This window comes from Desmodus rotundus, chromosome 11 (genome assembly GCF_022682495.2).
Source record: "Desmodus rotundus isolate HL8 chromosome 11, HLdesRot8A.1, whole genome shotgun sequence".
Taxonomy (NCBI): domain Eukaryota; kingdom Metazoa; phylum Chordata; class Mammalia; order Chiroptera; family Phyllostomidae; genus Desmodus; species Desmodus rotundus.
The window spans coordinates 521,148-657,257 of NC_071397.1; the positions used below are offsets into that span (position 1 = coordinate 521,148).

Genomic DNA, 136,110 nt, shown 5'->3' on the forward strand with positions numbered 1-136,110 from the left:
AAGGTTGCTAGAGGGGAGGGTTCTAGAACCCTCTACAGGAGAGGGCGCAACCCAGGGTTCCAGTACAGGGAAATAAAGCCTCAAACCTCTGACTGAAAACACCTGTGGGGGTTGAGGCGGCAGCAGGAGAGACTCCCAGCCTCACAGGAGAGTTCATTGGAGAGACCAACAGGGGCCTAGAATGTACACAAGCCCATCCACCTGGGAATCAGAACCAGAAGGGCCAAATTTGATTGTGGGTAGAGGGGGAAGTGACTGAAAACCCGCAGAGAGCTCAGCAAGCGCCATTGTTCCCTCTCTGTCCCCTCCCCCACATACAGCATCACAACGCAGCAATGAGTGTTACCCCATCCTGGTGAACACCTAAGGATCACCCCTTACTACATAAAAGGCACACCAAGGCAAAAAAAAGTGGCCCAAATGAAAGAACAGATCAAAGCTCCAGAAAAAAATACAACTAAGCAATGAAGAGAGAGCCAACCTATCAGACGCACAGTTCAAAACACTGGTAATCGTGATGCTCACAGAATTGGTTGAATATGGTCGCAAATTAGATGACAAAATGACGTCATGAAAGGCAAGGACCTACATCCAAGATTACTTTATCCAGCAAAGCTATCATGTAGAATTGAAGGGCAGATAAAGTGCTTCCCACATAAGGTCAAGTTAAAGGAGTTCATCATCACCAAGTCCTTATTGTATGAAATATTGAAGTCCCTTCATATTGTATGAAATATTGAAGGGACTTCAATATTTCATAGAAAAACAAGATAAAAACTATAAACAGTAAAATGGTAACTAACTCACAACTATCAACAACTGAACCTAAAAAACAAAAACAAAAAACTAAGCAAACAACTAGAACAGGAACAGAATCACAGAAATGGAGATCACTTGGAGAGTTACCAACAGGGGAGTGGGTGGGGAAAGAGGGGAAAAGGTACAGAGAATAAGTAGCATAAATGGTAGGAAGAAGATAGACAGGGGGAGGTTAAGAATAGTATAGGAAATGTAGAAGCCAAAGAACTTATATATATGACCCATGGACATGAACTAAAGGGGGAGAATGTGGGTGGCAGGGGGTGAGCAGGGTGGAGGGGAATAAAGGGCGGGAAATGGGACAACTGTAATAGCACAATCAATAAAATGTATTTTTTAAAAGATTTATTTTTTATTTTTTTTATTTTTAGAGAGGGGAAGGGAGGGAGAATGAGAGGGAGAGAAACATCAATGTGTTTTCGCCTCTTGCACGGTCCCCACCAGGGACGCAGCCCATAACCCAAGCTTGCCGACTGGGAATCGAACCAGCGACCCTTTGGTTCACAGACCAGTACTCAATCCACTGAGCCACACCAGCCAGGGCTAAAAATACTTTTATTAGACGAGGAGAAAAGGAGTACAATTATTGGATATAACCATCAATCTCTCTCCCCACTCCCTCCCTTTTTCTTTATTAAACAAAAGCACTCTGTTCCAACAAAAATGCCAATCCTTGAATTTGCAGACAAAAGTTTTAACAGAGTTCTCCGACATTGTCAGATACCTTCCATCCACAAGTACATGCAGCCAGAGACTGAAACAAATCATCCTCGGAGGGTGGAAGATCCAAGCTTGATGAAGTATGTATCAGAATATCAACCCCAGAAAATTCCTGGGTTTTCACGTGAGTGATGTGTTAGGGGAGTCAAAAGCAGGCGACATCCAAACTCCACACGCACCATCCAGCTGACTGAACACAGCGATGCATTCTCAGTGAAGCAACACAGAAAAACTTCAAAGGGAGGGGTGGTCTTCTAAAACCCACCAAACGTGTCATCTTGGGCCTGAAACCATCTTGTTAACTACTTGTTGAGGCTCTTTGTTCTAGATTTGTTTGTATTCAAGCCTTCTTTTTCAGAAGAAATGCAGACACAATTAAATGGTAATTTCATCATCATGCATCTTGAATGCTGCAATTAGTCTAAATGAAATAAAATATACATAAACATATGAAGTAACAGATCTTATTAGAAAACAGCATGAAACTGTTTATAATTCAACTTTCACATTATAAATCAAGCATTAACTAAACCATCCCTTTATAGAAAATCACCTTTATGACACTCTACTATTACACATTCACAGATGAAAAACACTGAAATTCAGAAAAATTAATAATTTCTTTAAACTGGTAAATTGGTAGGACTTCTAGATCTAAAGTGCTAATGGTCTGACTTCAAATCTCTCATACTTGCAGTTATACTGTGGAATGTCCCATATACCACTGTACAGCTATCATGCTCTACAGGGTTTTTTATGTCTAAGGTATTTGCTGCTCCTATTCCACTTCCAACCCCTCCCTCTCCCGCCTCCAACCCCATGCCCACCTTACATAACGACAGGAGGAAAGACGGGCAGGGCAGGGGGCCTACTGATGCACCAGCTCTCAATATCCCTCTGCAGATCGGGCCCATTCAGGGACTCCATCCACAACCACACTAGATTCTGACTACCCCTCAGCGCACTGTTAGGCCTGGTTTCTCTGGACCTCTCATATGTAATTTCGGTTTCTAATTAAGTCTAATTCAGGCATTCCTTCATTTAACAATGAGAATCCACTTCTCTGATATCCCTGCCTCTGGTCTCTTCCCTCTGCTAGCCATTTGGGTATCCATTACTAAGTAAAACATCCAAAATTCACACTCATCACTCCTTAGCCAAGATCACCAGAAGCTCCCTATTACTGATTGACATTGAAAACTCTCCAGTGCTACTATGAGGGAATCACTCACTACTTTGTTTAGTGCCGTTATGCAGTCCTGAATTTGCCTGACGTCTGTATTAAAGGCCAGGCTGTAAAACCTGTAGTGGTTTCTAAGGCAACCAGCTGCTTGTTAATGGCAGTTACGTGCTGCAAAAGGAAAGACTTAGAACATTTTTAGTAACTTTCTTACAAACCTACTTATTTAAGTGAAGCATATAAATGAAAATGTAGAAATCCTAATAAATGCTCACAAAGCAAAACTGAACACATCTGTGCTCCCACTGCCCAGATTCACAGCAGCAGATCGAGAAGGAGTGCCCCATCAGGGAACTTGTGACTGGCAGAGGACCGTCACAATGCACCTCCCTTTTCTTCTGCTCTCTGTTGTGTACCAGAGAGGACACTTCGGCTACAGACTTGAGGAACTCAAGACAATTTCCTTTGGGGAAATAAAAAGCAAGCAGTTAGAAGTCTTGTTTACAGAAGGGTCAAAACTGAAATAAAAACAGACATCCCATTCGAGTGTTGCGAATGCAAAACTACCATAGCAAACACAAGAGCAGAACTTATTTCCCATGACATTTAATCCAAGGTGAGTCTTCTACTTAACCAGGACTAGTTTAACCAGGGAACTACTAATAGCTGAAGCTTAGTGAGAATGGCCAAATTGTATCTTGGAGTTTACAGAAGTGTTGGGTGAAACTTCTAAAAAGGTTTCTTAAAAATGAGCAGAGAGAAATGTACGCTGGTTTTCCTCTTCTTCCATCCTGTTGCCCGGTACGTAGCTGTGACCGGTAGAGCCCTGGCACCATCCTGAGCCAGAATAACGAGGGCCACACCACAGTGATGTAAGACTGTAAGAAAATTGGTTCCCAGGACTTTGATAAACCATCAAATGGACCCTGGAGGACCACCTCCACACTTTTTTTACATAAGAAATAAATTTCTAATTTGTTTAAGCCACTCTTCTTTCATCTATGACATACAGTCAAACCTAAACTGAGAGTAACGACACTCCATGTGCCTCCTCATTCAACCCATTTCTGCTTGTCCACCTTCTCTTCACAATGGATCCTGCACACGGGCAGGCTCTCTCTCTCTTTGCGATAGTCCAGTTAAGTCTAATGATGCCTCTTCTTTACAAAGCTAACAACACTACGTCTTCCTTATATGTACTGCTCCTTTATAACATGTTGCAAGAGCACACAATACTCCCTGCAGAACAAGGAGGTGGAAACACTGTTTCCTATTGGCCATCAAGAATTACAATAAAGTTACAGTAATTAAGATAGTGTTGTACTGGCATAGAAACAGACACACAGACCAATGGAACAGATTGGAAAGCCCAGAAATAAACCCATACATCTGCCGCCAACTAATATTTCACAAGGGAGCCAAGCATACTCAATGGAAAAAAGACAGTCTCTTCAAATAAATGATGCTGGGAAAATTGGATATTCACATGTAAAAGAACGAAACTAGACCCCTATCTTATACCACTAACATAAATTAACTTGGAATTGATCAAAGACTTAAACGTAAAACTAGAAACTATAAAATTCCCAGGAGAAAACATTGGAAAAATGCTCCTTGACATTGGATCTTGGCAATAATTTTTTGGATATGACACCTAAGATACAAGAAACAAAATAAAAAATAAGCAGGTAGAACTACATCAAACTAAAAAGCTTCTGCACAGAAAAAAAAAGGACAACGTATGGAATAGTTAAAAAAAATTGCAAGCCATCTATCGGATAAGGGGTTAATATGCAAAATATATAAAGAACTCATATAACTCAGCAGCAAAAAAAAAACAACAAAACCCAAAAAACAAAACAAAACAAAAAAGGAATTCAATTTAAAAATGGGCAAAGGACCTGAATAGACATTTTTTCAAAGGTGGCATCAGGAACATGAAAAGTTGCTCACAGTCGCCAATCATCAGGGAAATGCAAATCAAAACCACAAGATCACCTCACACTTGTTAAAATGCCTATTACCAAAAAGATAAGAAATGGCAAGCACTGGCAAGAATGTGGAGAAAAGGGAACCCTCATGCACTGTCGGTGAGATTGTACATTGGTGCAGCCACTGTGGAAAACAGTAAGAAGGTTCATCAAAAAATTAAAAAACAGAAATGTCTTATGATCCAGCAATTCCACTTCTGGGAGTGTATTCAGAAGGAAAAAACCACTATGTTAGAGAGTCATCTGCACCCCAACGTTCACAGCGGCATTACTTACAACAGTGAAGACATGGAAGCAACCTAAGCATCCACTGATGGACGATGGGATAAAGAAGCTGTGGTAGAGCCCTGGCCAGGTAGCTCAGCTGGTTAGCGCATTGTCCCATATACCAAAAGGCTACGGGTCCAATCCCTGGTCAGGGTACATACAGGAGGCAACCGATCAATGTTTCTCTCTCTTCCCCACTCTTCCTCTCTAAAATCAGTAAAAACACATCCTCTGGTGAGGATTTTTATTTTAAAGAAGCTGTAGTATATAATACACAATGGAGTATTATTCAGACATAAAGGAAATCCTGCCTTTTGCAGCAACACGGATGAAACTTGGGGGCACTATAAGGGAAATCAGTCAGAAAGAGATACTGTACCATCTCACTTATACATGCGAACTTAAGGAAAAAACACAAACTCATAGAAAATAGATCAGGTTTGTGGTTACCAGCAGCAGGGGTCGGCGGTGGGGGCACTGGATAAAGGTGGTCACAGGAAAAAACTACACATTATTAGATAAATAAGTACTGGGGATATGATGTACAATACGAGGACTACAACTAGCACTATAGTTATTTTAAAGTTGTAAAGAGTAAATCCTAAGAGTTGTCATCACAAAGGAAAAAAAACTTTTTGGTTTTTGGACCTATATAAGATAATGGATGTTAACTAAACTTACTGTAATAATCTTTTCACAATATATATAAGTCAACTCATTGTACTGTTCAAGTACACCTTGAACTTACACAGTTATGTATGCCAATGTATCTTACTAAAACCAGAGAAAAGAAAAAAATCCGTAAGAAAAAGGCCAATAATTCAACAGAAAAAAAATGGGCAGAATAGATATTTCAAAACTGGAGACTATCACATGGTCCATAAGCATAGGAAAAGGTATTTGACTTCATGTGTAATTATGGGAAATAAAAATTTAAAAGTGACACCATAACAATACTCAATAAAAATGATTAACATTCAAGTCTGAAAATATCCAGTGTTGATGAGAATGTGAAGCAGTGACGGTAGCGGCTGCTGTGAACTGAAAAGCCTCTCTGGGAAACGGTGTGGAGTTAGCTACTAAAGGTGAGCTTTACCAGTGGCCTAGCAATCCCACTCCCAGAATTACTCAGGCTGGAAGAAAGCAATGTAAAACACATACATAACTGTTCATACCAGCCAAAACTCAGCAGAGCCCCAGAGACTACCAGCAACAGTGGGGAAAAAACTTGACACATTCATAAAGTGGACACTGCACAGCAATAAAAACAAATGAACTTTAGCTACAAGCAATAACAGGTGAGTAAGAAATGTAGTGTTATCAAAAGACGTGTACGTAACATAGGAATTCAACACGTGATTCCTTTTCACATAATGGTAAGTCAGGCAAAACGAAACTAGTATACAGTGTCTAGGGACACATACTTGGGTGGTGGCACATCTATAAAAAAAAGCACGGACACAAATAAGCAGGGTCAGGGTAGCCCTATTATCAGAGGGAGCAAAGTGATGAAGAGGAAGCTCACAGGAGGGGGATTCTGAAAGGCTGGCAATGTCCTATTTCCTGAGCTGGGTGGTAGTTACACAGTGATACTTTTTAATAGAAATATCTCTGTGCCACGCTTTTTAGTTTTATGTCTTTTCTGAATGTGTGCATTTCATAATTTAGAAAAGTTCACAGCCCTGACCAGTGTAGCTCAGCTGGTCGGCCCACAAAGTGAAAGGTCACTAGTTTGATTGCCAGTCTGGGCACATGCCTGGGTTGTGGGTTCAGTCCCAGCTGAGGTACATACAAGAAGCAACTCATCGATGTTTCTCTCCCTTTTCTCCCTTCCTTCCCCTCTCTCTAAAAATAAATAAAATTTTTTTTAAAAGTTCATCTATATCTATAGCTACCTACCCACCTATTTGTATCTGGTTTTAAATTAGGAGAAACAACTGCTCTTCATTATCATGGTTTCCTTGAGAAGAGATTTCCCCCAAACTGCCCTGTATCCCTATCCCCCAGCCTTGGAAAGCTTGACCTAACCAGTGGGGTTCGGAGTAGAAGCTGAGCATGCCTGGCCCAGCTTCTTGCCTTTTTTCTCCTCAAACCTGGGTGTAGAGGGGATGATGTCTCTTCTGTTCCCAACCACATACACAGAAGCTTAGCTGCAAGTTCTGATGGAGGCAGGGGGTGGGGTCGGGGTGGGGGGAGGGCAGACCTCCAGAGTTAGGTGGCAAGTTCAGTTAAAGGGAGGGTAAGCAAATCAACTAGCTATTTCTGGGCTATTCCCTCCAACTGGAGTTTCATAAAACTAATAAAGGTGGTATTTTAGGGTCCAATTTCTGTCTCTCTCGTTTGAAACTGGCAGGGAGAAAAGAGGATGTTATTTGCTTTATCCCTAAAATAAAAAGAACAAATGATTTTTTTTTTATATTCCTTTCTTTGCCACTGACAAACAAGGAGTGACCTCCAATATATACTAGAATTCAACATTTAATTATGAGACAACAAAATCCACAACAAGGACCCATACTATCTATATTTAGAATTATAAATGATACTACTAAATTTTTTAAGTTAGTGACTTACAATCTTGATGAGCTAAAAGAATTACGGTATTGGGGGGGGAGGGCAAAAGAACAATTCGGAATATTACAAGGTGCTATAGCCCCATGCTCAAAGGTGTAGCATAATGGCAGGAGTTCTGGAATGAAAGAGGCCAGAAATCCACACAAGAGCAATGTAATGCTGGGCAGAAAAGCCCAGGCTTTGCTAGCTGAGGCGGTCTGCTCTCCTTGATAAAGCTGTAATACCCACTCTATTCCTCTGTTTCCTAGTCAAGAAACTGTAGGGTAAAAAGAAAATTCCTTCTCCAATATCTTACTGCTCCTGAAAAAAAAAAAAAAAGAAAGCACTGTGCTCCTTCTTATTTTAAACACTTTATTGCTAATTACTGTGGGAAAGAGGGATTGTGAACTTGGAGAATTCATTCTACATTTATTGAGCACGTGTCATAAAGTGCACTAGGTTACTAAGGATGAAGATAAAAACCCAGCCCTGGCCAGTGTGGCTCGGTGGGTTGGAGCATTTTAGGTTCAGTTGTTGATAGTTGTGAGTTTATCATTTTACCGTTCGTAGTTTTGATCTTGTTTTTCAAGATCAAAATAGTGACTTCAATAAGGGACTTCAAATTTTTCATACAATAAGGGCTTGGTGATGATGAACTCCTTTAACTTGACCTTATCTGGGAAGCACTTTATCTGCCCTGCCATTCTAAATGACAGCTTTGCTGGACAGAGTCATCTTGGGTGTAGGTTCTTGCCTTTCATGACTCTAAACACTTCTTTTCCAGCCCCTTCTGGAGAAATCAGCTGACAGTCTAATGGGAACTCCTTTGTAGTCAACTGTCTCCTTCTCTCTTGCTGCTTTAAAGATTCTCGCCTTATCTTTAATCTTGGGTAACTTAACTGATGATGTGTCTTCGTGTGTTTCTCCTTGGGCCCAATTTCTTTGGGACTCTCTGAGGAAGCCTATTTCCTTCACCAGATTGGGGAAGTTCTCCTTCATTATTTATTCAAATAAATTTTTTTAAAGATATATACTTATTTTTAGACATAAGGGAAGAGAGGGAGTGAAACATCAATGTGTGGTTGCCTCTCGTGCACTCCCTACTTCAGACCTAACCTGCAACCCAGGCCAGTGCCCTGAGAAATGAACCGGAATCAAACCGGCCACTCTGTGGTTCTCAGGCTGGCACTAGGTCCACTGAGCCACACCAGCCAGGGCTCAAATAGGTTTTCCATTTCTTGCTCTTCCTCTTCTACTTCTGGCACCCCTATGATTCGTGTGTTGGAATGTTTAAAGTTGTCCTGGAGGTTCCTAAGACTCTCCTCATTTTTTAGCATTCTTGTTTCTTTATTCTGTTCCAGTTGGATGTTTATTTCTTCCTTCTGTTCCAAATCATTGATTTGAGTCCTGGTTTTCTTCCCTTCACTGTTGGTTCTCTGTACATTTTTCTTTATTTCACTTTGCATAGCCTTCACTTTTTCCTCTATTTTGTGTCCATACTCAAATCATTTCTGTGAGCATCCTGATTACTAGTGTTTTGAACTCTGCACCTGATATGTTGGCTATCTCCTCCTCACTTAGTTCTTTTTCTAGAGTTTGATCTGTTCTTTCATTTGGGCCATACTTCTTTGTCTCTGCGCACCCCTTACATTATAAGGTGTGGAGCCTTAAGTATCCACCAGGGTGGAGCAAACCACTTTGCTGCGTTGTCTGTGGGGGAGGGGCCAGAAAGGGAACAGTGCCAATTCCTTGGCTCTTGCCCTGCTTTCAGTCACTTCCCCGCCATCCACAAGCAAACTGGGCCTTCTGATTTTCGGGTAGGTGGCCTTGTGTATGTTCTATGACCCTGTGGGCCTCTCCAACAAATTCTTGGAGTTTCTCCCACCACCGCAACCCCCACAGGTTTTTACAGTCAGAGGTTTTGAGGCTTTAGTTTCCAATGCTGGAACCCTGGGTTGTGTTGTCTACCTCGCTCCCCAGTTGTTCCTTCTGGCTTATCCACAGACGAATGTGGGACCACTCGCTCTGCCAGCTACCGCCTCACCCAGCCAGGCCTATCACCTTGCTGCGTGTCCTCTCTGTCCCTTCTACAAGTTTGGATGAACATGTCTTTTTTAACTCCTTGGTTGTCAGACTTCCATACAGTTTGACTTTCTGGCCGTCCTGGTTGGTTTTTGTTTTTAAATTGGCTGTCGTCCTTTTTCTGGTTGTGCGAGGAAGCGAAGCATATCTGCCCAAGACTCCATCTTGGCCATGAGTCCCCTCTTTTTACTTTTTTTTAATGCAATCACAAATAGAGGACTTAACAAAAGTGGTCTACATTATATTTCTGATGGGTAGCACTGCTCTAGAGAAAAATAAAGATCACCCCTTTACATCGTATTTTTTAAAATAGAGATACTTAAATTAAAAATACTACAAGAGAGCCCCGGCTGGTGTGGTTCAGTAGGTTGGAGCATTGTCCCATACACCAAAAGGCTGCAGGTTCAATTCCTGGTCAGGGCACACACCTAGGCTACAGGTTTAATCCCCAGTCCAGGCATATATGATTGTGTATGGGAGACAACCAATCAATGTTTCCCTCTCACATAAATGTTTTCCCTTCTCTCTCTGTCTCCATCCCTCCCTCCCTCTCTAAAAGAAGCAATGAAAAAATGTCCTCTAGTGAGGATTTTTTTAAAAAGTACTATAAGAGAACCTAGAAATATAAATTAGAATCTGAGGATCGGGATGGATTTCTTAATGAAAACAACAGGTCACACATATATAAGTATGTAGAAATTGATAAAAAAAGACAACCCAACAGGAGAAGGGGTCAAAGGGCAGCCTGGAAATGCACAGAAAAAGAACTAACAACAAAAAGGTACTCTAAATCAGGGGTCCGCAAACCACAGTAATGGTCCGTGGTCCATCAGGAACTGGGCTGCACAGCAGGTGGTGAGTGGTGTGTGAGCAAGTGAAGCTTCGTCTGTACTTACAGCCACTCCCCAACACTTGCATTACCGCCTGAGCTCTGCCTCCTGCCCGGCATTATGGTGAGTTGTATAATTACTTCTCTATATATCACAATGTAATAATAAATAAAGAGCACGATAAATGTAATGCACTTGAATGATCCCAAAACAATCACCCCCGTCCCTGTCTGTGGAAAAACTGTCTTTCATGAAATCGGTCCCTGGTGCCAAAAGGTGTGGAGACCACTGCTCTAATGACTAAGGAAGAGCAAATCCAATTCAAGTAACTAAGACATCTCTGTCTGAAAAAAATAAAAACATAGATAATACCTCTGCCAGGAGTGTGGGAAAGGGACAAGCTTATGCACTGCTGCCAAGGGAAATGTAAAGAGTAACAGGCTTCTGAAAAACCAGTATGGCAATAGCCATTAAAATCAGAATTACATACTATCCTTCAACACAGGAACCTTTTTCACAGAAGTATCTACTGTACACATTGACACATGTTCAGAGAATATGCATTGTAACACTGTTTATGAAGCAGCAAAAAAAAGGAAACTAAGTAACATTCAATAGGAAACAGCGTAAATGTCCATATGCTGCCAAAAGGTTGGAAAACAGTATGGTACCTACAGAACAAAATCAGCTATGCAGTCACTAAAATTGATAAATGAAAAATATCACCTAAATTCTCTTATTGGATAATGTCAGCACTGGCTCCACAGCAGGGAGACAGATTACCTCATCCTATGCTGGTATGGGCATAAACAGCTACAACCTTATAGGAAAGAAGCTAGAGGACTCTATTAGATATTCAAATTTCCACGCCTTTTGACTCAGCAGTCCAGCTTCCAGAAACCTGTCCTCCTAGTGTACAGTGTGAAAGTCTAAACATACACGTGCAAGCACACTCAGTCGTTACACGGCACACCTGAGACTACACAACATTGCATGTCACTCGTATCTCAACAAAGCTGGGGGAAAGACGGATGTACAAGGATGTTCACTATAGACTTTATTTAGAACCTAAATGTGTATTCTAAATAAAATGGCTGAATAAATTATGTACACACAGTGAAGTAATAAGATTTGAAAAAAAAATGAGGTAGCTCTATGTTACTGAACTAAAAGGATAGAAGACAGTATAAAGTATAAAAAGCCCAAAGTGAAGACTGTCTTTCTTTGAAGTTTTTCATAATTACAAAATAAAATTAGGGGGTGGAGGGAATAGATGCCTTGTCTTTCTATGAATAAGAACCTCAGTAATCTGGACAGTGGAGCCCTCTCTGCCCCGACCCACCCACCATACACGACCTCCGTCAGTTTTATATCTGCACCACTAACATACCCATTTTCTCTGTATAAGTCAATGATCATAAGTCTTCTTCTACTCTCCTTTCCTGATATAAAAACAATATTGAAAATGTACGTTTACAGGACTTCCCGCCAAGATGGAGGCATAGGTAGATATGCTCTGCTTCCTCACACAACCAAAAGAAGAACAACAACCAATTTAAAAACAAACAAACAAAAAAACCAACCAGGACTGCCAGAAAATCCAACTGTGTGGAAGTCTGACACCCAAGGAGTTAAAGAAGAAACATTCACCCAGACCCGTAGGAGGGTGGAGACCAGCAGCCAGGGGAGAGAGAGAGGATGCGTGGCTAGGTGGCGGCTGGTGGACCAGGTGGTCCCACATTCGTTTGCAGATAAACCAGGAGGAACAACTGGGGAGCGAAACAGACTACACAGCCCAGGGTTCCAGCACAGGGAAATAAAGCCTCAAAACCTCTGGCTGTAAAAACACGTGGAGTTTGTGGCAGCAAGAGAAACTCCCCATCTCACAGGAGAGTCGGTCAGAGGGACCCACGCAGTCCTAGAATATACACAATCCCACCCACCCAGGAACCAGCACTAGAAGGGCCCAATTCTCTTGTGGGTGGCATGGGAAGTGACTCAGAGACGAGCAAGCAGCACCGTTCCCTCTCTGACCCCTCCCCCACATAAACTGCCTCAATGCAGGGAAGCGGGTTGCTCTGCCCTGGCAATACCTAAGGCTCCACCCCTTATAACAGGGGTGTCAAACTCATTTTCACATGGGGGGGGCACATCAGCCTCGCAGTTGCCTTCAAAGGGCCGAATATAATTTCAACTCCTTAACAGTTAAGGAGTAGTTACATTTATACAGTCCTAGAATTATTTTGTTGCCAGTCAGGGCACATGCCTGGGTGGCCGGCCAGGTCCCCAGTAGAGGGTACACAAGAAGCAACTACACATTGATGTTTCTCTCCCTCTCTCTTTCCCTCCCTTCTCCTCTCTAAAAATAAATAAAATATTTAAGAAAAGGAAAAGTAATGTTTTTAAAAAAGAAGAAACAGATCCAAACTCCAGAAAAAGAACTAAGTGACAAGGAGATGGCCAACCTATCAGATGCAGAGTTCAAAACACTGGTAGTTAGGATGCTCACAGAATTGGTTGAGTATGGGTGCAAAATAGAGGAAAAAGTGAAGGCTATTCAAAGTGAAATAAAGGAAAATGTACAGGGAACCAACAGTGAAGGGAAGGAAACTTCCCTTTAAATCAAAGAGTTGGAGCAGAAGAAATAAACATTCAACTGGAACAGAATGAAGAAACAAGAATGCTAAAAAATGAGGAGAGGCTTAAGAACCTCTCTAGGTTCGTAAGGAAGAACCTCAGTTTCCTCCTTAGGAACTGGGGACAACTTTAAACGTTCCAACATCTGAATCATAGAGGTGCCAGAAGGAGAAGAGGAACAGCAAGAAATGGGAAATTTATTTGAAAAAATAATGGAGAACTTCCCCAATCCGGCAAAGGAACTAGACATGCAAGTCCAGGATACTCAGAGAGCCAAAGAATTTGGATCCAAGAAGAAACACTCCAAGATACATCATAATTACATTAGCCAAGATTAAAGATAAGGAGAGAATCTTAGAACCAGCAAGAGAAAAGGACACAGTTACCTACAAAGGAGTTCCCATGAGACTGTCAGCTGATTTCTCAAAAGAAACCTTGCAGGCAAGAAGGGGCTGGAAAGAAGTATTCCAAGTCATGAAAGGCAAGGACCTACATCCAAGATTACTGTATCCAGCAAAGCTATCATTTAGAATGGAAGGGCAGATAAAGTGCTTCCCAGATAAGGTGAAGTTGAAGGGGTTCATCATTACCAAGCCCTTATTATATGAAATGTTAAAGGGACTTACCTAAGAAAAAGAAGATAAAAAATATGAACAGTAAAATGACAGCAAGCTCACAGTTATTAACAACCACACCTAAAACAAAAACAAAAGCAAACTAAGCAAACAACTAGAACAGGAACAGAACCACAGAAATGGAGACCACATGGAGGGTTATCAACAGGGGAGAGGGAGGAGGGAGAATGAGGGAAACAGTACAGGGAATAAGAAGCATAACTGGTAGGTAGAAAATTGACGGTGGGGGGGGGGGGGTAAGAATAGTACAGGAAATGGAGAAGCCAGAGAACTTACACCTACGACCCATGGACATGAACATGGGGGGGGGGAAATGCTGGAGGGAGGAGCGGTCCAGGGCTGAGAGGGAAAAGGGGAAAAAAAAATGGGACAACTGTAATAGCATCATCAATAAAATATACTTGAAAATAATGTTTATACATTTTCACCTCATTTAAAGAATCAGCTCATTACCATAATTCATTTTTGCATATTACTGTCGGAAACCCCTTGGCTTAAATCAACATCAGCACGCCTGTCACTGTCCCCGCAAAGCCAGGACGCGGAGGCTGACTGCCCGGTCGCCCTACCGAGCACGGCGGCGTTTTGTGACCCAGAACAAGCGCTGCTGCGACAACCCCTGCGGACCCGACAGCACTGGGGGTGCGGGACTTGACGAGTGGAATTGAAGTGTAGTCCCCTCCGAACACTGGCTATCGAAAAGAGTGAACAAAAAGTAAAAGAACCGCAAAGAAAATGTAGACCAACTGTATTTAGCACGTGTGGCCAGAAACCTTTGTAATTTGAATATTTTCCGCCAGTAAACAGCGTGTAGCTCCCAGGATGAGAGGCTACAAACCGCGCATCGTTTGCAAACAGTGTCTCCGGGCCACTGCCCGTCTCTCTCGGTCAGCAAGGCGCACGCCGGTGTGGGGGCGGAGAAGGCCGGGCGAGCTGCCTCCTGAACCCGCAGGGTCCTGCGCTGCTAGCACGAGCTGCTCCGGGCGCCCACCACACCGTCTTTCTCCAGGCCACAGGCCTGCGAAGCCTCCGGCAGCAAGGCCGCTGTGAGGCCCTGGAGTCCGCCCCGGCACCGTCTACCCGCGCGGAGCAGCTCCAGTCGCGCCCCGAGCAGAGAAAAGGCCAGGCCCGGGCTCGCGCGCCGCCTTAGGGCCTGCGAGGCACCGGCGGCTGCGCCGAGCGACGGTCTGAGCGAACACGAGGGAGCGGCAGCGCTCTCGCGGCCCCCACGCCGGCGGAGGCGGAGACCCCCGTCCTCCACGCCCGCCGAGCAGGGCCGGGGCCAGGAGCACCTGAAGCCCACGGCCGCGAGGACTCACCCCCATGCCGGAGACCGCAAAGTAGTCGGAAGTGACGTAGGCGGCGAGACCCGCAGGTCGGCCACGTCAGTGGCCGCCACCTCCACCAGCCACCTGCCCCCGGGACCGGCGGGCGGAGGACACCCGCAGCTCAAAGTCCGCCACGCGCCCCGCCCCCGCGGCTCCCAGCAGCACCCGAGACGCGCCGAGCCCGAGCCCGAGCCGGACAGACGGGGCAGCCTCGCTCACGCGCCCGGCGGCGCCTCACGGGCGATGGGCTTCAGCGCTCAGCCGGGCGCATGCGCGGGCCTCTCCGCAGCGGCGTCCGCGCACCGCCCGACGACCGCGCCGCGGCCACCGGCCCCCCCGTGCCCTCCGCGCCCGCAGCCCGGCCTCACCGCTGGCCTCCGGCCCCCCGCAGGCACGGCCTGGCGCTCCCGCGGCCGCCCGCCGACGCCCGGCTTCCCCTGACTCGGGCGTCCCGGCGCGGCTTCCGTTTCCGGCGAGCATTGTGTGCGCGCTGCGGGGCGAGGGCGGGGGGCGGAGGAAAGAGGGAGGCTGCGCTCCAGCGGCTCCGCGCCCCGCACTGGCGGACCCGAGGCCGGGAAGGTAGGTGCAGTCCCGCCGCCGAGCCCGGGCCGCGGGGCCCGCCCCCAACGGCCGGCTCCACACGCCGCGTCCCAGCGCCCCGCCACTGCGCCACCGGCCCGCACGTAACCACAGCTGCCTCCGCCCGCCTCGGGCCCGGGCGGACGTTCTGCCACCCGGCGACGTCAGCGCGTCCGGCGTTGCTTGGCTACCCCGCCGTCCCCCCGTCCCGCTGCCGCTCGCCTCCCCGGGTGAAACTCGGACGCCGTCGTCGCGGGTCTGGGCTGCTCTCTAGCAGCGGGCAGCCCACCTTCACGCCACACTCCTCACCTGGACACGCGTCCCTTCCTCTGTGCCAACCGCTCCCTCTCTCCAGTACCCTGCACCTGATCTGACGCTAGAAGATGGAGACGGGGGTGGGATCGAGTTGCGTGGACCACGCTCAGGACAGGGTCGCAAGGTGGGCCCCCGGACAGTGGTAGAAGCGAAACGAGAACACGCCTGAAGTTTGCCCTTCTGCAGAGATGCGAGGAACGGAGGGAAACAAATGACGGGCGCAGAGGCGCCCAGGGCCACGCTGTGGCTGTAGCCCCCAGTCCTTCCCATGCTTCCTAAGGTTTCCCCCGTTGTTTTCGCACCACTCTTGGCCAGTCGAGATCCCTAACGCCAGGTCCCTAACTCTACGTGCGATCCAACGCGCCCCAGGTGAGCAGGCCGTGCAATTTCTAGAAGCCTGGGAGACGGCCAGGTCACTACTCAAAGTTGGGGTTCCCTCGGTGGGGAAGCATCATCTAACTAAACAGTCTCTTCTGCTTGAGGAAACACATTGATATCCAAAGACGTTAAACTCCAGTTAGCGTTTGCTCCTAATTAAGCGCTTCACGTGTGCCATCAATAGGTATACAGAAACAATAACCATTGTGAGCCCGACTCATTCTATATAGGGTCGCTTCTCTCTCAGCACGTACACCCACCAAATTTCCTCCCTTCTGTTGGGTTCCTTGGAGAGGAGGGTCAGGGTGGACAGGAGGGGTCATGGGGATGCAGAAATCAACCATTCATGGGTAAAAATTATGTTTTAAGGATAGAGTAGGGGCCAACTTCTGCTTTGTAAATCTCTTTGATGCATTTCCAATTCTTTTGAGGCTTCACTTCAGGGAGATTGTGATTGCCTCTTTGCTTTTCTCTTCCAATCACTCCAAAACCTATTAGCTGGAGGCACCGTACGTCTAAGGAGTTAGTTATCCATAGCTGTTTCTTGGGACTTCAGTTACTGCTGAATATTTAAAATAGACTTTTCAGCCCTCTTTTGAAGAAGTGATTGGCCTGGGCTCAGTAATACATTCTTTAGTATAGTCGCCATGAATTTATCACTTCAGCAGTTTCAAAGGTCCAAATGCACAAATGGAAATGGGATGTTGTGTGAATCATTTCATTCCAAGAAGAGGTCACACTTCCTCTAGGCTAGTCTGATAAAAGGAGGAATAATACCAAAACTTTCCTGGAAAGAGGAGGTTTTACCCTTGCATAACTAATTCCTCTTGAGAAAGTGAGAGAACAGTGGCAGAGAATCGGGCTCAGGTTCCAGTGGACTACTGTGATAAAATTATTCTGTAACATTAAATTTTCTATACCTAATTTATGAGAGCTTAATGCTTTGACTTTTATGGCACTCTGCACTGTCCCAAGCTCCTTTCTCATCTATTAGAAAAATATGCAAAACTAGGGATACATTGGTCTAGAACTATTGGTTTTAGGATAGAAGCGGGATGAGCCTGGATCAGGAGAAATACGCAGAGCTAGAGTTGAAGGAAACCTCTGTTTCTAACAAGGGAAAGCAGAGATAAAAGAAGGTACTGGGGGTTGTGTGTCAGTTTGCTGGCGAGGAAAAAAAAAAAAATAGATCGATGGCCAGGAATCACAAGTTTTGGAAATGGAGAAACAAAAGGTTGAATCTAGTGACAGAGAAGATGTAAAATACCAACATGGGGCTGAATCTGCAGCTAGGACTTTACATGTGGGTAAATGTCAGGACAGGGATGCAAAGAAATTAAACCTCCAACTAACATTCTTGTCTGCCCTCTTCCTATCCCTAAGTTAAATAATGGCAGAGACAAGTCTGTTAGAGGCTGGAGCCTCTGCATCTTCCACAGCTGCGGCTCTGGAGAACTTACAGGTGGAGGCGAGTTGTTCTGTGTGCCTGGAGTACCTGAAGGAGCCTGTCATCATTGAGTGTGGGCACAACTTCTGCAAGGCTTGCATCACCCGCTGGTGGGAGGACCTGGAGAGGGACTTTCCTTGTCCGGTCTGTCGCAAGACCTCCCGCTACCGCAGTCTTCGCCCTAATCGTCAGCTAGGCAGTATGGTGGAAATTGCCAAGCAGCTCCAGGCTGTCAAGCGGAAGATCCGGGATGAGAGCCTCTGCCCCCAGCACCATGAGGCCCTCAGCCTCTTCTGCTATGAGGACCAAGAAGCTGTATGTTTGATATGTGCAATTTCCCACACCCACCGGGCCCACAACGTCGCGCCACTGGACGATGCCACACAGGAGTACAAGGTGGGGAACTAGACACACGATGTCAGTGCAGGGCATAAGGGAGGAGTACAGAGGAGGGGGGCTCCCTGGGAAGAGGATCATATGAGGGGGGACCCAAAAAAACCGGAATTATTTTCTGCAGGGTGGGCCCCTTGTAGTACAGGCTTCCCCCACTAGGTGAGTGTTCTAAGAAACCCATCTGTGTCGGTGTACCAGCTGGCGTTGTTGTGAGAGGCTGCGTTCGGCTTCAGTGAATTTTTTTTAAGGCTGTCAGTGCATTTGCCTATTTCATGATGGGTGATTTAAGAGCGCACTTGCCCTCACCTCACTGAATGTTCAGCAGTTTTTGACCAAAAACAGCATGACCCCCATGCCCTACCCTTCCTATTCACTGATCTTGCCTCAAGCGACTTTTTTTTTTGTTTCCCTGAATGAAAAAAGTCCTCAAACAGAAACGTTTTGCCAATGTGGAAGAGGTGAAACAAGAAACGGCAGAAGCACTAAAAGACATCAAAATCGACGAGTTCAAAAACTGTTTTGAGCAGTGGAAAAAATGTCTCAATAGGTGTATTGCATCAAATGGAGAGTACTTTGAAGGTGACTGAAGTTTAAACATGTAAGAATAAATACACAATATTTTATAAATAAATTCCGGGTCTTTTTGGGTCCCCCCTTGTAAGCTCCTGAGGGCAAGATTGTATCTGGCCCTCGCTCTGTAGCCCCCTCAGAGCTGCATAAGCAGGGGACATAGTACGTCTGATTAATTGTACTCAAGCTTGAAGAAGAGCAATGGCGAGGAGTGCCCCAGAATTTCTCTCTGGCTTTTCTGACATGTTTGAGTATGAGCAGTCTTGGACTGTATCATACCTTGCATAAATAAATGAGACCGCGTGGAGAAGATCTGAGTTAGGAAGGACTGAAAGGCGGTCTGGTTTCTTCGTTCTGTCCCTCTGCTCATAGTGCCCCTTCCCTTCCCATTGATATTGGGAACGGTGTCATTTCCCTTCCAGCTGTTCACCACCAGAGGAAGGCAGATCAGTCTTGTTTGCATCTTCCCCAGAGAATGAGTTGCATGGCATCTGGTTTAAATTATTACTGGGACACAGTGTAAATGTTCGAGTAACAGAAACTAGAGATTTTAATGTCTTAGCACTTCGTCATGTACTTTGCTTAATTATGTTAATAAAATCTTGGCTATGAGATTTCAGGTAGTTTACAGTATAAGTAATTTAGATTTCATATTTGCAGGTAGTTAGGTTTGGGTGGGAATACAAGGTTAAAGAAGGACATTAGGAGACAGAAGGTCACTTTGACAGTGATAGGCAGTTACTTGAGTTAGGAGATGGATAGGGCTGGTGACCACTGAGCTTCAGTGAGAGGGAAGTTTTGGTGAGCAAAGAAGGCGACAGGGACAGGCCGGTGGCAGGAAGAGGAACCTGTACGAAGTTGAGACGGATAGGATGCAAACAAACAGTTTAAAACAAATGGGCTAACATTGGAATGTAGGCTATGCCAGTCAACCCCAGATGCCACCTTTCCCACTTCCACCCCTCAGGAAAAACTGCAGAAGTGCCTGGAGCCCCTGGAGCAGAAGCTGCAGGAGATCACCCGCTGTAAGTCCTCTGAAGAGAAGAAGCCTGCAGAGCTCAAGGTAAAGGCAAGAGATCCCGTTGGGGCCTCATGGCAGGCGATGAACCACACATTAACTACATGTTATTTAACCCACCAGTTCTGATCCATTAGAACAACGCTGTGCTCTCAGAAAAGATGGTGTTTTCTTAGGCTTGACTGTCATTAAACATTGCACTTAAGATGACTTGTCCTGAGTTAGGCGTTGAGGAGAAGGATCCAAGGAGTGAAGGACAGAGTGTCTTACGTCTGGCGAGTTGAGAGTCCAGCGCCTCTTGGTCTCCTTTTCTTTGCACGGCAGGGAAGGAGGCCCTGCTGAGAGTGCAGGCATAGGAGTTTCTTAGAGGAACTGAGGGGAGGAGAATTTGGAAGGTTCTCAGGGGAGGAAGGGAGACGGAACTGACCAAGAGTTTCCAGAGCTGCCCAGTGACATTAGGACCACATTATCTTAAGTACGCTCAAAATGCCAGGTGACATTCCTAGAATGTTCTTTCCCTCCCCATCCTCCACCTGTAGGATCCTATCTGTCCTTTAGGCAGCTCGAAAGCCACTTCCTATGCAGCTGTTCCTGACCCTTCAGAAAGTAGCTCTCTTAATTTTAGTATAGTTTTGCATCTTTTTCATAGCATTACCATATTTGTAATGTGATGTTTTGGTATCTGTCTTATTTCTTCTATTGGTCAGTGAAAAAACATTAATAGTAACAGTAATAATAACTAATATTTATTGAATTCTGTGCATTAATTCGTTGAGTGTTCATGACATTCAAAACTTACAGCCCAGTGTTACGTCTTAGGGTTCTGCCCCGGCTGGACTTATGAGTTCCGGCTAGATAACGAGAAGCCAGATAACAAAGGGAAGGAAGTCGTAAGGTCATCTTTGGCAAGTGTGGACTTAGATACCTTGTAAGGTAGGAGTTATTACCCCCAATTCACACAGGTGGAAACAGCCTGGGTAGTCCAAGTCCAGTTCGAGATCATACAGCCCGTTTGCGGCACAACCAGGGACACTAGTTCAGCCCCCGCCCTCCTCAAGCTCACAGTCAAGCAGATAAAATAAATGATAATATGGCGTAAAAAGCATAGTTGCAAGTTCATAAGAGGATAACATAGAAATTGGACTTCATAAAAGGATTCCAGAAGAAATATGAGCTTTTGGTGTTGAGATTTCAGGCTCACCAGAAATTAAACACATTTGAAAATAGTAGAAACACTAATTTTTTACCAATGACATTTCAACAGAAAGCAAGTGTTGTTATCTTAGTCCTTTATACATTTTAACAAAGCAAACATTTGAATTTTTTAAATTCAACTATTTTTGATTGCAAAGGTGAACTTTTAAAAAAAGTTCTTTGATCTTTTGGAGGGCTCCTGAGAAACTTAAAATATATGCAAATGAAGCTTCTTCCCAGTTATTAACTTTCCTCTTCCTGTTCATCACCTTCTTAAAGGTAAGGATAGAAAGGGGAATAAAAATGTTTAAATCCTTCTAAATACTTAAACAGAGATGTGGTATTTTTAAAAATGTAAGTTACCACCAACCTTCCTTTTGTGACCATTTGAATTCTCCCTCCTTTTCACTCGTCTCCGCCTCCAAAATCAGACCCAAGGCCCTTTTAAAAAATAATTTGTAATTATTTTTTTATGTAGATAAAAATTATCTATCTACATAATTTTAAAAAGAGACTTTCCTGTCCACATATAGTGTAATATAATGAAAAGAAAAGTAATTTGTAACAAAATACGCTGTGTAATAATTGAACATGGCTGCTCTGAAAGACGCTGCAATACAGTTTTGCCCTTGCACTTACACGCGGCATCGTCGCCAACGCAGCAGACACAAACTCCGACTGAAGTAACATTGTGAAGTAACGTTATTGTGGAGTAACGTTGTTGACTCAGATACCACACGCATCTCAGCTCATGGTAACATAATTTTCAAAATGATAAATAACTTCTGGTAAAGTTAAAAAAAAACACCAAAATACAGTCTTATTCAGCCATTCCTGAAAAATTCAGGTATGTTGAAAATGTATAAGAGATACTCTGTTTGCATATACAGTGGCACTGAAGTTCAGGCCCGTGGTTTTGAATGTGCAGCAGAACATTAGAAAATAGTGCAGGACAGTTCATCAGGGTTGAACAATATGTGAGGCAGGGATGTCTCACAAATTGGAGGAGTAGCTAGCATTTTTTCCAGGGGTGCCCCCAATCATGGCAGATAAAACAATGCACCCCATCCTGTCTCCAAAATACACCTAGAGGGAAGTGAAATACCCTCCTTAAGAACCACTGCCCTACAAATACAGAGTGAAAAAAGAGAAGGAATTACAGGGTTATGTGAGGGAGAGCCATTTTGCTTCCTTTTTACCACATTTATGAATCTCAAATTCCACCCATCCATCACCCCTAAACACACACACAGGCTGCTGTGCTTTATGTAAGGGTAAATGTAGTGGAAAAGTACTTGCTTTGAATGTGGGCCTGAGAGGGCAACCGTGAAATGGGAGCAGCGGCTGCTCTGGCACTGGAGCTGGAGCTAGTCAGCCTCTCCCAGAAACTAGCTTGAAATCCAGAAACAGCAGGCTCATACGGCCTGTCCTGGCTTTGGGGTGCCGCTCCTTCTTCACTCTCAGCCCTGCCTTTCAGTGCCTGTCCACTTCCTCCTTCCATAGTCCCAGCCTCTGCTTCTTACTTTGCTCCCCTCTTGGGTTGATTCCTCCCGGTCAGTGACATCACACTTGGAGAATCCTCCTCTGGGGAGATCATTTCTTGTTGCAGTAGAGGCACAGAAGGAAGATGTGTTTGCTGATAACCTGCAGAAATAGTTCTGGCTGGTGTTTGAGTCCTTTGCTATCAAATTTCAGGAATGTTAGAGGTTCAAGTGTATATTCTGGCTGAGAGAAAGCATGTTTCAAATTTCAAGCAACTCATTTACTAAGAAACTTTGGGCCCTGGTTGGTGTGGCTCTGTGGATTAAGCGTGGGCCTGCCAATCAAAGGATTACTGGTTCAATTCCCAGTCAGGTCACAAGCCAGGTCTCCAGTAGGGGGAGTGCAAGAGGCACCACACATTGAATAAAAAAAAAAAAAAAGAAAGAAACTTTGGAACCTGTTCCTAGGATGGCAACTGTCAATTCTCTGAAGTGACGTGAAACTATTTAACAGGTTGGGCCCTGAAATCTACATTTATATTTGTAACAGTCCACTACTAAAATCTTACTGATTCTGATACTTTTGCACTTGGTTCTATGTGATATTTTCAACATACAAATGATGACAGTCTTACCTCATCACTTTCTGGTATTTGTACTTTCTTTTTCTTAACAAATTATAATGGCTAGAACTTTATCATCACCTATATCAGATATTTCTGATAATTGAAGTGGTTTGTCATATTCTTGAGTTCTTACGTCTTAAATTATTTTTACTAAAACATAAAAATACAGCTTTTTAGAAGTTAATATAATTAAAGAAAATTAAAACTTTTTTCAACATTGATTTTTATCGCCCCGGTGGTCTTCACTCCCAGGACATTAGTGGGGTGACAGTGGAGATAGAGGCATTCTTTACAGAAGGAAATTGCAATGGAGAGAAACATGAGTGTCCTGTTAAACTGCTCTTAATGACACTGAATCTGTGTTAATTCATACACATGGCAGGTGGGAAACAGGACCCTGTAGCCCACTGGCTCTGCTAAACATAGCTCCCTCCCTCTTTTCTCAGAGACTAGTGGAGAGTCGCCGACAGCAGATCTTAAAGGAATTTGAAGAGCTTCACAGGCGGCTGGATGAAGAGCAGCAGGTGTTGCTTTCACGGCTAGAGGAGGAGGAACAGGACATTCTGCAGCGCCTCAGAGAAAATGCTGCTCACCTTGGAGACAAACGCCGGGACCTGGCCCACTTGGCTGCCGAGGTGGAGGGCAAGTGCTTACAGTCAGGCTTCGAGATGCTTAAGGTTCGACCTTTGCCCCTGCGTAGTCCCTCAGGTGGAGCACAATATAGCTTTGCACAGGCTGTTCTGTCAGCCCGGGATGCTCACCTCTCTGCTTTGCTTCTTTAAACCCAGTTCTTTCCCCTAGACATGCTCAAAGCATCTATTTCTACAGAAAGGCTTCTCTGATTTCTCCCGTCCCCTTCTAATCATTTCTGTGTTCTTATGTCTTGTCAACAATTATGTGCTTATGCCAAAGAAAAAAATCCACTCTTTTGAAAGGAGGGAAATCTAGTCTGAATTCATGAAAAAAGCTATGCATTAAAAATTGTGTAAATGCAGTTACCATTACTTTTAAGTCCTGGAACTTGATTTACCTACTGCTAAAAAAGAATAGAAACTAGTTTGAAAGACACTTGAAATTATGTATAAAAATATATTGTTTTTGATTGTAAATGCCTCTCAACTGTTTGGAATCGTTTGTTCTCTTAAGCAGACGCATGGTGTTAGCAAGGCTGTAGGAAATATGTTTCTTTCCTTAGAGCAGACTGCCAGCTTTGAATCAGTGAGGTGCCGCTGTACATTGATGTGCATGCCGATGTGCTCCTTGGTGTTTACTCTCATGTCCTTCCATGTATGTGCGTTCTGCCTTCCACATTAAACTGGGAAATCCTGGGGGGCAGAGATTTGTCTTCTTTGTCTTCTGGACCCCAAGTATGCGCAAATCAGGATTGGCACGCAGTTCTTAATGTTTACTAACCAGTACGAGACAGGGGACACCAAACGACAGTGGGGAGTATGACCCATTCTGTACCACTAGTCTGGAACTGTCTGACGGTCCTCGAGGAGACAGGTGTGTGGTTGGTACTTGGGGGACAGAGGGAAGAGCAGACACAATCCCTGCACTGCACTGAGCTCCCAGGGTCCTTGAGGAACAAAGACGAACACAAGAAACCGTTTGGAAGTGATGCACATTCCCAAGCTTCATGGTGCCCAGAAGTTGTAAGCGGGAATGAGGTTGGGAGAGATGTACTCAGATCCCTCTGGAACTCTCTCATTGTGACCCTCAGTTTGCCTGGTGCCTGTTTTAGAGATCTAGAACTTTTCGGAGGAGGGGGATCCTTTTGCCTGTAGGAACAGGCAAAAGGATCCCCCTCCTCGACTACCAGCACCAATATTGCTTTCTTTTCTCCTTCCCTCTAGGATGTCAAAAGTACCCTGGAAAAGTAAGTGATTCCTGCATCTCTCTAAGTGAGTGAGGTCTTGGCTTAGAGACAGAGTACAGTGAGGAGCTGGGGGAATAGGGATGGAAGGCCAGGCAGCTTCTGGGCAGGATGTGGGAAAGGTTTGTTACCGCAGTGAAGCCGGCTAGAGAGTGATCATCAGGAATAACAGCCCCTCCCCTTCTTCCCGCTGAGTGCCAGACTTTCTTGTTAGGAAGGAAGGTATCCAGGTGACTAGAACCAGATCCTACCTGTGCCCGTAGGTGGAACTGTGTCCAAACTAGATGGGAGGAGGAAAGGCTTGGGAGAAGGGAGGGTAAGTGCCCATTTGCATGAAATATAACAACATCCCAGAAAGTTCTGAGACTCTTAAGATAAGGATTTGTCCAAGGGACTGTATGGCTCTCCATAGAGTGGCAAAAGAAAGCAATATGCAAGTGTTTGTCCTTAGGTAGGAGGGAGAAAGTGGGAGGATGGAGCTTCCCCTGACCCTGCCCTTTCTTCCCCTATCTCCCTGTCCCTCCTAGATGTGAAAAGGTGAAGACCATGGAGGTGACTTCAGTATCCATACAACTTGAAAAGAACTTCAGCAATTTCCCCCGACAGTACTTTGCCCTAAGGAAAATCCTTAAACAGCTAATTGGTGAGTTCTTCCCAAAAGGAAAGGAACAGAGGCGACAGGCAGAGAGAAGCAAGTGTTAGGTCCTGCCTCCTGTGGGCTTCAGCTGCCCTATGGGTGTCTCCCTCGCCCACACCCACACCCACCCCTCACCCACCTTTGGATCTCTCAGAGTCCCAGAACTCCGCCTGAAAAGCCTCAGGCGTCCTCTGCTTTTAGGCCCACACTTTCTTCATAGGGACTGAGGAAAGTTAAATAATTCCCCTAGAACTTGTTCACTCTTGAAACTGAACGAGAATGTCATTAATAATTTGTGCACAGAAAATAGTCACAAACCAGGACTACCCCTAACCCCTGAGGTGTCTTCTCTGTGTCCTTCTCAACACACACTTTCCATTCTTGCCCCGCACTGTGCCTGGTGCTTCTCTGCAGTGAGGTGATGGTGTCAGGGACCGTGGAGGGAAGACCAGGCGCGAGGAGCGTAAACCACGAGCCCCTGCAAAGTGAAGAGCACATTACTTGCTTATTTTAGGGCTGGGGTGGAAAGCGAAGCCAGGGTCCCCTCCCGCCCCTAAGTGGCTGTGGATGGAGCAGGGTAACCAACCTCGGCCTCTGGCGGCCGCTGGAGGAGCAGGCTGGGTAAGGCAGGCTGGGAGAGCAGGCAGGGCGTGCAGCCGTCCCCGTCCTCATCCAGCTCCCCACTCTGGCTTCTCCCGCCAGCGGACGTGACCCTGGACCCCGAGACCGCCCACCCTAACCTAGTTCTGTCGGAAGACCGTAAGAGCGTCAAGTTTGTGGAGACGAGGCTCCGGGACCTACCTGACACGCCGCGGCGCTTCACCTTCTACCCTTGCGTCCTGGCTACCGAGGGCTTCACCTCGGGCCGGCACTACTGGGAGGTGGAGGTGGGGGACAAGACCCACTGGGCGGTGGGCGTGTGCCGGGACTCTGTGAGCCGGAAGGGCGAGCTGACCCCGCTGCCGGAGACCGGCTACTGGCGGGTGCGACTGTGGAACGGGGACAAATACGCGGCCACCACCACGCCTTTTACTCCTTTGCACATCAAGGTGAAACCCAAGCGGGTCGGCATATTCCTAGACTACGAGGCCGGCACGCTGTCTTTTTACAATGTCACAGACCGCTCGCATATCTACACCTTCACTGACACTTTTACTGAGAAACTGTGGCCCCTCTTCTACCCGGGCATCCGGGCCGGGAGGAAGAACGCCGCGCCGCTTACCATCAGGCCCCCCACGGACTGGGAGTGACAGGCGGGACGGGAATACCTGGAACGGGGCAGGACCGAGAGCAGCGGGCCTGCCTTCCTGAGACCTGGAATGTCTTCGCGTCTGCCTGGTTCCAGTCCTGAGCCAGCGGGGGGAACCCTCGGGCTCCGGAGGGTCTGGGAGGAGGCCTGGGTGGGACTGGTCTGGGCCGGAGCGCAGCTGTTCTCCCCCTTGACCGTCTGAGTGAGGAGCCAGGCCCCAGGGGAGGGTCCCCCCGCGAGTTCCTCAGGTGTCCTGTGGCGCGGGACAGGCCGGGGAGGAAGGAGAGGCTTTTCCAGAATCAACACATCTCTGGGAGAGCCTGGCGTGACAGAAGCCCTGACACTGCATGGGGGTCTCTAGCCCAGAATGGCAGAGCACAGAGGCGTGTGCACCTCCAGACTGAACTGGAGACGAATGGCAGTTGCTTTCACGGGTCTAGAAGTTGAGTTTTTCCAAGAGCGGAGATTGGGCATCAAAAGTTTAGAAAGAAGGTCAGGGAAGGCGGCTGAAGGAGCGAGTCCCTAGAGACTAATGCAGTGGAGCGGATTTCTTTGGTCTTCTGCCCCCAGAGTGAGGTTGCCGTTGTCAGCAGACTGGCCAGAGGAGAGGGTGAGAGTGAGGAGCAGGGCCCGGGTCCCCATCGCAGCCTTCAGCAGGAGGGGCTCGCTGCCGGCCTCCTTGTGGTTGAGAGTCTCCAGGAGTCGGTCACCTTCCTCTTCGGGGGGAGGTGCCCGAGATCCTGCAGGGCAGTCCACCCTCTAACCGCTTTGCCAGGGGAACCTGGGAAGGAGAGTCAGGGATCAGAGAAAGAGACATGGGTTTCTACCCAAAGCTCTGGCCTTAAAGAATGTTGCTAAATAGTTACTCCCAATTGTTAGCCTTATTACCTGGCTAAGGTGTCCCAGCCAGGAAGGGAGAAAGGAAATGGAGTCTTCCTCACTCTGAGGACAGGGTGGAGACGGGCGGCCGGTGCGGGGAAGGGCGGGATGGGCGACTTCCTGGTGCCTGTGTGCGTCTGGCCTGGAACTGGTGGTCACAGGAGCCAGTCTTTTGCGTGTTTGCTGCCATCCTTCACCGTCTGCCATTTCCTCTATCAGAGAATGTAAATCACTTAATGTTAGGCCAAAATAACCAATCTGTAGGGTACGTATGTTGTCAAGAAAGGTAAAGTAATACATGCCAAACCAAACCGGAATGACTTGGACTATCAGCTGCGTGGATGATGGGGTCCACAGAAGGCTGGGATACGAAACTGCAGCCTAGTGAGGACACTCGGTTCCTCCCGCCACCTCAACAGGGCTCCCTTCAGACTCTCCTCTTACCTTTGTGCCTTGACTGTGGTTCTTTGTGGCAAGATGCTTTGGTTGGTAAAACAATATGGAACAAAGGATCCACTGAAGTGATCTCTGTGTTGTGTGGTAATTTGACAACGGTTTCCCTTGTGTGTGATGTGTGAGAACGACTGTTAAAAATGCATGTCCCGGGCTTACCCTTAATGGTTCACGGTCTGTGGTCCACCTACATTTTAAGCATACTTCTTTCATTTGATTCTGGGGATACTTGTGAAACTCATCCCTGAAGAGGTTTCAGCCACTGCTTCTGAGCTGGAGGCCTGGCCCCCTGCCCAGCCTGATGGGGGGTGAGAGGGGAGAAAGACCTCACCCTCCCCTGCGCAGGCTGCCCTCTTCCTGTCTCGGTTCATTCCTGTTCTGCTCCTCCAGCTCACATCCCTCTACTCTGACCTCAGGAATCGGTGGCCCTTAACTACGAAGCAGAGGCAAACAGGATGCCAAAAAGAACAAAGGGGGCACAGAAGGGTCAGGGGAGGGGTTGTGACCCAGGTCTGTCAGTGTTGGGGGTGGGGTGCAGTTTCGGGGGCAGGAGATAGTGGTGTCAGGTCTCTGTGTCCCGATACCTACGACTGGGAGTTCCTGAGGGTCACCTGCTGTGTGTGTCACACTGCACAACAGGAAGTGTGTGCGTTTGGTTAAGTGGAAAAGAGCTGTGTTCTCTGAGGGCCTGGAGCCCTCTTCCTCCACTCCACCACCCTCATGATCCTTTCCAATTTCACTCCCACTGACACCAGTGATCTTTTTTTAATGTATAACTGCTGTACCTTCTACCTGTAGATCTCCAGATATCCACCTTTGGCTGCAGAGAGTAGGGCAGAAGGTCGGTCTGGGTATATATTGCACAGAACCATCTCCCCACCCTAGCTGCCAAGGACCTGTCTCTGTCCTGAAGATGAATGGCAGTTTGAGATCCTCTCCTGTTCTGCTAGCCTCTCCAGTCGTTACCTAGTGTAGCTGATCGTGGGCTTGAATAAGACTAGCAGGGAGCGGGCCTCCTGCAGGGACCCTGGCGTGGAGTGCAATGCAAGCAGACGGATTGCGAGGCCGCAGGGGGGCGCCAGAGTCGGGACCACGGTGGGGCGGGGACGGCGCTCCCAGGAGGCACCGCGCTGCGCAGGCGTGGCCGGCTGAGGGGTGGGGCCTGCAGGCCTCCTGCCCGGGCTGTCGCGTGGATTCCCGCATGGCGGGGCCTGTGAAGGACCGCGAGGCTTTCCAGAGGCTCAGCTTCCTGTACCAGGTGAGTCAGCGCCGGGGGCGCCCCGGGAGGGCCCCGGCGCCGCCAGCCCCGAGTGACTGCCCCGCCCCTAGGCTGCCCACTGTGTGCTCTCGCTGGACCCGGAGCACCAGGCGCTGGCGAGGTTCTATTGCCACACGGAGAGGACCATTGCCCGGAGGCTCGTCCTGCGGAGGTGAGAGGCACGGGGCGGCGCTGGCCGTGGGGTGCGGGTGCGGGGAGGGAGCGGGAGAGCGGGCGTGCAGCCCACCTGCCCTCCGCCCGCAGGGACCCCTCGGTGAAGAGGACGGTCTGCCGCGACTGCTGCTCGCTGCTCCTCCCAGGCCTGACCTGCACGCAGCGCCAGCGACGTGAGTGCTCACTTCGCGGGGGAGGGGGCGCCGCAGGGCAGGGGACCCCTCCTCGCTTTGCAGGGGCGTTTGCTCCGGGATTCGCGGCGCCAGGAGCCGGCCTGTGGTGCTCTTGAGTTAAGTTGTTAGTCCGCCAGGTCAGGAGAGATGTTGCGGGATGCGGCCGCCTCGCCCGTGTGTGAGAATAGATGTTATTGGGCATCGTGGAGGACGACTCATTGCCATTCGTGCAACGAGTGTTTTTTTCTAAGATGTGCCAAGCATTGGAGCTGATTCATTATTCTCATTGAAGGTGCAGTGTGGTGGGACAGGCTAACGTAGCAAGAAAATAGTGTCGAAAAATGCTTTAATTTGGGGAGTAAAGTGCTCTTACGTGTGCCAGTGATGGTGAAGCTCGTGATAGGAAGAGACAGTAGCAGGTGGACATTGCAGCCCTGTGTATTGGCCTGAACCTGAGAGGCTGCGGTGCCGCGAGGAAGACGAGAGTTTAGGAGGCTGGCCGACGTGAGGCTGGAAAAGGAAATGGCAGGTCTTGTACAACCTCGTGCAGGAGTTTGGACTTCATCCTAAAAGAGTACCGAGAAATGGACAGTTTATGCGGGGATCTCACACTCTCAGATTTGCATTCGAAGTGGGGGAGATGTGGAATTCATACTGGAAAACAGTGGGGACAAAACTGGGTGCAGGGCACCTGTACCTCTCCCACAACGAGGCACTCCGTCCCATTTCCCACTGTCGTTCCAGGCTGCAGGGGACAGCGCTGGACAGTGCAGACCTGCCTAACATGCCAGCGCAGCCAGCGGTTACTCAACGACCCTGGCCACGTGCTCTGGGGAGACCGGCCGGAGGCCCAGCTAGGGGGCCAGGCAGGTAAGAAGTGGACAAAAATGTGGGATGTGCCAGGCGGATGGGGGTGATGGGGGCAGAAGGCTGAGGAGGACACATAGGTGAGTTCTGGGTTTGCATGAGAGGTGTCACGGCCTTGGAAAACTCTAGCTCTGCTCATCTATCCAGATTCCAAACCACCACAGTCCCTGCCAAACACAGCCCACCTTGCAGAGGAGAAAGTGCAGCCTCAGAGCTCCAGTAACCAGTGATGGATCCACCCTGTCTTCCAAATAAATAAAGTTTAATTCTGTTTCACTTTGGTGAGTCTTTATTTCAGCTCTTAATTTCATTTTCTTCTGCTTATGTCTGTATTGTCATCAGCTAATTTCTCCTTTATTACTCTCCTACCCCCACCACTCCGATCCAATCTCCATAAACAACTTGGCCCCACCGAGCAGCTCACATGCCCAGGATCCTTGTGCCCCTCTCAGTGCGGGGCCATGAACGCAGGCTCTGGGATTGTCTGCAAAGGAGCTGAGCCTGCTGCGAGCATTCCGTATCTAGGGTGTTCCCAACTAAAGGGCTGGACAGACTGCTGATGCCACAGATGCTATTTTTAAATGAGGGGAAATTTTTGTGGGGGGAGTGACTTAAGATCCTCTCAGCCCCCTCGAGATTGTCTTTTCCAATCTCTGAGTTTTTCTTCTTTAAAATTCTAATGAGGGAAACTGTACAGACCCAACTAACAAGGTCAAAGATGGTATCAAAAGGACACTGGCAGACATTATTCAAGTATGCTCCATAAGTATACCCTCAAGGTTTTCTTGAGAATTAATAAACAACAAAAATAGTTTTTTTCAGCATTCCTGGAGTTGCTAGGTGCCAACTAATCAGTTTACCCCAAAAATATACAAACAAAACTTACTATTCCCAGAATGCAGTATTCTCCCCTTTCTCTTATAAATCCTGTGTTGCACTTACTGCTGCATTAAAATGAACAACTTCATTAAAACTGCATAATGTTGTGGCTTAAATCAACAGTGATTTGTTAGGCGGTCTGAGGGCGTGGCTGGGTGGGTGGTCTGTTGCAGATAGCACCGCCTGGCATCACTCCACTGCACTCAGCTGGTGGCTCAGACCTGGTCTGAAAGACCCAGGCAGCTTCATTGTGCGTGCATGGCACCACCTACTGCTTCTCCAGACGGCCTTGCTATGGCTGGCTTTAACGCCCTCACGGAATGGTTATCTTCAGGTGGCTAGACTTTCTTCTAAGACGACAGGGTGCAAGTACTTATCAAGCCTCTGTTCTCACCATGCTTGCTAATTAATGTCCCCTTGATCAAAGCAAGTCACATGGCCAAGCCCAGACTCAACACCAGGGCATGAATACTGGGAGGTCCACTCGTTCCCTGGGGACCACTGAAACAGCAATTTACTGTATCCTTGTTTTGCCTTTGCCCCTGACTCAATCTTTACTTACTCCTTTAGGTGTCTAAACTATTCACCTGGGAAATACTAAATAGTATGTAACTAAATGTTTCTGAGTTATTCTTTCACAGTTTATTTCTGGCGCTCATGCCTACTTGGACCAACTGTAGCAGACAATGGAAACATGTATCCTAGAGAACTTTCTGTAGCTAGAGGAAGGAGAGCTGGGTCAGAAGGAGAAGATAGATTCAAAGCATTTTCATGGGTATGTTGCCAGTTTGAAGATGGAGAGGGCAACATGAGGAGGAGTTCAGGCAGCTTGAAGAAGCTGTGAGGGGCTCCTGGCTGACAGCCATCAACAGAACAGGAGCCTCATCCCTGCAGCCCGAATAGCTGAATGCTGTCAACACACTGAATGAGTTTGGAAGGAGACTCTCCCTCGGCGCCTCCAGATAAGAGTCCAGCTCAGCAGCACTTGATATCAGCCTGTGAAACCTGGGCCATAAGAACCGGCTGAGCTCGCCAGACTGCTGACCTCCAGAACTGGGCTGGAACATTGATCTTTTCCGTTGGACTGGGACTTACGCCACTGATTCTCCTGGTTCTCAGGACTTTGGACTTGGACTGGAACTGCACCCCTGGCTTTCTTGGGTCTCCAGCTTGCAGACCAGTTTGTGGGACTTCTTTGCTGCCATAATTATGTGAGCCAATTTCTTAAGATACCTATGTGTCTGTCTCCCGTTCGTTCTGGTTTCTAAGAAGTGCTCAGAGAGGTAGAAGACCGTGTCTGCTAAAGAGAACGGAAAATTTGAAGACGTGGCAAAAGCAGACAAGGCCCTTTACGAAAGAGAAATGAAAACTTCTTATATTCCTCCTAGAGGGGAAACAAAAAAGAAATTCAAGGATCCCAATGCACCCAAGAGGCCCCCTTTGGCCTTTTTCTTGTTTTGTTCTGAGTATCGCCCAAAAATCAAAGGAGAGCATCCTGGCCTATCCATTGGTGATGTTGCAAAGAAGCTGGGAGAGATGTGGAATGACACTGCTGCAGATGCCAAGCAAACTTATGAAAAGAAGGCTGCTACGCTGAAGGAGAAGTATGAAAAGGGTGTTGCTGAAAGAAACCTCACACCCATTAGCAGTCACTCTCCATTTCCCCCCACCCCAGACCCTCAGGCCCAGGCAACCACCAGCGTATGTTCCACCTCTACAGATTTTCCTGTTCTGGATACTTGATGTGAATTAAATCATATGATATGTGATCTTTTGTATCTGACTTTTTTCACTTAGGTTAATGTTTCCATGGTTCATTCGCATTGTAGTATGTGTTAGTATTTAATTTCTATTTTTGCCAAATAATATTCCGGTGTATAATATGCCACATTGTTTTTTTATTTTTATTTGATGAACATTTGGGTTGTTTCCATTTTGGCTATGATGAATAGCACTGCTACAAACACTGTAAAAGTTTTTATGTGAACATATGTTTTCCTTAGGAGTGGGATTGCTGGGTTATATGGTAACAATATTTAACTGCTTCAGCAACTGCTATTCTTTTTCCAAAGGGACTGCACCATTTTACATTTCCACCAGTAAGAATTCCAATTTCTCCACATTCTTACCAACATTTTTTTTTTTTATCATACCTATTCTAGTGGGTGGAGAGTAGTATCTTACTGTAGGGTTTATTTGCATTTCCTAGATGGCAAATGATGTTGAACATCTTTTTGTGTGAAACTGGCCTTTTGTATTTTAGATAACTGTAAATTCAGATCCTTTGACCATTTTAAATTGGGTTATCATTTGATTTTGAGGTATAACAGTTCTTTATATATCTTGGATACAAGTCCTTCCATTACCAGATGTATAATTTGCCAAAAATAAAATTCTTTTAGGATTTCCTCTTTGCTTCCTTGATGGTGTTTTTGGAAGCACAAAGGGCTTTAATTTTAATGATATCCAATTTATCTATATTTTTGCATCTGTTTTAAGAGTTTTATAATGTTAGCTCTCACATTGGGTCTTTGATTCATTTGGAGTTAAGTGTGGTGTGAAGTAGGGGTCCAGCTTCATTTATTTGCATGTGGGTATCCAGTTGTCCTAGCATCATTTGATAAAAAGACTGTTCTTTCCCCTATTTAACTGTCTTAGCACCATCTTCAAAAATCAATTGATCATAAATGTGAGGGTAATTTTTGGACTCACGCCTATTCCTATTTAATTCTCCTTGGTATTACTGTAAAAATTATTTCCTTCATCTCATTTCTGGTTTACTTATTCATACACTATGGATTTTTATAAGTTGATCTTGTGTCGTGCCAATTTTCTGAATTCCTTTATGCCTGTGGTTTTTTAGTTTATTCCTTTGAATTTCTATGCACGAGATCATATAACTTGCACATAGAGATAGTATTACTTCTTTCAAATGTGAAAGATTTTTCTTTCCTTTTTGTGTACATTGTAGCTTTTTTGAAGTGAAATTATTTCAATTCAAAGTACCCTATTTGCTGTTTTATGCATGTAATATCATGGGCATCCTGCCAGTTAAACAAAATAAGCTTTAACTCATCATTTTAAAGAAGATTTTATTTATTTATTTATTTTTCATAGAGGGGAAGGGAGGGAGAAAGAGAGGGAGAGGAACTTCAATGTGAGAGAGAAACATTCATCAGTTGCCTCTCGCAAGCACCCTGGCCAGGGACCAAACCGGAAACCTAGGCATGTGCTCTTGACCAGGAATTGAACTGGCAACCTTTTGATTTAGGGTCAATGACAATCAACTGAGCCACACCGATCAGGGCTAACTCATCATTTTTAATACTACTACTTATTGTATATGCAACTACCCCCGTATTGATATTTAAGTGGTTTCTTTTATTTATTACTACAATGAATGCCATGCACATGTTTCTTACAGATACATTGTTATGCAGCCATCCCTGAGTCTCTTGATTTCACATAACACTGGACCATGGCAGCTGAACCGGCAGTCTGACTGACCAGCTGGGTGGACTGACTGACTGACTGACTGAAACCCTATTCCCACTGTGTTGATTTAAAACAATAACCACATTTGGAACTCTGCTTTTTCCAGGCCCAGTGACACTCCATCTTTCTTGGTCTCAGAGGACACTTTCTGTCTCCAAATCTCTCTGTCCCTTACACTACCCTTGTCCAAGACGTAATCTAGTAAGTCCTCAGATCCTAGTCCTACACTTGCTGGCTATGTAACCTGAAGAAGGTAAGTAAGGGATTTACCTCTATTCACATCAAGTTATCAACTCTCCACATAGCTCATGCAGTTTGCGTTGAAAACGTGTCTGTTTAATCTTTATAGCCACTGTACCCACCATCGTAGCATTTTTTCATATCCTAGACCTACTTAAAGACTTCAGTGCCTGCTGTCCAGATGGGATACATACCTGAGCTCCTCACACCCTACACATCCAGACCACCTCCCACCTGGGGAGTATGTTCCTGCCACTGCAATCTCCTTACCCTCCCCTACTCAGGCCATTATTCTCTCTGCTTCTGTACCCTGTTCACTCTGACCCTCTTACCAGTTCTCTAGGGTTAACAACGGCCTCTAGTTTTAAACATAATAGACTTTCCTATCTTCACTTCCCTCAACTTCTCTAGGGCTTTCTCCAGGCTAACGTCCTCCTTCTTGAAGTGCTTACTTTGGCCTGAATACTATTGCACTGCAGGTAGGTGGCCTGGCAGAAGAGAGGCTCAGGTGAGTTACTGCCTGTAAGATTCAGTTCCTCTTCTGTCTGAACAGACTTTTGTATTGTAGTGGTATCATGGCTAATGAAGTATTGGAACTGGGACAGATCCAGTATTTAAGATTGTGATTGATAACTTTATTTAAAATTCCAATTTCGCCCTGGCTAGTGTGGCTTGGTGGATTGAGCACCGACCTGTGAACATAAAGTCCACCGGTTCAATTCCTCATCAGGGCATATGCCTGGGTTGCAGACCAGGTCCCCAGTTGGGGGGCATGCAAGAGGCAACCAGTTGATGTTTCTCTCACACAATGATGTTTCTCTCCCTCTCTTTTTCCCTCTCTTCCCCTCTCTCAAAAAATAAATAAATATTTTTAAAAGATTTTAAAAAATAAAATCACAATTGCATGATCACTGGAATTGATCTTAGACTTTCCTATCTGGCATCCCAATCTGTCCATTTGAGAAAAGGCTAGCTCCCTATACACAAGTATAGAGCTGTCCATGGTGCTGAAAGACACGGGCCTGTTCCACAAACTCAATGAATGTCTTTTTTCTTTTTCTTCCTTCTTTCCTGTGTCTTTCCTTCCTTCCTTCCTTCCGTCCTTCCTTCCCTTCTTCCTTCCTTTCATTTTATTTATTTATTTTTAGAGATGGGAAGGGAGGGAGAGAAACATCAATGTGTGGTCTGGGGACCTGGCCCACAACCCAGACATGTACCTTGACTGGAAATCGAACTGGTGACCACTGTGTTTGCAGGCCATCATTCAATCCACTGAGCCACACCATCCAGGGCTCAATGAATGGCATTCTTATTTTGGGAAACTGCTTACTAATACGAACTCTACAGTTAAATTTTTACTTTCATTATTTATAAGCTTAGATCACCTGAGTTACTGAACAAACTAGCAATAAGTCAGATGTAACATAGAAAGACCCACAAAATATTCTCTTTATAATGCCTATGCTGAAATGTACAAAAGAAAATAAAAATAGAAGTGAGAAGTTTTTTGAATTTTTATCTGATAGAAAAAATAAATCCAACATTATAGTGGAGAAAAGAGGTAAAGAATCTAGATTTCAATTAACTATCTTATCCCAACTTACACACTATCCTTTTTAACCTTACCAGACATTTTTTCCATAGTTAACCTTCATTCAATTTCACCCACACATTTACCTTTTTTAAAAAAGTTTTTGCCCTTGACAGAGTGGCTCAGTTGGTTGGAACGCCATCCCATAACATAAGGATGGCCGGTTTGATTCTCAGTCGGGGTACATACCCGGTTGGGGCGTGTGCAGGAGGCAGCTGAGTGATGTTTCTCTCTCTCCCCTCCTCCTCCTCCTCTGTCTTAAATGAGAATAAAATAAGCCTTTAAAATTTATTTTTATTTTTTTTTAAATTTTAAGTGTTTTATTTACTTTTAGAGAGAAAAGAAGGGTGGATGAGAGGGAAGCAGGGAGCAGATCTTCCCTTTGGTTTGCAGGCCAGTGCTCCATCCACTGAGCCACACCAGCCAGGGCCATTTTGAGTTTACTTTTGTATACAGTGTACAAGAATAGACCAGTTTCTTCCTTCCTTTTCTTTTTTTGTCTATATCTGTCCAATTTTCCAAACCCTATTTGTTGAAGAGACTGTCTTTACTCCTTTGTCATAATTAGTTGACCATGTAAGTGAGGTTTTATTTCTCTATTCTGTTCCATTGATTTATTTGTATGTTTTTATGCCAGTACTATGCTGCTTTGAATACTGTAGTCTTGTAGTTTGAGTTTGGGGAGTGTGATACCTCCAACTTTGTTCCTTCTCAAGATAGCTTTGGCTATTTGGAATCTTTTGTGGTTCCATATAAATTTTAGGATTATTTGTTATGGTTTGAGAAGCATGCCATTGTTATTTTGGTAATTGTATTGCACTTGTACATCTTTGGATAGCATAGTCATTTTTTTTTCATTTTTTCTTTCTATTTTTAGAGAGAGGGGAAGGGAGAGGGAGAGAAACATCAGTGTGTGGTTGCCTCTGGAGCGCCCCCCACTAGGGACATGGCCTGCAACCCACGCATGTGCCCTGACCAGGAATTGAACCAGCGACCCTTTGTTTTGCAGGCCCATGCTCAATCCACTGAGCTACACCAGCCGGGGCTAGCATGGTCATTTTAACAATATTAATCCTTCCAATCCATGAACATGGAATGTACTTCCATTGATTTGTATCCTCTTCAATGTCTTATAGTTTTCAGAGTATAGGTCTTTCACCTCCTTGGTTAAATTTATTACTGGGTATTTTATCCTTTTGTATGCAATTGTGAGATTTTTTAATTTCTCATGATTGTTATTAGTGTATAGGAATGTTGACAGGTTTCTGTATATTAATTTTGCATCCTACTTAAATGATTTTGTTAGTTCTATTTTTTTGTGGGTTCTTCAGTTTTCTATAACATCATATCATCTGCAAATAGTGACAGTTTTACTTCTTCCTTTCCTATTTGGATACCTTTTCTTTCTTTCTCTTGCCTGATTGCTGTGACTAGAACTTTCAGTACTATTTTGAATAATAGTGGTGAGAGCAGGCATCTGTCTTGTTCCTGATCTTAGTGTTCAGCTTTCCACCACTGGGTACGGTGTTAGCTGTGGATTTGTCATACACAGCCTTTATCGAGTTGAGGTCAGTTCCTTCTACACCCATTTTGTTGAGTTTTTTAAATCATAAATGAATGAATTTTGTCAAATGCCTCTCTGCCTCCAATGAGATAATCATATGATTTTTTTCCTTAAATTTATTGATGGTGTGAATCACATTGTTTTATGGATGTTAAACCACCCTTGCATGCCTGATATAAATGCCATTTGATCATGGTGTATTATCCTTTTAATGTGCTGTTGAATTTGGTTTGCTAGAAATTTGTGAAATTTTAGCATCTATGTTCATCAGGGATATTGACCTGTAGTTCTTTTTTTTTTTTTTTTTTTTGTAGTGTTCTTGTCTGGTTTTGGTATCAGAGTAATGTCGGCCTTGTAGCATAATTTGAAGGGTGCCTTTCTTTTCAATTTTTTTGGAATAGTCCAAGAATAGGTTTTTCAATGTTTGGTAGAATATATCTGTAAAGCTGTCTGGTCCTGGGCTTTTGTTTTTGGGGAGTTTTGTTAAAATGCTCAAAACTTTCTATGTAAAAAAAAAAAAAAGTAGTTCCTCAAGTCCATATATATTCTCCTCCATTTTTCTTTTGTTGCAAACACAACCAAACTTATTGAAGATTATAAAATTTCCTCCTCTACCTCTCCTTCCTTTGTACATATTCCTCAACCCCCTGACATCTAGTGTGTCTGATCTCACCCATCCAATGGAACTGCTCCCACCAGGATGCTGCAGGCTCAGAGTTGCCAGATCCAGCGGACACTCGTCACTACTCATGACATTACTCCTCAGCAGCACTCCACACTGCGCCCTCCCGTCCTTCCTCCCCTGGCTCTCACCATACATCTCACGAGGTTTCATCCTGTGTGCTGGCTTCTCTTTCCCTGCCCTCCTCTTTATGTTCTCCTCTTTCTCCCTCAGCTGTCTTCTCTTCTCATTACACTTTCTGTGGACAACATTATTCTCCTCCCCCTACATGTTAATAACACCCAAATCTCTGTCTGCAGCCACCACCTCTCTTCCCCCAGGCCCAACTTGTATAAACCCTGTCTCAGGGAACAGCCCCACCGCCCACCCTGTTGCCTAGCCAGAAACATGGGGTGCACTCTTGACTTGTCCCTCTACCTTACCCACACAGCAAAACAATCCCCAAGACCTGTCAAATTCTACCTGCTGAGTATCCCGTAAAACTATTCCATCTGCCAGCACCTTAATTCTGGTTTCTAGTCCTTCCCTGGGATGGCTGCAAAAGCTTCTGATCTCCCCCCTTTCCAAACAAGTCGTCACACAACCACCAGAATGGTCTAAGGCACAAGTCTCTTCTTAGTTTTGGGCTTAAGTTCCTCCAGTGTTCCTCTGGATAAAGCCTACATCTTTAGCATGGCTGAAAAGGTCAAGCAAGAGCTGGCCCAAGCCTATCCCTCTGACTCTACCTTGACCCCACATCGCCCTTGCGCCCTCTGCCCCAGCCATATTGAGCCAGTTAAGTCTACCAAAGCTGTCATGCGCTTGTTCCCGGGTCTTTGCTCTCCCCTCTGGAATGCTCTTCCCCTCACAACACCTGGCTGAGTCCTGCTCAGTCTTAAGGCCTCAGCTTGGACTTTCTGCTCTAGTTTTCCTCTGACTCACGAAGATTGGCTTAGCAGCCCATGCTGGGTGTTCCCATAGCAATTCTTTACCACAGACAACTAATTTGCCTTCTCAGTCATACATAACTTGCTGTGCAAATACTTCCAGCCCTGTCCTCCACTCCTTCCTAATTAGCACCCTAAGGCCCCTCCTTTACGGAGCCCATGCTGCCCCACAGGACCCTGCACCACCTTTCTCGGGGCGCTTACCCCACTTCTGTGAGTGTCTGTCTAACTGTTAGCTCCACAGAGGGCCGTTTCTGTATCACTCAAACTTAGCAGCAACTGGCAGACAGCGATTGCTCAACAGACGTTCAGTGAGTGAATGAGTCCTTGGGATGATTATGTCCTACGTACCTTACTTAGTATGGCAGCTCAATGGATACACGTAATTACTTCCTAATTTATACAGTACTATAGAACTGTCACATCATCATTATTATCACTACTACTACTGCTACTGCTACTACTACTACTGCTGTGTGTCTGGCTGACCCACTCCGTGAGATCTATGCCGTATTCAATTTTTTTTGTCCCAGAACTCAGTGTATCTGGCACATTGGTTTTCAACCAATTGTTGTTGGTTGCATCAATGATTTTAAGAAGTGAAGAAAAGGGGGCCCAGGTCATTGAACTACCCAGACCACACATGGCTACTCTGTCTCAGATACAAGATTAGACCTGTCTGAAAAAAAGGAAGCTTGGAAAAAACTTGCTCAATATCCAAATAGAATTCCAGCATAAATGAGATGTACTGGTTTCTCTCCATCGAGAGACTGGCCAGAAGCTGTGGGAACTACCAGAGCCCCAGACCTCCCTGGTCAGGTGTCCCCACAGTGGCCATAACCCAAGAAGGGTGTGAGGACAGGGCCCTGGGTATTTCAGTATGGAGGGAGGTAAGGCCCCTAATTTCCTTTATCCCTTTCTGTAGGTTTCAACCTCAGCCTCAGGCCCTGGTCTCAGGGTATTATTATCCTTCTCCTCCCAAATCTGTTTGTTGCCAAGATCATTCTTTTCCTAGTATTCCTTCCCTACAGTCAGTGAGTCATGGCGGGGCTGGGAATGAATCATTTAGCCCTGCCCCTTAGGGACGTTAGAGCTCCTGCTTCCAGGTTCTCGGCATGAACATGCCCCCCCTTCAACCTTCTCTCCTGTTCCAGGTCGCAAACCTTCATCCTGCCCCAGACTCTCCCCAGGGCCCCTGCTGACACTCATGAGACAGCAAAAAACAAAACAAGGGAAAATAAACTCTCATTTCTCTCCTTTTCCCACATTTTGAGATGACTTTCCTGAACATCACAAACCCTTAGAGGACACTGAGCTGACCTGTTTTCTTCCATCAGAAGATCCAGCACTGAGACTAAAGAGCCCCAGTGGAAGGCAGGTAAGTTTTTCTCTCAACCTGGACTTTTTTGTCTTTTACAGCATGTTTTAGGCAACCTTCAAGCACACCCACAGACTGGCAGTACTTAAACTTGGCACTGGAGTGCAGACCCCGGACTCACGCCCTCACAGAGACCAGCAAAGGGCAGTGCTTGACGGAACGTGTGGCCCCAATACCTCAGCTTCTCTTGCTCCTAGGTTGACGGCGTCTTTGCTGGCATTCTGCCCAGTGACCCGGGACCTGAATGGGATGCTTGGGTGAAGAGAAAGAATCTGGTACTGCTCCTTAGCCTTACCCCTACACTAATGGTCAACCCATCAAACACCACTTTTTGCTACCACCCAACCCAGACAACACCATGGCAGACAACCGAACAAAACCCATTCTCGCTTTTCTCCAAAAACTTAAATCCTGGAGTCTAGCCGCTTGCTTGACAAAGGAGACACACAGCAGAGCCTCAGGTGCCCTGACTCACAAGAGCTGCTCACTGCTGCAATGCACACGGTTCCATAAGTCACCTCAGACCCAGCACAAGGTCCCCTTGGCTCTGCCCCCAAATCAGGGAAAATGGGATTCAGGACGCTGGTTCTGTGCCCTCCCTTCTTAATCTCATACACCCTCAGTACATACTGAGGCTTTTAAACAATAAAACTGAACACTACTTAAAAGGCTGGTCTGCTCAATGATAAATATACACACTACTGCCCTGGCCAGGACGGCTCGGCGGTTAAAGCATTGCCCCATAACCGGAAGGTTGCAGGTTCAATTCCTGGTCAGGACACATGCCTAGGTGGCAGGCTCATTCCCAGTCCAGATGCGAACGTTCCCAGATCCTAGTGCGGATTCCCAGTCCAGGGGCCACAGAGGCAACTGAGTCATGCTTCTCTCGCATCGATGCTTCTCTTTGTCTCCCTTCCTCTCTCTCTAAAAGCAAATGAAAATGTCCTTGGTGAGGATAAAAAAGTAAACAAAAAATAAAACAAACATGCACACTATCTGTTTGCCAGTAATTAAGACTCTACTTGGACACGTTTAATCAACATTTTCACAAGCATTTAGTCTTAACTAAATATTTTCATCAACAGTAAGTTCTAGAATTATACTGTCTGAGCCCCAAGAATCTGGAGAACATTACACATTCCTCCTAATCCAAAAATGTGGATAATGACAATGGGGTCTGGGTCACGGCCAGGCTACCAGTTCAAGTCAGACCCCTGTTTATGCATCGTTACAGGCTCGGTGCTTAGCATAGGTCCCAACACACAGTCAACACTCAGTAAATATTTGCTGGATTTTAATGAATCCTGTAAAAATCTCACTTGGAGACATCAGGTTTGTGACACCTCTTTCTGCTTCTCCTCCTAGGAGCTTCTGGCAGAACCCAGTCTGGCAGCAGAGGCACCCAAGGCTGTTGCTCAAATCTGAGAGGGTATGGCAGGAACTCAGAAAGGGGGCTGGATACAGACCAGGCCTTAGAAGCCTGACGCGCCCGGCGCTCCCCACGGTGACACTGGCATTCCTCAGGTGCGCGTGGCAGACTGAGCAGAGGAAGCAGGTTTCAGGGCCTTGGAACCCACTGAATTAACTCCTAAGAGAACCTGACCTTTGCAGAGAGAATGCACAGAGAGAGAGAAGAGAAGCCTCCCACAGCTGTCAGTCTCAAAGAGCTGCTCTCACCTCGGTCCGTGTGGGGAAGGGGCTACCAAGCAGACAATCTTTATTCACAATCGGGGCAGTAGAAGGGAGATACCCCCAGGTCTGTCCGAAAGCAAAGACATTGGGAAAGACGGCACAGGGCACGGCCTCAGCACTCGTCCTCACCCAACAGAGCGTAAGGGTTTCTCGAGGCCAGGCTGGACCCCGGAGCTGAGGTCGGGGTGTCCTCATCCCCTTCCCCCTCCTCATCCGCATCCCGGTCCTCCTCTCCCTCCTCCTCACAGGAGCTGCTAAGCTCTTCTTCCTCCTCCTCTTCCTCCTTGTCACCTGCTGGCCCCACCCTGCCCTGCAAAACCACCAGCTCCATGGTCTCCGGATGGGATTCCCAGGTGCCTGGGGAACCAAAACAAGAAGAACAGAGAAGAGTTTTGAACAGGGAACTAAAGCCAGAAGAAGATGGGGAAGAGGCAAAGACTAAGAATAAAAGTAACTTTCGTAGCTGCTGGAATGTATTCCTTCACTCATTCACTCAACCTCCCACGTGCTGGGCCCTGAACCGCTCTGCACACATCAACTCCAGTCTATCAGCATGTCAGCGGGGGCAGCTGGCACCCTGATTTTGTAGATCGGGGAACGGCCTCAGAGACACGTAGTAACACAGAGCCGACTGACAGGTGTAGAACCCAGGTCTGCCCCAGCTCTGTGGCCACAAGCCCACCCTCTCCTGCCTACACTACAGCGGGGCTGGGAGGCACCCTGGTGAGCTGACCTTTCTGCTCACTATAGCCTGGGGGATGAAAGCACAGGCTGAGGCGGCCATCCAGTGCCAGCCGCAGGAGGCTGTTGGCCGCTCTGTACACATCGTTCCGCGCTGCCTTGGCTGTCTTGTAACCACGTTTCTCTGCCCAGGCTGGAGGGAAAAAAGCATAATGGGGAGGGAAGCCCATTAACCCCACTTCCCTAACATGATCCTTCCAGTTTTCTAGAATATTCCAGGCCAGAGATCTTGCTGTCCTATGACAGAAATCTAGGGGTGGCCAGCTGTTGGGTCAATGACAGAACATCTGAGGAGAGGAGAGGAGAGGGGACAGGGCAGAGTAAAGGGCAAAGGGAGGAACCAGGCATGTGGAACTCACCCTCACAGATGTCCCAAGCACACCAGGGGTGTTCTGCAGAGGGGTCCTCAGCTTCTGGATGGCGCAGGTGGAGCAGGGCATGCACAGGGACCCGGGAGGCCAGGTAGCCCACAGCAGTGTAGGGCTCCTGGATCTGGGCGATGGGGTAGATCCCTGCCAGAACCTGAGAGGAAACAAGAAGGCTCAGCTCCTTCCTCCGTCTCCTGTCTCCCCCTCCTTCCCCACACTGCCCTCGTACCTGCAACTGCTTGGGCAGAAGAGAGGGGAATATGAGGCCCGGGCAGTCACAGAGCTTCACAGAGGGAGTCAGAAAGTAGGTCTGAAAGTATCGGGTGTGGCCAGGGGTTCTGGAGACACTCACGACCTTCCGCCCCACCAGCCCGTTGATCAGAGAGGACTTTCCCACGTTGGGGAAACCTGAGGAGAGCAAGGAGAGTTAGCGCTTGGCAGATCCTCACTCTGTGACGGGAAGGATGTGGTGCTGTGTGTACAGATGAAGGGGGAGCGAAGGCTCAGGAATTAAGGAAGCAGTTTAACATTGCAAGTCACAGATCAGGCTCTGGACTTCCAGGGTTGAATCCAGGCCTCTCCACTTACCAGCTTTGTGACCTTGAGGCAACTGACTTAACTTTCTGAGCCTCTGCTTCCTCACCTTATTGTGCAGGTACCTCCAACCTCAGAGCAGTCGAGATTAAATAAGAAACAAACGCAGCTGCGTGGGTCGGTGCGTACAGTGGATTAAACACCCAGCCCCAGTGAGAGGCGCCTCTCGTGATTATGCCAAGTTCTCCAAGGGGAAGCCTGGAGACCGAGGGCTGGCTCACACTCCTGTCAGGGCACCGCGTTCACTCCCGCACAGACCCGCACGCTGGCCTCTCAGCTCCAGGATGTCCCTTCCAAAGACCGTTTCCTCCACCCCGCCCCAGCTCCATACAGATTCCTGGGGTCGTGGCCTGGAGCCTGTGACTGCACACCTCCAAAGTCTCAGCTGCAAGCATCCCCCTCTCTGACCTCACATGCCATCTTCCCAGACCCCTTATCCTGACTCCTCCATTTTAATCACACTTGGACAAGGACTCTAGCATGGGAACTCTATTCAACACCCAATTCATGTCCTCACTTCCCTCTTTCCCAACTTCAATTCCATCGTCCCACTCTACAGCCAATCCCTGTCACAGACCTGAACCCCTTGGTCCCACCTCTTCCCTCCACTGTACTCACCTGGCAAAGCCCCAATCCTACAAAATGCAAATCTTCCCACACCTACTCCTGGCAGCTGAGTGCAGCTGGGGAGAGAGGCACTACCATGATGACTGCACCCCATTTACAGATGCTAAGTATCTCCTTTCCACAGTGGGGGGGGAGGGAGAAAACAGCCCTCCTCTGACAACACCCACCAGCCCCATTGCTCTGTCCCCTTTCTAGTGAAACACCTTCAAAGACTTGTCGCTTGTTGGTCACCACTTACTCATGCCGTCTCCTTTATGACTATGAACTGGTAACAGACACGTCTCCTTTTTTCTCCTTCTTTGTCTCTCACTGTCCGTATCTCTCCCTCCTCCCCCAGGCGCCAATGACCCTTCTTTTGCTGACTCGTTCCCTGAGCCCATTTCTTCTATGGCTCACTTCTTCTACCTCTGTGACTTTCTAAATAAACTTTCTCTTAGAGTTTGGAAAAAAAACTGTACATACACAAAAATGCGCAAAACATAAATGTGCCAGATGAACCCCGTATCACCCGCTCCTGGGCCCAGAGCATGACATGCATCCCCAGAGGCCCCACTGGTCCCTTCATCAGCAGCCTCTCTCTCTTTCAGCCTTACCCTGAGTGATAAGGGATTCTGTTGCTTACACTTCGTTTTAGTTTTATGACCTGTGTATTCCTGAGCGATGCAGGTCAGTCCTGTAGCTTTTGAACTTCACACAAATGGACTTATGCAATGTGGAGACAGTGTGTCTGGCTCCTGTCTCACACAAGTTCTACCACATTGTTGTCCATTCTCTCACTGGCCTACAGCAATCTGGCTTTCTCTCCTCCACTCCACTGAAACCACTCACGTTCACACTGCCGAGTTCGCTGAGTGAACTGCTTTCATCTCACTGTTTTTGTCCGCAACACTTGATACAGCTGAGCCCTCCTTCCCCCTCCAGAAACTTTCTGCATTTGACATCTGGGGATCCCTGTTTCCTCCTCCTTTGCCCAACCTCTAAATACCAGCCTGGCCTCCACTTTCCACCTAGCTCCTCCCCCACACCGCCCCCAATTCATGGCTGTTGTAAGTACCATTTACACAGGCGGTCCCCAACCTTTTTGGCACCGGGACCAGTTTCATGGAAGACAATTTTTCCACAGACCAGGGTGGTGGGGATGGTTTGGGGATGATTCAAGCACACTGCATTCAAGCTGGACCCCTGCTGTGCAGCCCAGTTCCTGACAGGCCCCGACTGGTACCTGTCTGTGGCCCAAAGGTTGGGGACCCCTGATTTATACCCACTAGTGGCTCCCCAAATTTAAATCTGTCCCAAATTCAAGTCTCCAATCCTCTTCCCTAAGCTCTAGGCTGATATATATTCAATATCTCCACTAGGGATATATTTTTTTAGAGATTGTATTTATTCATTTTTTAAAAGTGGGGAAGGGAGGGAGAAAAAGAGGGAGAGAAATATCCATCAGTGTGTGGTTGCCTCTCATGCACCCCTTACTGGGGACCTGGCCTGCAACCCAGGAACGTGCCCTGACTGAGAATCGAACCAGAGACCATTGGTTCCCAGGCCAGCACTCAGTCCACTGAGCCACACCAGCTAGGGCTCCACTAGGGACATTTTTAAATTTTTTTCAAATTTAATGTCTGAATCCCCTCCCCCGCCACACCCCTCCAGCCAGCCCCTCTCCCAGTCTCCCTGTCCCAGGACCCCAGGTGCTCAGGACAAACCCTGCACGTCCACTGCAATGGCCTCTGAAACACCCTCGGCTCCCTCCTTGCCCCCCCCCCCATTTACTGCCCACGGTCTTGCTCAAAGCCCACCCACCCCTCGCTTCTCGTAAGACTAGGAATAAATCCAAAACTCTCAGCCACAGCGCCATACATGACATGGTGCCTGACGGCCTTTTTGACCTCACCCCCAGTCCTCTTTTCTGGCTCCAATACTCCAATCTGGCTGGCTGGTCCCACGGTCAGCAAGCTCCTTCCCACCTCCAGACCCTTTCACTTACTATCCTTGGCCCAGAAGGCCCTCTCCCCACATCTCCACAGCCACTTCTCTTCATCGCTCCAGGCTTTTCTTAGGAATTTTTCCAGAAGGACCCCTCCTCTTTAAGTTTCTCTCTGTCCCCTTTCATTGTTCCCTAAATATGACTTCAAACAATGACTCAACTTATTCACAAGAAAACAGTTCTGTAAAGGAAGAGGACTTCCTGGCTGGTGTGGCTCAGTGGTTGAGTGTGGGCCTGCGAACCAAAGGGTCGCTGGTTCGACTCCCACCTGGGTTGGGGGCGAGATCCCCAGTTGGGGGCATGCAGGAGGCAACCACACATTGATGTTTCTCTCCCTCTCTTCCTCCCTCCCTTCCCCTCTTTAAAAAAAAAGGAAGAGGCCTGTCTCATTTTCATGGCAGGATCCCCTCCCCCACACAGCACCTGTGCCTGGTGCTCAGGAGTGGATGAGCGAGAGCGGCGTGGCGGCCCCAAACCAGGGTGGCGTGTGCCACACCACCCTGAACGCAGGCTGCTGAGACGGGGCACGGGGCCTCCGGGGATGGAGAGCTGCGCCCCAAGTCAGGGGAGGGGAGCCAGAGGGCGATGACCAGAACAGGGGCAGCCTGTCAGCAGCCAGGCCGTTTCCCCGACGAAAAGGAGACTCATCCCGAACAAGGAGCCAACTACTCTGCTCTCCCCAGCTCCTACTGGGCTTGGCCTTTTCCGGTTAAAACGATACCTCAGTACCACGTCTTCGCCAGAACCACTTCTCATCTCTCGCACCCAAAATGAAAAGGGGTCCTGGGCCCCTCTCTCCCCTACCAAGAGCAGAGACAAATCTCTGGAATAAGGGAAGGTTCTCTCTGACAACAGATTTAAAGGGTCAAGATGCAGAAAAAAACTAACATTTGCTAAGCTCCTCCTATGATTTAATGACCACTCTACTACGGACTAATTAGCACAACTGAAACAGTTAATACACATAAGTCACTTAGAACAGTGCCTAGCACATAGGAAGACCATATAAACATTAAACTTTAACGATTATTGTTCTTACTGTCACTGTTTGTCAGGCTTCATTAGACCCTCTCTATACTCTTTCCTTCATTCCTCACATGCGTTTCTACTCGGGTATCACGGTCCTCATCATTAAAGTCAAAGTACCTACTCAGAGCGAGCAAATTCTTCCACAAGGTCAGTAACAACTGAGACGCAGTGGGATTTAACTCAGGCGATGATCCTTCCCCTGCAGCAGAGGGTCTCCAGAGACCCTGGAGCCTCCCTGGGGTGGTGAGCCCAGATCAGCTTCCCACTTTTCCAAATCCTGGGGCTGCCCTGCATGGGCCACAGCGTTCTTACCCACACAGCCGATGGTCACCACCCCATCCTTGTAGCGCTCGCGGGTTAGGCCGGCTGGCTCCATTGCTGAGTCAGACTGCTGCTCTACCAGGACTGCTGGCCCATCGTCCTCTTCCTCCTCCTCCCCAGAGCCGTTGCCCCAGCTGGCCCCAGCCACATCACGGGCAATCTTCTCCCGCCAGCTGCTCAAATCCACTGCTCAGGGAAGGAGAAGACAAAGAGGGTTTCCCCAGGGCCACCATATATCACGGCGCATACTATGATGGCACAGCTGGCGTAACCAATACCCTCTGGAGTTGGATAGTGCCAACCTGTGCCACAGATGACTCCCTAGCCTTCACTTGGCCCCGCCCTGGAATCACATGCATTTCTCTGTCAAAGTTTTCTGAAAAGTCCTGGGAAGCCTGACGGCAGCTGCACTAGGGCTCCTGCCTACCTGCTGCCTCTCCGGTCCCAAGCCAGTCTTCCACTCCTCCCCCGGCCCCTCGCCTGTGTCCGTAATAGAGGAGTTGACTTCGAGAAAGGTGAGCAAAATCACTCTGGGCCTCGGATCTCCCCCATGGCCTGCCACATCTCCCTCTAAGGGGCACAAACCTTTCCCTGCGGTGATGGCTTCACAGGCTCTCAGCAACTGCTCCGGCCCCAGGGCCCGAGTCCATCCTCTCCCCCGCCTCCGGCTCTTCTTCAAGACTGAGATCCAAGGATCCAAAAGGGTTAGCACACCCCATCTGGGCCACCACCCTCAGGTCCAAAATCAGGTGCTTTGTTGTCAACAAGCCTCTCTTTTGTCCCCTTTGTCCCCTGCCACGCCACCTCTCCCATGCTGCCCTCTTCATTGCCCACTCACCACTACTAGGGTCCTGTGGGACGCGGGGGTCCCGAGGGAAAGAGGTGAAAAGGACGATATGGAGCTGGGGAAAGTGCTGGTGGAAATAATGCTTCCAGGCAACCACGAGAGCCGGTGGGGCCAGATCCACCTTGTTCAGGACCAGCACCAGGGCCAGCCCAAGTTCTCCAGTCACATACTCGTAAAGTGCTGGTGGGAAATTCACAACCTGGGATAGGGTTGGTAAGGGGATGAGCAATGAGAGGTCAACCCAGAGCTCTCTGCCTCTAGCTCCCCACTCAGCATTCACAGCTAGGAGACAGAACCCTGGTGGTAGCAGAGCCTGGGGCAAAAAGGGTAAATCAGCCCAACTAAACTAGAAAGACAAAACAGGAGCTAAGTAATACCTGTGTGTTTGCGTAGGAGTGTGTGTACAACTCCTTAAGGACCTCCAATAGAGGTCCTCTTAACAGCCCTCACAGACCTCCCTTCCTCCCACTGGAAGACAACAGTGAAGCCGCAAAGCAGATCCACACAAGGGCCACCCAGGAGCAGAGTTTAGAGCCTTGACCACCACTCCCACATTCCAGGTGAGTCCTGAGCTCGCTGATGCAGCAGGAAAAGGGGAAGCTCCCAGATGCCTTCATTACACCGAGAACTCTACTCTGGGATTTTCTACTGGTTTAGCTCAGAAGGGCTGGGAAACAGGATATTCGATTTTCCTTTCTTTCTTACTTTTTTTTTTTTTTTAAATTTTTATCCTCACCTGAGGCCATGCTTATTGATTTTAGGAAGAGGAGAAGGGAGGGAGGAAGAGAAACATCCATGTGAGAGAGAACCATCTATGGGCTGCCTCTTACACACGCCCCAACAGGGGACCACACCCATAACCTAGGCATGTGCCCTGACCAGGAATCAAACCTGCAGCCTTTTTTTTGGTTTACGGGACAACCAACTAAACCACACCGGCCAGGGCGGGCTGTGTGGTTCTTCATCAAACGAATGACCAAGAGGAGAGTCAGCTGGCCAGGGAGGAAGCGACAGGCTATGGCCCTGCTGAGCAGAGGACCGAGTGCGTGACTGCAGACATCAGCACAGGACACAGCAGACCAGAGAGGAAGGGGGTACCTCTCTGTCTCCCAGCTCCTGCCTCTGCCCTTCACCCCACAAGAAGCCTCCTCCCAATACTCACGGGATGTCGGACATCAGTGATAAGCAGGACAATGTCAGACATCTCCAACACGCGCCACAGCTGCCTCCACGTCTGAAAGACAAAGTCAGTGGAAGAGACCCTGAGCCTAGAGTCCGCTCCCTGCCCGACTCCAGGCCAATCTGACCCTAGGTCACTGGGCTCTGCTCCTGGCCCCTTTCCACTCTCACCTCCAGATTGTGCTCAAAGTAGCTAAGTTTCTCGGACATGTAAGCCCCATGAATCTTCCCAAGATACTCCTGGAAGCTCCGTTCCTCCTGGCTCATTAGTTGTTCCTTGGACATCTCATAGCTCCAAGGGGGACGGCGGGGAAAGTCCAGAACTGCAAAATCCAGAGAAATCCAAGTAAGTCTGAGAACAGTTCAGGACTCCAGAGTGCATCCCAGACCCCTCCTTGCTCACAGTCCGTTTTTACTCTTCCACACTCCTTGCCCCAGTCCACTGCCTGTCCCAAACATCCAGGTGTTGAATTCTCACGCACCTGAACCAGGCTGATAGACTTCCTGGATGTCCAGCTCCAGCACCTCAGCACTGACGGGCTGCAGCACTTGCTCCCGGGCTGCTCTCTTTCTCTTCTCCACCTCCTCCCGGCTGTCCCGTTCAAAATGCAGTCGGTATCTGTGGGGACAAGGACCAAGGCATCCATCACAGTCCTGTGGCCACGAACTCCCCGCTTGCGCAGACAACTTCGCTAAGCTGCTCTCCAAGGTTGTTTGCCTCCTCTGAGTCGGCCCTCCCCCAAGTCCCTCCTTCACGTAGTATTCTCACCCTCCTAAAACCAAACTCTCCCGCCGCTCCGGAAGGGAAGCTTGCGGCCCGCAGAGAACCACGGCATCCCAGCCCCACCCGTTTCAAGCCTTCATCGGGGCAGCCGGCTTCCCCCCACGGTCCGACTTCCTGGTAAGCAGGGAAGGCCCACTCTCACCGATTTGGGTCATAGCCTCGTGGGCCCAGACCCTGGGAAGGCTGCTGGTTGAGCCTACGGATGTGATGGGTCACGGACTCCCCGTCCGAGGTGTCGGTCTGCTCCTCCCGCCGCTCCCGGCTCCCGCTGCGGCTGTTGGAACTGGATCGCAGCCCATCTTGAAGCCCTGCGGGGAGGAGCCGGTGACGCCAGTGCTGGTCGGCTCTCAGGAGCCAAAAGATCCCCTCCCCAGGCGGCCTGGCTCCCCCTCACCGCACCCCGACTTCTTTTGAGGCCCGATTTCTCACACAACCTGCTCAGGACCCTCCCGGATGTGCACAGGGGTGGCCACTCCTCCTCCCTGGATCTGCGGGGATGGCGCCCGTTCGAGCAAGAGGGACTCCCTTCCCCCAACTCTCCATCCTTCCCCCCCTTTCACGTAAGGGCGTTGGGATGGGAGAATCCCCGCCGCAGTCGCCCGCCAGCGTGGGCGCGCCGCCACCGCACCCTCCCACGCCCCCCAGAGGTGCAGAGGGCACACCCCTCCTTCCAGCTGTGCGGGAGCCCGAGCCCCGCCCCCTCCTCTCGCTACCGCACTGACCTCGCTTCCGCTCGCGCTTGTCCTGCAACTGTTTCTTCTTCTGCTTCACGCTGAAGGGCTTCTTCCTCGGCATGGCCCGGACCAGTCACCTGGCCCGCCCTCCGCCGAGCTCCCGCCGCCTCAACTGACTCCCCTTGCCGGGGCAGCCCCGCCGCCGAGGCTGGGGACCCTCCGCGGGGCGGGGCCAGGCGGTGACGTCAGCGGGCAGGCCCGGTCGATTCGCCCCAGTAGCCGGGCTGGAAGGCGGGCGGAAGGGGGAGTACAGTCACATCCCCGCGGGAGCGAGGCGAGACGAGGTAGGGCGGGCTCCCGGAACGTGAGAGCCAGTAGCACTGGGAGAGCGCGGCGGCGGCGAGGCGGGAGGTGCGCGTGGGAGGCTCGGGCTCGCTGCGTCACGGACGCTACCACCTCGCGCTCGGGAGAGGGGGGACGTGTGTCAGCAGGACCTACGCGCCGGGGAGACGCTACCACTCACCTCGCGGGGCGGTGGAGCGGCGGGCGGGCCCCACCGCGTGCGGAGAGGGGCGCGGACACACCGCAGCCACCCTCCCAGCCCCGGGGCTTGAGCCGAAAAGGCCGAGGCCGCGCGCCGGAGACCGGAGCCCAGGTCTGCGCTACTCTGTGGGAGGGTCAGACGGCCAGGAGGCGGGGAGCGGTCGGAAGCATCCCGAGCGCCGCCCTGCCGGGACCCCAATTACCGGTGGGACGAAGGAGAAGGTGTACGGATCGGAAGGGCGAGCGCGGGCGGGGAGGGAGACCCAGATGTTATTAGGGCTCTGAGGGGGAGGTCAGAGGTCACGGAGTGGCGCCTGCAGCTGTTGCCATAGTAACCGGGGCCGGAGGTGGCCGTCTTTGTGTGCGACAGCGCTCATCCCGAACCCCGCTGGGGAGCCCGAGGACGCTAGTGTACACTGAGGAGCTGGTCGCGGAGCTTTCTTCGGCGAGGGAAGAAGAAGGGACTTTTGTGAGCACGCATGGAAGCGTAGCGAAGGGACGGTTTGAGATTGCCGCTGCGCCTGACGGAGGCCGAGGGAGGCGGCTGACGTGAGAAAGCCGCACAAAGGCACCCACACCCTTCCGGAAGCCAAATGGGGGCGCTCGGCCTCCACCTCCACCGCCCCCCGGAAGCGGAAGCAATCTCAGCGTGCCCCTTCGCCGTCCTCCAAATCCCGCTGCAGCCATTGCAGCAACCACGATGCCCAAACGAAAGAAGCAGAATCAGCCGCAGCAGCTGACGCTGGACGCCCGAGTGCCGAAGCGGGAAGAGCTTGGAGACGAAGACGACGGCGCTTCCGCGGGTGAGGAGCGCGGGAGGGGTGTGCACGCGCCTGTCAGCAGGTGGAGGCGAGGACCTCGGTGCGGGGGAGGGGGCTCCGGCGGAAGGAGGAAGGGCGCACGCGCTGAGGCTGGGATGGCGTGGAGGGCCTGTCCGGCTGGATCCCTGAAGGAGTTCTCTTACTTGAACCCTCAACTGCATTCTGGCTCCTAAATCTTTTCAGAGAAGGCTGGGGAAGAGAGGCCATAGAGCTCGCGTGCGCTGCCGCAGAAGGGCTGGAGAGAGGGCCCTTAAAGAGGTTGCAGGTTGCGGTGACTGGAATAACAGTTCGTGACCCAGACGTTCACAGGGGAGGTGAAAGTGTACAAACTGCTTCCAAACTGCTGGGGGGAAGGGGGAGCTGATTGGCCATGAGGTAGACAAAAGGGTCTGGGTACTTTGAATAGCAACAGTGTCAAAGAGAAAATGGTGGGAAAACTTCTAACGCTGCTAAGAATATGCCTGGTTTTACTGGTTGGATTAAGAAATGAGTAATACAACCAAAACAGAACAGGACAGCCCAGGCTGGTGTGGCTCGGTGAACTGAGCGGCGGCCAAAAGGTTGCTGATTCGATTCCCAGTCAGAGTTTGTGCCTGGGTTTCCAGCCAGGTCCCCAGTAGGGGGCGCGCGAGAGGCGACCACGCATTGATGTTTCTCTCTCTCTTTCTCCCTCCCTTCCCCTCTCTCTAAATTTTTTAAAGAATAAGAAGAACAGGATCATCAGTCCCTCAGTTCATTATAATGACCACATTTTTGTCTCTCCTCTTAGGACCACCCAGCCTTCTGGGCCCTCCCCCCATGGCCAATGGAAAGCCCGGTGCCCCCAAGTCAGGTGAGGAGGAAGGGACCCAAATCCTTCGAATACGTCCGAGAGAAGGGAGCAAGGGAAGGACTAAAACCTAGGAAAGACTTAATAGCAAAAGATCAGGGATTCGGTACCTAAATGAAGAGATGTTGTGTATTCACAGATTGGAAAACTCAGTGTTGTAAAAATGTCAGTTCTTCGCAAATTAATCAGTACATTCAGTGCATTCCCAGTTATAATCCCTTTAGCTTTTGTGAAAACAAACGTTCTGCATTATTCCATGGAAATGCGGAGGATCAGGGTGAGAGACTGCAGAGACAGTCCTGAAGTGAAGGGCTTGCTGTGAATATCAACACCTAGTGTAAAGCTGGTGACGACGCGGTGTTGAAGCAAGGGCAGGCAAGCCAGTAGAACAGCGTCGGGTCCAGTAATAGGCCCGCACATACCTGAAATAGTGTAGTGGTCTTTCCAGTTCACGATGACGGGTTACCTGGATATTCATGGGGAAGATGAAATTTGACCTATTCATACCGTAGACAAACATCAGTTCCAAGTGGAATCTACAGCTAAGTGTTAAAGGCAAAAAAATAATTCTAGGAAATAAATGTATTACATGTCTTAGAATAGACAAGAGTTCTTACACAGGAAACAAACACTAACCATAAAGATTTATAAACTGAACTACATTAGAAAATAAACTTCTATTAATCAAATGGCACCATTAAGAAATTAATGGAGTAGAAGATACAGCAAATGTAAGCAATAAGGAGCTCAAACCTAGAATATATAAAAAACTGTTACGGACAACCTGTTAGAAAAATGGTAAAAGACTGGAATAGCCACCTCATAAAAACTGAAATCTAAATGGCAAAAACGAGTGAATAAAACATCATCAGTTGACAAATAAATACAAGATAAAAGCATACCACTCTGAAACTGAAGTGCTTGTGTACTGTTGGTGAGATTATAAAATGGTAAAACGGCTACGGAAGACAGTATGGAAGTTCCTCAAAAAATTGAAAATAGGCCGTGGCTGGTGTGGCTCAATGGATTGAGCGCCAGCCTGTGAACCAAAGTGTCACTGGTTCAATTCCCAGTCAGGGCACATGCCTGGGTTGCTGGTCAGGTTCCAGGTAGGGCTGTGTGAGAGGCGGCCACACACTGATGTTTCTCTCCCTATTCCTCCCTCCCCCTCTGTCTAAAAAGAAACAAATGAAAAAAAATAACGCTTAAAAAAAACCTTCAAACTCAGCAGAATTGCAAAATACCGAAAAGATTGACAATATCCAGTGTTGTCAAGGCTATGGAGTAACCGCTAGTGAGGGTATAAATTGGTACAACCACTTTGTAAAAAGTTTGACTTGTTTAACTTGAGCGTACATAGAGTAATGCCTCTACTAGATACATACTCAACAGAAATGCTTACATGTGTTAACAGAGACATGTATAAAAGTGTTCATAGCAGCATTTTTCGTTATAGCCCCAAACTGGATTCTACCCACATGTCCACCGTCAGTAGAATGGATAAATAAGTTGTGTGTACTTGCAATTGGATACTACACTGCAATGAAAACGAACTCCTGCTGCAGGCAACCTGGATGAATCTCACAAACATGATGTTGAGCAAAAGGAGCCAGACACAAAAGAATGCAGACTGTGTGACTCCACCTGTGCAGAGTTCAGAGAACTAACAGGCAAAAACTAACCTATGGTGCTAAAAGTCAGGACCATGGTTACCTTTGGGGAGGAGGTCAATACGGTCCTATCCCTTCACCTGGGTGTTGAAAACACGAATGTGTTTACTTTGGTGATGTGTTTAAGTTGTGCACTTGAAATTGGTGTATGTTTTGTATGTATAATGTACTCCAGTAAAAAGTAAAAAAAAAAATTAGGACTTTTTTACCAGGTTTAAGTTAACCATTGATCACTTTCCCATGCTCTCTCTCTCTCTCTGTCTCTCTAGCTCTTTACAGAGGTCCTCCAGGATCGAAGGGACTGATGATTCCACCACTACTGACTCTCCCACCTCCTCCCCGGGGCAGAGGCCCAGTTTGGGGAGACTTTCCCCCAAGGTGTGGCCCACATGGTCGTGGTTGGTGGGGGGTCAGTGCTGAGCCTCCTTTTCCGGGACCGGGCTATAGTAATCCTTCCAGGGGCGGCTTCCACAACGAACAGAGGCAACCTCGAAGGCTCAGAAGCTGGTCACTTGTCAAGAATACCTGCCCTCCCAAGAATGAACCCCAGATTATGGAAGGTGAGGCCATTTTTTTTTTGTGCCTGTGTACATTTAGTGCCCATCACTGTCAGAGTGACCATGACTCTTCCTTCGGGCTATCCTCTGTCCTCTTGAAGTGGGAGTAGCCCTGAATGTTTTTTCTCCCAGAAGAAAGACTGCCATTCCAGAATATCTGGAAATGGTAGGGAGTAGGAAGTCTGACTGCCTTCTGTGTCTCTGCTCTCTTGTTACATTTATTTTCTTTCTTACATTTTAAATTGACCGATTTTCACGTGTTGACAGACAAATCTGACCGCCCTGTTTGCCGACACTTTGCCAAAAAGGGCCACTGTCGATATGAGGACCTCTGTGCCTTCTACCATCCAGGCGTGAACGGACCTCCCCTGTGAGACTGCCTTCCCACCCAACCTGGAAGGAGCGCTCCGTGACCTAGCGGCCACATGTTTCCCTGTGGCCCTGTGATGGCTACTGTGATGATGTTCCATCCACCACCTCCCAGTCAGTGACACCCACCCCTGCCCCCCACCTCTCCCACTGGGGTCCGGAGCTGTGTTTCAACGCTGGTGCGGTGTGTGCTCTTCTGACCAGCCTCCAGGCACTGGCCTTCAATATCGCATCTTTGTTCCTTTCAGCTGCTTCCTGGATCCTCTCTCCCTTGCCACCTGACTGCTGAGCAGGAAATGTACTTGGTGCTGTTTCGTGTGCGATTGTCCATCAAGCCCCCAGTATTGCCCTCAATTCCTGAGCCCTGGAACAGTTCCCTACTATTCCTTCCTTCTAGCTGCTTGTTTTAAGTCCTTTATATGTGATACCTCCTACCCCCAATGTTAGCAGCTGCTCTGTGAATCTCCCCAGGTTGTCTGACCTGGGGTCAAGTTTCAATGACTGGTACAGAGTCACTCCCTGAAAAGCCACTGTCCCTGCTTTTGGATTTTGTAGTTTCGCCATCAGTGGCATGGCCCCCACCACTGTGGTCTGTGATCACTGTGATTTGTGAAACCTACGTTCCCTCGTGGCCTTTTTCAGTGTCCATGGCATTTCTGTGGCTTACCACACTAGAGTATTTCTGCCAAAATGAGTGAGGCTCTTGGTGCCCTCTGGGCCTTCCCCAACCCCAGCACGGGAGAACTGTGAAACTTTCTACAAGACTGCTTCCTTGGCCTCATGAGATGACCTCTAAAGCCTCTGGTGGGCCTAACCCGTCCCCTCTACAGCCCGTTTTAGCTACACTGCATCGTTGTGAGGCCACCAGGCCTTTTTGTTTGAATTCTGTGAATCTCTACCTGGCCTGTCTGGGTGGAACCTGTACAGTATTGGCGTCCTCGCCCAACCTCTCCTTCCCTGGTACTGGTTGTTTTCTGTGAAAACGACGGTGAACAGGCTCAGTTTTGAACTGGCCCTGAGGATGTGGGTCAGGAGTTGTTAGGGCAAGAGGGAGGGCTGTTGAACTGAAAGTCATTTTTTTCTTTTTAAGATATTTTATACTAGTAATAAATGCAGTGGAAACAAACATTTTCTTTAATTCCTATGTTCCAGTCATCTCTGGAGGTACAGATGAGGCTATTCTCGTTGAAGTCATTTCTTTTAAGCATTTTTTTAAAGATTTTACTTTTAGAGGGGAAGAGAGGGAGAGAAGCATCAATGTGTGGTTGCCTCTTAAGTGCTCCTACTGGGGACCACAACCCAGGCATGTGCCCTAGACTGGGAATTGAACCAGCAACCCTTTGGTTTGTAGGTCAGCACTCAGTCCACCAAGCCCCACCAGGCAGGGCTTGAAATCATTTATACTTCAGTTAGTTCATACACAGTGGTGATGGAGAAAGGCAAAGCTTACGTTTCTTCCAGGCTGAAGGAACCAGTAGGGGTCCCATTAACTATAGACTAGGCTGCATTATGTTATGAGTAAAGTTTTGTGGGAAAAAGGAATAGCCAGGTATCCATGGAGTAATTAAACATCTGTGTGTATAGGTTTGATATTTATGGAGCAGTGATGACACCAGTCTCAATATTTGTTGGGCCAGGCACTATATTAGGCAGTAGAGACAACAGCCGAAACCAATCAGTTGAAAATCCGTAGTGGGATGTGTTCATCGACAAAAATCACAAATATGCCCTGGCTGGTCTGGCTCACTTGATTGAGCGGCTGGCCTGCAAACCAAAGGGTCAGGGGTTTTACTGCCAGTCAGGGCACAAGCCTGGGTTGTGGGCCAGGTCCCCATCAGGGGGCACATGAGAAGCAACCACACACTGATGTTTCTCTTCCTCTCTTCCTCCCTTCCCCTCTCTCTAAAAATTAATTTAAAAACCAATAGTAAAATGTAAAAAAGTAATTGCTTTAAAGAAAACAGTGGATCAAAGACCTAAATATAAAATCTGAAAGAACAAATTACATAGAAGAAAATATAGGTACTCAATTTATGGGCCCTGGTTGTGGAGAACATTTTATGTGTTCAACCCCAGTAAAGGCAAAAATAAGTGAATGGGACTTTATGATATTAAACAGCTTCTGCACAGCAAAAGAACTGACAACAAAATATTGATAAAAAGTCAACCAACTGAATGGGAGATACTTGCACATAACAGCTCCCACAATGGGGTTAGTATCCAAAATAAATAAAGAATATATACAAGTCAACACCAAACAATTAAAGAATGGGCAAAGCATCTGAACAGACACCTGTCCGCATAAGACATACAAGCAGTGCACAGATTTATGAAAAGATGTTCAACCTCACTAGCTGTTAAGACTACAATGAGATACCACCTCATACCTGTTAGAATGGCTATTATCATGACAGATAACGTGTTGGCTGTGGAGTTGTGGAGAAAAGGGAACTCATTCACTGCTGCTGGGAATATATATTGGTACAGCCACTGTGGAGAACAGTCTGGCAGTTCCTCAAAAAATTAAGAATAGAGTCACCACATGTCCCAGCAATCCCTCTCCTAGGTATCTACCAAAAGAAACTAAAAAATATTTGCAAAGATACATGCACCTTTATCATTGAAGCATCATTTGCAGTGGCCAAGACATGGAAGCAACCAAAGTGTCCTTCAGCAGGAGATTGGATAAAGAGGATGTACATTTATGCAATGGAATACCACTCAGACACAAGAAAAGGCAAAATACTGCCATTTGCAACAACATGGATGGCCCTTGAGAATATTATGCTAAGTGAAAGAAGTAAGAAAAAGTTAAGAACCATATGATTTCACTCGTGGGATATAAAACAAACACGGGCACAGACAGCAATGTGGTAGGCAGAAGGAAGGAGGTGGAGGGGACCTAATATATGGTGACGGAAGACAGATTGACTTTAGGTGAGGGTGCACGGTGTAATATACAAGTCTAGTATCGTACACTTGAAATCTATATGAACTTATTAATCCATGTCCCCCAATAAATTTAATTTTTTAGAAAACAGGTGGGAGGAGTGTGAGGTTAGGCAGAAGAAAGGAGCTACACTACTTGGGGCCTTACAAAAACAATGGTTGGGAGCTTTCAAGAATGAAGCCTTTGAAGAGTTTCAGGCAAGCCAGTATCACAGGTTAGATTGGATTTTCTTTTCTTTTTTTTTTTTAGATAGACTTTATTTGAGAGAGAGTAGAAGGGAGAAAGAAAAGAGAGGTAGAGAAACATGAGTGGGTTGCCTCTGAGCCTGCAACCCAGGCATGTGCCCTGAATGGGAATTGAACCAGTGACCCTTTTGTTCACAGGCCAGTGCTTGATTCACTGAGCCACACCAGCCAAGGTTAGATTGGTTTTTCAAGAATATCAACTGAATGTAGGGAGCTGGCCAGGCCTGGAGATGGAGTTAAAAGTTACCTCAGTAATCCAGGTGAGCTGCAGTGGTGGCATCAATTCTGGTTGTGGAGTCGGGGAAAAGTGGAGTTTTGGAAACGAGGATAAAATGCAAGTATGTTAGGTTTGGGGAGGTAGTTGTAGCTTGCATAACTAGGGACCATTTAAAAAGGAAGGTATTGAGGATGTGGCTGGGGTGGCTCAGTAGATTGAGTGCTGGTCTGTGAACCAAAGAGTCACCAGTTTGATTCCCAGTCAGGGCACATGCCTGGGTTGCAGGCCAGGTCTCCAGGAGGAGGTGGGCCACAGGCAAATACACATTGGTATTTCCCTCCCTCTCTTTCTCCCTCCGTTCCCATCTCTAAAAATAAGTAAAGTCTTTAAAAAATATATATTGAGGGAAAACAGGCAGAATGCCACTAATTTCCTTTTGAAATGGTTGTGTCTGAGCTGCCTTTTTAAAGACATCCAAGGAAGGATGTAGCTGTAGTTTTGGTATTCAGATAAAAGGAGGCATGCATCTGAGTTATCTGCGTCTAGGTGGCGGTTGAAGTGATGAGTGTGTACACATTTATTCACTGTAAATATTATGTACCTATTATGGCCCCGTCTGTCCACTTTGAGTTCAATTGTAACAGAAACCAAATAATACAGAACTTCACTTCTCTCACAAGGCAAGAGGCAGACAGTTCAAGGCATGTATGACAATCACACCACCGCAAGGTCCTTGGCTGTTACCTCCCCCCAGATTTCAGCTCCACAATTCCTGGGGTCAGACCCTCCTGTTCACAACAAAACTCCAGTTTGCTTATCAGTGCTCCAAGCCTCGGAACTGAGGAAGAGTAGAACGCACCACCTGTCTCGAAGGAAATCTCCTCGAAGCTAACACACAGCTCTTGAATTTATATGCTCCTGGCCGTAACTTAATCCTGTGGTCAATACTTAGCTGCCAGTGAGGCTTGGGAAAGTACTCCATTCAGGCAGCCACGTGCTGAGCAAAATGTTGGACTTTCAGCAGGTGAACACATGGTAGGATGAATATCCTCTACCAGCCACTCCCCATTAAAATTTCAGGATGCAGTAGAAAATAAGACAGTAAAAGTGACAATGCCCTTGCAGCCAGCGGCCACCAGGGACAGCACACCTACAGTCAAAATTTGGTTTATTAACTCTAAAGACATTATCTCATTACAAGGGTTAGGAATGACGAGATTCCAGGCTGTTAGGTGACTGGGGGAAGGTTCAAGAAAGAGGGCATTTGTTCTAGATTGGGAACTCTTGGGAAGTAGAGGCAAGTCTACGATTGCACATCTTAATAAAGCTCATCTAGGAGGGAAGAGAAATGGCTTGGCTGGTGTGACACAGTGGATTGAGCACTGGCCTGCAGATCAAAGGGTCACTGGTTGGATTCCCAGTCTAGGACTCAAGCCTGAGCTACAGGCCAGGTCCCCAGTAGGGGACGCACGAGAGGCAACCACCCATTGATGTTTCCTCGCTTTCTCCCTCGCTTCCCCTCTGTCTAAAAAAATAAATAAAATCCTTTTTAAAAAGTAAGGAGAAAAAAAAAAAAGTAAGGAGAAATGAAACATGGCTACAGCTGTAACTTGGTAAAAAATAAAAAAGTAGCCATCACTCACTGCAGCCACGAGGAGCCTGTTTACTATGGTTTGGTATTTACGGTTTAGACAGTGACCTTGTGTTTGTCCATGCTTAGACAAGATGATGAACTTTGTCTTCGTTGCTATCACTGAATGACCTTGCCCACCACTGATGTCCTGTGAGGTTCATGATGAACACACGTGCGTGTGTCCCAGCTGTGAGTGCCAGGCCATTTCCCAGTCATCAGGGCCTATTTTTTCTCAAAAATAAACAAATAATTACAGATTGTGATTAATTATGTAAAGGAAATAAATGGGATATTGCATAGAGCAGGGGTGTCACACTCATTTTCACTGGGGGCCACATCAGCCTCACGGTTGCCTTCAAAGAGTCAAATGTAATTTTAGGACTGTATAAATGTAACTACTCCTTAACAGTTAAGCGAGAGCTCAGTGCTGCCGCCAGGTAGAAACAAGGTGGAAGGACGGATTCAGCCCACAGGCCTTGTGTTTGCCACCTGTGGCATAGAGAATAACACTTGGGGGCTAGTCGAGACATGGTGGTTAGGAAATACCTGGCTGAAGGATCTGTAGCTAAAGTCATCTGGGAGGAGAATGTCAGGTGGAAAGAAGAGAGGGCCCAGAACTCGGCCTTGAGGAAACTGACATTAATGGGCAAGTCAAGATGGACAAGGATGAGCCAGGCAAGTAAACGTGACGTAGGGCCAGGGAGGCGGGAGAGATCTGAGAGTGCAGCATCTTGTGGTTGCTCTGTGTTCTTCATACGTATTGTCTTATTTAAGCCTCACATTCACTCAGTGAGTGCCTTAGTGCCTTCTCTGAGCCAGGCACTAGGAGTTAGGGGTGTACCAATTAAAAAGACAAAATTCTTGCTCATATGGTGCTTATAGTCTGTTGAGGATGATCAACAATAAGGACATGTGTAACATAATCTTAGGTAATAAGTGCTCTGAAGAAAAACAAAGTGAAGGAACAGGCTGGAGAGTGATAGGTCAATAGTACAACACATAAGGCTTTGACGAGGTGACATTCAAATACAGCCCAAAACTAAATGAGAAGGCAACCATGTGAATATCTGGAGGGTGTGCATTCCAGGCATAGAGAACAGCAAGGGCAAAGGCCCTGAGGCAGAAATGAGTCTTAGTGTTTGAAATAAAAATAGAAGGTCTGTGTGGCTGGCTAGGCTGCAGGAGATTAGATCAGAAAGTTTGACAGGCCAGGTCATACAGAGCCCTGTAAGCCAAAGCAAAGCATTTGGATTTTATTCTGAGTGATCTGAGCAAATGATTTACATTTTTAAACTACTACTGGCTGAAGGATAGACTCGAGAATGAGAATTACGGCAGGAAAACCAGTTAGGAGGTCACTCCTGTCATCCATGGGAAAGACAGTGGTGTGGTCTGGGGTAGAGATGGAGCGAATTGGGCAGATTTAGGATGTGTTTTAAAGTCTTAGTTGATGACAAGAGTGGGCCCCCTTGTCTTGTTCCTGATCTTAGAGAAAAAGCTTTCAGGTTTTCACCATTGAGTATGGTATTATCTGTAGGTTTGTCACATATAAGCAACTGGATTCCTGAGCGTGAAGCTTATGGCAGAGGTTGAGGGCAGTAAGAGACATGTGCACATCTTCATCAGTTATGGATGACTTTTATTTTTTTAAAGGTTGTATTTATTTATTTTTAGAGGGAGGGGAAGAGAGAGAGAAAGAGAGGGAGAGAAACATCAATGCGTGGTTGCCTCTCACATGGTCCCCACTGGGGATCTGGCCCGAAAACCAGGCATGTGCCCTGACTGGGAATCGAACAGGTGAACCTTTGGTTCACAGCCCACGTTCAATCCACTGAGCCACACCAGCCAGGGCATGGATGACATTTAAAGTCATGAGACATAGGTAATAGGTATAGATAAAGAAGAGTGTCAAGTAATAGTTCCCAAATACTTCAACATCTAGACTTCAGAAGAAGATTCCAGGAAGAGAGGGGAAAGGGAGCAGCCACTGAGACGGAAAGGAAACCTGGAGAAAGCAGTGTCCCTGAAGAAGGCAAAGGAAAGAGGGAGTGACCATCTGTATTACATGACGCTGAGAAAATGAGCAGGATAAGGACCGAGAACTGACCCTTGGCAAGAGTGAGTTCAGGCCGTGGTGGGGACAAAAGCACGACTGTCGTGGTTTAAGGACAGAATGGGAGCCGAGAGAGCTGCCCTGCTCTCACACTTACTAAAGCGGTAGTGTTAGAACTGAAGCTAAATCTTGATGGTGGTGGTGGCTTAATGGGTGTATATGTGTCAGAACTTACCAAAATGTACACTTTGCAGTTTCCCTGTCAATTTATTACATGTGCATTTTATTGTATATTATACTTCAGTAAAGCTTTTGCCAAAAAGGGGGTGGGGGCGGGGCAGGAGGACTTAAGCTCCATCCCGCAGTGATTTCTGTTTGATAGGCTAGAGTACTTCCTCGTTGACAACTATAAACTTGGAGGTTTTGTGATACATCTCAACACTAGACCGACAGGTCCTTAAAAGATGGACTGTGCCTTTCTGCCCCTAACCAGACATAACGGGCTGGTCGAAGGTAGCATCCACTTAAGAAAAAAAGAGGACGCCTCCATCCTTTCGTAGTACCCGGAAACTAGTGAGGCGGCATCTGGGGCTTCCCAGACTGCCACAAATGCTCCACCTACGCCGGGAGCTAGCAAACGCCGGGCCGGCCCAGTCGTCGCAAGCCACGCCCCCACCGACTGCAGGCACGCCCCCGAGTTGACCGTGTGGCGTGCACGGGCGCCACCGGGGGCGGGGCTGGTCGTGCGGGCGTGGAGATACCGCCCGGTTCGGAGCCGCACGCTACCGGAAGCGGAAATAGGGATTGTCGCCACCAGGGTATCCGTAACTGCCGTCGTGATGCCGAAGGGTCCCAAGCAGCAGCCGGCGGAGCCCGAGTGGATCGGAGACGGAGAGGGCACGAGCCCCGCAGGTGAGGCTCGTGGGCAGGGAGGGAACAAAAGAGGGACGAGAAGAGAAAGAAGAGTTCGCCTGTTTTAGGGGAGGGTCATGGACGCGAAACCGACCGGGCCGTGCGGGGCTACTGCGCATGCGTGCATTGGGGTGAAGAAGCGTTTCCCAGTCAGCCGTGGGTTTAGGGTGCGGGGCGAAAGGAAAAGTGACGCCTGTCGCTCAGGAACTTAAGTTGGACTGGGAAGAGACAAGGAAGAGCGTATGGAACCGGAGGAGAAATGGGGAGAAATGAGAAAGTCCTCTTCTCTTCTGGACGTGTGCCGCACCACACTGTATTCTGCATCCCACAGCAGTACCCGGACCTCGCCGCGCCGCAGCGCTGCCGCGCGCACGCACAGACACCCCCCCCCCCCCCCCGAGGAGCCCCCGATCCCTCCTGCTTCTCCAGAGAGGGTGGCTTCCACACGGGCTCTTTTACAAGGCACATCTGATGCAACTGCAGCACGTGTGAAGATGCTGGGTGTTGGAATGGGGATTAACGTTTACTTGGAAACAGCGAATGTTTGTTGAACACTTGTTTTTAATTAAACACTATATATTCTGTGCTTTGGTCGGGGGAGGGGAAAAATATGAAGACATACTGCCTTGAAGAGCCTTGAAGACACTTTAAGGGGAAGATAAAATGGATACAAATAATTGCAGTAGGTGCACAGTGACTAATTTTACAAGCATTTATTGGTTGCCTCCTGTATAGCTGGTCCTGGGCAAAGGAACTAGGAATGTAGCATAAAATATACGCCTTGCTTCGAAGGAGCACCCAGTCCAGTGGAAGGGACAGAACATTAATTAGGCAGTGGTTGACATAGTATTTTATGAACGCTTGAGAATGCTACAGGACTGAGAAGAGAGAAGAGACATCTTACTCAGACGTGGAGGATAGGAGTCTTAGCCAAGCCTCCCAGGAATATATGATAGTAAGTTCACTCTTGGAGGATCAGTATGAGTTAGTTAGCAAGGAGAACTGTCCAGGCAGAGGAAGAAGTGTGGGCAAAGGTGGATTCCACTGTTGTTTGGTGACTAGTGTGATGGAGTGGGAAAGATGTGCAGGAGACAGATAATGAAAGGCTTCATACGCGGTTCTGAGGAGTTTAACCCTAAAGGCATTGAGAAGGAAGACCTACTGGAATGCATACGGAAAGGGACAATCTGTTCACCCCGACAGCACTGAGCAGTGCCGAATGGCTTGACGGGGTGGAGACTGGAGGCAGGGAGACCGTGTAGGAGGCTGTCAGAATGATCCAGGGGGGAAGTGGTAAAAGAGTGCCCAAGGGCCTGAAGACTGAAGAGTGACTAAGGAGGTGGCGTTGGCCAGAACTGGGAACTGACTGATGGAAGGGAGGAGAGTTAGGGATGGCATTCACTTAAGTGACCCAGTGGGTAGTGGGGTATTAATTGAAAGCAGTGTGGGCTGTAGGCTGAGGAGTGGGAAGAGAAGTTTTGAATGCTGAGTTTGAGCATTCTGTGCAATTTCTGAGAGGAGATGGCAGGGAGAGAATTTGTTTAGTGGCTGTGGAGAGAGATCTACACTGAAAGGGAAGACAGGAACGGTACTGGAAGTGTTGGATGTGGATGCAGATTGAAGTGAAATAGGGCACAAGATGGGAACGCAAAAGAACCTCAACAATTAAGGAAAGTAGTGCAAGGTAGAGAAGGAGGCTGAGGAGGTGGGTCTTAGAGGCAAGCAGCCAGACACACTGAGAAGGGCCTGGAGCAAGCAGGGTTCCTGAAGTTAAATAATGACAGGAGAGAAGTAAAAGGTAGGCAGCATTGAATGTTGCTTGAAGGACTAAATGTTGCAACTTAAGGACTGAATGTTGCAAATAAGGACTAAAAAATATACTTTTGGGGCTGAGCAACAAAGGGGGCAGTAGCTACTTTGTCAAAAGCAGTGTTGGTGAGGAGGCCACCCGCAAAGCAGATTGCAGTATACTTGGAAAGGGTGGGGGTGAGGAAGTAGAGCTAGTGTGGACAGCGCTTTCAGACCCAGTGAAGACAGGGTAGAGGACAAGTGATTTGAGGGAGGAGATTGTAGGATTAAGGGAAGTGTTTTATTTGACTTTGAAGTTAGGAGCAGCGGAAGTGATGTGTAAAGGGGAGGAACCTTTACAGGGGAGAGATGGAAGATCTCTCATTGCTTAGCCACCAGGTTTACCTTATTCTGTTTCTTGGTGATTAGTTACACTTTCTCACAACTGAACCTGTGCAAGGCTTTTCCTCCCTCTGGTCTGGAGGGTCAGGGTGATGTTTAAAGCACGGAAGAGATGGGCCGCTTGTGTTAGTCCTGGGGGAGATAATGGTGTCTGGGACTTGGCACTGCCAGGTGTTGTCAAGGTGAGCTGGTCATGTTGTTCCTTTTTTTTCTTTTTTATATTGTTCCTTCTTAATGCACTTCAATGGATCCTCTTTCTTAATGTCTTTAGGATTAGACTCCTTCGAATAGCATATAAAGGCTTTCATTATTTCTCCTGCACATCTTTTCAACTCTGTCACACTTGTCCCCCAATACTGAGATCATATTGTGAAGTGTGTTCTGGATGGAGGACTTCAGCATGCTTGGGACTAAATCAAGGAGCCAGGAGAAGCTATTGTCTGGAACATAGGTGTTGGTAGAGAAACAGAGATACAGCAGAAAAAGTAGGGTAGGGCCCTTTCCAACTGAAGCTCTAAGTTGTAGGGATTGTCCTCATTAATCACCAGCTTTAGGCATAGTAGAAGTGCAGTAAAACGTTCCTAGATGAATGGTTACTGTGAATTACATGGAATTCTGGTCTGAGAAGTACTTTAATGTGGTAAATAGCAGAAAGTTATTGGGGTTTTTTGTTTGTTTGTTTTTGAGCTAAACGATTACAGGAGTGCTTTTGGATAAGATGGGATGGTTTGGAGGGAGTATGAGGGTGATGGGCCTGGACAGGAAGGAAATCACGAAGCTGCTGGCCGTCTTCCAGACGGGGGCGGGAGGGAGATAGGGAATTAGACTTTAGTCCACTGCCCTCAAGGAAACCGAAATGGACGGAAGGGAGAAGCAGGAATTCATTGTCAGTAAACTTTTCATTTATTAATTTTAGAGAGAGAGAGAAACACTGATTTGTTGTTCCACTTATTGGTGCATTCATTGGTTGATTCTTGCATGTTCCTTGACTGGGGATCCAACCTGCAGCCTTGGCATATTGGGATGATGCTCTGACCAACCGAGCTGCCTGGCCAGGGCCAGTCAGTAAGCTTTTATTTACTTCCTTCCTTGCTCCCGGGGAGCACAAGCTACTGCAAATAGCGCTGCAGGTGGCTAGGAGGAAAGACTGTGTGAGGTCACGCAGTGCGATCTGAGCTAGAATGCCATGCGAGCAGAGCAGGTGGGGCGCAGACCCAGGTGTCCAGGACTTACCAGACGCTCATTTACATGAACTGTGAGTTCCACAAACGACATATCCCAAACTGAGTTCGTAGTTATCTTTGTCCTACTTTGGGTGGCAGGGGTGGGGAGAGGGAACCGTCTCTTCCATTATTTAGAATTAATGAATGTACCATAGCCCAAATAATTTTGCCAGCTACACACATAGGAATCATCTCTGGCTGCTCTTTCTGTCATCCCGCCTCTACCATCACCTTCTGATTTCTACTTTCTCCCTCCCTACTGCCACCCTAGACCAAGCTACTACTGTTTGTCTCGTGGGACAGCGCAAGTATGTAGGGAATGATAGTGTTTCTAGAAAAATAGTAAAATAGGGTAGAGGCCATTGAGTGCTTTGCAGATCAGGATGCTTTCAAATTTGCAGATACTCACTCACAATGTCTGCTTAACCTTCTAGACAAAGTGGTGAAGAAGGGGAAGAAGGACAAGAAGAATAAAAAGACGGTGAGGAAATGAGGGTTGAAGATGACAGTTGATTGTGACTGTTTCCATGTGAAGATAGTGGGAGGTCTCGGGCGAGAAATGGTCTCGTCAGAGAGGAAGCAAGGCACGGGTGGAAGGGACGGTCAGTAGGCCTATGTGTGGCAGAGGGGCTCGGTGGGTCTCTGAGCCGCATTCACCTGGATCTGAACTCTGTAGTTCTTTGAAGAGCTGGCAGTAGAAGATAAACAGGCTGGGGAAGAAGAGAAAGTCCTCAAGGAGAAGGAGGAGCAGCAGCAGCAGCAGCAGGTACAAGTGTCAGGGGCCCACTAACCCCTCTCCAGTCTACATCGGTTCAGCCCGGGGATGGGGAACTCTCTGTGAGGCAGAGATACTGTAGGGACCAGGGCCTCAGACTCCTCCTCACACTCTCTTTGCTTCTAGCAGCAGAAAAAGAAACGAGACGCCCGAAAAGGCCGGCGGAAGAAGGATGTGGATGATGATGGAGAGGAGAAGGAGCTCATGGAGCGCCTTAAGAAGCTCTCGGTGCCAGCCAGTGATGAGGAGGGAGAGGGTAAATGACCTGAGGGGAATGGGTGCCTGGAACCCCTGAGACGTGAAGGCTGAAGTGTCTCATTTCTGGATCTATGAGTTGGTTTAGATTCAGGAGCTAGACATCACCATTTCCTGCCTCATCTTCTTTTCTTGTCATTTCAGTACCTGCCCTGCTACCCCGAGGAGGGAAGAAAACCAAGGTAAGCCATCTGCATGACACCTCAAGGGTACAACCTTGACCATCCCACTGACTTCTCTGGCCCTTTCATTCTCCAGGGAGGGAATGCTTTTGCAGCCCTGATTCAGGATCAGAGTGAGGAAGAGGAAGAGGAGGAAAAACACTCTGCTAAGCCTGCTAAGCCGGAAAAGAATCGGATCAACAAGGTGAAAGTGGTGGCCCTGCTGGCCATTCCCACTCCATGTGGCACCTTTTGGCAATGGTGTGCTAATTCCCTAGCTTGATTTCCTGCTCTTGAGCCAGCTCTTCTAGGTCTGTCTTGCTTAAACTGTCAAAATCAGCTTTTTTTTTTTTAAGATTTTATTTATTTTTAGAGACGGAAAGGGAAGGAGAACGAGGATGGAGAGAAACATTGATCAGTTGCCTCTCGCACACATGACCTACTGGGTACTAAATCCACAGCCCAGGCATGCATGTGTCCTGACCGGGAGTGGAACCAGTGACCTTTTGCTTTGTGGGATGACACCCAACCAACTGAGCCACACCGGCCAGGGCGAAAAAATCAACTTTTTAAAATACTCTTTTCATCACTTGGAAATCTACAGTGATTCTGTTGCTTTCAAACTCAAAATCTAAAACAGAAGCCTTCAAGTCTTTGTCCTTCCACCTGGGGCTCCTCCGTGTGCACCTTGCAGATTGGCTGACTGCATCTTGGCATCCAGCTGACTGTTCTCTGTGTTGAAGTCTTTGTTCTTTACTCTGTGTCCTCTGTCTTCCCTAGAATGCCATCTCCAAGCTCACGTCTATTGCCCCCTCTTCTCAAGACTCACCCTCTGCAGGGAGCCCTCTTGCGCTGTGATCCCCCACCTGTGCATGACCCACAGGCAGGCGGCTGCTAGTTTTCACTGTCTAGTCTCAAATTGGAAGATAGGGTTTTTCTGGGTGTCATTTCCTCCCTAGTACCACTCAGCACAGTCAACTTCCACTCCTAGACTCCTTAGAAATGCTTGTTAAGCAACAAGGCAGCAAATTAATTTGTGTGGGTGTGTCTTCATGTCTTCTCCAGGCTGTATCCGAGGAACGACGGCCCGGACTCAAGAACAAAAAGGGGAGGGCCAAGGTGAGGGGGTAAATTGGCAGGAGGGTGTGCTGGGTCTCAAGAATTTGAGCATTTCGTTAGACCTGCTCTGTTTTCCCTGTTAGCCTCAAAATAAGTTTTCCGCTCTGGACAATGAAGATGAAGAGGATGAAAAAGAAGAGATAAAAGAAGAAGAGCCACCCCAGCAAGGGAAGGAGAAGGCCAAGAAGGCGGAGCAGGTGTGTATTTTGGTGTTGGGGGCGGGGCCGAGTACTGGGGGGGGGGGTGCTGTTACTACACATGGCAAGAGGCGTCAAACGTCTGTGAAGGAGCTGCCGCAGAGTTGATGCTTAGCTTTGCAGGCCACGTACAGTCTCTGGCGCGTATTTTTCTTTCTCTCTCTCTTTTTTTAACAACTCTTTGAAAATGTGAAAACCATTCTTAGTTCAGGGCCATATAAAAATAGGCCACAGGTCAGATTTGGCCCATGGGCCACTGTTTGCAACCCCTGATCCAGAGAGAGGAACTGGCATTAGCCTCAGACGATGTGGCTCTGTGGCCTCGCAAACATCTTCCCACCTCCTCGGCTGTCTGTTATCTCGTCTGCGTGGTAGGAGGGAGTCTAGTGGTCTCTACAGTCCCCTGTGTACCCAGTGCTTTCGCATTCTGGATTCTGCTGCATCCCTCAGCGGCTGTATTTAGGGCTTCCAGGCCTTTTCTTTGAATGTGAATGTGTAAGCTGCAGGAGCGCTTGGCACCTGAGGCAGAGAGCCGGGGCGCTGACTCTGCCATTGGCTGCACTGCGTTGGCAGTTCCGCACACAAGCGCGTGAGCGCTGTTTCGTCTGTGCTCCTGTCACCTGCCGTGCCCCAGTCGTGCGTCAGGGATGCACAGCGGACGTGGGGTAGGTGCGAGCACAAGAGATGGTCCACCCCAGTATCTGAGGACTCCAGGTGCAGGAGGGGGAACTGACTGTGGAACTGGGGATGGTTGACAGGAAATCTGCGTTCTGGAAGGGGACCCTCATTTTTTACCATCCCTCAGTTCTCACCAGGCTCAGAGGAAGAAGAAGGGGAGTCTAAGGCTGATGATCCCTGTGCACATCTTAGCAAGAAAGAGAAGAAAAAGCTGAAGAAACAGGTGAGACTTTAGGTTCTTAGTGGCCAAAGGCAAGAAAATTATTTTTAAGTTTCAGCTGGGGGACATGTGAATTGAGGGACGAGTAGGGGAGCCTTGATTACTGCTTCAAGTGGAAGCATCAGAGCAGGGAGAGAACAGTGCTCTGTGAGCCTCGTCTCAGCATCTGATGACTGGGGTTGTGTCATAGTGACGGGAAACTGGCAGACAGTGTCTTTTCCCTCCTTAGATGGAGTATGAGCGCCAAGTGGCTTCATTAAAAGCAGCCAGTGCTGCTGAGAATGACTTCTCTGTGTCACAAGCGGAGGTGTCCTCCCGCCAAGCCATGCTAGAAAACGCATCTGACATCAAGGTAAGAATGGGGCTCTCCAGCTCACTGGGAAAGTGCTGGTTCTCTCACCTGCATGGCCCTGGCAGCCAGGGAAGTGGGGTGTGAGTGGCATAGTCCACTGCAGGAAAGCTCGGAGGCACTTTCCATACCTCGAGTTCTGTCGCCTTGAGCGTGTCCACCCTTGTAGGGAAGTAGGTGGGACAGGCCTGTTGGGGAAGGGGATTGGCCTGATAGGAGGAGGGGATTATGCCAGACGTCTCAATTTGCTAGAGGCTTCTTTTCAGGGAGAAGTCTATAGCTATTGTCTGAGAGGGAAAATTTTCACTGTTCCCATTCCTTCCATCTGCACTGCTTCCCTGATGGCTACAGCTGGAGAAGTTCAGCATCTCAGCCCATGGCAAGGAGTTATTCGTCAACGCAGACCTGTACATTGTGGCCGGCCGCCGCTATGGGCTAGTGGGACCCAATGGGTGAGTAGAGGAGGGGCTGGAAGGAAGAGTAGAGAGTTCTCAGTGATGGCCTAGTCCTGATAATTCTCATTCCCCAGCAAGGGCAAGACCACTCTCCTCAAGCACATTGCCAACCGAGCCTTGAGCATCCCCCCCAACATCGATGTGCTGCTGTGTGAGCAGGGTGAGGCCCCTGGTGGGGAGGTGGTTCCAGGTGTGGGTGTTGGGGTGGCCAAGAAGGGAAGCAGTTGTAGTGGGGTTGGAAAGGTTATGTGGGGAGCCTGGGGACAGGGCCTGGGAAATGATGCTAAAGAAAGAGGGGGGAAGTGAGGATACAGGACATTTCACATGGGACAGGTACAAAGAGCTAGGCAGGGTTAGGCAAACCAGAAATGGATCCGAAGGGCAGAGGGAACAGGACCCGTCACCCTTGGGGTGGCCTGACTGTCCTCCCCGCCCCCAGAGGTGGTAGCGGATGAAACACCTGCAGTGCAAGCTGTTCTTCGAGCGGACACCAAGCGATTGAAGCTGCTGGAAGAGGAGCGACAGCTTCAGGGGCAGCTGGAGCAGGGTGACGACACAGCTGCCGAGAGGCTAGAGAAGGTAGAGGACTCACAGCACAGGGTCATGGGCTGAGACTTGGGGGTTCTTGAGACTTCAGACAGGTGACATCTTCCTCCTCCTCCAGGTGTATGAGGAACTGCGGGCTTCCGGTGCAGCAGCGGCAGAAGCCAAAGCCCGGCGGATCCTGGCTGGTCTGGGCTTTGACCCTGAAATGCAGAATCGGCCCACAGAGAAGTTCTCAGGGGGCTGGCGCATGCGTGTCTCCTTGGCCAGGTGGGCAGCGCCCCTATCACCCTCTCTTCAGCCTCAAACCACCAGGCCCTTTCCCTTGTTCCCATTCTTCCAAGGCCAGCAGGGAGGTTTAAGGCTGAATTCCCTCTCCCTTACCATCTGTTGTCAGACTTCAGGCCTCTTCTCCATTTCTCTCCCTACCTGGTGGACATTCTCACTGATGTCTCCTGCACAGGAACTTCTTTGAGGAGAGATTGGAAGGCGTCTTCATGCTCTCAGGCTCCGCCTACCATAGCTGCTCTGGGGTTCTCTGAGCAAGGGTCTTCCCCTTCTGACCCTCCACTTTGCTGCCCAACCCTCTAGGGCGCTGTTCATGGAGCCCACACTGCTGATGCTGGATGAGCCCACCAACCACCTAGACCTCAACGCTGTCATCTGGCTCAATAAGTAAGTCACCCCTCAAGCCTCGGCATCAGTGGTTCTCTCGCTGCCTCGTTTCCTCTGGCTGTTCTCCACTCTGCCCTCAATCCACTCAGTCCAGCTGGCCCTTTCCCTCCCTGTACCCATGTCTGTCTGCTTCCCGTGACTTAACTCAAACTTGACCATTGTGACCTGTGCACACTCTTCTCTAAAACCCAGCTACCTGCAGGGCTGGCGGAAGACATTGCTCATCGTCTCCCACGACCAAGGCTTCCTGGATGACGTCTGCACCGATATCATCCACCTCGATGCCCAGCGGCTTCATTACTACAGGGGCAATTACAGTAAGTAGCGCCACTTGTTGGTAGAAGAGAGAGGAAGGGCCCCGGAAAGAGGCCTGGGAGGGAGAGCCACAGGGACATGGGGATGAGCTGGGTCTTCTCAGAGTCTAGACACTGATGCCTGTCCATCCCATCCTCCTCAGTCCTGATTGTCCCTTTGTCTGCTGGGGAGAGGACACCCAGTGATGCCCCTCCTCCTCTTCTGCCCCAGTGACCTTCAAGAAGATGTACCAACAAAAGCAGAAAGAACTGCTGAAGCAGTACGAGAAGCAGGAGAAAAAGCTGAAGGAGCTGAAGGCAGGTGGCAAGTCCACCAAGCAGGCGGTAAGGTCTTCCTGGGGTCTTCTTGGGATGAGAGCTCTTTTCGGGAGAAGAGAGAAAGAACAGACCCTGGGGAGCCAGCCTGCATTTCAGGGACCAATATGAAGGTATGGGCTTCTCTCTTTCCCTCTTCTCTCCAGGAAAAGCAAACAAAGGAAGCCCTGACTAGGAAGCAGCAGAAATGCCGACGGAAAAACCAGGATGAGGAGTCTCAGGAGACCCCTGAGCTCCTGAAGCGTCCCAAGGAGTACACTGTGCGCTTTACATTTCCCAACCCCCCGCCACTCAGCCCTCCTGTGCTGGGCCTGCACGGTGAGCCGCTCCAGCTCAGCGGCACGGGGTGGAGCGTGGGTACCCCAGCCCTCCTCTCCAGAGCCAGGATGTGGGGAAGGGGCCTCCAGGGTAACTGAATGGAAAAGAAACTGCTTCCTTTCCTGGCTCTCAGGTGTGACGTTTGGCTATGAGGGGCAGAAACCACTCTTTAAGAATCTGGATTTTGGCATTGACATGGACTCAAGAAGTGAGTGGATTTGGGTGGGGCAGGAGCCACAAGGAGAGTGTCTGGGACTTCTTTGACCATCTCTCTTGCTTCTTGCAGTCTGCATTGTGGGCCCTAATGGTGTGGGGAAAAGCACCTTGCTCCTGCTCCTCACAGGCAAGCTGACTCCGGTGAGTCCTGGAGCCAGGCGGGGAGGCCAGTGGTGGGAGTGCATGGGAAGTGAAAACACGCTCTTCACCCTTGGCTAGAATCGGGGAGCCCCTCTGCAGGGGAGAGTAAAACACAGAACTCATCACAGTCGACTCGTTTCCCTAAGGGGTACTATAGAGAACAGTTTAGATCAGTTCAAGGAGGAAAGCCAGGAGATGGGGATTTGGAGCAGGGTACCCCCATGTGGGTCTTGGTTATAAAAGAAACATGTTACTTATAGACTGATTCGAATTGCAAAAGCCGAAGAAGAATCTAGAGATAGCCAGTATTGATTTTCAGGGATAGCTTTCTCCTTTTTTCCTTTGCAAATGTGTGTTTTTTTTGTTTTGTTTTTTTAACGAAAACAGGCTATCACATGAATTGTTCTATAGCCAGCTTTTTCCAGATAATATATATCAAGCATTTTTCCACGGCAATAATTATATGGATAAGCCAGATTTATTTAACATCAGTCTTTTTTTAAATTTTATTTATTTATTTTTAGAGTTGGGAAGGGAAGGAGAAAGAGAGGGAGAAAAACATTGTGTGTGGTTGCCTCTTGTGTGCCCCCTACTGGGGACTTGGCCTGCAACCCAGGCACATGCCCTGACTGGGAATCGAACCAGTGACCCTTTGGTTCACAGACCTATGCTCAATCCACTGAGCCACACCAGCCAGGACTGCCATCAGTCTTACAGATTACTTTGATTTTCACTAAACGACAATGCTATAGCAAGTATTCTTACTGTAGATCTTGATGAATTCAGTTTTTTCTAAATTCATTGCTTTTAGGACTTTGGCAGTATATTGCCCTACAGTGCTTTAGGGAGGCTGTGACCACCTGCCCTCCCTCCATCTGTCACCCTCCTGTTGAGAGGGCCAGCACACAGTGGGCTTTAGGAAGGTGCTCTCAGACCATCCTGCAACCTGTCCTTAACCCCTCTCTGAGGTGGCCCCCTGAGAAGGGGCTGTTTGTCTCTCTGGGTGGGAAGGGGGTTTCTTTCGTTGTGGTCAGCCCTCTGCTGGTTCTGAATCTGCTTCATCTCCCCTCCTTTACTCCATCTCATACTCCTTTTTGCCCCAAACTTTGATCTCCTGGTGGGCCTTTGTCACATTAGGAAGAACTTTCACGTTCCGTTTCTCACACTGACCCATTCCCAGACCCATTCTTGTATTTGTCTGCCCTTCAGAAAAGTTGGCCTGTGGACCTACAGCACCTTTTTCCTTTCCCTTACCGCACCCCTTATTCTTTTTTTGCAGACTCGTGGGGAAATGAGAAAGAACCACCGGCTGGTAAGTTGGCTTTGGGAATTAGGAAATGAGTCCAAGAGAGGAAGTGGGACTTGGACTAACCATGTCCTGTCCTCTGGGGCAGAAAATTGGCTTCTTCAACCAGCAGTATGCGGAGCAGCTGCGCATGGACGAGACGCCCACCGATTACCTGCAGCAAGTCTTCAACCTGCCCTACCAGGATGCCCGGAAGTGCCTGGGTCGCTTCGGCCTCGAGAGCCATGCCCACACCATCCAGATCTGCAAACTCTCTGGTACTGCTGTAGGGTGCTGGGGAAAGTCCTCCTCGGTATTCATATCCGCAGCTGTACCCAGGGGCAGAAGGGAAGAGGAACCAAGGCTTAGGGGCCTCGGCACACACACAGACACACACTTAGGGGTGACCTGCAGAAATGCAAGGCAGTCAGAGTGATGGACCTCCTTTTTCTCTGCTACAGGTGGGCAGAAAGCCCGAGTTGTGTTTGCAGAGCTGGCCTGTCGGGAGCCAGATGTCCTCATCTTGGTGAGTGAGCGGGACTGCAGGAGAGGGCAAGTTGCAGGTCGGGACCCTCACGCTCAGTCATCGTGTGCCTCTTCCTCCGCAGGATGAGCCCACCAATAACTTGGACATAGAGTCAATTGACGCTCTCGGGGAGGCCATCAACGACTACAAGGGTGGTGAGTTAGCTCGAAATTCACCTCCTCCCCCTGGGGACCAGGCTGCAGTGGCTTTCCGCTAGGGCTTGCTCCCTTCTTTCTCCCCACCCTCATTCTTACCATCTTTCTTCAAAGCTGTGATTGTCGTCAGCCATGACGCCCGACTCATCACAGAAACCAACTGCCAGCTGTGGGTGGTGGAGGAGCAGAGTGTTAGCCAAATCGATGGTGACTTTGAGGACTACAAGCGGGAGGTGTTGGAGGCCCTGGGCGAAGTCATGGTCAACCGTCCCCGAGAGTGATCTCCCTTCCCGGAAGACCAGCTTGTGTGGCCCGCACGTCCCCCTGTTGTCTCTCTGTCTCTACTCGGAGGCCAGCGTCTGTTCTGCAGCTGACAGGGAGGCGGAGCTGGTCTTGACAGGATTAGGCTGCCACTATGATTGCTTCCTCTCCTCTGAAAGATGTCTGTTCACTTTTCCTTATAAACTGGTCTGGCCTTACTTTTGACACCTCTGTGCCAAAAGAGATGACCATCTTCATTATCGTGGGTTCCATCCAGCCAAACTTAGGTGGCCAGTTGTCTTGAGTCTCCCTCATCACTCTGCACCCTGCCTCTGGTCCACTTTAAAGCTTTGGGCCCAGTGGCCCCCTGGTGTTTGAGTGGTGCTGCTCTTTTTTGATGGATTTCATGCTGACTTTATGATACAAATGGCTGAGGCAGTTCGACCAAGGGAGAAGTCTGAGGCCTGAGCTGTTACCTGGCATTTGGTGCGTGCAGTCTCTTGTCTAGTTGGAGACTTGGGGGCAAGAAAGGAATGCTGCTGAACTTGAATTTCCCTGTACAAAGGGAAGGAATAAAGGAAAGGAATTGCTGGTACCCTGTTTGTTTGGAGATTCATGGGAGCTGGAACTGTTTTTGATCTTGATTTTCTTGGTTTTTTCTTTCTTTCGAATAAAGATTTTATTTATTTTTAGACAGGTGATAGGTGAGAGAAAGAGAGGGAGAGAAACATCAGTGTGTGGTTGCCTCTCATGTGCCCCCTACTGGGGACCTGGCCCAAAACCCAGGCATGTGACTGGGAATCGAACCAGTGACCCGTTGGTTCACAGGCTGGTGCTTAGTCCACTGAGCCACACCAGCCAGGGCTGATCTTGATTTTCTTTATTCAGTTCTCTGGTGGCATTTGGTATCCTCACTTCCCCAGTAATTGAAATGGATGTAACCTGCGCTCTTACCGCACTTACAATGGTGCTTGCTCTTCGAGGAGCCTCCCTCCCTTCTCCTCACCTTTCAGACAAGGAGAAGGGAGTGTGTCCAGGACACTCAGGTCTCTCACCGTACAAGGTCTGCTGTGTGGTCAGGGACCAGCTACTACATCACCGGACATGTAGAGTACCCGGGGTTACACAAGAAGGGGAAAGACAGAGTCTGCCTTCGTGGATAGTAGAGAAGGCTCAGCAAATGAGACGTGAGTGTGCACTGTGATAGGGTTAGTTGCCAGTGCATGGTTCTCTAGACTCCAAGTTGCTACATGCTACTAGAAGGGAAGATTATCTGGAACATGATTTCTGGCAGGATCACTTGAAAAAGAATAAGGATTTGAATAATGAGGGAACAGAGAGGCATATTTGAAACTATGAAAGAGCAGATCTAAGGCTTGGAAGGAAGAAAACCAAAACTATATGGGAGTTAATGAGAGAACACGGCTACAGTGGCCACTTCTTAGTTTTTGAAGAGGTGGGTTTGGAAAGTAAAATGCAGGTGGTGGGTGGAGATTTTAGGTACTGATGGGCAAGGTGAACTGTAGAGCCCTGATTGGTGTGGCTCAGTGGGTTTGGCCTTGTCCTGCAGACAGAAAGGTCGCTGGTTTGATTCCCAGTCAGAGCACATGCCTGGATTGTGGGCCAGATCACCGTTGGGGATGTGTGAGAGGCAACCAATTGATGTTTCTCTCCCTCCCTCCCTCCCTTTTACTCTCTCTAAAAATAAACAAAATCTTTTTTTAAAAAAAGGCAAACTGTAGAAACTTACAGGGGTAGACCGCATAATTTCAGTGGGGAAGAGGCAGTCCTGAACCAGACGGGGTTGGGAAGGACAGGACACGGAAGGACCAGGTATGGAACTGCAGACAAGAGGGTGATCTGTGTAGCTGCCCTTTTCTGGGGGAGATGAAGAGCTGTTTGGTTAAGGCTGAGGTCGGGACTCTAATTTTGGGAAATGATTTTCTGGCCAAGCGATTCAGTAATACTGAGCCTCCAGTGAGAGTCTTACACGGGAAGAGCAGTTTTAGTGTGGAGACAATTGCAGGGGTGCTGCGAGGTCACATGTCCAGTTTAGAGATGAAGCAACCCCTCCTAACATAATTGGTAAGAGTCTGGAGTAAGATGTTATGTGTGATTTCCACAATTCCCTGAAGTATCACAGAGCAGCGGCAGTCAAGCTTCGAGTTCACTTATTAATGGTGTGACCTTGGACAAGCCTCTTGGTACCTGCTTTCTAAAAGACGAACATGATAAAAAGAACCTACCTCACAAGTTTATTAAGGGGTCCAACACGTAATTATTTGTAAAGTGCTTTTCAGTATTTTTTTTTTACTTTTGTTACGTGTATTTCTTGTTACACTCTACATTTAAAATTTTCAGTTTACTGATCTAGATAAGATGATACATAAAATAATAGAAATGTTATTTACAAAACGAATGCCAAATTTTTGCATTTCAAGTTTTCGATCACTGATTTCACTACAGGTACTTCAGATGCTCCAAAGTGACTTCTGTCCGCGAGCACACATTTTATACCTTTCATTAATACACATAGTAGATAATGTAATGAAATTAATAATGTACCTAAACATGGGCAAAAGGATGCTGCCCCTCCCCCCAAATAAGAGCAACACTGAAATGGAACATGGGAAAAGTACCAAATTTACGTGGTACAGTGTATGAGTAACTTAAAGCCTGGAAAAATGCAATTCCATGAACTGAATTAAATAATTTTTTCATAAACAGATTTAGTACCCACAAATCTTGCACTAATTACATAGTGAGCAGCATGGATGTCTCCATAAAGTGGTTATTCTGTGCATCTTCCTAATGAGGAAACAGACTCAGAGGACACTACCCTGCCCAGCCCACCCAGGCCGTTGGCGCACTGCACCTGGGACAGTAGCCTGGTTATCTCGTTGCAGGGTCCAGGGCGTTCTCCCTAACGTATAGAATGCAGACAAGACGACCAGAGTGTGAGTGGGGTGTGAGAACCAAGGTGGAAACACTCAAGGTATTTTAGGAAAGACTTGTCAGTGTTATGATTGAAACCTGAAAGCCAGGGGCAGCCCTGTGGCCACACACAACTCCAAGGAGTCCTTGGAATGGAAGAAGTTGCCCCTGAGAGTTTTAGACTAGCAACAGTGGGAACTGAGTGGTGCTGTGGAGGCAAGGAGAGAAGGGATGTCACCTTTACATGGTGTGATTAGGATAGACTTCTTGAAGGAAGTAATATATTAAAGCCAAGGCCTGAAGGAGGTGAACCAATCAGACGAGTAGGAAAGAAGAGCCTTCAGGGAAGGCACCAGAATGTGTGAAGGTCCAGAAGCTGCAAAGACACTTGAAACCTATTTAATGTTATTAATTGATGTCAACCCAATAAATTCAATTAAAAGGTTAAAAAAGCAAAACAAAACTGGAAAGACCTTGACATAAACGAAGAACATGGCTTGAGCTTAGAGCTTGAGCTGAGGCCAGGACACATGGGATCTTATAAAAGGAAATTGGGGTGTGGTCCTAGGAGCAATGGAAGGCCACTGGTGGCATTTACACAGGAGTGCAAATTAATCCGGTTTTCATTTTTACAAAATTGCCCTGGCTGCTGGGTGGAGAACAGTGGGTGGAGCAGACAGGAGAGGTGATGCCAGAGTTTAGATAATGCCTTAGAAAGGAGATACCCTTTTGCTAAGAAGGGACGAAGGATAACATAGACATGGGTGTTTTCAGGTGAAGAGAATGGGGCTCACCTCAGAGGTTTTGGTGCCAGAGAGTCAGGAAGAGGTAGGAAGTTTGACAAGCAGCAGTGAGTGTTGAGCTGGTACGGTACTGATAATTTGTACTGGGCTGAGATGGTAGGATTCTGTAGTTTTTAAAAATTGGCTTTAGAGGTGGAGAGAGAGAGAGAGAAACATCACTTTTCTGTGCCACTCATTTATGTGTTCATTGGTTGCTTCTTGTATGCGCCCTTACTGGGAATTGAACCTGCAACCTTGGTGTATGGGAAAGATGCTACCTGGGCAGGGCAGATTTTATTAATTTTTCATTATTAGACTCCCCAGAAACAGAAATAAGAGAAGTACAATGATGATGACTCAGAACTGGAGATGAAATTGATGCACCCAGGAAAGAATTGACAGACATTTGAAGTTGAATGAGTATTTGGGGGAGGGGAGCATGGAAGCAGAAAGGAAAAACAGACCAACCTAAATGGGAGAGAAGTCCCTACCGGGCCTGATGAAAAACAAATGGGCCAATGGGTTTGGTGACATGGATGAGATGCTCAGCCTCCCTCCCTAAACACCCCCTTCAAAGGAAATTTTTTTTTTAAGATTTTTAAAAAAGATTAAAAAATTATTTCTAGAGAGAGAGGAAGAGGGAGAGAAACATCAGTGTGTGGTTGCCTCTCACGTGGCCCCCACTGGAGACCTGGCCCACAACCCAGGCATGTGTCCTGACTGGGAATCGAACCAGTGACCCTCTGGTTTGCAGCCCATGCACAATCCACTGAGCCACACCAGCCAGGGTCAAAGGAAAATTTTTTAAGTAACAGGTTACTTTGTATTTCCATGGAGAATTTGAGAGAAAAATTACTAATTTTTAAATGAGAAAAAAACTAAGTTCTATTTCAAGTTTCTTGCCCTGAACTGTGTGGCTCGGTTGGGCATCATCCTGCAAAGCAAGAGGTTGAGGGTTCAATTCCCAGTCAAGGCACGTGTTGAGGTCCGTGGTCAGGGCACGCACACGAGGCAACCAGTTCTCTCCCTCCCCCCTCTAATAAACAAACAAATAAATTTAAATGTTCTCTTGTGGCCTGTTGCAGGAGATAGAGGGAAGGTGATGAGAAGCAGGCAAAAGACCCGAAGGAGAGAGATGCAAGTTAAGGAATGACCTACTACTGCACAGGTGGCAAACACAAAGCCCTTCCACCTTGTTTTATCCGGCCGGCACCTTGTTTCTACCAGGCGGCAGCGCCGAGCTCCTTGCCCCTAGTTAAGTAGTAGTTACATTTATACAGTCCCAAAATATATGTGCATTGATTGAGTCCTAAAATTACATTCGGCCCTTTGAAGGCAACCACGAGGCTGAAGTGGCCCCTCCCACCCCACCCACCCCCGGTGAAAATGAGTTTGACACCCCTGGCCTGGGTTGACATGTTTGTTGTTTTTTCACTTTTTACTTCCTTGGTATTTCACTTCTCACTCTGGCCTTTAGATTACATCCACCTCTCAGGTCCTCTCCTAAGTGCACAGAGTAACCATGGGCTGCCTGCCTGATTCTCACTCCTGAGACAGCAAAGGGAGAAACCTGCCCCACTGGCCTTACTAATGTAAATGAGGCCTGTTACATTTAGGAAGTTGCCCTCTTGTGGCCGGTCTTGAAAAATACAGCCAAGAAACTTGGGGAGTGACTTTTTGTTTTCCAGATCTGCATCAGCATCACCAGGCAGGGAACTTGTTAGAAATGCAAAGTCTTGGGATCCGTCCCAGACCTACTGAACCAGAAAATTTGCTGCCCCTCACCCCCACTCTGTCTGGTAACAGGCCCTTCAGATGTTCTGATGGACACTGAAAGGTTGAAAACCATTATTCTCTCCCTCCAAAATGTAATGTGCTCCTAATTTCTAGCTTCAAGAATAGTGGGCTTAGAGGGAACCAAGATGGCGGCGTAGGTAGACACACTGCGCCTCCTCGCACAACCAGAACTGACAGAGAATCGAACAGCAAGGGGGACTGACACCAAGGAAACAGAAAATAATCATTCATCCAGACTGGTAGGAGGGGCGGAGACGGGCACCGGGGTGGAGAGGACTCGCGTGGCTGTGGCGGGACTGAGACTGGCGGAGTGTGGGACAAATGGAGCAGGCAGTCCGAGCACTAGCAGACCCTGCGGCCCCACATCTGCGCAGATAAACCGAGAGGGCCGGACTCAGAGTGGCGGAGAGTGGGGCAGGCAGAGTGGCGGGTAGCACCCTGCAGCACCACATTCGCCCACAGATAAACCTGACGAACGGCGGGCAACGAAGCAGACCGCTGCGCAACCCAGGGCTCCAGCTCGGGGAAATAAAGCCTCAAACCTCTGATTGAAAGCGCCCCTGGGGGTTGGGGCGGCAGGAGAGACTCCCAGCCTCACAGGAGAGGTTGTTGGAGAGACCCACAGGGGCCTAGAGTGTGCGCAGGCCCGCTTACTCGGGAACCAGCACCAGAGTGGCCCAGTTTGATTGTGGGTATCGGAGTGGAAGATTGAAATCCGGACCAGAGTGAGGCGGACGCCATTGCTCCCACTCGGCCCCTCCCCCACGTACAGCGTCACAGCGCAGCGACCAGCGTTACCCCGCCCCGGTGAACACCTAAGGCTCCGCCCCTTAAAGTAACAGACGCACCAAGACAAAAAAAAAAAAATGGCCCAAATGACAGAACACTTCAAAGCTCCAGAAAAAATACAACTAAGCGAAGAAGAGATAGCCAATCTATCGGATGCACAGTTCAAAGCACTGGTTATCAATATGCTCACAGACTTGGTTGAATCTGTTCGAAAAACAGATGAAAAAATGAAGCCTATGCTAACAGAAACAAAGGAAAATGTACAGGGAACCAATAGTGATGAGAAGGAAACTGGGACTCAAATCAATGGTATGGACCAGAAGGAAGAAACAAACATCCAACCAGAAAAGAATGAAGAAACAAGAACTTGGAAAAATGAGGAGAGGCTTAGGAACCTCCAGGACACCTTGAAACATTCCAACATCCGAATTATAGGGGTGCCAGAAGGAGAAGAGGAAGAACAAAAAATTGAAAACTTATTTGAACAAATAATGAACTTCCCTGATCTGGCAAAGGAAATAGACTTCCAGGAAGTCCAGGAAGCTCAGAGAGTCCCAAAGAAGCTGGACCCAAGGAGGAACACAACAAGGCACATCATAATTACATTACCCAAGATTAAACGCAAGGACCTACATCCAAGATTACTATATCCAGCAAAGCTATCATTTGGAATGGAAGGGAAGATAAAGTGCTTCTCAGATAAGGTCAAGTTAAAGAAGCTCATCATCACCAAGCCCTTATTATATGAAATGTTAAAGGGAGTTACCTAAGAAAAAGAAGATCAAAAATAGGAACAGTAAAAATGACAGCAAACTCACAGTTATTAACGACCACACATAAAACAAAAACGAGAGCAAACTAGGCAAACAACTAGAACATGAGGGTTGTCAATAAGGGAGTGGGAGGGGGAGAGGGGGGTAAAGGTACAGAGAATAAGTAGCATAGATGATAAGTGGAAAATAGACAGGGGGAGGGTAAAAATAGTGTAGGAAATGTAGAAGCCAAAGAACTTATAAGTATGACCTATGGACATGAACTATGGGGGGGGGATGTGGGAGGGAGGGGGGTGGGCAGGATGGAGTGGAGTGGGGGGGGAAATGGGACAACTGTAATAGCATCATCAATAAATATATTAAAAAAAAAAAAAAAAGAATAGTGGGCTTAAATAACTTCCTATTTAAAGTTAATCCTCTCCATGTTCTGGTCTCCAAAACCTCCAGTCTCCCCAGAAACCGTATGCTACCAACTAGGCCCTCCATTTAATACCTGTCTGTACCAATCGGGAGTGATCTTGTGCATTTCCTGGAAGCAGGTGTGCTTCCCTCTAGCTGGGCAGCCACTCTTCCCCTGCTTCTCACCGTCCCCACTGGAGCCACATTCGGGACACTGCCCTTGGGCCTCTCCGGAGGACACTCCCCGCCCCCTCCATCCTCGCCCTAACTCCTTCCCTGGACCATCCCGCAGGGCCCGCAGGCCCAGCCACAACTGCTGTGCCCACTGCCTGCAGCCCTGGCCCTGAGCTCTGCACTCTAGAGGCCCCATTCCTCGCTCACAGAATGCTGGTCCTCTGGGCTCTCCAGAATACTCCACTCTGGCAGTCGTCCACTCAGGATCAGCTCGGGGGCCTGAAGGTGTAACCTTTTCGTTCCACACTAGGGACTGCAACAGCCTCCACCGAGGTTTGTGTTGATGTACCTGAAGAGCTGATGACGGCTGGGTTTTGTTTTTTAATGAGTCCAAACACACCAGGGGTTAAATAAGCTGCTTCTCTTTCCATTGTTTATTATTAATGTACAAAATATACAAAACCAAAAGAAAAAATACTCATCCTCAAATACATAGTGGCTCTAACACAAGACCCTGCACAAAACCCAACCAATCCACTGTTTTCATAGAAAACAACTGATGCCGAGACAGGTGAAGGGGAGGACTGGGTGAGGACCAGTTGTGGTGTTCAATGCACCCAGGAAGGTGCTTGACAGGGATTCAGAAGTGGCCTCACTCCAGCAAGGTCCCAGGTGAGGGTCGGAAGCATGCTTGCTCCCAAAGCGGTGCATGTAGTGTGACTGTTGGGCCCAGCGCGCCAGGGTTCAGTTCATGAAAAGCTGGTCTCACTGAAGGGTTTTAGTTTCCCGAATGAGCTAATATATGCAAGGTGGACCGACACCACCAGCCAAAACCTTCTCTGGATGCAAATGTGAATTTTCCATCATTGAATCCAGCAGACCCACAATGCAGACTCCAGGTTCACAGGCTGCAAAGTCTTACTTGAAAAAGGACTCGGATTGTGTCCAGCTTGTGTTGGGAGGGAGGGAGCGGGGAGCTCTTTCAGTGCAGTGGGATAACCAATACCCCTTTTTACCACCTCCCCACCCCGTGAGGAATAATGAACTTGGCTTGGATTTCGTAAGTGCCACTGATCCCATGTCAGAGCTCTGTGCACAGGGAGGACCCAAAATAGGAGGGCACAGGTGTTCTCCAGCATAACCAGCGTAGGCTCTCAGATGTTAAAGGTAACACTGGGAAGGGGCTTGGGGTTACAGGGCAAATCTCCTCACAAAGTGAAGCCGACTGGGTCTCCTCTTGAGCAGCCAGGGTGCAGAGTGTGCCCAGTCCCCCTCCCCACACTGGAGGAGGGCGTGCACACCAGTCAGTGTGCACAGGTGATCAGAAAGCCCCCAGGAACACGAGCGGGACTGAGAAGGCCTGCTCCTCCTCAGCTGGGGAAGGGACGAACGGGCCTCACAGAAGCCATAACAGGGTGGAGAAGCGAGGCTACAGCCCACGGGGGTGTGGGGAAGGCAGGAAGAGCTCCTAGGGCAGGGGGGGGCCGTTGACCCCCGGGTGGTAGAAGGCACAGCTGTTCTCATAGCGGCAGTTGCCCTTCATCATGAAGTGTCGGCAAACAGGGCGGTTTGACATGTCTGGAAAAGAAGGTGAGATGGTTAGATAGGTCAGTGCCACCCTCACCCACTTCCAAGTCCACGGCACCCTGAGAACTGTCATTCAGAGAGACAGAGCCTTGAGGATTTCGGGGAAGGACACAGGGTAGGAACAGCCATGCATGCTGGGCACGGGCAAGCTCGTGTTCTGCAGGGGGTAGTGGCACTCCCAGAATCTAGAATGAAATGCAAGCCATATAGGGGGCAGGGACCATCCTCACCTCCTCCATGGCTGTGGCCTCCATCGTGCCCTCGGTGGCCCCCTCCTCCATGGCCAGGGCCATCGTGGCCACGGTGCTCATGAGGCGGCGGCCCTCTATGGTCATGGCCTCGGTGACTAGGGACATCATGAAGCCGGTGGCCATGGGGTCCCCCATGTCCAGGACCTTCATGGGGACGATGTCCACCATTTCCACCCATGTTCCCGCCAGGACCTTCATGAGGACGATGGCCACTGCCACTGCCCATGCCACCACCAGGGCCTTCGTGGGGACGATGTCCCCCACCCATGCTACTGCTAGGGACTTCGTGGGGACGGTGCCCACCACCTCCAACCACGCCTCCACCAGGGCCTCCTCGTCCATTTGGGGGTCCTCCTCCAGAGCGACCTCCTCTGGCTCCTCGAAATGGAAGAGGTGGAGGAGGAGGTTCATTTCCTCCTCGGCCTCCACGACCTCTATGGTATGGTCCAGGACCAGGTCCTGGGCCCCCCCGCATAGGGCCACCCCGCATGGGGTCACCAGGGCCATCCCAGAAGGGATCACCTCCCCGGGGAGGGGGTGGGGGACCCAGGAGGCGTGGACCCACAGGCCCACCAGGGCCCCCAGGGCCTCCATGGGGACCTGTTAGGAAAAAAGGGAGAGACACAATGTCAGCTACCTATTATATATTCAGGAAGCGCTCCCTCCTAGCCCACACAGCCTTCTACTGTTTGATCAATGCTATACTATCACAAGACCAAAGCTAAGCAGATAAGCCCATTCCAACATGTCACTCACCACCTACCTGGCATAGGTCCCCCAGGGCCTGAGGGGAAATGCTGTATTCCCTTGGGGCCCCCAGGGCCTCCTTGTGGAAAACCATTGGCTATTGGACCAGGGCCTAAGAGTCCATGAGGCACTGTTAATGAAAAAGGAGTCAAACAGTCAGCAAGAGGATTCTAGAAGAGCGACGTGACTTCTCACTTAGGTGTGCCCAACTGACGTGCGAAGACTAACCTGGCAGAGCAGTGCTCTCGAGTCTAGTCTTCCCTCTCAGTGTCTGGCACCCAGGGCCACTGCTCCCGCCCCCCTGGCCTCACTGCAGGCCTCCTCCCCCGGCCCGGGCTGGCCCTGGTAATTACCCAGCATCTGCTTGATCTTGTCTGAGTAATCCGGCTGCTTCAGCAGTTCCTCAGAGGGATGACTATTTGGGCTACCCTGCGAGGAAGATCAATAGAAACCAAGGTCAGTAGGGTGCAGCAGTCCTCACCAGCAGAGAGGGTGAGCCGAAAGAGGAGGGAAGTGGGAAGATGAGGAGGACGGGGTAAAGGAAGGGGCGTTCCGGGCACAGTAGAAAAGAGGAAGAAGGGCTCATACCATGATAGAGGTGAGGATTTCTTGGACATTGATGCCTCCTCCTCCGGGACCCTGGGGGCTCTTCCCAGCACCCATGCTTCCCATAAGATTGGCCAGAACAGGCGGCAACTTGGAGCCACCTGCCCCGTCAGGTGAGCCACCGGCCTCCCCAGGCTCCAGAGTCTCAGCATATGGGGTCTCATCCATGGGACACTCCTGCAAGCAGAAGAGGACAATGAGGACTGACTGCAGAAAGAGAGAAAGGCTCCGTGAGAAGTGCATTAACCTCAGTCACAACCCCGTCACCACATCACACTCACTCACCTCGTCTAGGGGGATGAGCTTTGGAGGTATAGGTTCATAGGACTCAGGGTCAGGCTCGTGAGGGCTAGCGGTGACGCCGCAGGTGAAGCAAAAGAATGACAGTCAAATTATTCATTCAGGCCCCAGAATTTCTTCCTAACCTCCACCCTCTTCTTAATCATCCCAGGTCATGCTCCCCTCCGGAGTCCATGTGCTCAACACCCCACTGCATGAGCCCCGTTCTGCTCACCTTTCCTTGTTCAGGAAGAGCTCCTGAAGGATTCCTTTCTCCCGCTCAGCCTGGATGTATCGCTCCTGGCTGTTGCTTCCAGGGGTCACAAGAGGTGAAGGCAGAACCAGGGGCCGGGGGCACACCCACGGCACCTTCTCCTCCATGTTGTCGTGGCTCAGACGCCGGGCAGTCTCAAATGCATGTCGGTCTGACAGTATCTCTCGCTTAGCTGCCTCACCAAAGTCCTTGATCTTATTCACATTTACTATTGGCAAGGAGGGAAAAAAGCAAGAGAGAAAGTAAGTACAACCATGTCCTTTTTAAACTCTTTATACCCATCTATTATATAGAAAATTTGACTTCTAACCTCGTTCAGTTTCATCTAGTTCAAAATAGAAATATTCTCTCAGTTTTCCCTCCTCAGGCCATGTCACAGTTTTCCTCTTCCTGCCTTTTCGGGTCAGCTGGCTGGCATCACCAGGGCTTTCCACAGGCTTTGCATCCAGAGCTCCTGGCTCCAAAGACGCTGTAAGCAGAAGAGGTTTCAGACCCAGGTCCTTCCTCTTAGAAAACCCCCAAATCTGGACCACTTTCTAGACTTACCTGTGTCCAGGAGCTCTGGGACTTCCACAGGTGGAACTGGGGTCCCCGGACGGTCTGTGTCCATAGCCTCAGAAGGAGGAGCTGGCTCTGGGGAAGAAGATTTGGCTGTGCTTGGTTCTGTGCTTGTTTTCCCTTCAAATGGGCTTGGCTATTGTAAAAGAAAAAGTTAATGAGCTGACAGGAAAGCCAAGGTCAAGGCAAGGCAATTAATCTGGTTCTAGGCAGGATGCCCCAACAGTTCATCTAAATGAAGATCTATGTCAAACGCTGCCCACCGCCACCAGCCAGCTCCTCTGGCTCCCTGACTCCGAGCTGCTGGGCCCTTCCTTCTACCTTTACCTGTCACTGACACCTGCTCCCCAAGGCCCGTACCTTGGCAGCGGTGGGCGACAGCACCTTCTTTTTCTTCTTAATTTTAATGCCTGGAACAGGTGCTGAATTGAGTGCATCCAGGAAGCCCAGGCCTTCCATAGCTAAAAGAGGAAAAAGTATAAATGGAACCATCATACCTCCTTCACAACCCTATTCCTGCAACATCTGGGCAGGAAAACGGGTCACTGGAGAACCTGCTGCGACTTGGGACACAATGAGCTCGAGACGACCAGCAAGACCAGCAAGCCTACGCACGAGAAACTCTTGGCATCGTTCTCTTTTTATTAAAGGCAGGGAAGCCACGGCTTTGGGTATAAATTAGAGCTCAGCTAAGGGACAGAGCCAGGTCTGTGGACACGACAGACTCCTATCAGCTGACAGTCACTAACCAGTCACTGAAGAGCACACCCCCCCTTCATCTCTGAAGTTACTCCTAAGAATTCTTATGAAAGGAAAGTCTCAGAAGTACAAAAATTAAAGGCTGCCAAGAAATTGAAGGAAAATGGAGAAAAACACTAAAGAGAAGGAGCACCCCCCCACTCCATTCCCAGGTGAAGTTTGCCCCTAATTCAGCGCACCCCCACTGTGGACTCACGCTGTGGAGGAATGATCTTCACTTTGATCTCTTTGGTGGCGTTGGGTGTGGTGTTGAGAGGCTTGTACTTCTTCTCTGCATGGGGTGCAACGTCTCCTGGGGAGGCTGCAGAACTGTTAGAAGAGGAATTGTCAAGAGCAATGCCCATTTAGCCCTTCTTTCCCTGTTCTCAGACCCAGCCCACTCAGAAAAGCCAAGCATGCAGTCCATACCTCTGACGCTTGAGGGGGATGGGCTTAAGGTTGTACTTGTCAGAAACCACCACTGCACTGGCGTTCTTCTTCACAGGCACCAAAGACGGGGTCTCCAGCTCTAATCCTGGGGAAAAGCCATGGTGTGGGGTTGAACTCACAGCCCACCGTCTTAACTCTTCCTCTCAGTTCATCTGGCCACGTACAACCCCCGGAGCTTCACCCTCTGGTCTTCCCTCTGTCACGTCATACATAACGCAGCAACCCCACACAGCCAACACCCTCACCAGTGGAGCGGAACTTGGCATGGCTGGGTGCTGTGGTTCGAAGAGACTTGGGCTTTTCCTTCTTCTTCTCTGGGGCCTCCTCAGCCCGAGGCTCAGCCTTCACTTCAGTGAAAGGTCGCTCGGGAGGGGTGTTTCGACTCTTTCCCTCTTCTTTACGTTTTTTCTTGTCTTTCTCTGTTGTGGGAAAACAAAGTAGAAAAAGATTTCAATTAGCTAAAGTGGGAGACTGCCAGGCAGAAGTGAAGCAGGCTGAGGACACTGAAGGCCACATGCAAGTGGGGAGAAGGACTGCAGAGCTTACCAGCAGGCTGGGTACTACTCTGGGAGCGGATGACAGCCATCCAGTCACTTACAAGGACTGAGGCCAATTTCCGGAGCTCTGTAGGTTAACAGAAAGGGGAAATAGAACAAAATATTATTCCTTCAGTAACAGATATTACAGAGTATGTTGTAAAAACTACATTAGTGCCCTGGCTGGTGTGGCTCAGTGGACTGAGGGCTGGCTTGCGAACTAAAAGGTTGCTGGTTCGATTCCCACTCAGGGCACATGCCTGGGTTGTGGGCCAATTCCCAGTAAGGGGCACGCGAAAAGCAACTACACATCGATGTTTCTCTCCCTCTTTCTCCCTCCCTTCCCCTCTGCTTAAAGATAAATAAATAAATAAATAAAATCTTTAAAAAAAAAACAAACAAAACCCAAAACAGTTTCATATACAAAGGGGTGGGCAAAAGTAGGTTTACAGTCATGAGTACATGATATACAGTTTATTCTTATGTTACTATTTATTTATTCTTTACTATTTATTTGTATTTATTTGTAAACTTACTTTTGCCCATCCCTTTATATCTCATGTAACTGTTAACAACAACTTGAAAATGTCTACTCTCCCTTCACAGGCATAAAAGCAGAGATTACTCATAAAACTAGAAAGTGGCACAATGGACCCAACGCCTAAGCCCTTCCCCTTCTGTTTAGAGAACAGGAACTAAGGAGAAAGCTGGGCAGAGTTCAAGTGTCCGAAGGGCTACTAGATTTTAAAAGAAGCACCATTATTCAGTGTTATCCTAAATGCAAAGTTTCAAGGAAGCGATTTAAGTCCATCTAACAAAAGACCTGTAGGCAAAATTTTTTCCTAGAATGCTGCTAATGATAATGGCTTTTTTAATTAGGTATAGCGAGGGTGAAACAAATAGCTTAAAACAGACTAATTTAGGGTTGCAGTTTATCTAAAGAAAAAAGAGGTCAGAGAATTTTGAAACAGAGAACAGAATTTGTTTGTAAATGTATGAAAATATACCTCTGTAGCTCTTTCCATTTGTACTTGGCAAGTAACATCTCATCTAGGGCATCTCTCTTCTCGCCAACATTTTCCCACTTACAGACTCACTTATGAATGAGACTGCCGTATAACATTAAAACCTAACTTTTCAAAACAGTCACATAACTGGCAATTTCTGTACCTAAGGCAAGATGAATCCCAGTGCACCCCCAAGCAGGAATATCCTAAAACCTGTGTGGAGCAACTGACACTGTGGTCCATTAGACTTCACTACAGTTGATACAGAATGGAAGTACAGGATAATAATTACATCTACATTCAAAGAGGGCAGCACAATTGAGCCATCTGGAAGACAGGGGACAATGCACCTGGGTGAAGAAACGAAAGGTGCGCAATGACCTCCTGGGCTCTTCTAGGACGTATGTCACACTACAAACTATTCCTAAAGGTACTCTGACACATCAGAAAACCAGTGACGTGCTCTTTATCTAAAAGGGCCTAAAAACTGGGAATTAATACAACTAAAATAATGAAAAATTATGGAATGTTTTTTTACCTGAACAATACTATGAGTTAAACCCTTTACCTAAGAAAGGGTTCCCAGTGTTTTCTCCTATAGCTAAAGGAACTTTAGAGAGGCGGACCCAGGCCTCAATGCTCCCTCCACACCAAATGGCCAAAGTTTCTTTCCAAAAGGGCTTAGGATACCATTCTCTCTAGACAAAGAGCAAATCTGAACTTTGAGCAAGGGGGTCAAGCTCTGCTTAGAATACCTCTCATATGCAGGGTACTGGGGTCTTATGCTCCTGATTCATGCAGTGGGTGTAAAGTCCTTGGGTATTTATCCCTTGGATACAAACCCTTTTCTTCTCTAAAGAAAAGGCTGTGACTTTCTGGAGCTGGGCTATGTCTTCAAGCCAGAACTGTATGGCCTTTGTCAGGAGCTCCAAAACCCTTTGTCTTAGAAAAGGAAAAAATCTGTTGCTCTGAACTTATGACCTACTCCAGGAGCTGGGATTCGGCCCATGCCCTACAGGACGGTGTTTATTGGCAAAACTATTATATTTATTGTCAGGAAAATAGACATTGAAAGTCCCAGAATATGCTATATGTATATAGAAGAACAGAAGTCAAGGATGATGAGACACACTATGATGATACTTTTCTCCCCCAAAGAATTTTAAGTGTAGGACTTTTACACCAAGAAATCTTAAGCATCAGGTTCTAGTTAGAGTAGGGTACCTTATCTCACACTCAATCTTAGAGAAATGAACAAATCCTGCTCAAAACCGAGACTAGGAGAGAAGGAGCAGGTCAGAGGAAGTAAATGTGTAAAAGAAAGAGAAAAGCAAGGGGAGATAAAAAGAGAAGGGAAGAAAGGCGCAGTCCGAGGACAGGGAGGGACATGAGAGGAGTCCAGCGGCAGTGAGGGAGGAAGGCCCAGGCAGAGGGAGGGCTGGCCCTACCTTCATCCTCACTTGACTTGCTCAGCTGCTTCACCAGTTTGGCCGTGTTGTTCTGTGAGAGATGGGGAGCAGCAGAGAGGTAAATGCCTGGAGGACAGTAAACCCACACAGAGCTAATAGCCCCCTAAATTCACAATCTCTTCATAGTGCCTTAACAGTGACTAACACTGACATTATACTTACCTTTTACAAAACCTTTGTGAGCATAGTCTTACTTAATCTTTAGAATAATACAATTAGGTAGGTACAATTATTTCCATTTTATAGATGAAAAAAACTGAGGGTCAGATATAGGGAGTGCCCCAAACCACACACCTATTAAAGGAGATACATTTGAACCAAGTCTTCTGATTCCCAATTCCTACTTTTCCTACCATTCGACCGCACAGGCCCAAGATCACAGCCATTATCAGAGTCAGTGTCAGTTTTTCATCTGAGGCTAAATCCAAAAATATAAACTGATGGTACCTGCTTGAGATGGTCTACGGTGAGTGGTAGGTGCTGCAAGGTCAGTAGAATTTGCTGCAACAGGGGTATGTTGTTGGTTGTCTTTGAATATGTCAACCAATTATTAAGAAGCTTGTAGCCACCGACGTCAATAAACCTGTAGGCAGGTAGGAGAAGAATCTAATGCCCTTCCTGAGTTTTGGGAAGACCACATCCCATACTTCTAGTTCCCCATCAACAACCCAAGACCCCACACCTCACCTCCCTCGCCTTCTAACTGCATCTTCCCATCCCAGCCACTCAAACCCCACTTACTTGACCAATACTTCTGGTGACCGGGTCTGCAGGAGAATGTTCAAGTAAGTGCATCGACTCACCATCTTTCGTGCTTCCTTCATCAGACTGTAGGAGAGGGTTAGGTTAGGAAGGGAGCAGACCGAGAGCGCCTCTTCTTCCAGCAGCAGAGCCTCTAATCTGTGAGACTGTCTGGAGAGCCCTGACAACTTTGGACTGTTACAAAGCGGTGGAGTCACCTGGGCCTCCAGGAGGGTGGGTGGATCCAGAGTGAAATAAAAACCCAGGGGAGGTTGGAAGACAACTGACGAGACACTGAGCCTTTGATCTGAGGGTCAGCATCACTGCTTCCCTAATGCACAGGGCACGTCTGATTCTGCTTGCAGGTGAAGAATCCTATCCTTCAAAAATCAGCCTTCAGTAGTCTGTTCAGGACTGGCTTAGCAATTTGCTTGCCCTGGGAAACTTTAAGATACCTGAAGGAAAATGATAGTTTGGGGATCTGAAATGTGACCCAAAACAGAACCAAGAATTCTGCCACCTGGCTACCTGCTTCCTTCCTTCCGAAGGGTGACTCCCTTGAGACTGCGGCTATTCAAATATCTAATTCCATTATGGCCAGGAACCAAGGGACCACCTTTTCCTATCACTTATTCTAAAATTATAGGACTTCAATCCTATCCCACCGACTTTTCCTTTCCTCTCCAGTAAAGTTCAGTCCTGTCTGCCTTAATTACAACACATGACATACTCCATGCACAATGAATCCAAGAAAGGGCAGACTCACCTGAAGATCTTGGAAATTCCATCCACATTCTTGACTTCCCCATCTCGGTTAAGGAAGCTATCCAGGCCCTTGAGAAGCTCTTTGGGATCTATGGGACCTGAACCCATGACCGAGGCTTCTGAGAGAGGACAAAACAAACCCACAGAATAAGTGAGTGGCAAGGACAGTGCCAGTATGTTTTTTAATTAATTCCACTTCTACATTTGACAAAATACAGTGACTAATTATTCAATTTGTGTTCAACTACACTCACTATTTTCAAGATAAAAATCAACACAGACCATTGTCAGCACTGAGAAAATACCCCTGGCCAGTTAAGCACGGTGCTACTAGATGACAAAACGGGAAAACAGTTCAGGTGGCAGACTGGGGCAAGCCACCTCTCTCCCCTCCCGGTTACATCCTTCTATGACAGCTGAACTTCATTAGTATTAGAGTTAAGATTCACATTCCTGTAACAAATGCTCAATTCTCCAAGGCATTTTTGCTTAATGTTAGGTTCTTGTTTCTCCTTGGTTGCTCGTAAATCTGGTTTCAAAAACAACTGACTTGATAAGAACTGGGACAGTCTTGGGTGTTGGGCTAAATGTCTTCTCAGATTAATCAATCCCTTCTTACTACAGCCCGTTTGGAGTCATAATCATAAGTGGCAGGATATGTACTGCTTGCACCAGCAGACAATCAATTCAAGTGACAGGTGATAAAAAAACAAAATCTGAAAACAGAACCTTTCCCCAGGGGAGTTGAGTAGCTCCCAAAATGGAGACAAATGGATGCGAATGAAATTAAGCAGGTTCAGCTAAGCCTTAAATAGTCACTCATTAACCAAACACTGCACAAGATTTTATTTCAAAATCAAGAGGATGACTGACTTGTGATTTCAAAGCAAACATGCAAATCTGACCCCCTATTACCCCCGACACCCACAATCCCATCACTATTCACGACCACCAAGACAGACCTGAAATTAGAAACCATGGAGCCAAAAAGAATGGAATAAAGGTAGACACTGGAAAAATGCCTTTACATTTTAAGTAGCTACTTTAGACTAGGTTGGAAAAGGAGTTAATTAAAAGTTAAACTGCTTTTATGGGACAGAGAAGTGTGAAGCAATTTCTAAGTCAGAAACCAAGTTCCAGAGAGGTAGTTGAGAATCAGTATGGTTCAGATTGGTTACTTTTATCCACAATGCCTCGAAACACCTGAGAATCAAAAAAGAAAGCCACCTCAGTAACATCTACATTTGGGAAACCAGGTTAGCACTGGGTAGGAAGGAGGCAAGGAGAAAACCACCCTGTGCACCCTGCTTCTAATACAGTTAACAGACAGGATTCCCAGAAGTGTGGGAAAATCAGGATTTTACAAAGATAACTGTATTTTGTGCAGAAACAAGAAGTTTTCTTATAGGGTAAATTAGTTCTCAGATAAAAAAAATGTCAACCTTTTAAGTCCTTCCGACAAAAAAGGTCAGTAAATTTCTAAATGCAAAGGTCCTAACAATCTAAACAAGAAAAGGCAGAAGCAGAGAAGCAGGGAGGAGGTTGGTCCTTAAGATCATACATACCCTGTGGGCTGAATACAGGGAGAGGAGATGATTTAAGAAATGCTGAGAGGTGAGCAAATCAGTGTTAATTATGCTGTGACTGCTGCCCTGGAACCTCTACAAATACAGGTAGAACCTTAAGTCAGAGGAAAAAACACTGAAGTAGAGTACCAGGTAAGGTTAGAAGTGTACAGGCCAAATCCACTGGACTGTGGTGATTCCTACAGAGACAGACACAGGGACAAAGGAATTCCCCATGTACTAGCACACTGTGTAACATGCAGACACTATGAAGGGAGATGTAGACATAAGAAAGGGATAGAAAACAGGTTTCCCACCTTTCGGAGATTGTAAAAGCAATGAACAAATCCAAATAATGTATATCAGAAAACAAGATATATATAATTTGACAAAAAGCCTTCAATTAAACTAACATCACTTCACACCAGTCCCCTCTAAACACAGCCGATCCCACTGATTCAAAGCCAGAGTTGAATATGTATTACCCTGGAGAACTCCCTTTCACATATCCAACTATTAGCTATGCCAACAGGACTGCTACCCCTGCTTCCTTCAGCAGCTCAGAAAACTATCACCTGAGCTCAAATGTTCCTTCAGTTAAGAGGTTGGGAGACAAAAGATCAATTAGTAAAAAACTAAATTGTCTAGTGCCTTCTGCTGGAAACAAGACCTAGGAAATTTTTCATTCTCATTCATACCAAGCAAGCATAGTCAGTCAAGAGAAGCTAGGAGACAAAGCAGAAGAAATGTTTTCTCCATTTCCATTCTTTTTTTTTCCTATTACATTTTGGAAATACAATTAACAAAACTTAATTTTGTCTCACAAGCACCAATCCTGTGATTAAAAGGTAAGTCTTCTTATTATCGCTTTCCTACAGGATTAGCTTTCACTCATTTAAAATTTAAGGACCCCAAATGTCTGACAACCTAATTTCCTTCTTTTAAAATCAGTACATTTTGAAAGAAGTTCCAAGGCGCTCAAGTGGAAAGGAACAAAGAGCCTAAATTCCTGGCACAGGCCCACAGTGGAAAAGGCAAATGAGCTGACCCGGGAGCAGCAGTGGCCAAGTGTCACTACATTGCCTAGCCATAATGTGGAGCCTGCAATGAAAGCTTAAGATTTCTGGAACCAAAAATAATCCAGGGCATGACATATTTTAATGTTCTTGAAGGCAGTACAGAAGGGGGGGCGGGGAGCCAACCCTGGCCTATCTCCACCTTCCATGCTGGGTTCCTTAGAGGGTGTTGCAGGAAAAGACCAGCACCACCAACACAAGACACTGGGGGAAGTTTTCTCCTGTTCTTACCAGAGCTAAGATTTAAAAGTCCTGAAGAGACACTGACTCCTGCCTCCAAAATGAATTTTACTCGAGTGTTATTCATTTAAAGAGGGTGAAAAATATTTAGCTTGGCTAAAATTATTCCATACCCATCACCAACAAAACAGAACTGGATTGGTTCAGGCCAAAAATTCTATGCAAGTCAGAGCCCTTTTTAAAACAATCCCAACACTCTTCTGACAAACAAGGCGCCAAGTTTACCCTAACTCAGAGGATGGAGCACTTCTGGAAATGAACATACTTTGTACCTAAGGTCCCCCCTAGACCCCCCTTCCTTTCTTCGGTGTTTGAGGGATTTCCTAGCTTGGCTCAACAGTGGACTGAATTATGCCTCTCAGGTGATTCCCAAGGTTATTCTTTTCTTCTAAGTATTAAGCCCCTACCCCTCAGTCATTTGAAAACCTGGTACATGAGTTCCCCCCAAAAGCTTAGTGAAATCACCACACCCACCGCCTCCCAACATGAAAGGATCCCAGAATATAACTCTGGCCACAAACTATGAAGACCAGGTTTTCCAGATGGATTTGGTTTCCCTGAAAGACTTTTCCATCTCCCATGTTACTTAAGATTTTCTTTATTAATCCCCTGCCCACTAAAAATCAGGAACCCCAGTGGGCAGAATGTTCAGCTCCCAAGGAAGGTATGCTGCAGAGGCCCATAGCAAACTGCTTAAAAGATAAAAACAAAAAAAACAAAACAAAAAACTTGTGGTCAGTAGACATGTGGAAGAGTCCCTCCCACCCAATCCAGAAGCTTAATAATTTGAGAACTCAAACCAAGTAGAAAATTGGCCCTGAAGTCTCACCCAAGTCCCCACATGGCATTTGTACAATATGGCTTTCCAATTCTGCTTAGAACCTTCATGCTTCAATGCAGGACTTTTAAAAAAGGAAAGTATGTGGAGTCTGGTAAAGACTTGACTTTGGAAGAGTTGGAGGAAGAAATGGACAGGGCACGAAACACCAGCCTCAGAGAGGGCATGGCTCTACAGCATGCACTGACTGCCACAGCGCTGCGCAAGGTGAAAAATGCAGACATTACTCTCCCACTGCTTTAAGGGATTTCCCTTAGAAGGAAAATAAATTTAAAAATGGTGGCTCGGGGGAAAATGAAAGCTGTGAAATGTAATACCAGAAAGGTTTTGCTTACCAGAAACCGTAGCTTGATCCCCCCTGCCTTGAGTTTACAACTGCGGCCTCCTTTCCTAAGATTCACTTCTCACCCCAGTACCAAAGTACAGGAGCTAAGCAATCGGAGAACGGGGCACAGCACGGAATGCAGTTTCTCCCAAAACCCAAGTGGGAATAAGGGTGACTGAGAAGAAATTCCTAAAGCACCCACTCTCCCCAGATCCCCATTATACAAAGCAACCAAATGCAGGCCCAAGGACTGGTTACTGAGCAAAACAGGCACAGTTCAGTGTTATCAGGCCCCTTTTGGCTTAAGTTACTTCCACAAGCCCTTGTGTCCTTCTGCAGTATGCCCCAGCACACATACACGCCCCCCCAAAGGCCCCCAGTCTTAGTTTCACTGCTTTTCTATCCCTGCCAACTGAAGTGGGCAAACTCCCAGGCAGCCGCGATGAGTGAAAGGTGGACAGAAAAGCATCAGGCTCACTGTAAAAACAAAAAACTAGTTGCCCAAAGAGATGAACAGCTTGAAGACCTAATTTGTCAGCTTTTTTCCTTTTAAGATGCAGGCTATTAAGGATGATAACCTAAAGAAATTAGTTAGCTGTCTTGCTGGATGCGTGCACAGGCAGCCCAGGCTGACGCTCAGGGGTGGAGTTTCGAGAGGCGGAGAAAGCAGCGGATTACATCACCTTTCAATGAAGCTCCACCCCCTTGACCAAGTTTCTAGGGCGGCCCTAGGCTCTGGATGGTAAAAGGGGAAGAAAAACAAAGTAGGGACGCCATTTTGTAATGGAGAAAAAATTTAAAAAGCTACTCCAGCTCTGCCGGTAGCTGGTTACATTAAAAAAAAAAAGCACTTTTGTAAAAAACCAAAACCGTCCCCCGTCCTTAAGCCATTGACCTATTTTGAGTAAGAGCATTGTGAAAATACATTAAAATATTAAATGTAACAATTTTCTGCGGGGAAGAATTGTACTTCCAGTTGAGGTTCAACCTGCGATAGACCACCCCCATCCTGCATACAAAGGGAAAGGGGGGGATTTGGACCCCTCTCGACAAATAGGATTGAGGTAGGACAAGAGAAATATGGTAGACACAACCTGCAACGCCGCTTGGAAGACAAAAGGACTAGGAAAGTCGCCATATTGAAGCAGGGAAGGTAAAAATCCTTTTAACGACACAATCTTTTAAAAAATGCTAGCATTCAATTGCACTAAATGGCTTTTAAAATGATACTCCTGAATTTCACATTCCCCACCCTTTCCACCCTCTAACTATAGTCTCATCAAAAAGTACCAAGTTAAAATGTTAAACTTGCTTTTAAATATCTTATGCAACCTACAACAATTACAAAACATTTACGTCCCCAACTATCATCTTGTATGTACTGGCACTAAAACTATATTTTGTCCTAATTGTCTTGCAATCTTTATTCCTAGATTGCCACTTATTTTAACCACACAAATACACCCCAAACATATTACATTAAAATTTAGAGGATTTAACCATTTTAAAAGTCATAGCCAGCTAATACTTCTCTGCACATCTCCTTACCCTGCAATCTTTATGTACAGATTGCTTATTAATCTGGCAAATTGGTAGGCGCCCTGCTTGTCTCACACACAAAGAAGTGGGACTTCTGGGCCACAAGATCCACCATCTTTTGTATGTGAGCTCATTAACCCTTTTGAAGACTGCTGCTTAGGGAGGAAGGTAACCATCCCTCCTCATTAAAAGCAAATTTAGCTCTCTGGCAGTCTAGAAATTGGCTGGATTACGAAGGGTTAACCATCAAAATCCTCACTTGCTGGCCCTCCCTCCAACCTCTCCTTGCCTGCAGCAGGGCCGGTTAGAGGTAGGTGGTAGGGGAGACAGAACTAGACTGTTTAGACCCAAAGGCCCTTTTTAATGGAGAGTAAGTGACCGGTTTGGTCCTTTCTCCAGTTCTCCGTTTTGTTCTATGGTCTCATTTCTTCCTCCCATTTTTGATTTCACAAAGGGAAAGGTTGATTTCTTGTTGCAAGGCTCGTTTTTGAAAATTCGACACTTACTATCCAATTTTTTTGCGACGTCAGCACCTCGGGCTCAGGGGGGAGGGGGTTAAAATTTTGGAGAAAAAAAATTAAACCACCAACCAGGACCCAAAACTCTATTTGGGGGGCCTCATTGGATCAAAAAGTCTCTTAAAAAAACAAAGGCCAACTCAGTATTCATTTCCCCCCCACCCAACTCCATTTAGGGAGGGGGGGTCGCAGAAAAAAATTTCTGAGTGGATTCAAAAAAGTAAACGCTGGATTAAGTGAATTTGGGTGGATTTGGGTGGGTTTGATTATTTTTGAAGTTATGTGGTGACGGTCCTTCGGCCACAGATCTCAAGTCCCAAGAAGCGTGGGCTGGTGGGGTGGGCAAGATAGGTGGGAAGGGGCAGAAGACACAAGTGGTTGGGCTGGTGGCTGCTGTTTTCCCTTTCCCCCCGCTCAGGATCCTTTCAAGGGCTTAGAAGTTGCTGAGTCTTGTTTCTTTTTTTCCTTGTGGCTGGCCTTCCTCCGAGAAAATTCAAACCTGGGATAAAAGGAACACAAGGGAAAAGATATAATCAGCATGGGCTGCTTTCGTACACCCCAAATTACCACCTTTGTTGTCCCACACATCTCAACGTCAAACCCAGAACTTATATAAGTTGTGGCTCTCAAATAAACCCATGCCAAACCCATTTTCCAGGCCAACGCTCTCAGCAAAAATTTAACCCCCAACCGACAAACTACCGGAACTTACCTCTACACGAACCCGACAATGGCGGCTGTCGGCTCGGGCGGAGTCTTTTATACCAGGACACCACCCAACGCGCCCAAACGTGCTCGTGCGTTCCCCTTGTCGCGAGACATGGTGCTCGAGGCGTAAATTCATTGGCCAACCCGAAACACAACTAGCTTCCTGATTGGCTATCCTTCGTTCTCCTTCGCTCAGCCCACTCTCCCCGCCACATTCGGGACTTTTTTCCACCTCCTTCCTGGGGAGGAGGGAGGCGCGTGCGCGTTACCGGAGCGCCTAGCACCTTCCTTTCCTCTGCCGCCACCATTTCCGCCCTCGAAAACATCTTACCGTGGATTGGTGGAACGGGGCCGGCGCATGCGTACTGCGGAAATCTGGGCCAAAATCGACTTCAGAATTGCTTAAAAGGCAAACTCAAAGTATAAGATCTAAGAGTCGTAATGATTGGTTCCTCAAAAACTTAATTTTGAGGCCGAATTCCACTGTGACGCAGTTGAAATTGGATTTTCCTCAGGGCCCTCCCCCTTTCTCGCTTCCGTCCTGACGCAAGTGCGTGGTCGCTGCCGCATTGCAGGCTCGTCCTTAGCCCTGCCCAAGTCACTCTCCGGGAGCACGCGCAGTCGCGTTCCAGGTCGTTCTCGTTTGCGTGTACGTCAAGATGGCGGCCTCCGTGTTGAATCCGCTGCTGAGGGTCCTTCCTAGACTTTCGTCCTTCAGGGGTGCCTGCAGAGTTCAGGTAACTTCTTGGACCACATTTTGTAGAACCACTACTTAGTTATAATTTGTCTAGGCCTCCCTCCACTTCTAAGAATCCGGGAGCAGAGGCTTTTCCACGTGCTTATGCCTCCGCTGTTCAGGCAACATTTTGCTCCCATCACTTCCTCCTTCCCCTCACCCTTCTTAAATCTCCGTGCATTTTAAAGTCCCAAGCCGTGGGCAAAGAGTCAGGCTTAGAGTTCATCACCTTCCCATGTTATTATCTCGGTTAAATAACTAGGTGAGTGATGCTCCCCACCCCACCCCGTCATGCACAACAAACTCTTTAACTATACAGATGGTGTCTAAGTTCCTGGTGCCCTGGAGTGTATTTGGGTTCGGGGGCACTAACTTCTCCTGGGAGAGTGTCTCCCAGGTAAGCCAGGATACATTCTCGACTGTTACTCTGGTGACCTGTTACTCACCTTTCCATCTCACTAAATCAGTTTATCGTCAGCATTCGTGAAAGTTTAACTCAGTTCTTTGGATTGAGGTTTCCCTCCAGCTTCATGGACTTACCATCCTGGAGGTTCTTACTAGGGTAGGGCAGGTTCTCGGCGCGGAAGGGTGAGATAGGAAGGCTTGCCCAGCTTCCACTCCCTAAAGTGGGACTGGAGAGTGATGACTTGGTCACTGTGGAATTAATGACAGACCTGGTTTTAAAGCTAGCACAGGACTCGTTTGTTCTTCCCCATGGAATGTTGCCCTTCAACTTGTTACAAAGCTGAGGAACTCAGTGATTCTGGATTGGATTGGAGACTTACCCTGTCCTTTGCACCCACTTTGTGCCACACATCTTACTTCCAAGGAGCTACACATCCTCACTTTTCCTTTCTTTATCCTTTTTCCTCCACTGGACTCACTTCATCCCCCAAAACATGAATACTTTATATGTGCCAGGTTTTTAAGTTTTCCTCACAAATAAGATTGTCTCTTAGTCCCTTGTCCTAGCTAGCCTCCAACATTAGTTTCTTTCAGAATCCAGATAGGGTGAGTGGAGATAGGGTGAGTGGTTGTTGGTGATGTCAGTTTAACCCCAGCAAATATGCTACCTTCCGTATATGTTCCTGCTATATCCCATTAACACAATGGATACGTATTCCCTTTTTCCTGAAGTGTCAGCAGCAAAACAATCCGGTTCCATCTTTGAATTCATTTTTTAATTTTCACCCTTTTTTATAGGTTCCCATCCAGACTCTTTGCACTGAAGTCTCTCTTGAGGAAGATTCTTTGCCCCCCGTGCCCATTTCCCCTTATGATAATGAGCCCTGGAAGTATCTGGACTCAGAAGGTACCTGTACAGGAAGGGAGAATCATGTGGGGTCTGAAGTAAGTGGACAGAGACACACCCTCCGCCCTAACTTGTGTGGTCTTTGATTTCAGAATACAAGTCCCGCTACGGTTCTCGTCCCGTGTGGGCTGACTATCGTCGCAACCACAAAGGTGGAATACCCTCGCAGCGCACTCGAAAGATGTGTATTGTGAGTCTCTGAGAGCAGCACGCGGATGGGATGTGAGGTGGGGGTGGAGACCATAGCAACGGTGGCAACAGTACTTTTTTGACAGAGCTTGGAACATCATCCCCTGCCAATTTCTTCTCTCTACAGCGTAAAAATAAAGTTGCTGGGAACCCCTGCCCTATCTGCCGAGATCACAAGCTGCACATTGACTTCAGGGTAAGGAGAATCTTTTCTCCGAGATGAATGTTTGGAGCTTTTTGCAGTGCTAAGGAGATTGTCCCACTCTTCTTCAGATCGGGGGCCCCTACATGCCATTAACACTGGCCTCCTGGCACTATAAAAACATTCTTTCCTCTAGTCTTTTGTTCTCTGCTATGGATTATAGTAAAAACTTTCATCCCCTACCTGAGAAATTGGCAGGCAAGAAAAACGCCCATTTCTAATGGGAGAGGGACGCCCCCAAATTTGTTTATATCCATCACAATTATTAGCAAGTAGATTGGACTCAATTTTTTCTGAGGTTTTATTTCCTTGTCATGGTGGTGTTTGGTGGGGTGCTGAGACTTGCAGCTGGAGGGCAGAAATGTGAAGCACGGTACAGAGACCAGTTTTCTGAAAAGCCTTCAGTTGTGAGGATGATAGGGATTCAGAAACTCTGTGAAAGTGATGATGGAAAAGTGCTCTTCTGAGCTTGCGGTAAATACTGGGTGAGAAGCCAAATAGCTGGTCATCAGAGAGGTTGGAGGCCATCTGTGTATCCGTCAAGCAGATGAGAGTGTGTGGCTGTTCTCAGGCCCCTTCTGACACAAATTGTAGAGGAGTCTACCAGGTAGCTTCTCAATTTCAATTGTGTACAATTGGTTGATAAAAAGGTACTATGAACAATTTTATACAGTTTATAATCACATAACAAGGGAGAGAGAAAAACTACAAATTCAGTAGTGTGGGTGATTCTGCCTGCAGCTGCACAGATACACCTGCTTGTTCCTTGGGTCTCACTTCCTGTGCTTAACTTGGTACCTGAGAGTCCTTCTACATAATTAACTTTAAATTGACCTGAGTCAATGTATACGTTCATACAGCATGCTATTTACGTGTACTCATTCACATGTGCACATTACAAGATGTACTATATTTTCTGGGTGATTTCAGGGATTGCAAACTGACTCCCTATTTTGCATGAGGGCTGATTTTATTTTATTTTTTTAATATTTATTTATTTTTAGATGAGTGTGGGCGGTTCAGGGGGGTATGGCCATTCACATATATATTTATTTTTAGACAGGGGAAGGGAGGGAGAAAGAGGAAGAGAAACCTCAGTGAGTGGTTGCCTCTCGTGTGCCCCTACTGGGGACCCAGCCCACAACCCAGGCATGTGCCCTGACTGGGAATCGAACTGGTTCGTAGGCTGGCACTCAATCCACTGAGCCACACTAGTCAGGGCTGCATGAGGGCTGATTTTAGAACCTAACTCCTGGAGAAGAGAATTCTGTATGAGTCTCAGTGACATAGTGTAGGATGTCACGTGAAATGGTTAAAGACTAGGAAAGGGGAAGTGTTTGCTGGAGTTTTCACGAGTGTGTTCACTAAAGGGGTGGAGCTAAAACTGGGACAGGAGGGAAGGCAGCATCTGGAGAGACACAGAAGGGTGAAGGTCACTTGTTTGGATGTATAGGGATTGTGCACTTTCAGTCTCTGAAGGTTTTCCTGCTGTGCCCTGCTCCTTTCTCCATTTTCTCCACAGAACGTGAAGCTCTTGGAACAGTTTGTCTGCGCCCACACGGGTATCATCTTCCACGCACCATACACAGGTTAGCCTGCCATCCATGGCCCCGCCAGGCAACAGGTATCTTGTTTGGTGGCTTCTACTACAGCATGAAAGTGTGATTGACCCTTCAGGGGATTTTGGTGTAATGGCGTTACTCACATGCTAAAACAGTTACAGGTGCACAGAAGGTACAGGCAGGTGTCCTCGTAAGCAAACCATCTTGTTGTAGCTCTTAAAAGATAAGCTCTTAAAAATAAATGGTAGTGATTATTTTATTTCTTTAGTACTTTTCACTTTTATAAAAAGGCTTTCTCATAAACTTACTGTTCTGTGAATGCTTTTATATTGTTGACCATTCAGTTAGATTTCCCAAATGTGAAGTTGTATGTTTAACAATTCAAGATGACACCTGTTCCCTACCTATAGCCACAGGCTAAGTCTGCCCCCCTGCTGAGTCCACTTGTCTTCATAGTGTCTACAGCTGCTTCCAGACAACAGTGGCAGAGCTGAATAGCTGAGACAAAGACTCTAGGGTAAAATACACGGCCCCAGACAGAAAAATGTTGCCATCGCCTGCTAAAGCAAGATAAATTTGCCAAGAATAATTTGAATTTAACCATTTTGGGGATGGCAGCATGGTTAATGGAGTTGAGTTTGTCAGGGAATTTTAGAGTAGTTTTAAACTCCTGTCAAGCTGTAAAAAGCTTGAGAGACTATTTTGCTACGCTCTCAGATTACCTTCCTGAGACCTGAAAAACTTTCTTCCCTTACTGAATTTTTCTCTGTGGATTGTCCTGTCCAGTTAAGCACACTTGCCTTTTAAATTGTTTTCTGTTTTCTATTTTAGAGCTTTTTCCAGTAAATGGCTTCTCTATAGTAGCTAGTCCCTCCTAAGTTTTTATTCCAGCTCTCAGGAGGGATTCTTTCTGTTGGACAGATGGGGAAACAGGCCTGAGGAGGGGTCAGCAGAATGGGGAGCCAGGTCTCCCAAATCCAGCCCTCCCTCACCATGTAGAAGCGGTTTGTTTTCCTTACTTACCATGCTTGATAGAAGGAGCAGAGTTACTTTTCTTTTTTCCTGCAGGAGTCTGTATGAAGCAACACAAGAAGTTGACCCAGGCCATCCAGAAAGCCAGGGATCACGGTGAGTTTTAGAAGGAGCCCAGGGAAGTTTTGTTAGACGTCAAGAAGGTGACTTAGGGCTGGAGGATGGATATAAATGCTCCTACCCATCTGAAAAGTTAGCACATAACATGTTCCCAAGAATCTTTTCTTCCGTCATTTCACTCTCCTTTATTTCCTTTCCTCAGTGTTACCTTGTCATTGTCCCCCCTCTTTCCTTTTTCTTCCCTCTTATTTAATAACTGACTGTCCCAATGCCATAGCTACATCATAGGAGGAATTTTGTATAAATTTCTGGCCCTGGGCTCGATGATGCCTTTGTACAAATTAGAAAAAGGTACTTCTCCATCAGGGCAGGTGCAACTTCACAGCCCTGGTGCAGGGCTGCACAGCTTGGTAGGCAAGAGCCTATGCAGTATGTCAGCCCACACCAGCCCATTGGCCAGTTGGCCTTTGTACAGTATGTAGCATGCGTAAGTGTACCCAGTGGCTGTGACTGGTTCCCTCCTCCCTTTGCAGGTTATTTTCCCTCTGTTGTCTCTTATCCCACCTTGCTTCCTTCACACTTTTTTTTTTAAATCCCTTAGGTCTCCTCAGTTACCATATTCCCCAGGTCGAACCTCGGGACCTTGACTTCAGTAACTCTCATGGAGCTGTGTGTGCTACTCCGCCAGCCCCCACTCTGGTTTCAGGTGATCCCTGGTACCCATGGTACAGCTGGAAACAGCCACCCGAGAGAGAGCTGTCCCGCCTTCGTCGGCTGTATCAAGGCCATCTCCGAGAAGAGAGTGGCCCCCCACCTGAGTCAATGCCTGAGGTGCCGCTCTCAGCACAGTCCTAGAGTCCTCTGTAGGAGCTTTAGACTGGGAAGGGTGTGGAGCGGTTGGGAGGAAATGCCTAGGAATAACATGGTAGCATTCACCCTGAAGAGTTTCATCTGTTTTGTGGCCAATGGCAGGTCCAGGGTCAGTGAAAATACATGATTGTTGCTGAAGGGGGTGAATGCATCTTAGGCGGAGGGAGAGCAGTGCAGATGTATGAGGGAAACCCTGATCCCTGTGTGGTGTAAACAGATGGGTTCAGCCGCCTTTTGCTGTTGCAGATTTGCGCCAACTCAGCTTTTCCAAAATAAAGCTTTGTCTCCTGTCTCTGGACTGAGTCTCGAAGGACTGGGTGCTATGGGAGAGGAGTGGTCAGGCTGCAGCCAGTGACTCTTGGGACCAGGAGTCCCCGGGAGTAAGCAGTCGTGCCATTCTGTCTTGATCACCGTGGGCCCCCAGTGCCGGAGGCAGTGTTCCGTGGTCCACAGCGCCCAGCTGCTCACCGGGGCTAATGGTTTGGAGAAGCAGCAACTAGGCTGAAGGAAAATGTATTCATTGCTAGGCACCCACTGCCTTGGGAGTTGGTGGGGAGTGGCATCACTAGGGGACTGCAGGTCCTGCTAGAAGGGGAGGGTCTCCAGGGCAGCTTGGAGAGGGCGATGGGCGGGGTGTGCTGGGCCATTTCCAGCGGGCAGCGATATGGACGCCAAGGGGCGGGGTGTCGAGGAAGGGCGGAAGTGACGTCGTGCAGGCGGGGCTAGCCCCGCACAATGGGCCATGGAGTTCCCCTTCGATGTGGACGCGCTGCTCCCGGAGCGCATCACGGTCCTGGACCAGCACCTGCGGCCACCGGCCCGCAGACCCGGAACCACAACGCCAGCCCGGTGACATCTCAAACCCACCTTGATGCCCTCTCTCGGTTCCTCTAGAAATCTGGTCCAGGAACCACGCCCCCCTTTTCACTGAGCAATCACCCACACACCTTTTGAGGTCCTGGCTGGACCTGTTGGTGACCTTTGACCCTACACTTAGTGGGATTGATCTGCGTTTGGATCTATAACATTTCACCCTTCGGCCAAATATAAGGTCCCGGCCAAAGGATGTTGTTGACCTGCCCTTCCTGCTTCCTCACAATAACCTCAAGGGAGGAGGGAGTGTGGCACATTGGAAAGGAGGTGTGGTATAAGTTTGGGTGCTAGAGAGTGGGGTGGGAAAATCAAATTGGACTACTCCCAGGTAAAGTCAGGGAGTCCTAAGTGCTGAACCTGGATTGGAGTTGTGGTCCAGTTTCCTGGGAGTCCAGAATCCTCATTCATTGATTATCTGACAGTTTTTTTTATCTCCTCTCTTACAGCGTTGATGTGCAACAGCAGATTATGACCATTGTAGATGAACTGGGCAAGGCTTCTGCCAAGGTATTGGGGACACCTCTCTAGGAACAGTAGATAAAGGAGGGCTGGATCCTCAGGGAGGGACCTGCAGAAAGTCTGTCTTCATCTGTCTGTCAGGCCCAGCACCTTCCTGCACCCATCACCAGTGCGTCGAGGATGCAGAGTAATCGCCACGTTATGTATGTGCTCAAAGACACTTCTGCTCGACCGTGAGTACTGAACACTTTTCTGTCCTGTCTCCCTTTCTTCCCAGCCCCTTTCCCTTTTTGACTGTACCTCTCAGCCAGCTGCTTCATTATTTCCCCCATCCTGTAGGGCGGGAAAAGGAGCTGTTATTGGTTTCCTCAAAGTTGGATACAAGAAACTCTTTGTACTGGTGAGTGCCACTGGAAGCTCAGAGTTCTTATGCCTTGATTACTGAACACAAAAGTCCTGAAGTTTGGGAGTGCAACAATGTCTTGGTCCTAAAAGATATTTGTTGTTCTTTATCTCTTAGGATGATCGTGAGGCTCACAATGAGGTAGAACCGCTTTGCATCCTGGATTTTTACATTCATGAGTCACTTCAGCGCCATGGCCATGGGCAAGAACTCTTCCAGTATATGTTGCAGGTACCACTTATCTTTTCACCAGTCTGTCCAAAGGGATATCAAAGACCCCTTTGTCATGAGCCCTACCAAAGCTTCTCTCTGCCCCTCCCCAGTGTCCCCATGTCCCCATTCCCTTCCCAGGCTCCAGAATTCTGTTGGCATGTTCTCCCCACACCTCCTCCTACCCTGAGTCTCCTGTTCCCTGCAGAAGGAGCGAGTCGAACCGCACCAACTGGCCATTGACCGACCCTCACAGAAGCTGCTCAAGTTCCTAAATAAATACTACAACCTGGAGACCACAGTCCCACAGGTTAGAGGTTTCAAAGGGTAGATCCCCAGTAAGCATTCACATTGAATTTATTATTTGGGGGCAAAGAATCTGCACCTTCCAAGCACTTCTTATTCCCCATTACATAGGGTTCATTTTATACAACCAAGTGTTTTGCTTTGTTTTGTTTTGTCTTTTGTCTTTTGTCTTTACCATGTCTTATCCTGCAGCTATTTTACTCTCATCTATTTTGATTCTTCATCACGACCGTTTTGTATGTCTAATAATATGTTCGTGCCCCAAATGTAGCCAGCTCATTTTCACCTCCTTTTCACACAGGCCCTTTACTTATTCAATCCACATTTCTTAAGGGTTCGGAATGATACCCAATTCCTGCCCTTGGGAGCTTTGGTCTAAAATGGGGAGGTGGTTGGTTTTTAAGTAAATGCAACATAATTATTACTAATGCTATCCACTTACTCAACAAATACCTATTGAGCACTTGGCACTGCTCTGGGCACCAGGAATACTTTACTCAACAAAACAGGTAAGGTTTCTGCTCTTGTGGAGCTTCTATTTTAGTTGAGGAGACAAAGATAGTAAATAAGTATATCCTATGGTTGATTGTAAGTGCTCTGAAAAAATGAGAGCCAGGAAGAGGGCTTGGGAGTGCCACGGTGGGGATGGGAGTGTGTGGTATTCCAAGTTTGAATGGCACAGGCAGGGAAGGCCTCCCTGGGGAAGCGTCATTTGAGCGCAGTGAAAGGAGGTGAGCCAAGCACTCTCTGGAAGGAAGGCGTCCCAGGCAGAGGGAACGGCTAGTGCAAAGGCCCTGAAGGAGCGTGTGCGCCTGGGAGAGTGAACCTACTGCCGTGAATGATGCTGGTGGTTGATGAGACCAGAGCTACAAGGCAGGAGGGACATTTTGGGCCTTAAAAGCTATTTCAAAGGCTTTGGCTTTACTCTCTGTAAAAAAAGGAAAACCATCATGGGGGTTTGAACAGAAGGATGGTATGATCTGACTTTTAACCAGACTACTTTGTCTTAAAAATAAGCAAAAGGGGAACAAAGGTGGAAGTAAGCAGACCAGTTAGCAAGCAACAATCCTGATGAAAAATGGTGGTAGCTCAGACCAAGGTAGTAGCAGTAGAGGTGGTAAAGAGTGGTCAAATTTTAAATATTGTGAAGGTAAAGCAAGTCAGATTTCCTGATAGATTGAAGTAGAGAGGGGGAGAGAGCTAAGAGCAACAACTTGATCCCCAAGTTGTTGGCCTGAGAAGTCGGAAGGAGTTACACTAACTGACATGGGAGGCGGAGCAGCTTTGGGGGAAATAGTAGGACCCATTTCGAATATGTTAAATTAGAGATGTCTGTGATGAGTCCAGGTTGAGCTGACAGTTTAGTGTTTTCCTGGAGTTCAGAGAAGAGGTTTGGGGTAGAGTGTTTTCAGCGTGCAGAGTATTGAAAGCAGTGAGACAGGAGGATGGCACCGGGGATGTGGTCCAAGGACTTGAGTCCATGGGCACTCTTTTAAGAAGTCAGGGAGGAGAAAGAACCAGCAAGTGTGACCAAGGAGTAACTAGTGAAGTAGATGAAAACGTGAAAGTTGACCTTGTAGGCCAGTAAGGAAAGTATTTCTGCGGAGGAAGGAACGGCTTACTGATTCAAATGGTGCTGATCAGTGAGGTAAGAATAGGTCTGGGAAGTGGCCGTTTTATTTAGCTGCCTGAGGCCATTTGTGATCCTGCCCAGTTGTTTGGGTGCAGCAGTGGGAGGAAGTCTGGGGATGAGGAGTGGGTTTAGGAAATTGAGAAGCTAGGAACTGGAGACAGCAAGAGTAGGCCACTCTTATTTTATTATTTTTAAATTTTTATTTATCAATTTTAGAGAGAGAGAAACATCCACCTGTTGTTCCACTTATTGAAGTTTTACTTATGGGTTGATTCTTATGTGTGCCTTGACCTGACCGGGTATTGAACTCCCAACCTTGGCATATCGGGAGGATGCTGTAACCAACTGAGCTACTTGGCCAGGGCCGAGGCCAGTCTTTTAAGTGATGCTTTAAGGGGAATAGAGAAGTAGAGCAAGAGCTGGAGAGGGAAGTGCATCAAGAGCGGGTTCTTTTCAGTTGGAATAACAGCCTAAGAATGACTCCGTGTATAGAAAGGAAATCTGACGCTGTCAGAGCATGTGGGGAGAACTGCTGGAGCAGTGTTGTCGATGGGCAGGAGGCGCTGGGGTTGGGCTCCTTGGATAGGATCATGGACAGTTAATCTGTAGTAACATGATTTGACTGACGTGCTTACAGAGGAGGCATAAGGACACAGTGGTGAGTTGAGGATTGGTAAAGAAAGGTTTGATACATGTTTAATCTTGAAAGGTGAGTGTCGGGGAACGCAAGCGGGTGGGTTAAAGTGCATTTTATGTGTAAGAACCAGCATGAACAGAGTCAGAGAGGCACTGAACTGCCTCTCAGGGCACTGCAAACAGTTTGGTGTGGCTGGAGTGCTGGGCTTGGGCTTGGAGGGAGACTAAGGGTGGGCTGGTGGACATTACAGCAGGATGAGGCAGGAGATAGGCAGGGCCTACTCAGAGTCCTCCCACGGATGTTTTTCCACTAAGAGGCAGCAGAGAGCAGTGAAGGAACACAGTATTTGGCATCAAACAAATGTAATGCCAGAGCAGGCTAGAGTGTAAATAATAATGGCCAATGTCTCATGAGCTCTGTGTGGTATTGTATGTGCATGCACCATCTCAGTTGGTCCTTGTACATCTCTTTGAGCTACGTGCTACTGTTGACTCTATTTTGGGTTTATAAGGATGAGCAACTTGACCAAGTTCACATAGCTCATCAGTGGTAGAGCTCAAATTTGAACCTATAACCCACTCTTCATGACCACACTGTATTCCTGGCTGAAATGCTGTAGCTAGAGTAGAATCAAGAATCTGGGACTTGAGACCCAGCTCTGCCACTTGTAGCTACCGGGCTTTGGACAAGGCACGTCTCCGAGCCTTTTTTATTTTTGGATGTTCTTATTTATTACTCTTAGAAAACCCCATGTTTGACTGGACTCAGACTTGGAGGGAGAAGCTCTTAGGACAGGCTGCTTCTCTTGGCAGTCTGTTCCTGGCATTTTTCTGTGACCTTCTTCATTCTTTTAGTCAAAATTTTAGCATATTCTGCAGCCTCTTCCTTACTTTTCTTAGTGCGTTGTTTTTTCAGAGCAATACACTGACGTTTGTGTTGCAGACACGTAGAGTAACAGGACGCTGAGTCTTTGGTGCTTCAGTCCTGGGTTTTTTACCTTCTTTGTTTAGGGGCTTTCTCACAGCAAATTGGCAGACCTCATCTTCTTAAGAAAGGTTGAAGACTTTGCAGATTCTTCTAGCTCTTCTGGGCCCCAGGTGACAAGGCACAGTAGTATCAGTGAGACCAGGAATGTCTTCCTCCCCTTTTTTTTCTGTTTACAATAACCAAGTTGAGAACACAGAGATTGGTGTTCACAATGCAACCCCGAACAGACTGGCGCTTTCGCTCTCCAGTCCTTGGTCTGTAACAGGAATGCCCCTTGCTCAGCAGCAGGCGGACACGGCCATGGGTCAAGACACCCTGCTTCATAGGGAAACCTCGTTTGTCCTTCCCACCACTGATTCAAACCACAAAACTCTTCCACTCTTCACCCAGAGCAACAGCAGCAACTTCTGTGGCATAAGCTTCTCACAAAAGGTACTGTGTTTGCATTCATTGTCCACTTCCATGAGTTTCTGGCAGCCAGTGGCTAAGAAAGAGATGTTCAGCTTCATCCTGAAGCAGCTGACAGCCTCCAAGGCACCATGAGAAAGAGTCCAAGTCTTGTACTGTTTTGTATTTTTATTATTTTTAATGGCTTTCCTTTTAATTCTACTTTTTTAGAGAGAGAGAGTCAGGGAGGGAGAGAAGGAGAAAAACATTGTTGTAAGAGAGATACATTGATCGGTCGCTTGTCACATGCCCTCAGCTGGGGACCTGGCCCACAACCCAGGCATGTGCCCTGCCCGGGAATCAAACCAGCAACATTTCGGTTCACAGGATGGCACTCAGTCCACTGAGCCACACACCAGCCAGGGTCTTTTTTTACTGTTTTTTTAAACTAGAATTGTTGTGAAGGCCAAATTGAATGTGATAACATAATGAAATCACTCTAAAATGATCAATTATTAGATATCAACGTGGTACCCTGTCTTCCAGCATCTCTTCCCTCACAACCCCACCTGTCTGAACCCTACTTAAAATCTTAGTTCTCAGTATTTGTATCCTTAACTCATGTGGCCTTATCTGTGGGTGTTGTTTAGACAGCTCTGTGTGCCTTCCTTGAAATTTTGTGCTCTGTTTTCATTTGAATGGGTCCTGGGAGAGCCTAAAACGGTACAGGCTCTTGACAAAATTCACTTTTTTAACTAAAATGTACAATTCACCCTGACTGGTGTGGCTCAGTGGATTCAGCACCAGACTGAGAACCAAAGTGTCGTCAGTTTAATTCCCAGTCACGGCACATGCCTCCATTGCAGGCCAGGTCCCCAGTAGGGGGAGTATAAGCAGCAACCACTCATTGATGTTTCTCTCCCCCTCCCCCTTCCCTCCCCCTCTCTCAATAAATAAATAAAATCTTTTTTAAAAAAAAGTAATTGAGTGGTTTTTAGTATATTCACCTTGTGTAATTACTACCACTGTCCAATTCCAGAACATTTCACTAAGCAGTCACTCCCCATTCCTCTTCCCCAGCCCCTCTTAGCTACTAATCTACTCTATGGAATTGCTTATTTTGGACATTTTATGTAAATGAAATTACACAACATGTGTCTTTTATGTTTGGCTTTCATTTAGTATAATGTTTTCAGGAGGTTCATCTATGTTGTAGCCTATATCAGTACTTCATTCCCTTTTTTAAAAAAGATTTTACTTATTTTTAGAGAGAGGGGAAGGGAGGGAGAAAGGGAGAGAAACATCGATTGGTTGCCTCTCATGCACCCAGACTGGAGACCAAACCTGCAACCCGGGCATGTGCCCTGCTGACCAGGAATCGAACTGGTGACCTTTGCTTTGCGGGATGACACCCGACTGAGCCACACCGATCGGAGCTGTGCTTCACTTCTTTTTATGTCTGAATAATATTCCATTATATGGATTATACTCCATTTTGTTTATCCATTTATCAGCTGATTGTTTCCACTTTTGTCCATTTGTGTATAAGATTTTAGGGGTTTCTTAAAAGATTTTTTATCGATTGATTTTTAGACAGAGGGGAAGGGAGAGAAACATGAATGTGTAGTTGCCTCTTGTGCACCCCCTACTGGGGACCTTGGTCACAGGCCAGTGCTCCACCCACTGAGCCATACCAGCCAGGGCTGTTGTGTGTAAGATTTTGTTTGCACTTGTATTTTCAGTTCTTTTGGGTATATACCTAAAAGTGGAATTGCTGGCCATATCCTAACCCTTTTTTCTTCTTCTTTTTTTTAATCCTCACTCGATTTCTCGTTGCTTGTAGAGAGGGAGAGAGAAAGGGAAAGATCGATGTGAGAGAGAAGCATCAATTGGTTGCCTCCCATATGCACACGGACAGAGGATCATATGTGCTCCAGCCAGCGATCAAACCCAAAACCTAGGTATGTGCCCTGACTGGGAGTCAAACCTGCGACCTTTTGGTCAATGGGATGATGCTCCAACCCACTGAGCCACACCAGCCAGGGCCATATGATAATTATTTGTTTCACTTTTTGAAGAACAAGCTGTTTTTCCAGTAACTACATTTTACATTTCCTCCAGCAATGGATAAGTGTTTCAATTTCTCAACAGCCTCATAAGCATGTTATTTTCCTCTTTAAAAAAATAATCATCCTAGTGGGTATGAAGTAGTATCTTTTTGTGGTTTTTGATTTGCATCTCCCTAATGACTAATGATAGTGAGCATCTTTCCAGGTGCTTACTGGCCATTTAAATATTTTCTTTAGAGAAATGTTTATTCAAGTCCCATGCCAATTTTTAAATTACGTTTTTTCTCTTTGAGGTGTAGGAGTTCTTTATATATCTAGATACAACATCCTTATCAAATGTATGATTTGCAAATATTTTGTTCTATTTTGTTTATGGGTTGTCTTTTCATTTTCTTGATAGTGTCTTTTGATGAAGTACAGTTTATCTGTTTTTCCTTTTATTTGTGCTTTTGATGTCATATTTAAGACATTGTCTAATCCAAAGTCATAATTTTCCTCAATGTTTCCCTCCATGGGTTTCATAGTTTTAGTTCTTAAAAGAACTAGGTCCATTTTTAGTGTTCTTTTTCTTGTCTGTGGGGTGAAATAGCGGTCCAACTTCATTGTCTTGCACACGGGTTTTCAGCCGTCCAAGCACTGTTTGTTGGAGAGACTATTCTTTCCCCATTGAGTGGTCTTGGCGTCAAGGTTGTGCTTCTGGACTGTTTTCTCTATTGGTCTCTATGGCCTCTACCACACCGCTATGATTACTTTGGATTTGTAGTATTGAAATCAGAAGTGTGAATCCTCCAACTTCATTCTTCTTTTTCCAGGTTGTTTGGCTATTTGAGGTCCTTTGCAATTCCGTATCAACTCTGGGTTCAGCTTGTCAGGGTCTGAGTGTTTGAGACTGTCAAGAGGACTAGGGAGGCTGGCTTCTGTCCCTCCCACTGTGGTTTTTCTAGCAGAGTTCTGTACCCAAGTATGCTGAGTAGCTGAATGGACAATTGTATTTTGCTTGTTTTGTCTTACAGGTGAACAACTTTGTGATCTTCGAGGGCTTCTTTGCCCATCAGCATCGTAAGTCTTCTCACCCTGTGTGTTGGTCAGGTAGTTGGGGTGAGGGAACGAAAAGAGGTGGGTTCTTGGTCCCACTGGTCCCCTCACTGAGGGGCACCACCGCTTGCTTCCTCACAGGGCCCCCTGCTCCCTCTCTGAGGGCAACTCGGCACTCCGGCGCTGCTGTGGTTGATCCTACACCTGCTGGTAAAGCTGCACTGAACTGGCGGGACTGTAGCGCTATGGTGGCTCATTACTGTGGAGGCCACAGAGCACGAGTGTGGTCTGTAGGCAATGTGGGAAAATTCTAAAGCGACCCAAGTCTCCCGCAGTCGTCACCCATTTGCCTTTGCCATTATGGGAGCTCAGTGCATTCGAACTTGCTAAGACTTTTTTTTATCTTTAGAGAGGGAAAGAGAGAGAGAAAGAGAGGGAGAGACAACATCAGTGTGTGGTTGCCTCTTGAGCGCCCCCAACTGGGCATCTGGCTCGCAACCCAGGCATGTGCCCTGACTGGGAATCAAACTGGTGACCCTTTGGTTCACAGGCTGGTGCTCAATCCACTGAGCCACACCAGCCAGGGCTGAACTTGTCAAGACTTTTAACTAAGCGAGCTTATTGGGAGCCTTTTTGACAATGAATGTTGATGGAGCCTTGTGTTGCTTCAGGTCCATAAACATAGGCCAGAGTCACATTCCTTTGTAAACCCCTCAGGTTTCTGTCAGTCAGCGAGGGACAGTCAAGTGCAGTCAAGCCCTTCCATTGCCAGTCAAAGAATATTGACGTGAATGGCCCAAAGTTTAAATACTAGTTTTAGAAGATAATGCTCAGAATTTATAACATCTCCAACCAAATAATGAAACGGATCTCAAGAAACCAGACCTAGCAGGCACAGAAATGCTGACCCAGTTCCCCACTTCCTCTTCATGCACACATGCTCCCTGCCAGTCTGAGCCCTACTCCCGCCTCACTGCTTCCCAACGGTGGGAAGGCCCAGCGGTCTGCCAGCTGTGCAGCGCGTGCTGCACGGAAGGGCCACTCTTCTCAGCGGCTCTGTGGCCAGCTCACACCTCCTCCGTGGCCAGGAAAGGGAGGGACAATCACTCAACAGTCAGCTTCAACCAGTGCCAGGCACTGAGGGGCAGTTCATTTCCATGAGTTGCTTTGGTTTCCAAGGCTTCCCTCACCCAGCCCCTGCTGATGGACAGGCTATGAGAGGGACTGAGATCCAGTAAGGAAAGTGAGGACTCAGGACTGCAGTTGGGGGCTGTGGATAAAGCTTAAATGGATGAGCTTTGAGACCTCACTGAGGTCTCATTTGCTGCACATGATGGAAAACCCCTTGAGGGGGAAGGGAGGGAACAAGTAGAGTAGTGAGGGGATGAGAGGCAGAGCCTTGGACATGTGTTAGCATCCCATTTACTCTCATAACTCCCTTCCAGATATCTATGTTTTCTCCTCATCCTTTTTTTTCCTAATAAAACATCTCTTCCCATCTTTGCACCAGAAGGAGAGGTTCTGCCCCAACCCAGCCTCTCCTAACCTCTCTAAAGCAATTTCTGATTAACCAAGGACTTTGTCCATCTCATCTAGAGGGACCCAGGGTCCTTGTTGGCCCGGCTGGGACCATTCCACTGTCCCAGAACCCCAGCGGGGCCTGAGAGCACCCACTGACAGTAAGAGCTTGCTTCCCTTGGCCACCCTTCTCCTGGATTGTTCCCCCTAACTCTGTGCTTGGCTTACTCCTCCTGGCTCTCCTCAGAAGTGCCCCAGCATTCTTCCCAGTTCCCTTGTGGTGTGATGATATTGCCACGGAGGTGCTTCTTTCTGTGGTGGAGCCGAACTCTTGTCCTTTCCCAGAAGGAACGGTGGTGTCAAGGATTAGAAGTCTGGGCTCGTAGTGGCCAGGAGGAGGACTACAAAGTGTGTCTCCAAATGCTTACCTTGCCTGTGTCTTCTCCACCATCAGCTCCAGCCAGGAAGCTGCCACCCAAGAGAGCAGAGGGAGACATCAAGCCATACTCCTCTAGCGACCGAGAATGTAAGACTGGGGTGGGGTGTCTGGGTTTGGGGTACCCTAACTCAGGAAGAATTCATTCTCTCTAAAGGCTCTGATTTTTCTTTTCTACACTAATCTTTGCTGTCTTGTTCTTTATCCTCCTCCCTCTCCCCAGTTCTGAAGGTAGCTGTGGAGCCTCCTTGGCCCCTAAACAGAGCCCCTCGCCGAGCTACACCTCCAGTCCACCCGCCCCCCCCGCTCCAGCAGCCTGGGAAACTCACCAGAACGGGGTCCCCTCCGCCCCTTTGTGCCAGAGCAGGAGCTGCTGCGGTCCTTGCGCCTCTGTCCCCCCCACCCTACTGCCCGGCTTCTGCTGGCTACCGACCCTGCCGGCAGCTCAGCCCAGCGTCGCCGCACCAGGTAATGGAAGTTGGACGGGTGGGGAGCCTCGAGACCATCAAAGAGTATTAGAAATGGCAAAGGGCAACTCGAGTCAAGAGGCATAAAGAGAGAGGACAGGTGGATTGGAGAGTATATTGGGAAATATTTGTGGGAGTGGTATGGAAGTAACTGACGGTGGGGGGCAGAACAGGGCATCTGAATAGAGTTTAGGGACCCCAGCTTTACAGTGAGAGTTGGGAGGAAATGTAGGAAGAGCCCAGCTCCATGGGTGGACGGAACTGAACTTCCCAGTTAGGGGAAATCTTGCTGTGACACCTGCCGGGAGGCGCAGTGTCTCTGACCCTGGGGAGCTGATGGCCCCACGTCAGTGCCTTGTGTGGCAGCGGCCTGTCGAGCAGGCAGAGAGTAGGCATCTCTTGTATTTTTCTCCCTAGCTTCCTCTTCATTTCTGACTTCTCTGTTTTCTCTCTTTCCCCACTTTTCCTCTCCCTGCCTCCTGTCCATACACCCTTTCACAGCTCCCTTCCCCGCTCTGAGGAGAGTCGATACTGACCGACAGCTAACCTGCTCCCCTCCCCGGAGACCTTGGGCGGGCAGAGACCCTCTCCCCGAGAACCCCAGACCTGCTCTTCCAGTGCTTCCTCCAGGATCCAGTGGGACCTGACAGAGTCCACAGGGTTCCCTCTTCCCCTTTCTTGGATAACTGGGTTGTCAGGGTCCCAAATGGCCAAATACTTTGTAGCGTTTCTTGCCAGAAACTGCATCCCTTCTCTCTTAACTTGGTCTCTGAACACTCCCACAGTCTGAATTGCTGCCAGACTCCTTGGTTGTGTGCTTAACTAACCATCCGGATAAGCACACTCTGGCTTGCGGTCAGACTCCAGAGTACCATGGAAGGTCCAAGGGCCTCCACTGCTAGAGAACCCTTTTGAGGAATCTTGTCCATGGAGTAAATCCCACGTTCACTCTGCAGTGTCTCCTGGTGGCCCTCACACCGCTTCTGCTACCTAACATACTTACTTCCAGCGTGCTGACGCCAGCCGGTGAGACCCGCTTCGGAGCACTCCAGTTAGGTAGGGCAGGGACTTACAGCTCCAAACGGGGACCACTCGACATTGCTGAGCTCTTCACCACATGTCCTGTGTGTCAGCGAGCCCCTCAGCTGGTGTCTGCTTCGGGGCTCCAAAGACTCACCGCACTTGTGAAGACACCACTGCTCCCCCAGACCCAGGTTCTCTGAGGGGCTGTTTCTTGGCAGTAGATCCCAGCAAGCACCCCGGGATCACTCTTTGCCATATTTTAAAACATAAGCCTGAGTCTTGAGGCTCTGTTAGCTCCCAGGTCCCTCCCTCCCCAGTAGCTAGATGCTGATGATATTCCTGTCTTGTGAGATTGTCTTGAGAGGAAGGGGAACTCCTCTCTGGCCTCCCCCCCACCCCCCCACAGCAAGAACCTCTTTTTCTGCTCCATACCCATGGTGCAACACATCCTCCCCTCCCTCCCCTCTGTGGTAGACCAGGTACTCCCACTGCATTCCCCCAAATCCTTGGGAGCAGGATCTCCCTTTCTCCCTACTCATTCTTCCTTTTTCTTCTCCTTCTCAGTATTGTCTGAATAAAGTGTGAATTCCTTTGTGTTTTTTAAATGGACATTTTCAATGAAAAAGAAAACACCCTAAAAACCAACTTAAAGCTTCAGCTTCATTTGTGTGTTACCTTATTTTCCTGGGTTCTAAGGCATCTCTGTCCCTCCCATCTTCCTCACTGCTGAGATCTGTAGATCTTCTAGCAAGGAGTCTCAGCGCTCCCCTTGCAGGGTCTGCTGCTCCTCCCTTCCCCACCTTCACTGCTGGGCCTTCTCCTGTGGCTTCCGTCTCCCCTCCCGTAGTTGCTGGACCCCTCTGTGTGGGCTTCTAGGTCTACTGCCCCGTCCCCTCCGGAAACTCTGGCTCTCCCCAGGGGCTTCTGCCTGCGCCCAGGCCGGCCCTGGCTGCGATGTCAAGGTTTACCAGTGTCCCTGGGATCCACCGATTGCCTTCCTGTAACCCTCCCCTAACTGGTCCCTGGATTCCTCTTTACACTCTGATTCCTGCCTTCCCCCCACCAAACACTTGGACCCCTCCCAAGGCAGTCCCTGACGTCTGCTGAGTGCCCAACACATTCTGTCGCCTCTCGTCAAAGGCTCCCTCCCTTCCTACATCACCTTTGCTACTGCCACGTTTTCCAAACAAAACATCAGGGCACTTTGTCCAACAACTTGGTTTTGTCTGTTTTTGTGGGGGCTAAATGCACCACATACTTTCAGCCTCGCTTTTAACACATTCCAACTACAGATAGTAACACAACAAGTCAGGGTTGCTCCAGAAAATCTTGGGGTATAAAATGGATGGCCTCCCCTTTTCTGGGGCCCAGCTTAGATTAAACTCCCCCAAGGACGGATAATTATCTCTCTGTGCCCTGTGCTATTCCTTGATTCCTCTCATCTTTCCACCCACTCATCCTTCACCCTGTAGCCTCTTCCCTATCATCTCCCATTTCTTCTGCAGGGGGACTCCCCCAGGGCTGGTAGCCCAAAGCTGCTGCTACAGCCGCCATGGGGGGCTGAATTCCTCATCCCCCAACATAGGTAAGTATTCATCCCTCCTTATCCTCAAATCAAGCAGGCTATATTCACTCTCTTCTCCAGCTTTCCCAAGCACATGTGTGGCATTTCCACAGGCAACCTAGAATGGAAGCAGGGGGAACAGGAAACAGAGAATAGGTGAGGCCTGATCCCCTTCCCTGCCAGCCTCCCAGCACCTGTTTGTCTTTCTTAACATCACTCTCAGCTCCTTCCTCTGAAATCTTATTCTCCCAACTGGACGCTACCCCCCGCCCCCTCTAAATCCTTCTACTTAACATCCTAAAGCCTGTTTCCCCGTAAGTTCAACTCTGGTACTTCCCTTTGGCACTGAGGGGTTTCAAGTTTGGACGCAACACCAGTGGTTCCAGCTTCACGCCCCATCATTTTGTCCTCTGCTTAGGAGCCAGGCAGACCCCGAGACTCTGATCTTAATTCCACTTGAGTGCCTCTGTGACCCCCACTCTCCATCGCCCTCCTACCTACCAGGTCCGCCAGTGACGAGCAGGGCTCGTCACAGCATGGGGATGGAAAGGAGCCCTTGCACACAGCTCCTCCACAGGCCCAGGCCCCACCAGCCCAGTACTGGACAATGGCTGGGGACTTGTTCAACGCCAGGTTCATTCGAGAGTTGCAGGAACGTCGCAGCACCAGGCCTTGGTGACTGCGGCCCTGTCACACCTTCAAAGTATTATTTCTCTCACTACAGGGGGCAGCCAACGCCCGCCTTCATAATACCGTACACGTATTCATTCATCCGTTCATTCAACAGGCTTTCTTAGCAGTGCTAGATCATTTGTATCTTATTTTAACGACAGCAATAAAGTATTCTTATCACGAGAGCTACTGAGAAACTTAACTGTCGTTTTTTTCAGTATCACCCCACTCACTGCACCCATTTTAGCCCACCTCGCCCAGCATTTTGCGCAAGCACCCCAGGTGAGTGAGCGGAGCTCGCGGCCGCTAACTCACTGCGCAGGCGCACTTCCAGCGGACCGGGGCCTCAGCGCCTCCCCAGATCCCTCCGCAGTACGCGAGCGCGCAACATCTGTTTCCCTCCCCAGTTCCTGAACTCTTCCACCCCTCCTTTCCCCTTCAAGAAGCCGGCGCAGGGGCACGCTCGTCCGTGAGGAGGCCAGAGGCCCCACTTGGTAGGCGCTCTCTCTGCTTCCGGAATATCATGTACCAGCCCGGCAGGGGGGCAGCCAGGCTTCTCGGCCCCTGCCTCCGCGCCTACCAGGCTCGCCCCCAGGTGAGAGGAGGGGAAGCAGCGCGAGTGGAGGGGGCGGGGAGAGACCCTCTTCAGAGCCCGCACGAGAGGCGGAGCGCGCGCCCCGTTCTGCGCAGGCGCATTGACATCCCACCGCCGGGTCTCACCTCTGGCCGGCGGGAGGGTACCAGGAGGGCCTGGGGTCGCGCGGACCAAGGAGGCGGTGCTGTCAGCCGTGTTACGCACGAAACATCTTTTCTGCCAGGTCTGGGTGGGCAGGCAGGGTTGAAGGTGGGGTGGCAGGGCGCGACCGCACTACGCCTGCGTCTCCACGATTGTGTCTCGAGGTGATTTGAAGGGCAGGGGGCGGAGAGATTCGCAGCCCGCGCATCTTGCACCCTGATATCGGCCAGGCCGGCTTGGGCCCCTGATCCGGGGTGGGAAAGATGGCCATGCCCACGGCGGGGGACGGCGCCTCGGGGACAGAGCCCATGCGGCCCACTCGTTTTCCGGAATGACCCCTACAGTTCCTGGGGAAGCTGAGGGCCTCGGGTCAGGCCTGACTTTAGGTGACCTCCTGCTCGTCCTGTTTTCAGCTGTTCATCCTTTCAGTATCCTGGGCTTGTTTGTGTCATTAGTGGGGCTCGAGATGATAGCTTGTGTTTGTGGAATACTTTGTAAGTCGCAAAGTTTTACTTTATTATTTCATATAGTATAATAACCCAGTGTGACTTCATCGTCCTCGTTCATAAGAGGGCATTTACTGGAAACTGAGGCATAGAGGACGAGAGTGCCTACGGGTCCGAATAGTCTTGGTACTCAAGAGAAGGGTCCGCCGTTCCAGTTGGATTTTTCCTCTCTACAACATCTGCCTCTCACACTTGATCGTGGAGTGTGGTACAGGCCACATCATTTCATCCCCAGGGCAAATGAAACCTGCTATTCGTTCATGTGTTCATGCTTCAAACATGTATGTGATCCTTGCCCTGAGAGGTGGAACTGCTCCCCAAAGTATTGGAATCTTAAATGTAAAGGTATTTGCTCATGTTTGGGGGAGGTGCTTGCCATAGGAAACTTTCCTTCTGGAGATGGAGGTGAATGCATCCCCTCCTGTCTAGTAATTCCATCGCTTCTGTCAGGAGCAGCAGGTGGGATTAGGAGTGTGTTTATCAGCATCTTGGATGAAGGGCCATTAGGCAGGATTCTTACCTTTTTCATTTTGGTTCTTCCTCCTCAGGACCAGCTTTCTCCATGGGCTCTGCCATTCCCACCCCTGTGGCCCCACTCCATGACTTCCGCTTCTCCATCTTCTCTTCTCTGCTCGCCCCCAGTCCCACGCCCTCCCACTTGGCTGCTTCCCTGGGCTCCCCCACCACCTCCCCTTCAGGTCCAGGCCCTCAGCTCACCATGGGTGGTTCACCCTCCAGGAAAGGGGGAGGAGGGACCAGGACCTGACTTGCATAGTGGCTGCCTGGATGGACTCAGGAGCCTATTTGAGGGACCTTCGTGCCCCTATCCTGGGGCTTTGATATCTTTCCAAGCCCCTGTGACTGCCCGCCCTTCCCCTGCCACTCCATCTGGAGATCCGAGTATGGAGGAGCACCTGGCTGTCATGTATGAAAGACTGAGACGAGAGGTAAGTCAGATCAGAAGTGACCTTCATCCACAATGGGAAAGAATGCAGGTAACACTTGGAAGTAAAGGATTAGTCAACTAGATTCTTTCCTGGAACCACAAGGCACGCACAGAAATATGTTGCAAACATTTCCTAAGGAAAACAGTCCTATGTGTGGATTAAGGAATGTTAAGCATGACACAGAGATGACCTTTCACTCAGAGAGGAATAAGGAAGTACTAAAATAGAAAACTGAGAAATAGGATCACCTTTTCTTTCCCACTGGGTTGATGCTTCCTCCTTCCACCTAGCTCCCCACGCTGCTCCTTCAGTCCCACGACTACAGTCTCTACTCCTCGGACGTGGAGTTCATCAACGAGATCCTGAACATCCGTACCAAGTGAGAATCCAGCCCTGGGCGTGGTGGTGGGGAGATACCCGACCCCTTCCGTTGCTGGAGAAGGTACTCTGCTGCTTCCCTACAACAGTCTCCTATCCTTGAGAGGCCAGTTTGCTTTCCGATTCTGCCATCGTGAGATTTCTTCCTCGTCCCTTCTGCACAGGGGCCGCACGTGGTATATTCTGTCACTGACCCTCTGCCGCTTCCTGGCCTGGAACTATTTCGCACAACTTCAGTTGGAGGTTCTACAGTTGACCCGCCACCCCGAGAACTGGACCCTGCAAGCCCGTTGGAGGCTCATGGGGCTGCCCATCCACATGCTCTTCCTGCGTTTCTACAGGCGTGATAAGGAAGAGCTTTACCGGTAAGAGAAGTGCGGAAGGGCCCACACACTAAAATCCATTTCCTAACGTACCATTTTAGGAGCGATGGTCTGGTGTCCCGGAAAATCCTTCATCTGACTGACTTGGCTGCAGCTTCCTTGAGCACAGGGATCTTATTTTAGTCTATTTTAATATAACAGAAGTAGGGACTTTGAGTACATTGGGGAATCCGAACTCAAGCATATTACCTGGCACATAGTAGGTGTTCAAGTACTTACCAAACAAATGAAAATTTCTGCTGGTGAGCGCTCCTTCCCAGGAGCATGCCCACACCTTTTCCTTCCCTCTATTCTTCCCCCAAAGGCACACATCTCCTAAACTCTAAAGGACACAAGGAGACTGGCAACTAGGGGAGCAATGGGCGGTGGCAGCTCATCCCAGGCTACCCCCTGGCCTTGTCTGTCCCCAAAGCCACCTTTTCTCTGACTTCCCAGGGAGCTAGGAACCCCACCTAGGCTTCTTCCATCCTAAACCCTTCCTTGTTTCACTGTGCCGAGCTTTAATAAACATACTCTGAAAGTCAAAATTAAAGAAAGAATCCTGCCTTGTAATGGAGCCTCACAACCTTAGGTAAAGTATTTGGTAAGTTTCTGACTAAGTACAGTCCCAAGAAATGGTTAAGTTGCCCCACACCAGTGAGTCATTGGCGCCAGACATTCTGGTTTAATTGGGACAGGGTACATCCCGGGCATCGGGGTTTTCAGAGTCCCCGACAATCTCATGTGTAGCACAGTTAAGGACCTGCTAGTTTAAACAAATGCTTGAATTAAACTTTGGGATCAGTTAGCTTACCCCTCAGTAAGCCTCTCTTCCTCCACCAGGACCTTTGATGCCTATTCCACCTTCTACCTGAATTCCAACGGCCTCATTTGTCGCCATCGCCTGGACAAAGTGAGTCCCAGGGCTGAGCGTGGTAGGTTGAAGGGGTAGCACGTCCTGCTGACTGGTATTGACCTTTCTCCCTGCAGCTGATGCCTTCACACTCACCCTCATCACCTGTGAGGAAGCTGCTTGTGGGAGCCCTGGTGACTCTGGGGCTGTCAGAGCCAGAACCCAGCTTCCGCCTGTGTCCCAAAGCCTGATCCAGGAACTGGGGTGGGGGCAGCACTGAAAACTGCTATGCACGTGAGGAGGTGGAGGCAGCCAGCTGCTTCCCCTCTTCTTTTTGCTTCCTTATCTCATGCTGTGTAAAGCTGTTGTGTAATTTAATTTGTAAATAATAAAGTATAAGTGAAAATATGACATTGAATTTCCATGTCACTTTATCTGGATTCCAAACGTTCCCATAAGCTGTGAAACTTTTTATTAATAGATATTAAATAATGTGTAGAAGGAAGAGGAGCTGGTGTTGGATCCTGATTATATCCCCGTTTCTTTACCCTAGTTCTTCACGTGTCTTGCCTGTTTTTTTGGGCATTTTCTTAGCATGGGGATCTTCTAGTTCCTTGGCCTTATAATAGTGGGGTGCCACCTCCAGAAGCCAACTGCTCTCAATCTCCAATACCTAGAAGGGGGGAAAAAAACAGTTCCTGTCTTTCCAACCTGGATTCTAATGTGTGTGTGTTCAAAAACATCCTCCCTCTCTTGCGGCAGGACCAAGGGAAAGGTACAGAGCTCTAGCACTGTATGAGAGGGGACCCCGAACCCCCCAGAAATTATCTCTGCGGGGTGGGCACGTTGTAGTGCAGGCTTGCCCCACTGGGTGAGTGTTCTGGGCACCCATCTGTTGTCAGTGTACCAGCTGACGCTGTTAGAGGCTGTGTTTGGCTTCAGTGAATTTTTTTCCAAGATTGTCAATGCATTTGCCCGTTTCATGCCTGGTGATTTACAAGGACAGCTGCCCAAAACACACTGAGTGTTCTGCAGGTCGTGACCCCTGTGCCCCACCCTTCCTATTCACCCAATCTCACCCCAAGCAATTTTTATTTTGTTTGCTTCCCCAGATGGAAAAAATCAACTTTTTTTTGTCTCCCTGGATGAAAAAGTCCTCATTTTGCCGATGTGGAAGAGGCGAAACAAAAAAATGGCAGAAGCACTAAAAGGCATCAAAATTGATGAGTTCAAAAACTTTTGAGCAGTGGAAAACACATCTCGATAGATGTATTGCATCAAATGGAGAGGACTTTGAAGGGGACTAAAGCTTGAACATGTAAGAATAAATACACAATTTTTTGTAACTAAATTCCAGGTCTTTTTAGGTCCCCCCCTTATACACCCCAATGGCTGTCACATTTCTACATGTTATTCAGGATTCCAAGTAGGCTATTCCAAAAAAAAAAAAAAAAAAAATCCTTAAAAACATAAAGACTATAAAGTACACTCAGGTTGTCACCCCAACACCCAAACACTGACGACAGCCATTCAAATGTTCGCTGAATAGACATACAGTGATCAGGTCTTAGGAGACACTGAGTCAGCTGTTAGGGTGTGTTTGTTTTATCCTAACTTAAACCAGTGTTTTCCTGGTTTTCTGTCAGTCCCAGCAACCTGAACCTGGGATTTTAGCTTGCCAGGATACCACCTGCCTGGGCAGGGGATGGTCCCCTCACCTGTCTCATGAACTCCTTGGTGGTCAAGACTAGTTCATGGTAGAGCAGCCAGCGAGGCTGTTCCTCAAAGAGGGAGGAGTTGGGGTGAATGAACACTGTCTGCTGTTGCTTCACCGTGCGGTAGCCACTGCGAGTCAACCGTGCCGTGTGGTAAAAGTAACCGGCAGTGATGGCCTAAGGAGCAGGCAGGAGAGATGTCAATGGAAGAGCCAGACGCTCAGGAACCCTCAGCATGCACTCCCTGCTTTTAGTTCCGGCTTCAGGAGAACTAGAAAGGTAAGGAGTGCGTGGAGAACCCACTGGGAAGAAACCTGCAGTAGCCTGGGCATAGAGCACAGGATGCGACTGCTTCCACAAGGAGACGAGGGCACAGTCTGAGGCTAGAGGGGCTGCCAAGGCCCCAGAGGGAGGCGTGCTCCTTGGGAGGCTCTGGGTGGACTGAAAACACGAGCCGTGTGCTGGCCGGGTAACTGACTGAGGTGGAGCACTGTCTCACACCAAAAGGTTACGGGTTCGATTGCTGGTTGGCACGTAAGGAGGCCATCAGTCAATGTTTCTCTCTCTGCCCCCTTCCCCTCTCTCTGAAATCAGTAAACACATCCTCGAGTGAGGGTTAAAAAACGCTGACCTTGCGCACACGGATATAGTCCCCCTGGCAGGAACTGAGACCAACTTCCACCCGCTCCAAGAGTCCCTCCAGCTGTTCCCGGACGTCCCGTGCTCGGCGCATAGATCTGAACTGGACGAAGTTCTCATAGCACCACTGGGAAGAGTAACCACTCTCAGCCCACTGCGAAGAGGTTTCAGAAGAGGCGTAAGTACACAGTAGAACCAGAGTCCCCCATGTCTCCCTCCCTCCCAATACCCAAGCCCAGTGACCTGTGTATAAACGTTTAGCAAAACCAAGTGGTCCCCACCAGGGAGGAAGAAGTTGACACGGGCATTGTCAGCATGGACGACCTTGTCCTTGGGTCGGTAGAAGATGGAGTTGTTGACAGACAGCATGGCAGCCACTGTCAGGATCTCCTCTGAGCAGCTGTACCTGGGGCGGAAAGGGAAAAGCAAGGGAGTTCAAAGCCAGTCCCGAGAGCAGACACACAGCAGGGCTGTCGTGCGATGGACGTGTCCTCATGTGCGGACTGCTGATAGGACAAGGGCTACAAATCAGAGACTAGATCTGGTGGCAGCAGCATAGTACGGGGTCAAGGAGGCAGGGCTGAGTGAGGCTGACCGAGTCGCAAAGAAAGGACCAGGGCTCCAAGCAGCCCGCAGTGGGCAGGTGCGCGCTGAGTGCACTGGGGACAGTCCGGCTCCTTTCAGTTCACGTGGTGACTTCTGAGTTCAGCTCCAGCATTTACAGGTGGCCCCTCCACAGCCACATCTAATGCTCCAGTCTGCAGCCTCAGGAACAGGTCAGTCCCTGTACCAGCCCTCACTCAGCACTCCTCACAGATGCAAAGTCTTCCACTTCCATTCACACCCCTGAATCTTCTATGTGTTTCCCATTGGATATCATGATCAAGGATAGCACAGTGTCTTTTACTGGCCCTAATAACCTGCCACTTGTTAAAGAATAATACGGTACAGAGGGAAAAAGCAAGAAAACAAAGACGGCCCCAGAGACAGTAGAAGCAATGGCCAGTTTGGGGGCTGGGAGCCCAGATGGAGTAGGGGGACTTACTTCTCAGAGGCCAGGATCATTTTAGACAGCATGGGGTCCACGGGCAGCTCTGCCATCTTTCGACCAGACTAAGGAGAGAGAGGGCTGAAGCCGGTCCTATCTCAGGTGTCCTCCCGCCACTCAAGAGGTCACCCTGACCCCATTATCCTACCCCAGCCCACTGCCCTCCCACCTCACCGTGGTGAGCTCCCCGAGGTGGTTGAGGGCTCCCAGAGCATACAGCTGCTCCAAAGCCAGCAGCAGGGTCTCATATGGTGGAGGGTCCAGGAAATCAAAGTGCATGAGGTCATGGATCCCTGCAGAGAAACATGAGGGGTTAGGACAGAGTCCCTTTACAAAGACCAGTGACTCCAGCCCCATCTCCCTCTCTCAGGAGAACCAGGGGACCCACTCACCTAAGCTCTTGAGCAGCAACACAACATTGCCTAGGCTGGTCCTTTGGATCTCTGGCACCGTGGTCTCCTCCAGCTCGTGCTGATAGGCCCAGGCGGTATACAGGCGGAAGCACTTCCCTGCAGCCACCCGGCCTGCCCGACCAGCTCGCTGATTGGCTGAAGCCTGGAAAGAAAGGAGAGGCAGGCTGGCTGACAACTGGGTGAGGGAAAGAGAAAGAGCAGCATTTATACAAGAAATCTAGAAGGGTGTGATTCCATCTTCTAACAACCCCCCACAGGCTTCTGAGTGGGACCTTCCTGTGGGCTCATTCCACCTCCCACTCCCCTGCAGAGACCCCTACTGGAGCCCAGGCTGACCTTGCTGCAGGGTGTGACTGTGAGTGACTCCATGCCCGTGCGGGGGTTGTAGCTCTTCTGCTTACAGAACCCTGGATCCAGCACGTAAATGATGCCCTCGATGGTGAGTGACGTCTCGGCAATGTTCGTCGCCACAACCACCTGGGTGAGAGGATACGGGGTCACTCAGTGAAGCCAACCGCCTGGCTATGCAGAAGAAGTAATCCTGGAAGCTGTGGAGTAGACAAGCAGGGGCAAATGAGAGGCAGGAGCTGAGGGGGTTAGTGTCCATAGTCAGAGAGGGGGACAGGCCAGGAGAAGGGTGGGAGGAACAGGGCCCAGAAGCACAATGTGGGACGGAAACAGAGAAGAGGGTGAATGGATTTTCAGAGACGGGATATGAGGCTACCTGGTCCCTGACCCCACCTTCTCCACCAGCCCTTTATAGTCCCCTTCCCACATTACTGCCTGCAAAAGCTTCCTAACAATAACAAGCCTTCCTGCTTCTACTCCTGCCTGGGTTACGTGGCATCCCAAAATGGTCCTTTTAAAATGGACATCCACGCCCTGGTCGGTGTGGCTCAGTGGAGTGGGTATCATCCCACAAACCAAAAGGTCGCCTGTTGATTCCTTGTCAGGGCCCGTGCCTAGGTGGTGAGCCAGGTCCCCAGTTGGAGGTACGCAGGAGGCAACTGACTGATGTTTCTCTCCCTTTCTTTCTCCCTCCCTTCCCCTTTTAAAAAATGAAATAAATCCCCAGAACCTGTTCCCTGGCCAGGCACGGCGCACTCCTGTGCATGCCCAGGTCCTTTGCAAGAGCCCATCCCCCTGCTGGGTGCACTCCTCTCCGGGGCCCCAGCCCGGCTCCCTCCCCCACCCAGTTAGGGTTTCTGCATCACTTCCACTTCATTGGAGAGGGAGGGGCTTCCCTGCACTCCCGGAAACTCCTCCCTGCCAGTTTGGGTCCTGAGTCAGCCTCCACTTCCTGTGCTGCACTGTATCTCTTCGCAGCCCCTGCCGCAACCGGGAAATGCCCACTGTCTCCTCATTTACATTAGACTGGACGCCCTGCGAGGCCAGGACCTTTGTTTTGTTCACCACTGCATCCCCACCCCCCAGAACAGTGCCTGGGAGGAACCCAGTCAATACTGGTCGATGAAAGTGGCTGCTGCCCAGGGCCCTCCTTAGTCTAGTGTAAAGTTGGTTTTGGCTAGTCTCGCGCTGCCTTACCACACAAACCTTCCCCTGAACCTTGCACTCTGACCTCAAACACATCTGATGGTTTCCTGACACCCTTGCCCTTTTTCTTAAAGGTGCAAATCAAACCCCACCTCCCAGTTCACCAAAGGCACCCCTCTTCCCCACGTAGTCATCTACCTCTCAGCCCACGCAGTACTCATCCTCTCTCTCCAGACGCGAGTGGCTGACTGCTCCTGAGCCTGTGGCTGCAGCAGTGCCCAGGGGACACCTTGCACAGGGCAGGCACGCCCTTTCTTTCCCCTACTTGTGGAACTATAGGGGTGAAGAAAGGTTTCTGCAGCTTACCTTCCGTGCCCCCTGCGGCGTGGGCTGGAAGATGCGGGCCTGCATGTCAGAAGGCAGGTTGGCATAAATGGGCAGCACCAGCAGCTCCCTAATTTTGGAGCCCAGGCGGCGACAGCGATCCTGGAGCATCTCGCAGGCAGCCTCAATCTCCTCCTGGATTTGGGGTGGAGAGCAGCAAGAACCCAGAATCACAAAGCCCATGGTGCCAGCCTCATCCTCCCCTGGGACAGACATCACTGCCCCTCCCCCACCTCACTCACCTGCCCCGTCAGGAACACTAGGACATCCCCAGGGGGCTGGGTCACGTGTATCTGTAGCACAGACACTACACAGGCTTCCAGGTAGTCAGCCTCCGGAGCCTGGGGTGGAGAAGAGGGCACAGGAAAGCCACTTGCTCAGGCAAGCCTCTTCCTCTCCTCCCAGCTCCACACACACTTTATCCCAGGACCCCTCTGGCCTCTCCATCCCACCCTGCCCTCCTTGGGACAACCTCCCCCAGCTTCTCGCCTCACACTTAAGCCCATCCTCCCGAGGGGGACACCTTGGTATAGAAGATGTCAACTGGAAACCTGCGTCCAGGGATTCGGAAGACTGGGGCATCGTCAAAGAAGGTGGAAAAACGGGCAGTGTCCAGTGTGGCTGAAGCCACCAGAACTTTGAGCTCAGGTCGGAAGCGAGCAACATCTTTGATCAGCCCAAAGAGAATGTCTGTGTGCAAGGTGCGTTCATGAGCCTCGTCCACCATCACCACTCTGCGGAGGAACGGGGAGCAGTGAGTGAGGAGAGCTGAGCGCTGCAGTTCCCTGGGGGAAGGGACAGATGGAGGCAGAGTCCAAGAGTGAATGTGGGAGGGGGGCTCCAAGAGAAGCCAGTCACCCCAGTTCAGCAGGACCAACAGAAAGTTGGAGAGGACCATGCCTGCAGACTCTCCGGTTGGGCAAACAACAGCTGCCGACACTGGGAGGATGGAAGTTGAAGCCAAGACAAATCAGACATCCCCTTGGGATCACAGCCAAGAGTCTGCTAGAGTCGGCAGAAGAAAGAGTATCTGTTTTAACAGAAAAAGAGGGAAAGGCCTCTTTCAATAAGGCTGCCCCCCGTCTGGCTGGGGATGGACAGATGGACCTGTGCCACCAGAACAGCCTGGAGGCTCCCAGGCCCCTGCGGGGCTGCCGCTGCACTGTTGGGCCTGCTGCCTTTTGTGGCGAGAGGACTAGTGAGCCTTTCCGGCCCAACCGTAGAAGCCCGTGCAGGCTGGTCTTCATAATTAGTTATATGTGTGCACCTTCTTTCCCCTTGCTTTAGTCTTTGGATTTTCGGTGGCAGCGAAGCATTTAGGCCCTCACCCCCAACCTCCACCCTTCGTGCCTAACCCTGTCCCTGATGGTGAAGCTCCCAGCTGTTTCAGTCTGGGGTTCACGGGAAAGTCCCATACCCCAAATACTCTTGCATCAGCTAGCCTTCCATGGGCTTTCAGAGATTTCTGCAAGTGCTGTGAAAGGTCCGTCATGTTTACCCAATGGCTGCACTCTGATCCTCTAGGACCCGAAATTCGAAGCTCCTACGCAGTGGGCCCAGCCCCACAACACGTGCGCATCACCCGGCTTCCGCTGGGCCAGTGCCGCACTGCCGTTCCAGCCCCTGCACTCTCTGCCCCTACAGCTCCGTGGTGTTGAGCTGAAGTGCCTCTCCCAGTAACACTGGTTCCTGGATGTGCCCTCTGGGGTCACACAAAACCAGTCTGACCCCTTTTCCGTGTAAGAGCCCTTCACACTTCTGGAGGGAACCAGGCTGTCCCCCTTGAGCTTCTCCCCTGTAAGCTGAACATTCTAAGTTTCCTTCGCGTGGCTTTTCAAGTCCCTGCCCCTCCACCCTACTGTTCTGGTTGTTTTCTAAACTCTCCTGGAAACAACTGGCAAGGGAAGGAGGGACTTTCTCTCCATATCTTCTGCCCTCCAGCCCCATGTCTACAGTGCCTGGGGGCCAGCTCCAGGACTGCCAGGGTCACAGAGATGCAAGGACTGGTGGGTTCACCTGAAGACAGTGGCCCAGCTGACTGGGGGCTGGGGCAGAAAGGAGAGAAAGGTCAAAGCTAAGGACAGATGTGAAGTCGCAAAGCGGGAGGGCGCCAGGCCCTGCAGGAAGAGAGCAGGCGGCTCTCCTGTGGGGCACTAGACCCTGCCAGTACCTGTAGCTCGCAAGGTCAGGCTCCGAGAGGAACTCTCGGAGAAGCATCCCATCTGTCACATAGCGCAGGACTGTCCGCTCCGACGTGCAGTCCTCAAAGCGGATGCTGTAGCCAACCTGTCGGGGCCGTTAGTGATGGGGAGTAGGCTGGCGCTCCCTGAGGGGCGTGCAGAGCTAGAGGACCAGGGGCCAGTGCCTGGACCTGGGCTGCGGGGCCCTGAGGGCAGTGTGGGCAGAGTTCTAGACCCGTGGGGCTCCCCCCGCCCATCAGTCACCCCAGAACTCACCTCATTCCCAAGCTTTACACCCATCTCCCGGGCCACTCGGGCAGCCACACTCATGGCAGCCACTCTCCTGGGCTGCGTGCAGGCAATCTTCATACCGTTCTCGGTATAACCCTGAATGACAGGAGAAAGGACCCCCTGCTAAACACGGTCCTGGGGCCCCGGACCAGAGAGAGAACAAGGCTGTAAATGCAGGGCAGGTGGAAGGGAGGGAACAGACTGACACTGAGATTCAGACAGGGAGGGCACACGGATAGGATGGCAGACCCAGGGCCCTCCAAAGGGTCCTCACCCATCCCTGGCAGCCCCAGCCCTCTGGGGAGTCAGGTTCTGGGTCAGCTTGATTCGAGCTGGGAAAGGACAGAACAGGTGCGGCAGACTCAGAAGCGACGGGGATGGGAAACGAAGGAAGGAACAAAGGAAGGAAAACAAACCCTTTCACTCCTCATGTCTGGACCCTGCAGAGCAGCAGAGGCCAAGCTGGACAGGAGTGAGGGGTCCGTGTTCACACACCCCACCGTCTACTTCTCTACACTCTCTTCCAGGACGCACATAGAACGCCTACCAGTCAGAGGCACCGTGACAGGAAGTGAGAATCGAACCGGGAGAAGGATGGTCCGTATTCTCAAGAACCTCACCACTGAGTGGAAAGTGACTAAAGTGGAGGTGAGTGACACCTAACACCATCAGGGAAAAGGAGCCCTGATGGGACCGTGCTTGTCAGTGGGTGAGACCCCGGCAGCTGGGGGGATGTGGGTGACGCACCTCCTCAAACAGATACTGTGGGATTTGGGTGGTCTTTCCCGAGCCCGTCTCGCCCTCGATGATGAGGACCTGATGATTAGCAATAGCAGCCAGGAGCTCCTCGCGGAACGGGAACACAGGAAGGCTCCGGCGGATGGCCTGGATGGACTCCTTCTGTTGGGCCTGGGTGGAAGGGGGTGGAGCTGACGGCTCCTGAGGAGGAGAAAGAGGAGCATGAGCTTCCGGACCAGCTTCCCACCCTAGTCACGAAGTCCCAGAGCTCTGCCTCACCTCATCGCCCTGGAGCTGAGTGGCCTGGACGAACTCAATGGCCTCCTCCTCCTCTAGCACCAACTGGTACTTGGGCTCCTGGGAAGCAGCATCTCGGGCCCCAAACTTCAGGGAGGCAGCCCCCAGTCGGGCCTCCTCCCAGCGCCGCTGCTCCTCCCCAGGGGCGCCCGATTCCTCCTCCACCAGATCCACAGCCCGTGCTGGCTGTGCAGAGAAGGACACATGAAGACACAGGCTGCCCTCTCTGCCCGGTGCCCTCCTTCCCCATCAGGACCCTGGCCCACTGGGAGAGGGAAGACAAGGAAGGGGCCAGCCCCAACTCCCTGACACCTTCCCTCCCTTGGCTCGGGGACCAGGGCTAAGGTGGACGCCTCTTCGCCTCACCTGTCCTCGGGTCTCCTCTGGCATGTGGTAGCGATTGGTGGCCTCCAGCTTCTCCTGCTCCCCCGCCGCTCGGTACTCCCGGGCCAGATCCCTCACTCGCCGCTTGTATTTGAGCTCCCGCTGCTCATGCTGGCTCAGCTCCACGTCCCCGAAGAGGAACTCCTCGTCCGCCAGTTCAGCCTCCAGGTCCTCAAGCTTCTCTCGCTCCCGCTTAGCTAGGTACTCTCGGCGAGATTTCTTCCGCAGCTCAGGGACCTGGTCAGCACCGGGTAGCCAAATCCT

General features: G+C 48.6%; 10 protein-coding genes, 2 long non-coding RNA genes and 1 pseudogene across 26 annotated transcripts in view; 8 read left to right on the plus strand and 5 right to left on the minus strand.

Moving 5' to 3' along the window:
- Window positions 1–1,357: 1,357 nt before the first annotated feature.
- Window positions 1,358–15,542, minus strand: LOC139440341 (uncharacterized). The gene is made up of 2 exons (XR_011650526.1): window positions 15,411–15,542; window positions 1,358–1,960 (listed from the first exon to the last, which is right to left on the minus strand). It is a non-coding gene; the product is annotated as an uncharacterized lncRNA (long non-coding RNA).
- On the plus strand, window positions 15,483–28,226 carry TRIM39 (tripartite motif containing 39). Of its 3 annotated transcripts, none has more exons than XM_053913520.2 (7): window positions 15,483–15,621; window positions 17,698–18,157; window positions 19,692–19,787; window positions 23,490–23,720; window positions 24,900–24,922; window positions 25,447–25,562; window positions 26,259–28,226. In XM_053913520.2, the coding sequence occupies exons 2-7, from the start codon at window positions 17,705–17,707 to the stop codon at window positions 26,804–26,806; spliced, it is 1,467 nt and encodes a 488-aa protein (XP_053769495.1). In that variant the 5' UTR covers window positions 15,483–15,621; window positions 17,698–17,704; the 3' UTR covers window positions 26,807–28,226. The 3 variants fall into 3 exon arrangements, with proteins under 3 accessions (XP_053769495.1, XP_045049276.1, XP_045049277.2); XM_045193341.3 differs by lacking the exon at window positions 15,483–15,621 and adding an exon at window positions 15,876–16,060; XM_045193342.2 differs by lacking the exon at window positions 15,483–15,621 and adding an exon at window positions 16,067–16,305.
- A 1,054-nt stretch (window positions 28,227–29,280) lies between these two features.
- RPP21 (ribonuclease P/MRP subunit p21) lies at window positions 29,281–30,885 on the plus strand. The gene is made up of 5 exons (XM_053913523.1): window positions 29,281–29,395; window positions 29,467–29,567; window positions 29,660–29,742; window positions 30,487–30,612; window positions 30,757–30,885. Exons 1-5 carry the CDS (start codon window positions 29,339–29,341, stop codon window positions 30,837–30,839), a joined length of 450 nt encoding a protein of 149 aa, XP_053769498.1. The 5' UTR covers window positions 29,281–29,338; the 3' UTR covers window positions 30,840–30,885.
- Window positions 30,886–42,641: 11,756 nt separating this feature from the next.
- On the minus strand, window positions 42,642–52,391 carry GNL1 (G protein nucleolar 1 (putative)). 2 transcript variants are annotated; one of them, XM_024557874.2, is made up of 12 exons: window positions 52,253–52,391; window positions 51,673–51,838; window positions 51,229–51,365; window positions 50,918–51,069; window positions 50,730–50,801; window positions 49,559–49,766; window positions 49,306–49,401; window positions 48,712–48,906; window positions 44,395–44,573; window positions 44,157–44,319; window positions 43,790–43,930; window positions 42,642–43,413 (listed from the first exon to the last, which is right to left on the minus strand). In XM_024557874.2, exons 1-12 carry the CDS (start codon window positions 52,323–52,325, stop codon window positions 43,169–43,171), a joined length of 1,827 nt encoding a protein of 608 aa, XP_024413642.2. In that variant the 5' UTR covers window positions 52,326–52,391; the 3' UTR covers window positions 42,642–43,168. The 2 variants fall into 2 exon arrangements, with proteins under 2 accessions (XP_024413642.2, XP_053769702.1); XM_053913727.1 differs by lacking the exon at window positions 43,790–43,930.
- A 1,027-nt stretch (window positions 52,392–53,418) lies between these two features.
- Window positions 53,419–57,670, plus strand: PRR3 (proline rich 3). Of its 2 annotated transcripts, none has more exons than XM_024557972.4 (4): window positions 53,419–53,550; window positions 54,338–54,400; window positions 56,337–56,627; window positions 56,892–57,670. In XM_024557972.4, exons 1-4 carry the CDS (start codon window positions 53,448–53,450, stop codon window positions 56,996–56,998), a joined length of 564 nt encoding a protein of 187 aa, XP_024413740.1. In that variant the 5' UTR covers window positions 53,419–53,447; the 3' UTR covers window positions 56,999–57,670. The 2 variants fall into 2 exon arrangements, with proteins under 2 accessions (XP_024413740.1, XP_024413739.1); XM_024557971.4 differs by having other exon boundaries at window positions 56,976–57,670.
- Window positions 57,671–64,867: 7,197 nt separating this feature from the next.
- Window positions 64,868–77,969, plus strand: ABCF1 (ATP binding cassette subfamily F member 1). 2 transcript variants are annotated; one of them, XM_024557886.4, is made up of 25 exons: window positions 64,868–65,003; window positions 68,851–68,897; window positions 69,093–69,182; window positions 69,318–69,447; window positions 69,591–69,628; window positions 69,705–69,812; window positions 70,673–70,726; window positions 70,810–70,923; window positions 71,729–71,824; window positions 72,051–72,173; window positions 72,522–72,622; window positions 72,700–72,785; window positions 73,065–73,204; window positions 73,290–73,438; window positions 73,760–73,843; window positions 74,036–74,160; window positions 74,369–74,481; window positions 74,619–74,790; window positions 74,924–74,998; window positions 75,077–75,147; window positions 76,427–76,459; window positions 76,542–76,710; window positions 76,894–76,958; window positions 77,041–77,113; window positions 77,228–77,969. In XM_024557886.4, the coding sequence occupies exons 1-25, from the start codon at window positions 64,931–64,933 to the stop codon at window positions 77,392–77,394; spliced, it is 2,496 nt and encodes an 831-aa protein (XP_024413654.1). In that variant the 5' UTR covers window positions 64,868–64,930; the 3' UTR covers window positions 77,395–77,969. The 2 variants fall into 2 exon arrangements, with proteins under 2 accessions (XP_024413654.1, XP_024413655.1); XM_024557887.4 differs by having other exon boundaries at window positions 69,321–69,447.
- A 7,459-nt stretch (window positions 77,970–85,428) lies between these two features.
- Window positions 85,429–102,305, minus strand: PPP1R10 (protein phosphatase 1 regulatory subunit 10). Of its 2 annotated transcripts, none has more exons than XM_024557816.3 (20): window positions 102,171–102,305; window positions 101,120–101,630; window positions 95,032–95,149; window positions 94,266–94,352; window positions 93,972–94,107; window positions 93,504–93,555; window positions 91,059–91,136; window positions 90,758–90,931; window positions 90,492–90,597; window positions 90,280–90,392; window positions 89,685–89,785; window positions 89,313–89,460; window positions 89,077–89,235; window positions 88,728–88,974; window positions 88,499–88,562; window positions 88,196–88,390; window positions 87,961–88,036; window positions 87,624–87,737; window positions 86,840–87,460; window positions 85,429–86,600 (listed from the first exon to the last, which is right to left on the minus strand). In XM_024557816.3, the coding sequence occupies exons 3-20, from the start codon at window positions 95,136–95,138 to the stop codon at window positions 86,491–86,493; spliced, it is 2,688 nt and encodes an 895-aa protein (XP_024413584.1). In that variant the 5' UTR covers window positions 95,139–95,149; window positions 101,120–101,630; window positions 102,171–102,305; the 3' UTR covers window positions 85,429–86,490. The 2 variants fall into 2 exon arrangements, with proteins under 2 accessions (XP_024413584.1, XP_024413583.1); XM_024557815.3 differs by lacking the exon at window positions 102,171–102,305 and adding an exon at window positions 101,844–101,978.
- A 120-nt stretch (window positions 102,306–102,425) lies between these two features.
- Window positions 102,426–108,100, plus strand: MRPS18B (mitochondrial ribosomal protein S18B). Its single transcript, XM_024558015.3, has 7 exons — window positions 102,426–102,576; window positions 103,779–103,887; window positions 103,980–104,077; window positions 104,204–104,272; window positions 105,801–105,867; window positions 106,909–106,968; window positions 107,534–108,100. The coding sequence occupies exons 1-7, from the start codon at window positions 102,499–102,501 to the stop codon at window positions 107,785–107,787; spliced, it is 735 nt and encodes a 244-aa protein (XP_024413783.2). The 5' UTR covers window positions 102,426–102,498; the 3' UTR covers window positions 107,788–108,100.
- A 141-nt stretch (window positions 108,101–108,241) lies between these two features.
- On the plus strand, window positions 108,242–122,666 carry ATAT1 (alpha tubulin acetyltransferase 1). Its single transcript, XM_045193283.2, is given in 14 exon segments — window positions 108,242–108,651; window positions 109,122–109,182; window positions 109,276–109,367; window positions 109,474–109,534; window positions 109,655–109,768; window positions 109,956–110,057; window positions 116,780–116,825; window positions 116,943–117,011; window positions 118,774–118,845; window positions 118,979–119,052; window positions 119,054–119,223; window positions 121,751–121,830; window positions 121,923–121,965; window positions 122,314–122,666. Coding segments are annotated over 14 exon segments (1,266 nt in total). The 5' UTR covers window positions 108,242–108,544; the 3' UTR covers window positions 122,489–122,666.
- Window positions 110,085–114,219, minus strand: LOC112302334 (small ribosomal subunit protein eS6-like; annotated as a pseudogene).
- Window positions 122,667–122,812: 146 nt separating the features above from the next.
- Window positions 122,813–127,951, plus strand: C11H6orf136 (chromosome 11 C6orf136 homolog). Of its 6 annotated transcripts, none has more exons than XM_053913923.2 (6): window positions 122,813–123,076; window positions 124,272–124,670; window positions 124,961–125,049; window positions 125,213–125,413; window positions 126,254–126,345; window positions 127,376–127,938. In XM_053913923.2, the coding sequence occupies exons 1-6, from the start codon at window positions 123,005–123,007 to the stop codon at window positions 127,504–127,506; spliced, it is 984 nt and encodes a 327-aa protein (XP_053769898.1). In that variant the 5' UTR covers window positions 122,813–123,004; the 3' UTR covers window positions 127,507–127,938. The 6 variants fall into 6 exon arrangements, with proteins under 6 accessions (XP_053769898.1, XP_024413505.2, XP_053769901.1 ...); XM_024557737.4 differs by lacking the exon at window positions 127,376–127,938 and adding an exon at window positions 126,401–126,674 and having other exon boundaries at window positions 122,819–123,076; window positions 126,254–126,323; XM_053913926.2 differs by lacking the exon at window positions 122,813–123,076 and adding an exon at window positions 123,260–123,381 and having other exon boundaries at window positions 127,376–127,951.
- Window positions 126,704–136,110, minus strand: part of DHX16 (DEAH-box helicase 16) — a 14,807-nt gene continuing 5,400 nt past the window's right edge. Inside the window, exons 5-20 of the mRNA XM_045193282.2 lie at window positions 135,829–136,083; window positions 135,445–135,648; window positions 135,175–135,366; window positions 134,413–134,523; window positions 134,127–134,242; window positions 132,480–132,690; window positions 132,199–132,297; window positions 131,939–132,091; window positions 130,415–130,555; window positions 130,058–130,220; window positions 129,840–129,958; window positions 129,663–129,730; window positions 128,861–129,023; window positions 128,610–128,771; window positions 127,982–128,155; window positions 126,704–126,936 (exon numbers count right to left, since the gene is read on the minus strand). Of these exons, the coding sequence (XP_045049217.2) occupies window positions 126,808–126,936; window positions 127,982–128,155; window positions 128,610–128,771; window positions 128,861–129,023; window positions 129,663–129,730; window positions 129,840–129,958; window positions 130,058–130,220; window positions 130,415–130,555; window positions 131,939–132,091; window positions 132,199–132,297; window positions 132,480–132,690; window positions 134,127–134,242; window positions 134,413–134,523; window positions 135,175–135,366; window positions 135,445–135,648; window positions 135,829–136,083 (2,460 nt within the window). The 3' untranslated portion in view covers window positions 126,704–126,807. The remainder of the gene's footprint in view (window positions 126,937–127,981; window positions 128,156–128,609; window positions 128,772–128,860; window positions 129,024–129,662; window positions 129,731–129,839; window positions 129,959–130,057; window positions 130,221–130,414; window positions 130,556–131,938; window positions 132,092–132,198; window positions 132,298–132,479; window positions 132,691–134,126; window positions 134,243–134,412; window positions 134,524–135,174; window positions 135,367–135,444; window positions 135,649–135,828; window positions 136,084–136,110) is intronic.
- The window catches only part of LOC123479487 (uncharacterized), a 10,119-nt gene continuing 2,133 nt past the window's right edge, over window positions 128,125–136,110 (plus strand). The window contains exons 1-5 of one of the 4 annotated variants that reach the window (XR_008425559.1): window positions 128,125–128,257; window positions 128,573–128,795; window positions 130,389–130,517; window positions 132,362–132,657; window positions 134,955–135,075. This is a non-coding gene — a long non-coding RNA (uncharacterized lncRNA). Of the gene's footprint in view, window positions 128,258–128,572; window positions 128,796–130,035; window positions 130,258–130,388; window positions 130,518–132,361; window positions 132,658–134,954; window positions 135,189–136,110 lie in introns of those variants that run through there. The other 3 variants (XR_008425557.1, XR_006655122.2, XR_008425558.1) reach the window with 3 other exon arrangements.

Excerpts from the sequence above, each read along its gene's own strand:
- C11H6orf136 (XM_053913923.2), top strand. The coding sequence starts at position 123,005 with ATGTACCAGCCCGGCAGGGGGGCAGCCAGGCTTCTCGGCCCCTGCCTC. Across the intron at positions 125,414-126,253 it reads GATAAGGAAGAGCTTTACCG|GACCTTTGATGCCTATTCCA; the intron begins GTAAGAGAAGTG and ends TTCCTCCACCAG. Across the intron at positions 126,346-127,375 it reads GAGTCCCAGGGCTGAGCGTG|ATGGAAAAAATCAACTTTTT; the intron begins GTAGGTTGAAGG and ends TTGCTTCCCCAG.
- GNL1 (XM_024557874.2), bottom strand. The coding sequence starts at position 52,325 with ATGCCGAGGAAGAAGCCCTTCAGCGTGAAGCAGAAGAAGAAACAGTTG. Across the intron at positions 51,070-51,228 it reads AGTCTATCAGCCTGGTTCAG|TTCTGGACTTTCCCCGCCGT; the intron begins GTGCGTGAGAAT and ends TGGATTTTGCAG. Across the intron at positions 49,767-50,729 it reads TCACTGATGTCCGACATCCC|GTTGTGAATTTCCCACCAGC; the intron begins GTGAGTATTGGG and ends ACCCTATCCCAG.
- ABCF1 (XM_024557886.4), top strand. The coding sequence starts at position 64,931 with ATGCCGAAGGGTCCCAAGCAGCAGCCGGCGGAGCCCGAGTGGATCGGA. Across the intron at positions 68,898-69,092 it reads ACAAGAAGAATAAAAAGACG|TTCTTTGAAGAGCTGGCAGT; the intron begins GTGAGGAAATGA and ends TGAACTCTGTAG. Across the intron at positions 69,813-70,672 it reads AAAAGAATCGGATCAACAAG|GCTGTATCCGAGGAACGACG; the intron begins GTGAAAGTGGTG and ends TGTCTTCTCCAG.
- PRR3 (XM_024557972.4), top strand. The coding sequence starts at position 53,448 with ATGCCCAAACGAAAGAAGCAGAATCAGCCGCAGCAGCTGACGCTGGAC. Across the intron at positions 54,401-56,336 it reads GCCCGGTGCCCCCAAGTCAG|CTCTTTACAGAGGTCCTCCA; the intron begins GTGAGGAGGAAG and ends CTGTCTCTCTAG. Across the intron at positions 56,628-56,891 it reads TGAACCCCAGATTATGGAAG|ACAAATCTGACCGCCCTGTT; the intron begins GTGAGGCCATTT and ends ACGTGTTGACAG.
- TRIM39 (XM_053913520.2), top strand. The coding sequence starts at position 17,705 with ATGGCAGAGACAAGTCTGTTAGAGGCTGGAGCCTCTGCATCTTCCACA. Across the intron at positions 19,788-23,489 it reads AGAAGCCTGCAGAGCTCAAG|AGACTAGTGGAGAGTCGCCG; the intron begins GTAAAGGCAAGA and ends CTCTTTTCTCAG. Across the intron at positions 25,563-26,258 it reads AATCCTTAAACAGCTAATTG|CGGACGTGACCCTGGACCCC; the intron begins GTGAGTTCTTCC and ends TTCTCCCGCCAG.
- MRPS18B (XM_024558015.3), top strand. The coding sequence starts at position 102,499 with ATGGCGGCCTCCGTGTTGAATCCGCTGCTGAGGGTCCTTCCTAGACTT. Across the intron at positions 104,078-104,203 it reads GCACTCGAAAGATGTGTATT|CGTAAAAATAAAGTTGCTGG; the intron begins GTGAGTCTCTGA and ends TTCTCTCTACAG. Across the intron at positions 104,273-105,800 it reads AGCTGCACATTGACTTCAGG|AACGTGAAGCTCTTGGAACA; the intron begins GTAAGGAGAATC and ends TTTTCTCCACAG.
- PPP1R10 (XM_024557816.3), bottom strand. The coding sequence starts at position 95,138 with ATGGGTTCAGGTCCCATAGATCCCAAAGAGCTTCTCAAGGGCCTGGAT. Across the intron at positions 94,108-94,265 it reads TCACCAGAAGTATTGGTCAA|GTTTATTGACGTCGGTGGCT; the intron begins GTAAGTGGGGTT and ends ACCTGCCTACAG. Across the intron at positions 90,932-91,058 it reads GAGTAGTACCCAGCCTGCTG|AGAAAGACAAGAAAAAACGT; the intron begins GTAAGCTCTGCA and ends TTCCCACAACAG.
- RPP21 (XM_053913523.1), top strand. The coding sequence starts at position 29,339 with ATGGCGGGGCCTGTGAAGGACCGCGAGGCTTTCCAGAGGCTCAGCTTC. Across the intron at positions 29,568-29,659 it reads CGGAGGCTCGTCCTGCGGAG|GGACCCCTCGGTGAAGAGGA; the intron begins GTGAGAGGCACG and ends CTCCGCCCGCAG. Across the intron at positions 30,613-30,756 it reads CCAGCTAGGGGGCCAGGCAG|ATTCCAAACCACCACAGTCC; the intron begins GTAAGAAGTGGA and ends TCATCTATCCAG.